General features: G+C 45.0%; 4 protein-coding genes and 1 pseudogene across 10 annotated transcripts in view; 2 read left to right on the top strand and 3 right to left on the bottom strand.

Annotated features, from left to right (window-relative positions):
• LOC147252563 (rho GTPase-activating protein 20-like) overlaps positions 1 to 19,437 on the top strand; it is a 36,405-nt gene extending 16,968 nt beyond the window's left edge. Inside the window, exons 10-15 of the mRNA XM_086220907.1 lie at positions 3,449 to 3,639; positions 4,151 to 4,315; positions 5,132 to 5,241; positions 6,110 to 6,299; positions 13,787 to 13,901; positions 15,304 to 19,437. Coding sequence (XP_086077033.1) covers positions 3,449 to 3,639; positions 4,151 to 4,315; positions 5,132 to 5,241; positions 6,110 to 6,299; positions 13,787 to 13,901; positions 15,304 to 16,988 — 2,456 coding nt within the window. The 3' untranslated portion in view covers positions 16,989 to 19,437. The remainder of the gene's footprint in view (positions 1 to 3,448; positions 3,640 to 4,150; positions 4,316 to 5,131; positions 5,242 to 6,109; positions 6,300 to 13,786; positions 13,902 to 15,303) is intronic.
• Positions 19,438 to 29,905: 10,468 nt separating this feature from the next.
• On the bottom strand, positions 29,906 to 53,974 carry LOC147252562 (uncharacterized; annotated as a pseudogene).
• A 1,047-nt stretch (positions 53,975 to 55,021) lies between these two features.
• On the top strand, positions 55,022 to 103,017 carry LOC147252561 (radixin). 2 transcript variants are annotated; one of them, XM_086220905.1, is made up of 15 exons: positions 55,022 to 55,273; positions 63,764 to 63,864; positions 83,978 to 84,061; positions 86,441 to 86,536; positions 88,694 to 88,816; positions 88,996 to 89,147; positions 89,640 to 89,723; positions 89,914 to 90,060; positions 90,504 to 90,600; positions 90,693 to 90,856; positions 93,830 to 93,960; positions 94,044 to 94,204; positions 94,608 to 94,700; positions 96,618 to 96,827; positions 100,580 to 103,017. In XM_086220905.1, the coding sequence occupies exons 2-15, from the start codon at positions 63,853 to 63,855 to the stop codon at positions 100,742 to 100,744; spliced, it is 1,719 nt and encodes a 572-aa protein (XP_086077031.1). In that variant the 5' UTR covers positions 55,022 to 55,273; positions 63,764 to 63,852; the 3' UTR covers positions 100,745 to 103,017. The 2 variants fall into 2 exon arrangements, with proteins under 2 accessions (XP_086077031.1, XP_086077032.1); XM_086220906.1 differs by lacking the exon at positions 55,022 to 55,273 and adding an exon at positions 55,347 to 55,500.
• A 3,581-nt stretch (positions 103,018 to 106,598) lies between these two features.
• LOC147252560 (putative ribonuclease ZC3H12C) lies at positions 106,599 to 112,091 on the bottom strand. The gene is made up of 6 exons (XM_086219352.1): positions 111,789 to 112,091; positions 111,346 to 111,680; positions 109,106 to 109,245; positions 108,796 to 109,030; positions 108,421 to 108,527; positions 106,599 to 108,052 (listed from the first exon to the last, which is right to left on the bottom strand). The coding sequence occupies exons 1-6, from the start codon at positions 112,089 to 112,091 to the stop codon at positions 106,599 to 106,601; spliced, it is 2,574 nt and encodes an 857-aa protein (XP_086075478.1).
• Positions 112,092 to 127,340: 15,249 nt separating this feature from the next.
• The window catches only part of LOC147252559 (interleukin-1 receptor-like 1), a 26,286-nt gene continuing 9,447 nt past the window's right edge, over positions 127,341 to 144,179 (bottom strand). For 4 of the 6 annotated variants that reach the window (XM_086220901.1, XM_086220900.1, XM_086220899.1 and 1 more), the window contains 12 exons: positions 142,274 to 142,361; positions 141,131 to 141,377; positions 140,841 to 141,030; positions 140,363 to 140,452; positions 140,095 to 140,245; positions 135,792 to 135,857; positions 135,113 to 135,224; positions 134,253 to 134,398; positions 131,634 to 131,771; positions 130,973 to 131,137; positions 130,300 to 130,445; positions 127,341 to 129,758 (listed from right to left, as the gene is read on the bottom strand). In XM_086220901.1, the coding sequence (XP_086077027.1) occupies positions 129,510 to 129,758; positions 130,300 to 130,445; positions 130,973 to 131,137; positions 131,634 to 131,771; positions 134,253 to 134,398; positions 135,113 to 135,224; positions 135,792 to 135,857; positions 140,095 to 140,245; positions 140,363 to 140,452; positions 140,841 to 141,030; positions 141,131 to 141,377; positions 142,274 to 142,358 (1,785 nt within the window). In that variant the 5' untranslated portion in view covers positions 142,359 to 142,361 and the 3' untranslated portion in view covers positions 127,341 to 129,509. The remainder of the gene's footprint in view (positions 129,759 to 130,299; positions 130,446 to 130,972; positions 131,138 to 131,633; positions 131,772 to 134,252; positions 134,399 to 135,112; positions 135,225 to 135,791; positions 135,858 to 140,094; positions 140,246 to 140,362; positions 140,453 to 140,840; positions 141,031 to 141,130; positions 141,378 to 142,273; positions 142,362 to 144,179) is intronic. The other 2 variants (XM_086220904.1, XM_086220903.1) reach the window with 2 other exon arrangements.

The raw sequence follows: 144,179 nt of genomic DNA, 5'->3' as shown, positions 1-144,179 counted from the left end.
AAGATGGAAAGTGAAAAGAGATAACATGGCTATTGAGCAAGCCTGAAGGTCAGCACTGGAGAAGGAAAAAAGCAACAGACTGTAGCGGTAAGCAAGAGGATGAGGAGAAAGACAAACAAGATGAGTGAGGCGGGACGGAGAGAGCGGGATGGAAACAGGACAGAGGAGACGAGGCTGACAGGAAAACAAGAGAAACGTGTGTTTTCCAGTCAAGGAGGCTCCAGTTTGCCAACCACATGCTTTGCCTCAGATTCCTCGGCCTGAAGAAAAACAAAATCTTACATAATCCTTTCATACCAGCCTGCCCGCCATACAGGCCTAATTGCTCACACCCAACCCAACAGCTAACAAACGTGTGTGTGTGTGTGTGTGTCCTGTAGCCCCTGGAGCATTCAGCCTCCTGCCGTGTACCCTCAGCTCTCACAAGATATTACCTTTTGCTGTATTTATTTATTTAGTCTGCTGCACAAAGGAAATCTACAAAACATAAAGTACACCTCATAAATGAAGAAATGACAGCGTTAATAACAGTTTATGATTGATGTTCAGCCTCACAAGCCGACTTCTCACTAAAGGATTTATGTCTGGCGTCGGTGTTGACAGTAGCTGTGTTAGCACCACCGGATGAGCTAGCACCGCTAACATTAATGCTAGCTCTGTCAGACATGGTTCTGGCCCCGACAGACAGGACTCTGTCTTCCTCTGACAGTCTCTGCTGCTCCCAAGGGTGCGGCGGCACAGAATCGTCTCAACCATTTATCTATATTTGTGCAAGTTTGGAAAAATATCAGGTACCAAAGGGCCTTATCTTTTTCTAACCCAAGAGGAACTGGATATTGTGGGGGCTCATCCTTAGAAGACCCTCTTGCAGGCCTGCTCTAATCTGATTGGCTACCCTGCGTTTCCATGTTCAGGCCTGTGGACAGTCAATCAGAGGGAAAGAAGAGCAGGTCGTCACGGAATGCAGGTTGGAAGGAGACAAAACACTTGTTTATTTTTGATGGAGGATATTTCATGGGCGCTACAGATGTTTTGTAGCCCCTGATGCGCCTGCACTGCACTTCCCCACTTGGGGAATCCCGGCTACTCAGGTAGTTTGACCACCTTTGACGTTCAGTGAACGTCTGCTCATTGTGTTTTTCTACAGAGTCGAGCCAGCTGAGGGAAGTCAGGTTTACGAGGTTGTTTTTACTGTTACTAATCGTGGAAACTTGGTACTGCTCCCTCCAGATAAGAAAGCAGATGACATCTTCCTGGTGAGGTGACTTCATCTGATTGTGAATGATTGGAATGACTCAGGTTGTCTCCTGCTCCGGCAAAACTAGTCTTGTTTTATTACTCTTAAGTAAAACAATGTAGCACCTGTTTTGCAACGCACCAGCAGAGGAGTGTCAGGGGCCTCGGCCCACCCAGACGGCTGCTGGCCCGTCAACCCCTCGTCTAACGATGTTCTGTGTACAAAGTTGTGAAGGTGACGCCTGATTTACTCGTGTTTTATTTGATGACGGCGAGACGCGCTGAGAGGAGCAAAATCAGGCCAGTCTTTTTTTGGAACTTAGTAACAGATTGTATTTAGATACAACGCCCAAAGCAAATCGTTAAATAACAAGTGAGGTATGGTGGTCCTCCACTCGCCGAGTCTGTGGTTTTTCCCAGCTCGGATACGTCATCGTCTTCATGAAATAAATGTCAACGTCTCAAGATTGTAAAAACACCAGAGTGTTGAAAAACATAGGTTTTGTCTGTCCAACCAAAACCAAAAGATAATTAATATGCAGCCCATTAAACCTTATTAAAACTCATTAAATCCTGACAGATAAGAAGCCAAACAGACAATTTTGGCACTTATGCTGAGCGAAATAAGTAAAAATGTCATCGGAAAATCTTTTCCTCGCAAATTTTTAGAAGATAAACCTGTTTAGATTTTTTTTCTTTGTTATGTATCAAAAGATAATGTAGTAATTCAAGTTTGAATAGTTAATATTTAGAATAAAAACATTCATTCTCACGTGTATCCCCTGCACATGGCAGTTATTTATCTGTCATGAGATGTTGTTTCCTTGCTCTTGCCCTGGTGCTTGTTGCGTGAGGGGCATGGGCACTGGTTGTGTGATGTCACATGCATCAAACCCTTGTAATCTCTGATTTTAGTCTCAGAAATGTGAACAAAAGACAAGACTGTCAATTTAGTTCCTTTCACCTCTCAGAATTCGGAGTCTCAGTCACAAAATGAGAAGCGCTCACCCAAACAATGTGGAACTCTCTGCACGCTTGAGGAACCGGCAGTGGAGAATTTTGACGTTGATCTAATGAATGTGGTTAAACGAAGATCCACACACAGACAGAGATCCCTCGTTTCATGGACAGATGTCCATCCTGTCTAAGTACTCAGAGTGCAGTGGAAAACTGGAGTCAAATTCCTTGTGTGTGTGCACATTCTTGGCCAATGTTGCTGATTCTGAAAAAACAACATAGTCCAATGCTGCTCCACTCATTTTACAAGAGAAAGATGTCACAGCAAATGTTGAGCGCCGTCGTTCATGGCTCTCCCACACTGAGACCCCGCAGACCCAACAGCACAGGCACGCTTGGCAACAGGGGACAAGGAATGCACCCGAGACACACATGCGCACACACGCGCGCGCGCACACACACACAGAGTCATGCCTCAAAATAAACTGAGAGAACGTCTGGATGTTTCACAATAAACTGTTCTTCTTTCTCTTTCTCTTCTTCATTCTCTTTTTAACTGTGATTATGTTGGTGATATTCAAAGGGCAAACTTGACTTGGTTCATGTTAGTGCCAGGCCTGTTCTTTGCCGTTACACCACGTCTCTTACTTTGCTACACACTGCGAGTCAGTATTGCCAAGTACATTTGTAATCAATTTAAGATCGAATAAACTCTCAGTGTAAAGGGCTTTGCATTTAAGTCAAATAATCTGCCAATGTGAACACAGTTTACTGGTAAAAAAAAAAAAAATTGAAACGTTAAATTGCCTTAAAAAAACATTTACTTTACTGAGATGATTGCGTAATGTAAAATAATGATTTTTTTAAAATCTAGAAATAATACAAAATCCATTTTTTCCCCTCCTGCATTAATGGGTTGTTGTCTCCTAGAATCTGTGAGTGTTCAGTTGGAAAGTGAAACCACAAAGTTGTTCGTTATTTCGGTCGTAATGCGTAAAACAGCATCTAGAGAAGATGTTAGAAAGGGTTCATGGAATATGAAGCAAATTCTCTGAACAAGTGTCTACAATTCTGTCAAATGCTTCTGTTGAGAGGCTTTTGGCGGTTGAGGAGTGTCGCCCTACTAGATTATGTATGAGTGACAGCGCAGGTCTTTGCAGCCTGCCAGGAGCTGCGGACTGATTTCAAGATGCATTACACAAGCAACTGCGGTTTGAAAACGTTTGAAACCTCTTCCTCTTCCGTGTCCTCACAGAGCCTGGTCAGCAGAAGTCGTTTAAGAGAAAAAGGTCCCTGATCAACTGGCCTTTCTGGAGGGGCTCTAACAGCCAGCTGGACGGGCTGCCCCTGTCCCCCACCTCGCTCTCCCCCACTCAGGGACGGCTGTTCGGACGACCCCTGAGCTCGGTCTGCTCTCCAGACAGCAGCCTGCCCAAGCCTGTCATGGTGAGCTGAGAGGACTTCAAGGCGGCCTTCAGGAAGGGTCGGGACCTTGTCTGGAGGGGTCACATACAAAGTCAGAGACTAGCAGTATGGTTATGATCAAGGACCTGCAGGGGGATGGAAGAGCAGGGCTACAGTCCTGAATGGTTCACATAAATGGAAGAAACTGTGTGAAATACAAACAAAATGACATCTAAGATTCTTGACTCCATACGTCAACATTTCTGTGTCAGGCATATTGAGCAGCATCTTTTTGCTTGCATATTTTGGATGAGGGCATTTTTATGTGCTGGTTTTACTGACGATGTGCACCATTGGAAGCACTGAGAGGTGGAAGCTACAATCATTTGTATGTTAGAAGAAGAATTTTGAGTTCTATTCTGAATTTGACAGGGAGCCGATGCAGAGAAGCAGGTACAGGAGGAATCCTGAAGCTTTGCAATTGAAGTCAGTCTATAGATTGTAGATACAGACATTTTGAGTCCATAACTCTCCATCTGGCTGTTACCTCCAGGACATGTTGGTGTTCCTGTACCTGGAGGGGCCCTACACCAGGGGAGTCTTCAGACGGTCAGCGGGGGCCAAAGCCTGCCGGGAGCTGCGGGACAGACTGGATGCTGGGACAGAGGATCCAGAGATTGCACACCAGTCTGTGTTCGTTATCGCTGCTGTCCTGAAGGTAACACACACACTCCAGCATGCTCAGATATGCCTGTCAAAACCTGCCTGAGACCAGACCCGAGACAGCGTGGACGACTGATGTGTGTCCAAAGTCACAAAAGTCCAGACAGGATAATCTGTCTCTGCCAGTATCTCACACACACACACACACACACACACACACACACACACACACACACACACACACACACACACACACACACACACACACACACACACACACACACACACACACTCGGTTCCTTGTCCAGCATCCAGGCCAAAGAGGCACCGCAGCATCGAGCCTTGAGGAAGCAGCCGAGGGGATCCAAGTTCCCTCCAGCTTCAGCTCTCGTCTTCTTTGTGTCATCGAAAAAAATCTGAAAAAAAAAAGAAATCTTTTCATAAGAAATTCTTTCTGTCATTATGTCTTCAAGCCAGTGTGTTGCTTTCATGCTGGGCCACATGATTATGTTTAGAGGTCATGCAAATATGCATAAAAGATATGAACAAGCAGTGAGCAAGACGGTGTGGGGGTGTTTTCCTCTTCTTCAAGTCTCACTGTGACATCTAAGTCACGCCGCTGTGATGACCATCGTGAGTCAAACTCATTCTTCTGTCACTTATGAGATGAGGTGAAAACATTTCCAAGCACCCATCAAGTTCGTGTGCTCTCGTCATTCCACCTTCTTTGTGATATTTCATCAGCTCAGCATCCTTCAGAGTACTAATGAAGCACATTCTGGTGATGAAGCACTGAACTCTAAAATGGTGGCCGTGTCTCGCTCTTTAATATGATTAATGGAGATCTTTCTTTGGTCTGTTTTGAACGCAGGACTTCTTGCGAAGCATCCCGGGCAGCCTGCTGTGTGTGGATCTGTATGAGCAGTGGATGGGTGTGATGGAGGGGGAGGGAGGGGACGACATGACTCAAGATGTCCTCAGGTAGGAAACTTGGCCTGAAATTTGGAGTCAGGTTGTGTTTTAAAATCCTGCTGCGCAAACAGTAACTCCGCCCTTCACCAATGTTTGTTTGTTTTTTTTCTGCTCAACCCCAAAAACTGAACGGACTCTGATTGGCTGATGCTCTGCCTCCAGATCAAGTTTGTGAAAATCAGCTGTCTTTTTTTTTTGGTAACTGAACTGATAAACAAAAAAGGCTCCTGTTGGTGGTAAAAATAGGCCTCGTTCACACCGTTCATGAAATGCTCCTCAGCACCAGTTGCTTCTCACTGATGATGAGACTTTATTTTAGCACTCAAGTTAATCTGTCAGCCAGAAGCAGAGCTCGACGGTTGACTGCTGTAGAGCGCTGAGGCAGACGGGAGCCATCAAGGGCAAATACTTCCTGTCTCAGGACTCAACTGGGGGCTAAAAACAGTATAAAGTCTTGAAGAACACATTTGTGAACTTGAGGCTCATCAACACTGTTTGGGTATCAAAAGCAATGAAAGACCAAATAAATACAGATGTTCAATGGCAAGAAAAAAATGATGTGTATGAGAGCTCTGGGCTTATTTTCTCTGACGGGTTGTTGTGAATTTAACTTAAAGACACTTTATGTCCATGAAGATGGACGGACCATCAGTCCTGGCCCGGAGCCAACGAGCTGAATTCCTCCCTCTTAGCATAAGTAGCATGGAAGAAAGAAGAAAATATGAGTTGAGAAATTCCTCCTGAGCTTGAGCTCAGTAAAAAACAGAGATGCCAACACACGCTGTGAGAACCAGGAGAGTGTGTGTGTCTTAAAGTGGGTGTCAGGATGTCTGTGGTCATTGTGTCGTATGTCTCACCGTCCCTCTGTCCCCCTCAGGCTGCTCCACCTCCTGCCCAGCGAGAACCTGCTTCTGCTGCGGCACGTCATTGCCGTGCTGCACTGTATCCAAGGCAACGCCCAGGACAACCAGATGAACGCATTCAACCTGTCTGTCTGCATTGCTCCCAGCATGCTTTGGGCCCCAGCGCCAGGCACCCCCGAGATGGAGGGGGAGGGCACCAAGAAGGTGAATAGAAATTCTCACAGACACGGTTGTTATTTAGAAAAGATTATGCAGATGACCTTATTTGATCAGTTAACACACTGACTACACCTGAGGAGAAGCCACAGGTGTGTGCATGTGTGTTTGTGTGTGTGTGTGTGTGTCTGTGTATTTTGAGTTTGCGTGTGTGTGTACATGCGCATGCACGTGTGTTTATACTGGAGAGCTCTGCTGAGACAGTTTGCAAGCAGAGGAATTTCACATTTCAATGTAATAATAGAAGCAGTGTTCTGACGTGTGTGTGTGTGTGTGTGTGTGCACGCATTTTGCAGCAATGTATGAAGTACATGTGATCAGATAAGAAACTGGAGCTTTTAGATGCATGCAAAAACACACACTCTCTCTCTCTCACAGACACAGACACAGACACACACACACACACACACACACACACACAACTGTTCACAAGCAAACATGACCGTGATCTCTGCCTGAAAGCTATTTGTCGGCAAAATGAAGGTTTCCCTGTGGATGTGAATAATGGCGCCTGAGCAGGAGTTGACCCACTTACACACACACACAAACAAACACACACATGTTCTACACTCAGTCACATTCCCCTCTCATCACTGACAATCACTCATGAGATGTTGCACCTGACTGAGCTCAGAGCAAAACGTGACAGGAAGTTCATAAATTCATATTTGAGCTTTGCAGTGTGTGTGTGTGTGTGTGTGTGTGCGTGTGTGTGTGTGTGTGTGTGTGTGTGTGTGTGTGTGTGTGTGTGTGTGTGTGTGGAGGGGTGGAGCTCTAAAAGACTGGTGTCTCTGGACAATCATCCCAGCTCTTTTTGATAATATTGTGTGAGCCTCAGCACTGTAACAGACACAGAAGAGGACCCTTCTTAACCATCTACAGACTGAGGGCATGGCCTCAGAGGTCGAGTGGCTGTCTAGCAACCCCAGGATCGCTGGTTCACTTCGTAAGCTCTCTGGTCCCCGTAGGGAAGTGTGTCGTGGACTCTCAGCTGGTCCCGCAGTTTACAAATAGGAAAAAGACAGCAGCATCGTACATTCACACCAGGAGACGCACTTCACACATAATAACAGATTACACCCACACTCCTACCACCTCGGCGACACAACGCACAATCGCGGAGTAAATACACATTGTCATCTGCACCCATTGCAGTACACAGCGAACAGCAAGTATCAATTACCCATACCATTACAGTACCCAATGTTGCCAAACAGTACACACGAAACTACATACGTGCATTCAGGATCTTAACAGATATTGGGATAAAAGTCAAGTCAAGTCACGTTTATTTGTACGGCGCCAAACCCCAACCAAAGTTCTCTCATGACACTTTCCAAGTAGAGCAGGTCCAGCACCTCCCTCCTTCAATGAACCTCCACCCAACAATTCTCCATCAGCAGCACATCCTGCAACAGCAGCCACCAGAACCTTCCTTTACCAGCAGGAAGGTGGAGCAGATCCAGGATCAGTGGGGACGGAGAGAGAGCAGGAGAGCAGGACAGAGACAAAGACAGAGAATGGAGGAAGACAGAGAGACAGAAGGAAAGAGAGGGACAGAGATACAGAGGGAGAGAAAGGAGGAGAGACTGATGGACAGAGACAAAGACAGAGAATGGAGGAAGACAGAGAGACAGAAGGAGAGAGAGGGACAGAGATAAAGAGAGAGAAAAAGGAGGAGAGACTGATGGACAGAGACAAAGACAGAGAATGGAGGAAGACAGAGAGACAGAAGGAAAGAGAGGGACAGAGATAAAGAGGGAGAGAAAGGAGGAGAGACTGATGGACAGAGACAAAGAGAGAGAATGGAGGAAGACAGAGAGACAGAAGGAAAGAGAGGGACAGAGATAAAGAGAGAGAGAAAGGAGGAGAGACTGATGGACAGACGGGGACGTGAGCAGGTGGAGCTACGGGTGACAGCTGGAGCCTCTTCAGGTCTGGAGCCTCCTCCAGCAGTACCAGGATCTGGGATGTGAAGAGAAGAAGAGGAGTTAGTAACACGTATGAGGACGGGAGGAGGAGAGAGAAGCCCAGTGCATCATGGGAGATCCCCGGCAGTCTGAGCCTATAGCCGCAGATCTAAGGGCCAGCCTAAGCAGTCCTGACTATAGAACAGAATGTCTGTACAGATTCAGCTGCTCTGAGGAACTCTAAACATAAACCGTTGTCCTGAGCTCATGAAGACCATTTTATGCAGCCAGCCATGTACATTTAGCTCAAAGCTAACGGTGACTGATGGTGCATCGTCTGGTATCCACGTCTCCTTCACCCAGTTCCACGCTAAGTTAGCCACTAACACTTGGATGTGAGCTAAAATCAACCATTAGCGCCATTAGCTTCAAGCTCAGTATACATGGCTAATTCTTTCTGCATTCTGGAGTCAAAGAGAAGTGAGCAGTAGAATAACTTCCTAACTATTGGAGAGGACTTGAAAGACAAAAAAAATACATTTTTGGGGGGGTGAAGTTTGACCAAAGGGCCTTGATGTGGCTTGTAGCATCACTATGGTTTACATTTTGACATTTTAGATTTGTTGCAGGCATTTTTATCCAAAGTTAGGAAAAACATCTTTGCTAGTCAAGCAGGAGCCCTCGCCAGGCCCAGGGAGGAAGCTCCCCACCACCGTCGGAGCCCATCAGGAACACACATCAATCTTTTAGATTTGTGGTCAATTTGGAAAATTCCTGTTTCTGAGTTATACAAACTCTTTGTTGGTGGCTAGCCCGTTTAGCTTTTCAAGCCTGAGTGTATCCTTGAGGTGTGTGAGCTTCGACAAGAAACTATGAAGAGAATTTAGGGATAAATAACTTTGACTTCATTCTCTCTTCAGCCACTTACACATGAAGAACTTGTCAGCAGAAATAACCTCAACAACCACAAATACTGCAATATTTCTTTCAGAAATACTCCCTGATAAGATTTCCCCTGCGCTTTGTGTGTGAGGTCAGAGGAGCGCTGGCAGCCTTTATCTGGAGGGAGAAAAAATGTAAAAAAAAGTTAATAACGAAGAGATTTCAACATTTCCCTGCTTGTGGTCAAAGCCAGGGGCCAACCTAAACTGGAGTGGGCCCCTGGCAGGGTCATGGCTGGTTTCCAGCCTCGACTGAAAACACGTGAATCCTCCATTTTGGCCAAGTTTGCCGTCGCTGTGTCCCTGCCTCCTTCATGCAGCATGTAATTTAAATGTTTTTGCTGCTATTTTGGAGACTCAGTGGTAAATATAGTATGAGACTGTGTGTGTGTGTGTGTGTGTGTGTGTGTGTGTGTGTGTGTGTGTGTGTGTGTGTGTGTGTGTGTGTTGTTTTTCTGCTAAACTCAGTTCTGGGAATGTGGATCAAAATGAATCCTTTTTTTGTTAAGTTTTTTTATGACCATCTGAAGGGGAACGCAACCTTTTCTCTTCAGTCTGGGATGCGAGGGTGGAGCTCAGGGGCGGCTTCTGGGGTGAAGGTTTTCTCAAAAGGTTTTCTCTGGGTCTTAAAACCACAAATCTCATAGGTTTTTACAGTAAAATAACGTGTCATTTCCCCTCAGCCTCTTTGGCTGAAGCAACAAGTCAGCGGCAGAACGCAGAACACGAGGCTGACTTTCACCTCTGGCCGTCGCGATGTCTTCGAGCTGGGGTTGCACCTCATATCCCACTGGAAGGCTCAGCAGGCCTGCCGTTGAAACAAATATACAGTTTAATTTATAGGTATGGAGTGATAAAGTGAAAGGAAGGAATGGAATAAATCCTGTGGAGCGGGAGAGAAAGCATGACATGAAGAGGACGGATCATGAGTGGAGTGAGCTAGGAGGAAAAAAAACAAAAGATAGGAAAGGGAAAGAGATGAAAAATGGTGGATGAGGAGGAAGAGAAGAGGAGGTTGGAAGAGTGAGGGCGACAGAAAAAAGGGAGGAGTGAATGGAGGAGCGCCTCTGCAGGATTATTATTTTTCCCTGGGCAACTATCATGAATTTCCCAAATGATGACCAGATTTTTAGGGATTCTATCATCTCAAATAGCTCGGAATATTACGCACGTGGCTTGATGAGCTCATCGGTGAGGCTGCGGGGGTGAAAACCCCAGTCCGGTTCTCCTGAGGGGAGTTGATCAGCACACCTCGGGCAAGCCGGCTGTGAGATGATGATATCCGCTCCTGCAGAGGCCGCAGGTTTGCAGGATGTCAACCGTGCTTTTAGAAAAATGGGATGGGGAATGGGATGAGATTTCTTGGAGAATGACCACAGTGCCCAACATTCCTGTGGCTCATCAGGGTATCGTTTCCCTTCAGTGAAACGTCAATTATTCAGAAAGGTCAGCAGGTTATGAAATGTTATTTTTTGAACGCCAGGTTGGAAATACTGTACCATTTTTTAGGACTTGTGGAGTATTTCCTGAACTCCGTTGGATAATTGTGTTCTCACTCTTCCTCTCTTGTCCAGTTCTCTTTGCGCTGAATGGAATATTCATTGTTATATTCAGATTATTTATGTCGGGATTTTCTGAAATGCCAATGGAAGAGTTGAATGGGGAATTAACTTCTGTTCAGGTCAACTCAAAAGACGACAAACACAGCTGTGACACATCTGTAAACACGCCCCCACATACGCGTGCAGTCAGATAGCATACAGAACCGCCATGACTCCTGCGGTGCAAAGTGAGAAGTTCAAGCTCCACTTGCACATCTCTCAAACATCCCAAATATTTATGTTTGCTGCTATTTTTTTCTGAATGGTTGAGATGGAGTTTCTGACAAACCTCCTGCTGGGTAAAAGAAGATGATTTAGCCTCTTATGGATGGATTTGTCGAAGTGCCTGAGGCTCGTAGCAGTGCTCACCGCGCTGTCGCAGCCTCTGTGAGTGACAGCGAGGAATGCTGGCTGAGTGATTGGAGGAGGGCAGGAGGGCTGATCGGATGAGAGAGTGAAGGAGAGATGAAAAAGGGAGTAAATGAAAGAAGAGAAAGAAAGGTGTAAATCAACACAAAGCTGACACTCGGCAAATATTTTACAGATGCTTATCATAACTAGAGCATCTTAAGTAGGAAAGCTAGTGTGAAACTGGACTCTTAACTATTGAGAGCAGAATATAAGAATTTGCAAAGATCAAGCTGTTTAGTTAAGCAACTGAATCTTCAACACTCTGGAAACATGGGAAGTTGTTTTTTAATGCAAAATGATTAGAAACTTTCTGTAGGAATGAATGGAGATTTATGTGAACGAACAGGAATAAAGGGGTCATTCGCACCAACCATGTCGACCCCGCGCCGGAGAGGAAGAAAGCATTTAGACCTAAAAGGACTGAGAGGAAATATCTGAGAAGAATGGAGAGGCTTGACAAGGTGCCTTTTTTGAGAATACGCCCTTAAAGAATTCCAAGAATAAAGAAAGAATCCAATAAAGTTCAACTCCCAAATGGGCGAAGTCAAAAACGTACAAATGTTTGCGTATTTGCTCATGAGAACACAACATGTGTACTCTTCCTTATGTCTGCGAGTGACATGGTGATGACAGTTCATATACAGTCCATACTATCATTATAAATAATCGACTTCCCTGTTTCTTTCTTTTGGAATTTTGCAAGGCTACCAATGAACACACACTTGAATGCTTTTGTTCCGGCTCCTCAGTGTAGACTTCAGGGTGTCAGCACGCCGGAGGAATGACAGACAGTTGTGTCCCGTTGTGCAAGCTTGCACGCGCCGTCGGTCAAGGGTGACCCAGAGCTCTCACACCGGAGGGGCTTTGTGAAGAGAAGTTTACATGCCTTTGTTTCCTGGTAATGTCACTTAAAGATTAACTCACTGGGTTATGTAACTGTTGGTCTTTATTTCCATTGTCTGAAAGGAGAAAAACGAACAAATAGACCTCCCTCAGGGATTTTAGTCAACCTGCAGAATGTTTCCCATTCTAATCCATTATTTTTTATTCCCAGGCACTGAAAGTCTTTTTTTTCGAGAGCGAGGTTTCAAATATAAGGCCCACACCTGTGTCCACCCAGCCGGGGTCTTTTCTGTTGTTCAAAATGGAGGTTCTGTGTTTCCACATGGACACCAGCAGCGTGGAAAAGCGTTGGTGTCTGCCTCATTTCCTGGTTGCCGAGAGCTGAAAAAAATGTTCAGCTTTGGGTTAAATGCAGCACTTCTTGCTTGTAACCCAGGAGGGGTGGGACAAACACCACAGCAAAAACCTGCCCCTCCACAGCGCTCTCCAGTGCTCCCAGCTGGCCGGTCTCAGGACCTGGTTTGGCCAGGCAGACCCGTAACTCTGGACTCCTGAGTTATACGGAGGCTGTACTCTGACAGACAGCATCTGGCCCAACAAACGACAGCAGGACCTGAAGTTCTGTTTGCCCTCACTGTGTTTCTGTAGTGTCCCGGAGGTGGAGTGACTGCAGGAAAAACAACTCACGACAGGCAGATTTTAGTTGTGGAAGATGCAACTTCAAAGATCCCGAGTAGATTTGGCCGACTCTTTGTATCGCAGGACGTCATCGGGAAACTTGTATCTGTTTAGATAAGTTCCAGGCCTGTTTAGCTGAACATTGGAAGGTTCCAGCCGAGTAATATTGTTTGTTTGAGGAGAAATCTGAGGTGAGCTGATGGTTTCTATTCACACTAAATTAAAGTAGTCACACTATTGACTCACACAGAAAACAGTCCTGTTAGAAGAGGTGGTCCTTTAACAAGCATTCGAGCGAGGAACAACCAAAGCCAACACGCGATGTCATGCGCTATCATTAAGACGTTATGCAGGACTGGAAGACGGAGGCCGATTCAGTCCTGGTTGGTCTGGAATGCAAATACTTGTGTAGGAGTCGGAAGGTCAACATCAGTGCAAACAAATGAACACAAACTTTTCTCAGACTGAAAATATGATGCGTGTGTGTGCACGCACAAACACACGCGCGCGTGCACACACACACACACACACACACACACACACACAGAGCTGCTCAGACCTGATATCAAGAAGTTATTTAGGTTACAAAAACAGATAATGCTTAGCATGTGAGCTGCAGCATGTTAGGAGTGTCTGGTTATGAATTGCTGCTGTTAGTGGGTTTCACTCTGTGAATGCAGTATGTGACATGTGGGTCTGTTCCACTGATACCTTGTACACTCTGATACCTTGTCACACAACCTGGGTGTGTGTGTGTAATACCTATAGATACCCCCCCTCAGAGGAGTGTGTATGAGGTGCTGAAGGCAGCTTGGACTTGGGATATAACATGTTCCTTCATTTTTTAATTTTTTAAAAAATTTTGTATATTTTTGAAGCAGTTACATCATGTGGCCATGATTTCATGAAATCAGGGTAGAGGGTACCAAACATGCTGTACGTTCAACTGTTTGGCCAACAGTTTTTTTCTCTCCGCACCAGTGCTACACCAGTCCAACTGTATATCAGTGGTGGTGGACTGGTCGGCTGCAGCACAGTAACAAAGAGTACATGTGCATGTGTTTTAACCAGCTGGTGTTTCTCCCCTGCAGGTGTGTGAGCTGGTGCGCTTCCTCATAGAGAACTGCAGCAGCGTGCTGGGAGAGGACGTCACCTCGTTGTTCCGCAGCTTCAGCCAGAAGAGCAGCAGCAGCGACCACGGATCAGGTGAGACCTGCACAACACGAGGGAGGAATCATAGTTTCATCCAAACAGGCTCCACTCATTTGTTTTTTCAGTTGTGAGGCAAGAAAGAAAATAAGCAATGAAATACACTCAGGAATACGTGTTTCATCTTAAAACCCGATGATATTCTGTTGAAAGGAGCAGGAGTTTGAAGGGTTGGTCCTTCATAATCCTATATGCCAGAATATGCCTGGTTCTAACCTCGACCCTAAAACCAAGTCTTGACCTTCAAACAGCCCTTTGAAGATGTGAGGACTAAAGTGGCTAAAATGTCCTCACGTTCCAAAAATGTCCCACTCTGTTGATTAAATACGTTTTCTAGTCCTCAATATGTAGCCAGTATAAGAAAACACAAACACACACACATGCGCGCGCGCGCGCACACACACACACACACCACAACCAGTGCCAGGAATCTCCATGAGTGACCAACTGTCATTGACAAAGACAAAGTCATGAGATTTATGTGTGTGTGCAGCTAAAAATTCTCCCGACTGCCTCACTGTGAGCATGTTGAAGGCTCGGAAGGACAAGCAAAACTGAGGGTTTGTGTGTGTCTACGTGTGCGTGCGTGTGCATGCATGTGTGCATGCGTGTGCAAGTGTAAGCATGGCTGAACAAGACCTCCTTCTCTTGTGTTCTGAAAATGTTAACTGACAATGCTTCAGTGTGTCAAATCTGAAAATATTGTGACAAGGCGGTTCCAGAAAAACGCCTGTGTGTGTGTGTGTGTGTGTGTGTGTGTGTGTGTGTGTGTGTGTGTGTGTGTGAGATTGAACAGTCTAGACCAGTCTAGACCCTTTCAAGCCTGTTGATTGGGGTCAGCAGTCTGACCTGCAGTCATTTCAGTGATTTCCAGGGTCACACATGCTGATTAAGGGGACATTGAATCTTCTCATTCATAAAGGCTGCCGATTTCTTTCCTCTCGCTATGAGTAACTGGCAGGCCGGGGGAACACAGCAGGACCAGGCTTTGTCCTCTGTTCTCCTCGTCTCCTGCTGAGAACCCTGACGTTATTCATTCAGCTCAGCATTCTTAGTTACTCTTGCTGTTTTTAGTTCTGTTGGTGAAGTTTCTCTCAAGACGCCAACAGGATGTGGGAGATGTAGTTATAGTGTTTTTGTTTAGGTTTTCTGCAGTAAAAGTCTTCAACGTGGACGCTAAGTCTGGCTGCTTACAGGCGGAAGGAGGCTAAATTGCAGGATGACGGAGAATGGCTGTAAAAGCTTTATAATTTGAGGGCGACTGTGCCATGAGAGGAAAGTGTGTGAATGTTTTTGACTGCATTATTGTCTTTTTCTTGATATTTTTGTGTCATTGTCTTGTTGTGAATGTTTCACATGGTTTAGCCTCGTAATAACAATCTTTTCCCTGTTTTTCTAGATGTTTCGTCTTTTCAGATGAACGATTCCTCCTACGACAGTCTGGAGAACGAGCTGAATGACGACCCTGAGTCTCCCTACCAGGAGCAGCTGCCTCTACGCGACAAGCCGGACAGCCGCAGCCGTGACTCCGTCATCACTCTCAGCGACTGTGACCCGGACCCCGATCCTGAGACGGAGACTGACCTCCTGCTGCAGCTCCCTCCACTGGCAAGACCCCGGAGGTTCAGCCCTGCAGTTCGGCAACCCCGCACCCGCCAGACCAACTGCCCGTCGCAGGGTCCCAGGAGGCTGAGAAGAAGCTCAGAACCTGCCTTGGGACTGGCTAGCACACCGCCATCAGGCACAGTGACTGTTCATGCTGAGAAGCACCGTATATCAATAAGAAAAGCAAGCTATGATGCTGCCATGGAGGGGGAGGGCGAGGAAGAGGAGGAGGACGAGGTGTTCCTGGATCAGGGGCTGAGTGGGCTTCAGCTGAAGGAGGAGAGGGATGGATGTGAGATGGGAGGAGCCAAGGTCCACAATGGTGGGCGAAGGAAAATGAAGCACGCGCCGCCGCCCCCGTTGCGACTGGATGCCAGTTGTTCCAGCCTGTCGTCCCCGGCAACTTCTCCCACAGGCTCCTCCCTCAGTTCTTTAGACTCCGCCTTCTCGCAGTACTCTACTGATTACACTTCTAACGGGGTGACTCCACTGGGTGAGCCAGCTCCGCTCTCCCCTCTCTTTCCTGGACTTCCCCAGCTGTCTCCAAGAGGTTCCCCTCCTCAGAGGGAAGCGCTGCAGTTGTCCAGCCAGCCTCCCCGCACCAGCCAAGCCCCCTCCCATGGTGTCCACCCCAACAGCTGGCTCAAAAAGGACCGCCGCCTGTCGCTACGGCAGTGTAATAACACGGAAGAGAACTTGAAAGTGGTAAATGGGAAAAACTGCTCGACGGGAAATGGCTCATCAGTTGGCACTCAGGAGGCCTCGGTGACAAACCGCAACTGCCAGCGGAGATCCAGCAGCCCTCCATCCTACCAGCAGGCTCTGCAGCAGCTGCAGCGCAATCACACCCCTTTCTACAGGGGCACGGAGAAACCTCTGACGGTCAGAGAGCTCAGGCTGCTCCATGACCAGACCTGCACCTACAGACCCCTTAAGAACCTTAAGTCCCATTCAGGAGCTGAGGTCACGCAGAGGCTGGAGTGCATGCAGCCCCCACAGGGTGTTTTCTATGGACAAAGCTCCACCACTCTGGTCCTCAAAAGGCAGAAGTCCCACTCTCTTACTCCAGTTGTAGAGGGACACAGAGAGAGCAGGACCCTTCCACGCCGAGCATCCGAACCTGCCAAGATTGAATCTGCCATTCTAACCCTGAAACCCTCCATCAGCGTCACCCTGGACAGACCTCGAGCTTGTAAAGGTCAGCCCCAAGATGGTGGCCTTAGAGTGTCAGACGTGGAACCCAACCAATCGCCCTCCTCTACCGATCCACGCTTCTGCCTGTCTCCTTCGGCCACTCAGGCTGTAAGGGACTACTTTTCCTCTCAGAGTCAGGAGGATGCATCGGCCTGCCTGCGCAGGAGTCAGGAGGTGGCTCTGGCTATTGTTCAGGGGAAGAGGGAGTGGCAGAGCCGGCAGTGCAGCAACCCACGAGTGGACGACTTTGACCAGCTGTTTTTTGCAGAAGAGTCATATGTGTAAACTTTGTACAGATAAACTGTGTTTGTGAGAGACTGTTTTTGTATGTTGGCTGGTATGCAACTGTCTTATTATTGATGTACTGATGCTCACCCTTCTTCATGTATTTCTTTCAGTAGTCAGCTAATACAGAGATGTTGCAGTTTGTAAGAATGGTACATGCGAGGATGTTAAAAGGTACTCGTACTCTTCCTGCTTCATCGTTCCACTTCCCTGAGGCCATGAAATATTAAATCTATACTTCGATTTCTGTTCCATCGAGAAATTGTTACATCTGGCAAACAGTAGAAGCATTGGCATACTTTTCTCTCCTCTTCAGTTGAAAGTGTTGAGCATTTTCAACACTGCCGAGCTCATCAGTGTCACCTGTTCCTCAATGACTCCATCGATTCGGCAAAAGTAAGAGAGACACTCCCACAAAAAGAGTGCGTGGATGCTACAGAATGATTCTTTAACCCAGCAACCTTGTGAGACAGAAAATTGAGGCTGTAAATGCTGCCAACACAAGAAATGCATCCGTTGGCTCTTAATACGTTGTTGGACAACTAATTCCAAAGTAATTAACGAACAATGTTTTAAAGGGCTTTCATTCGTTTGAGGGTTGCCTTGCTGTTCTGCTGCTGGATTCCTCAAAAAAAAGTTTATTCAGCAGTGAAGTCATGAAAGAGCAGAAACAGTTTGTTTAGTTGGAGTTCTTGGTCCTTTCGTAGCCATTAAAGCCGCTGTCAAAGCAGGTCATCCTCACGACTTGCGTGCCAAAATGGCTTCCACAAATATTTTTTTTCTCTGGCAGCGGTCTTGTTTTTCCTTTGGAATGTGTTGCTGCGTTTTCAGCACATGAAAAATTCTTCAGACATGAAAGAATCAGGACAAAGATGTATTTTTTTTAAATACTTTACAATAAGAGTACACTAATAATGATAAGTTAATGCTTAGTTATGTAAAACAGTGATAATTAAGCATTACCTAAGCATAACTAAGCATTAATTATTGTTCTTTGTGACTTTTTTTTGTAAAGTGGTGAACATGAATCCCATCACAACCCAGTGTTTCTATCCATCTTTGCTGTAACCTGTAAAATTAACATGAACACCGTCAGCAAATGATTACTTGACATGTTTGTCAACTGTGAACTAATGGTTAACTAAGCATTAACCAACCCTTAATTAAGTCACCTTTTTGTAAAGCGTCATATTTTGATACTCTTTGGAAGTTTCCTAAATGTCCAAAGACGGTTTTTAAAATACTGTTAACATTCTTTTTACCATTTATAAAACCAGCATAAAAGTGTGGCGGGACAGGACACTGAAAACACATTTTTGTCAGTTTTTTTTCTAATATTTTGGCCTACATTTCAAATTATTTTTGTGTACCATGGCACTCATTTCTTTCAAAGTCATTTTGAGGAAGAGCAGACCACCAGGGGTTAAAAAGATCGTAGAGGACAAAAATCTTGGCCCAAAAAAATGTTTGTCATTGCCGCTTTCAGTAGAATTAATGACAACACGATGTGGTGGTTGCTGCTTGCCAGAAGAGAAACGTTTTTGCACACAACCCCACTGTGTGTACCAGTACCTTGGGAAAACAAAACTATTTTTAAAGTATTTGTACTTTTTCAACCAGCTGCCTTCTTATGGTCGACAATTTTTCCCCAGGGAGTGTATGAATCGGTGAAAGGCCGGTAGGGCAGATATTTATTGTTTGCAGCTTACAGTGTGACTGCTGTTTGTATCTGTGGGACCCGGGAGGGATGGAGCGAGGTCCAAAACATCCATGTGTGATTGTGTGCGTGAAGTTGTGCAAGTTGGTGAGTAGGAAGTGATCGGTGACCGAGTGGGAATGTGAGAAGACGTGCGCCACTGAGGGAGAGAAACCTCCTTTCTTCTTGCTAGCACTTCAATGCTCTCACTAAGAATTCCTCACCACACAGAATGAGAAGAATGTGTGTGTGCATGCGTGTGTGTGTGTGGGATTTGTTGACTCTAATGCTGATTTGTGTGGTGATACTTTATCATATATTTCCTTATTTCATGTGTGTATCAGTGTTTGGAAAAGTCCATAAATGCATAGTAACAGAACAAACCTTTTCCACCAGAATACACACTGGAAGAAGGCAATCGTCTCTTTAAGCGTTAATATTTTGAATTGTCTCAACAAGTACTTTACCCTGTCTTATTAATGTTATAATTGTTATTCCATTACAGTGAGGCGTGTTCATGTAAAGTCCATATTTATGATACAGAAATATATATATATATAAATATATGATCCTGTTACTTTGGTATGCTGTCTTGTGTAAGAAAATCAAAAGTGTATTTTTGTACATGCCAATTCTGCTGCTGCTGTCTTTGAGGAAAGTATATTTGCTACAAAATGCACCATTTGTACACTGGGTACATCTGGTGTCCTCTCCTCACAAGAATAAAGTATCAATGATTTTAATAAATGTTGCTCTTGCGAAACTGTTTTGCAGACCAAGTGTGGTTTTGTTCTTGAGTCTGATAGGCTGCGTTAATCAAGAGACACTGATGGAACGCTCAAGTTTTCCAGCAGACCTGTTGAGGCGCTACATGAGGCGGCTGGAGAAGTGACAGGTAATCATTCATAAAAGTGAGAGACACAGCAACAACACAACAGGCACTGATCAAACAAATCTACTCCTCATGTCTAAGGGCTGTCAGCTGGAGTTCAGGTCACATAACTATCAAATTTGTGCATGTGCATCTCTCGATTACGTTTTAGATTGAAGAACAATTATTGCAAAATAAAACATAATTTATTCCAAAATATTATAGCACCATGGCTCAAGAGGTATAGCGGCCAAGGAATCAAGATTAAAGAAAATCCTAATTTCCATCCATCCATCCCTCCATCTTCCCCCTCTTCTCCTGTTCAGGGTGGTGGGGGTGGAGCCTATCCCAGCAGCCTTCACCCTGGACAGGTCACCAGTCCATGGCAGGGCCAACACATAGAGACAGACAACCATTGGCTCTCCCAGCCACGCCTACGGTCAATTTAGAGTCTGGATTAACCTGGTCCCTCTTGATGTCTTTGGACTGTGGAGGAAGCTGGAGTACCAGAGAGAACCCAGCAGGAACAGGGAGAACATGGAGACTCACCCAGAAAGACCCCACACTCAAACCTGCAAAATCCTAATTTCTTTTACACAAAATAACATTTTCTCACAAGCCCTAAAGTCTGGAATGAAATAGTTTTGGGTCATGAAAGGTGCTTGGTAAAATCAGAAAGGACATTTGCCAAATCCGGATTCTCTGATAAGTGTTACTGAACCGCAAACAACTCTAATATATAATTCGTTCCACTGTTTTACACCCACATTTGTACACACGCTTCTTACTATGAGCAGTTGCAGCTTTTCTGGCTGCACCACACGAGTGAGGCTTAACGATTATTAGCACTGTTCGTTAAATAGTGTTGGTGGAGGAATTCTTCACCCTCAGCGGTCTGACGGATCCACAAAGGTTTGCTTCACACATTTGAGTCGAGGAATGGAAACCTGATAGGGATGTTTACTGCAAGGAAACTATGAGAGTGAAACACACTGACACAAGAATCAGCTGTGGCTTTGCAACTGTTTCTCTAAAACTGAATTTATGATATTTTCCAAAGGCCATTGACACACATTTCAAACAGAAACAGACGGCAGCAGCATCAGAATTTACATTGGTATTTATTTAAGTGAAATACCAGCTATGGGACTGCTGCTTATTTTCCACCTGTGTATCCCATTAAACCACTCATACGGTTCTGTAAGGTGGTCCCACTGACCTGATGGTCCACAGGGAGGCAGTTTTGGTGATGTAATCCAAACACAACTTTGTTACATAATGAGAGTTTCCCATGGGAAGCGTAGTTGTTCATCATTTTTCCTCTTCACTTTTAGGGGTGACCACGAGTAGTCAAAGATTTAATGATTCATTCAAAGGAGCCTAATTTGGCCGCCAGTCTCGCCATCCAAGCTCCGAAGTGCCTTTAAATCCTCTCAGGAGTCAGTGTCATGCAGGTAACTGGTAAGAGCGGGGGGTTGGGATGGGGGCTGCTGGAAGTGTGTCGCTGTGCTGATGTCGGCCTGACCACAGAGCGTAGCACTGTCTGGACCACCACTGCTCCTTATTCTTCCCCTGGTTAAACATCAAGCAAGTGTACCACAATGCTTCTGCCTCATCTGTAAAAAACTTGCACTGGTGTCAGATGTAAAGTTGAACTGTTGAGGGACGACGTGCAGGCCGACCGAGGCCTAGCTTAGCTTTAGCTTCTGTGAGTTAGCTGGAGTCTACAGGATGGAGCGCCTGCGAGTGGCGTGGTGGAGGGGGCGGGAGCACAGGGGCAGGCAGAGTCCAAGACACTTCTTCAGAACGTCGCATGAAAGGCTGCTGTGATGGGAGCTGCCCAAGCTGGCGGCCTCCATCATCAGGGTGATGAGACTCAGGTCGTATCTGCGTCCTGCCACTAAAAGAACGAGGCTCTCATTTGTGAGCAGGTCCAGCAGTTTCAGCTCCGATCAGGTTCTTTTTTTAATACAATTTGTTTTTGCTTTGTTTTGTCTCAGCTCTTTTGTTTGTTTGAAAAATAAATGAATAGCCAGTGTGAATGGAAAAAAAATTATGTAAATTCTTAGCCTGGGACACCTTTTCATATGTTAATTAGTCTAATTAAAAGGCTGGTGAGAAGTCTGCCTCTTGCTCACGAATCCTCCTTGCTAGTCACTCACAAACACTTGCAATCCACCGCCACGCCACGTACCGACAAAGAGCTGCGATGACGGAAATGAGGGTGACTTCTATGAGAGAGGACAGAGCATCCTGGCGCCTCCAGAGGGAGGACATGATGTGAAGATGGGAAGAGACGACATGCTGAAGAGATGGGCGAGCAGGGTTGAAGACACACGGGTGCTCTATACACCTGGTCATTGGAGAGTCGTCTTCCCACAGGAGGATCCACAAGCTGGCCAGGGCATCACTGGATGGTGTCAATCAGACCACTTCAGTAGAGCTGGGAAGTTCTGGAGGTTATTACTGAAAAGCTGACAAAGATGAGGAGGTGGTCGGCCTGCTGAAGCATGTTTGACACGTGTATTCATGGACTAAGCATCCACGACATGTGACAAAATATGAGAATAAATATGAAGAATGCTGCATTTATGTTTTTAAGATGCCACCAAGGCCTCCTAGAAATTTGATTAGAGATCCATGGAATGCAGGCTGCACGGTGGTGCAGTGGTCAGCACCGTGGCCTCACAGCAAGAAGGTTCTGGGTTCGAGTCCCAGCTCGGGCACAGGGTCTTTCTGGGTGAGTCTCCATGTTCTCCCTGTTCCTGCTGGGTTCTCTCAGGTACTCCAGCTTCCTCCCACCGTCCAAAGACATCAATTTGGGGACGAGGCTGATTGATTCTCTAAATTGACCGTAGGTATGAATGTGAGTGTGAATGGTTGTTCGTCTCTGAATGTTGGCCCTGTGATGGACTGGCGACCTGTCCAGGGTGAACCCCGCCTCTCGCCCGTAGGCTCCAGCCCCCCCGCGACCCTTGATAGAAAGGAATAAACGGAAGACGATCCATGGAATGCACAGAATGAAAAGGCTCAACAGGGGATCTGAAAGTAAGCGGAGACTAAATAGAAACAAAAGTTTGAAAAAGGTTTATTATCATAAAACAGCAACAAAGAAAAACAACATTTGGACTGAACGCCCTGAAGTAATGATTAAAACACCCCTCAATGAGTCCATCAGTATGTCTCCAACAGGAGGCCAACATGAACGCACGCAGCTGCACGACCTCGGCCCGTCCTCTAGTCCACGTAGACAGTGCCTGGCTCCTCTCCTCTTGTAGTCACTGTGGCCCTCTTCCCAGTAATCCACTCACTGTGGAGGAAAACAGCCATCCATATCCTGCAAACACACCATCCATCATCCCTTGCCTGGCCCCACAGTTGGCTCTCCCAGTATTTCCTGGGCGGTTGCAACGTGCTCTACCGATGCCGGCTACAGTATTTATGCCAAACAGACTGCTGCGCTTCTGGCTCTGGTGGCAGCTCATCCTCAGATCTGTGGGTTCAACGAAGGACACTTTACTGCTTTGGCTCTCTCCCCGTGGTCCCCTGCTGTTCCTCCTTTCCCGGAGGCCCCTCTGACTCCGTCCTGTGCCTGTCTGCTGCCTTCAGTCTCCACCTGCCCACTACACCTGTTACTAGTTTGTTAGTTCCAGCCAGAAAATACAGCCAAGGAAAAAAATGCATCCAATAATGAATATAAAGCACACAACAAAATAATTAAAATGTGCATGACACATGACTCGTGGAGCTCACCCACTTTACAGGAATGTGGCTGGTCGCAGGGCACGAGCCTCATCAAACTGAAGACAACTTTTGCTCCACTCTTCGATGGTCATACGTTGACATTCTTATACTATCTAAGAAACATGGTGCTTCATTTGCCATTCAAGCCCAAGAGTCAAAGAGTACAAACGGCGAGCCTCTGATCAATGACAGCTCTTGTGCATCTCTCGGTGAATGTTTTCTTCAGTTCCATCACGATGACAAGAGCCGTCTGAAGATGGAGCCTCCCAGTCCAGCTTCATATGTCTTTTCTTAAAATGTAAAATAATTGTTTTCAATCCACAGCTTGAGCTTACTGCTTTGAGTTTCTGCTGCTAACAACTGCTAGCATGGTAACTGGCTGGAAACAGTTTTCTGAGGTAGCAGCCCACTACATTTAGTCATACTTGGATGTTCCAGTGTGGATACGGAACCTATCGGCACACAGACAGACAGCACATTTAGCAACACGAGTGTTTGAAGCACGTGCATGCAATAAAACTGGTTTTCTGACAGATTTGATTTAATTGTACCCACTTCAGCCGCTAGCAGGAAGGACGCTGGTGTAAATCTGGCTGCTGGCTGAGGCCTGTGAATGAAACGCTGTATTTCTACTCTGTTGAACAAGATGAAGTGAACCCAGCCAGCAAGAGCGCCGTGCTCAACACTGAGCAACCTGCAGCACCCACTGTCAAGAAATCTGCCTCTCAGATGGGTTTCAGGTGCAATATTTCTTGGAAGCAGGTGCAGGTCACACTCTAAAACGCCCTCAGCTGCCTTCCTGGCAGCAGAAACCACTTTCACAGGGAAGACAGGCTGTTTTCAGGGCAGCGTGCTTCCCCGCACGATTCCTCAGGCAGCCTGTAGCTCTCTGTGCAAGGAGGTCACGTCTGATACAATCTGTGTCAGTTTTAGTTTAAATTCCTCCACACACTTTACTGTTGACCAACTCTGAAAAGTGTGTTCACTCCCTCCATATGGAGCCCTGCTGAGCCCACATATTGTTTTTCGGACACACGAGCAACCGCCTGGGTGAAATAGAAGCAAAAGCAGGCTTGTCAATTATGTTGTGAGGTGCCAAGTATTATAAAATCCCCTGACAGGGGAATGTTGGACATGCCTCTGGATGACAGTCCTGTCCTGTGCGATGGAAGAAGCTGCTGCGACTGAAACAAGCAGGTTGTTTACGCCGTTCATTCCACGCTGACACTCAGCTGACGGCGGTGGGTGGTTGTCTTTGTTTGGTGCTGTTAAATCTAAGGAATTGTAGAAACTCTTGATCTTTAATCACGGGTAACAGAACAAAACAGGAGTGATTTTAACCCGAATAATGATAAAACCCATTTTAACCGACCATTACAATCCTGAATTTTCCCAGCAAACTGAGATATTCAAATTTGAACGTGTTTAATATTGTTTGACAAAAACAACAGCAGTGTTTCAGGGTCGTTTCACAAGCACGCGACTGTTTAGTGACTGGCCGGTGAGAGTGGCTAATACTTTACCACAGATGAACCGCAGTGGGATGGTTGGAGTCTACATTGAAATAATTCCCAAATTGTTCCCAAATGGTGGAAGGAACTACTGAACTCTGTGCGTTCTGCTGAGTCCCTTTCTACTTTTAAGAGACAATTGAAGACTCAGTTGTTCAGAGAGCACCGAGGCACTGAACCTGACTCTTCTCCTCTTTGTTCTGTGGGGTAGAATCAGTCAGAGGGTCCAAGACCCAGCACTTAGTGATTATGTAGCACTAACTGGGTTGTGTGATGTTGTATGTTTGTCAAAAAGAAAAAGAAAAAAGGAGGGGGGGGGCGACACTTCTTCTGCCACTAGATGGCAGTACCTGTGACCAAATCACAACTGAAGCACTTTTGCGCTTCCTATGGACTTTTCCTTAATTAAGTCTGAATTCTTGCTTGTGTTGAACGTCGCTTTGGACAAAAGCGTCTGCCAAATGAAATTGTAGAATTGTAGAATTGTAATTTAAGGAGTAGTTATGCTGTGACCTGCCACGAGGCGCCTCGTAAACCCATCTCATTTCAAGCAGAACTTAACCGCTGTGCTCACACCTCATGATTGTCTCTTTTGATCATTTTAGCAGATGATGTATTTCCAGAAGTGGTCGTGGATCAAGTGTGTTTTTGTCACTGATGATAACGAGGCCATATCTCTGGGTCACTGTTGAGAGCCGTTCTAACGATACTGATGATGACAGACATTTGAGGGACTGATAACATCACCAGTGTGGATGTCTGTACGTCTCTACTGGGTTCCTGTCCTTCAGGGTTGGCCTGTGTGTCGACTGGTAGTCAAAACCAGCATGGGATGGGATCGTGTGTCTGAAAAGGACCCTGAAGGCTGTCCCTCTCGTGTACGAAGGCTGGGGTCTCCATCGCGCTTCTTTGAGTCGCTGCTCCTGTCCCCTCTGTACACACCTGTGTAAAACACAGACTAGACACAATTCACAGACACGCACAAACATTTTAGCAGATTTATTTACTTTCTGCCTCTCAGACAAAAGACCTCCACTAATTATGTTTGCAGGCACATGTGCAGGCACACGTAAAGACAGACCCACCCACATTCAACCTCAGGACCGCTTCCTGCTGAGTCGCCACATGCTGGTGTGTGTTTATGGATTTTTATTCCTTTCATGTGTGAACGAGTGAATTTGTGTGTGTGTGTGTGTGTGTGTGTGAGTGTGCGTGTGTGTTGGTGGGGGTTACACGAGTCTGACCTTTGCTGTCGTCAAAAGTAGCTGATTGTTTTCAAACTTTCGTCCACCTCTTTGATACAACCACTGTGCTCACGGTCGTGTTCCCCAGGGGCAGATTTATTCTTACCTGGGGGCTCTCAGGTGTTTGTGGTGGGTTATCAGGATCAGTTAGCAACAGACCCTTCACGCTTTTCTAACTTGTTTTCATAGAAAAACTTCGTTTTAACATTAACTAGTTTTAACTTTCATTAACTAGTTTTGTATCGTAGTTTTACTATTTATATACTTACAAAAACCAAAAATAAAGCAGTCCAGTTTGCATTTAACCTGCCTTGTGTTTATGTTGTTATTGTTTCTATTTCAAATAAAATTGCATTGATCATGAGTTATACTGCTGTACAGCATAGTTATTTCAAAGAACTGCATTAGTGAGTTAGGGTCCATTGTGAGATGGTGACAGGCAGACATTAAAACTCAGCAATATTTCTGTATGTAATTCAAGAATTCTGCAGCCAGATACTGACAAATATATACAAGATATGATGGGATTAATAATGCATAAGATGAGCTCATCTACAGGCATGATCCCTCATGCTCATCCAACACTTTATGGTCCAACTTACTGAGAGCAAAATAAAGGAGCCACTGGGACAGTGGGACTGCTGCCATGACCTATGAGTTCACCTGAGGACATCAGGAACCACTGATCTCGCTGGCCAGCATCAAGGCTTCAAAGCAACCCCCCCCCCCCCCCCCCCCCCCCACACACACACACCTCCAGCCCACGTCCCTGCTGAGTCCATCCATGTGAGGCGTGTTGGTGGCGGGTCAGACTTGTTCAGGTTGAAGTGAATCATTTGCCTTTGTTTCTATTCCTGTATCCCTGCACGCCGTGGCCGTTTGTGATCATTGATACATCAAAGTGAGAGACTTTTTCTCTCAGACGCCCCACTGTTAACACACAAGTGTGTCAGACATGCTGTATGTCGCAGTTTAACCTAAAACCTAAAAGGGGAATCTCCTGTTCATACTCACACACCATTAGGTTTCTGCTGTCAGAGTGTGTGTGTGAGCACTTTGTTGCTTACAGGTACAGGTGTTTGTGTGTCCATGGATGCTTGTCTGTCAGGGACGTCTGCTTGGGGCGACAAGGACAAAGCGGTAATTAGGAATCACAGCAGTGCCCCAGGTAACAGTTGAGTAAATCTTCCTTTTTCGGAAATTCCAACAACAAAGGGTCAGTCCGTGTGTTGTCGGGCTGAAAAACCATCGTCCCCCTTATCACCTCTTTGTACCCAGTAAACCCTTTGATGTGTGTGACGCACACAAACACACACCGTTATGTAATGCAGCACCTGAACCAGATGACCCACAGCAGGCTCTTTTAAACCCAAGACAACATGTCCGTGAGGACTCTCACTCTCACTGCCAGACCTAAAGAATGGAGGCTGACATTTTTTCCGGGACTCTTGTGGGTCTCGAGTTCCGCAGGATTCCCTCGAAACTGGAGGCAATTTCAATATTTATCATGTGACTGGGACAAGACGGGAGAGAAGTCAACGGGAGAGGCGAGGCCGTGAATCACACACACAAGAAAAAAGAGTGCTTTAAACCATAAGGCACATTCCATTTATGAATACATGCTAACAGCCCATAACCATCACAGCTAAATGCAGAGTTGAATAAATGTGCTTGTTGTGACGGACGACAAATCTCTGTAGGAGTAGGAGGACTCTACGTAGGGGTCGACCAAATAGGAGTAGCTCTCTATACAGGAGTAGACTATGGAAAGGAATACTCTGTATAGAATTAGACTAAAGATAGGAGCAGACCATGTAAAGTAGACTATATACAAGTAGGCTGTATAGAAGTAGACTACATAGGAGAAGACATTATACACTAGACTATAATAGGTAGAGTACTCTATTTTGTATAGGAGTAGACTACATAGGAGAAGACTATATGGTCATAGCCATCTTTGGTTTGAACTTCTGCAAATCACTTACCCACAGAGGGGTAGCCGTCACCACCCAAACCCGGGATGGGATGTGACGAAATGGGAGCCATTCTCAGGGATTGTGACTGGAATGCTTTCCCTTGAATCAACTGTCCTTGAACACGCTGGGAACGTGATGTCAACAGTTGTAGGCGACAGATAATAATTAGCATCAGTGGCAAAGTTGAAAGTACTCAGAGAGCACATAGAGTACCCATACACCCACACATACAGTATAATACGTATAATATTTGAATTTTACGGGAAGAAACGGACTCGTGTGTCACATTTCTCTACATTCTGAAGGCAACAGTGTAATTTGGATGTAAGTCAAATTTTTTTGTTATTTTTTATTTGGTTTCCATCCATCCATTTTCTTCCGCTTGTTCCTATTAAGGGTCGGGGGGGGGGTGGAGCCTATCCCAGCAGTCTTCCCCCTGGACAGGTCACCAGTCCATGACAGGGCCAACACATAGAGACAGACAACCATTGGCTCTCACAGCCACGCCTACGGTCAATTTAGAGTCTGGATTAACCTGGTCCCTCTTGATGTCTTTGGATTGTGGAGGAAGCTGGAGTACCAGAGAGAACCCAGCAGGAACAGGGAGAACATGCAGACTTACACAGAAAGACCCCGTGCCCGAGTTTTTATTTGACTTATTAAACTTTATTTTTCACACCACCGCACTTCAACAGTGATGAGTGCAGGTATAACTCAGGGACTGTGTGTGTGTGTTGGGTGTGCGCTTGAGCGGCAGTGAGCTGCTATGTGTCCTTTCCAGTCAGTTTTTCCCGCTATTAATGATTAATGAATAATCATGTCGACTGGGAATATTGGTATTGATTGATGAATAATAATTATATTTCTCTCATTGAATTTTCTGATGTTATACTATTGATGATAACGTAGAATACTCTAAGCAATTGAGCATTACACTGCATACTCATCCATGCATACAACTGCAACCCCCACCACACACACACACGCGTGCGCACACACACACACACACATCTTTGTACTTATATCTTTGTGAGGACTTTCATTGACGTTATACATTCCCTAGGCCCTCACCCTAAACCTAACCACCTCAACTGACTGCCTGACCCTGACCCTGACCTTGACCCTAAACCTAACCTGACCCTAACCTTGACCCTTAACCTAACCTGACCTCTGACCTTGACCCTAAACCTAACCAGAACCTGATTCTAACCTGGACCCTAAAACCAAGTCTTGACCTTCAAATGGCCCTTTGAAGATGTGAGGACCGGCTAAAATGTCCTCACTTCCCAAAAATGTCTCACTCTGTTGGTTAAATACGTATTCTAGTCCTCAATATGTCGCAAGTACTAGAACACACACACACACACACACACACACAAAAGCATAAATAAAGACAGTTCACTCACAAACAGAAAGCTTTGTGCTGCCAGCAGTGAATCATTAATCACTGATGATTAAACCAATCAAGCTGTTTGATTGACAGGACAGATGATCAGAGGGGCAGAGTTTTTACTGCCATGTTTTGAACCAGGATTGAAGACCAGATGGCCAGTAAAGGAGTAGATGAGAACCGCAGCATCCACGTCATAGAAGGAGACCAGACTCCAGTCGTGATCCATGCATCCATCCTTCTGAGGTGCAGATTTCAGAGAGAGACGGAGCAGAGAGTCATCACCAGCATCACACTCATATCCACTTCTCACAATTACCATCCAGTAACCGCTCTGAGGGGTGCATGTGGGGATTCCCTTCCTGATGCTGGACTCTCTGGTCACTCCTGGTCTTTTCCTGAACCTCAAAGTAAAACTGGCCTGGAGAGAAACTCTGATTTCCTTAGACACAAAGACAAGAGACTCTCTGTGGGTTGATTCTTCCTCACATCACCAACACTGACTTGTTTCCTGTTACCAGACAGGATGAAGCGAGGTTGAGCTCTATCACATCCACCTCACGCTGCTGGACTCTCTTCAGCTCAACGTAAAACAGCTCCTTCAAGTCTTCACTGAGCGTCTCCTCCAGCTGAGCCACAGCTGAGCCGCAGTCCCCTCATATGACGGTGGACGGATGTGGACCTCTGTGCAGTCTTTGGTGTCCGGAGCAGTTTTCAGGGATGGGAAGGTCTGGAGGAGGTGGAGGTGGTCTTCAGAGTGTGAGAGGTGCTCCACCTCAGAGCTTCTCTCCTTCAGCTCAGAGACTTCCTGTTGCAGCTCTCTGATCAAGTCTTCAGCCTGGTTCTTTGCTGTTCTCCGCTTCTCTTCGATGATCCCCACGAGCTCATTCAGGCCTCTCTCCACGGACCGTTTCAGAGCTGCGAAGACCTGAACACCTTCCTCTTTCTCTCTCTGAGGTCAACTGAATGTTGGAACTCTTGAATCTTCAGTTGTCTCTCCTGGATCATCTGCTGCATGTCAGCCTCAGTCGTCCTCAGCTCCACCTTCCTCTCTTCATATTCTTCCTCCAGAGGAACAACTTCATGGGTTTTGTGGTCTGAGTAGGTGCAGTGCAGGCAGACACACACCTGGTTGCTCTTACAGAAGAGCTCCAGAGGTTTATGGTGCTTCATACCCATCCTGCCCTCCAGGTTCTCCACCGGCTCGATCGGCTGATGTTTTTTCAGACCTGAAGCTGACAGAAGAGGCTCCAGGTGAGTCTGACAGTAGGAGAGCAGACACACCAGGCAGGCCTTCTGGGCCTTCAGTTTGGTTCCAGTGCAGACGTCACCTGCTGCTGCTGCTGCTGCTGCTGCTGCTGCTGCTGGTTTGCTGTTTAGCACAGTGCTGACCAGTGCTCCACTATGTCACCTCCTTGAAACTCATTTATTGTAAATCTAACCAGCTGCACTCACCAGTAACTTTTCCTCTCAGAAGTTAAGAACAAAAAGCTGGACTTTCTCTGCACTGACACAGAAACGATGGTCTGACGGTTCTCTGTGCTGTATCCATGCTTGGGCTGTAGGTTTTTAATATTTCTCCCCCAAACGTGACTAAGCTATAATGAAATAAATCAGTACAAAAAAACTTTTGAGAAATGAAAGAGATTTAGAAGAGACATCTTACACAACAACAACAACAACCCAATAATAAAAGTAAGAATAGCAGTAAAATAACAGGATCCCAAACCACCCATTCTTGACATTTGCATTAACTGTTTCAAGTTTATTTCCATGCAAAGTAAATGTTAAGGACTGCGTATTTAAAGTGAATGTTACATTAAGAAGGGGTCATGAAGAGGAAGTGAGGATATTAGAGGTGAAGGTAAGATGGCCAGCCCTCTTACACCCTGACTAACCGCAACGCTACAGTACAATACTTCGATATTGTATTACATTTCCACTGTATCTTACGCAGTAGAGTATACGCATTTATCTTTTTGGCAGAAGCTTTGGAAAGACCTCTTCTGTGAATGTGGAACATTCCATCTCAGGAATGTTTTTTGATGTTCGCACTCAAGTCCTCTCCTACCAGGGTTCAGTCGATGACTTCCCCTGCTTCTGCTTCTAATTTTCCAAAGAGTGACAATGAGGGAATGTAATCTTTGACCTCTCCCACACACAAGCAGGAAAGATGTGATGAGGTCACAGACGGCCTCGACCCAGTAGTTTTTCAAAGACATGACGAGGGATTGAAGGAGTAAATGAAGCTTGAAAGAAACCACAGTCAAATCAGTGAAAACTTCTGAAGTGGTGACTGAAGTTGCTGTAGTTTGAGCAGAGGTGACAGAAGCAGCCTGCTGAACATCTGTGCTCAAGTGAGAGTACTGTGACCAGGGTCTGACATGAAAATATCACGTTATCTGTGTAGAATCATCTTGAATCAATGGTGGAAATAAACATAAAGAGATAAAGTACAATCTGCTAATAACTTAGACATCAATTAGCATGTAGCATTTCCTGTAAGTGGGCAGCAGCGGCATGAGCATCCCTCGCTGCCAGCCAGCTACTGATATGATGACGCTCTTTGAGTCACACCGTCAAGGCACGATGTTGTGCACTTATTCTTGTGAACCCTTTCAAACCAGCCTCGTACTTCTGTTAGCGCTGCAGCACTGCCATTTTTGCTTCAGTTTCCTCATCCTGAGTTAATTATGTTGTCACACTCAAGGACATTAATCAGTTTATTGGAGATCCAACTTCAAACAAGAACCAGAGCCTGAATCACTTTGATCAAACATTCAGATTCAGGTGCTAGAGCTGGGCTGGCCGGCACCGCCCTGTACCAGCGATGCCGATGGTTCCGTCCGCACCCTCAGCTCAACAACCACAGCTTTCTCTGAGCGGCAAATTCGACTTTGTTTTTCTTGTCTGTGTGAGCTCAGAAGTTAAACAATGGGAAAAGCCGTTACAAATTTTGAAATGAACTCATGACTCAGCACCAGAACGGACACAGAGGAGCTGATGGTGTCATCTTTAGCACCACTTGGTGAGTGCATCCAGTTCCTGTAGAAAACAGTTCTTGTCCCCAAACAGTCTTGTGATTTGCATCCGTTCACTCTAATAACCCAAACAATTGTGACTCTTACAGCTCGGGGGACTGCTAGTCCAAGTGGCATCAACGACATGGTAATCAATGACTTGGTAATCAATGACTTGGTAATCAATGAGATGGTAATCAATGAGATGGTAATCAATGACTTGGTAATCAATGACATGGTAATCAATGAGATGGTAATCAATGACCTGGTAATCAATGAGATGGTAATCAATGACTTGGTAATCAATGACCTGGTAATCAATGAGATGTTAATCAATGACATGGTAATCAATGAGATGGTAATCAATGAGATGGTAATCAATGACATGTTAATCAATGAGATGGTAATCAATGAGATGGTAATCAATGACATGTTAATCAATGAGATGGTAATCAATGAGATGGTAATCAATGACATGTTAATCAATGACATGGTAATCAATGAGATGGAAATCAATGAGATGGTAATCAATGAGATGGTAATCAATGACTTGGTAATCAATGACATGGTAATCAATGACATGGTAATCAATGAGATGGAAATCAATGAGATGGTAATCAATGACATGGTAGTCAATGACATGGTAATCAATGACATGGTAATCAATGAGATGGTAATCAATGAGATGGTAATCAGTGACATGGTAATCAATGAGATGGTAATCAGTGAGAAGGAAATCAATGACCTGGTAATCAATGAGATGGTAATCAATGACATGGTAGTCAATGACTTGGTAATCAATGACATGGTAATCAATGAGATGGAAATCAATGAGATGGTAATCAATGACATGGTAATCAATGAGATGGTAATCAATGAGATGGTAATCAGTGAGAAGGAAATCAATGAGATGGTAATCAATGACATGGTAATCAATGACATGGTAATCAATGACATGGTAATCAATGAGATGGAAATCAATGAGATGGTAATCAATGACATGGTAATCAATGAGATGGTAATCAATGAGATGGTAATCAGTGAGAAGGAAATCAATGAGATGGTAATCAATGACATGGTAATCAATGACATGGTAATCAATGACATGGTAATCAATGACCTGGTAATCAATGAGATTGTAGTCAATGACTTGGTAATCAATGACATGGTAATCAATGACATGGTAATCAATGACATGGTAATCAATGACATGGTAATCAATGACATAACTCTGTAGACTCGAGATTCTCTGGAAGTGAAGAAGCTCGTTGGAGGAGAGGCGAGAGCTCTCCGTCTACAACCAAGTGAGCTGCTCTCCTGAAGCGCTGCAGACCATTACCCCATTATATTGCAATACTATCTAAATTTACTACGCTTGGTTAACCAGGCACAGGAAAGTCATTTTCACATGAATTGTCTGCAAGGATTTCATTACCTGACCAACTTTGCTGTCATAGAGTAAAGGATGATTTACACAAACCACATTCACCAAATCCCTCGTCAGATATTGAGAGATGCGACCGAGTGAGCTGCTTCTGTTCAGAACAGCGCTCATTTTCATGAATGTAGGGGAGAGTTCAGCATACTTGTAGCCTACAAAAGCTCCCCTTTGGATGACATCATGGTTGCATAACACCGGCCAGAGTTGGAGTTTGGAGTGTTGATGTGCACTTTATATTGTGTCAGATACCAAAAATAAAAGACCAAGACGGTCCATCCATGCCACAAAAACGAGCAAACCCAGAAGGAGACAAGCCAAAGTTCCCTGCGCACAAATGACACAAGAGATGATCTTCACAAGATTTGCGGTGGCCTCCAAGCTGTTCCACGCTCACGAGATCCTATTTGAGGATTCGTAACTGTTCATTACTTCTAACAAGAAAGTAGTGGTTTTTGTGGCATTTGTCTGTCTGTCTGTCTGTCTGTCTGTCTTTCAGCACTACAACGCAAACCTATAAGGCTGATTTTTCAACGAACTTGTGTAGAAAAGTCAAAGGAAGACAATTTGGGGTGATTTAGTCGTCGGGCCCCTGTTGGCATCAGGAAACTGTGTGTTCTTTTTTTTTTTTAATAGTTTTTTTAGTTGGATGTACTCCTTCTAGGCTCTCAAATTGTCCAGAAATGCCTTAAAAACCGGGTGCTGGGTTACAGTGAAGACTGTGAAGCCGCAGAAAACAAAACTGTGACTAAACTTCACATTTGAGGAGCACCCCTGCAGACTTCCACCAGCTGGCTCCAAGTCACAGTCAGGCTGTGGGCGAAAAACAGACACCGTTGGAACAACATGGTCTTGGTTTTCTCTGCATTAAAATATCAGCTAGCAGGGCTGCTTGCGTTATCCAAATATAAGCAGTTTAGTGACCTGTGTCAGTTTTCTCCACTGTCACCCACATATTGGTTGCCATTATTTATTTATTTTTTCCAGCAATTGTTAGAATATCATCCGTTAGCGTCCACAGCTTCTAACCCAGTAAGACGAATAATTCCCAGTTTTCATCAGCTCAATAAACCGTCAGAGGGATTTGATTTATAAATACCCTCAAATCTGATTAACATAATCACTGTAAGTGGCTTAAAGAGGCTTTGGACTATTTGTGTTCATATCTGACTGATCAAAAAGAAAATGAAGACGAATATTCAGATGTGAGGTCAACCCTGGTGGGGGTAGGTCTCCCACCATGACCCACTTACAGCTCGATGTGAGCTGTTGTCAGGGTGCACGAGGTTCACCAGATGATAACTACGTGCAGGGCTGCAGATCAGATTATCTGCATGCGTGCATGCATTTCTGGTGTTTATGTGCAGGTCCCCTCTACCAGGTCCAGCATCTTCTTTGTGATGCATTTTGCCTGACATACAACATTCTCTTGTATGAAAAAGCAACATTTCTTGGAGGACTGCAGCTCTGGATCAGGCTCGTGCCCCGATGTGAGATATCCTATGACACAGACAAAGAACCTTCACTGATTCCAAGTCTTTTTATTTCAGGGTTGTGAATTTCAACAGCGTTTGTGAACGCAGCGTCCTGTCACAGCAGGCCAGTTCAAACTCACACACACATTTATGGACGCCGTTCTGCCTCTTCTCTCCAGGCCTGTCTGTTCTTCTGGGTCAGCAATCATGAGAATCAGTTGAAAGCCTTTTTTGAACACAGAATGCGCCAAACTGCTCCAGGAAGAGGAGGAATTTGCCGTCTTGCCTGTGTGAAATAGAGGCGTAACATTCCTCTTTTCAACTTGCGTGGGCGTAAACGCGTGACGTGCAGCACGAAGTTGCGCGTGAACAGTGGTGTACAACACATGCGTCAGAAGAATCTTCAACCCTGTGACCTGTTCCTTCATCCGGCGACAGCCACGTCGACCAAGCTCCTCCGCGGCCCTTCCATACAACAAGCCATCCTTCAGTGAGGTGCTGATCGGTCCTCTCAGCGGTGACTCCCATCCGTGGGTCACACAGCTGTTTGCGTCATCGTCGACACCTCCGCCCACCTCACACAGTGACGGCTTGGATTTACATAACAATGGAGTCAGCAATAAGTGACCCCTCGGAGGAAGAATATCGCCAGGCCAAAACTGACCCCCAATTAGCCGCATTCCGTCTAAAACCTCGGACCGAGCCGCAAAAAAGACGGGCAAATTAGTGCATTGATGTCCGGTGTAAAAGCGACTGAAGTCTGATGGTTTTTCTGACCAAATTCAACCATTAAAAAGGTTTTTCGTATTTCTCAATGCTGTAAAAATGCGCCACCTAAAGGCTGATTGGTTTCACACTTTGTTGTCAGCCTGCAACACTTTCAGTTTGACCCAAGCGTCGCTCCTTTAGGAGTTTTCCAGTCTTCCCATCAGAATGATTGTATCATGACGAGATTTTAATATTTGTGAAACATTTCATCCGGATCAGACGTCCAGCCCTGAAAGAGTGGGAGCTTTTTCCATGATACACAACACTGTTATTTTTACTGCAACTTATGGGGAGCAGTTAATTAACAATCTGTTAAATGACTAACGTATTAATCTACACGGCAGTTCACTCATATGTCCTTCACATTTTATACTTTTTGATATTTTACTGTATAAATATCCATAATTCATCACTAAGCATTCCAGTAGTTTTTAGCTGAATTGCTTGATATAAGATATTTTGAATCTATCATTTATATTTTTAATGAACAAAATTGTGAGTGGCTACTAAGGGATGGGTGACGCACGAAGCAGTAGGTTTAGGACTCATAATTCATGAAGACATGTCCAGCCCACTCCATGAACTCTGTGGACTGTCGATTTTCAAAGACAATGGTGACGTCTTAACTCTCTGTGCGCCGTGACATGAGATTTGCAGTTCAACTCATAAAAAAACCCTCTCCTTCACTGAGAGTTGGAAAGTTCATGTTGACAGCTTGAGACGGGACAGCTCTGCAGAGACGGTCCAGTTGTGCTTGCTCAGAAACTTCGCGTCACCCTTGTTACATTGTTGACTTGCACAGTCCAGCTAGCATCACAGGCCGGATGCACTTGTGATTCATCGACGCCAATAAATTATAAATTAGAGTCGATTTCCGAGTCACTGACTTGCAAAAGATGTTACCGAGGTGTTATGTGGGAGAGCAAGCTGCTTTGTCCATTCTTCTTTCATGTCTCTGGATACAAATTTGCCAGGTTCTTCCTCGGCCCATCCACACAGTTGTATGGAAATCAGCATCGTAGTTTTTGCACCAGACAAACACACCCACAACATTTAAACTAGAGCCTGAAACATGATAAAATAACAGTAAAACTAAATCTTTGACAGATTAATCAGAGGCAGCAGACAAAGAAAAACATAGCACAGAATCGGTGTTTGCCTGGCCGAGCGCTTGTGTGCCTCAGTGACGCTGAGATCTGAGCCAGGGACCGAAGCAGTGGATCCCAGATGAAGTTAATTTCTTGCTTTAGCAGCTGAACAAATGTAGTTTTTGGCTGATTGTTGGCTCGCCTTTCCAATGTTGATTGTTTTAATATCGTTTTAAACTTATACATGCAACATAAGCCTGCATGTGTACACACACACACGTACACACACACACGTACACACACACACACACACACACACGTACACACACACACTTGGCAGCAAGCCCAGATTTGTCTACCTGAACATGAAATGCAAACTCATTATAGGCACTTCAAAGGTCTGCTGGGTCTACACGTGTGCCAAGTCAAACGCAGCACGTAAACGCCAAACCTCCTGTCAACAAACCTGAGCGATGGAGCAATGGTGGGGTTGCTTGGAGAGCAACGGAAAGTCACAAACTCAAAATGCCCTGCTGACTGAATTCAGTCTGCTTGTTTCTAACAAGCTCTAATGTGTCCCTCTCACAGTGATGCTAACATCATGCGGTTCAATCCAGCGGCTAACTGATAGCAAGTGCAAGCTAGGAGAACTGTGTTGTAGCAACTTCCAAATGCTGGGAAATTACGTAAGCAATGCTAGCTCATAGATGTGCCTCATTCACCAGCCGAATCTTTTGAGTGACTGACAGACTGAATTTGTCATTCGGCCAGAGCATAAAGGTTCATTCACTTCACTCAGATGGCTCGCTTTCAGGAAGGGTTCACCCTCTGTTTGAGCTTAATAGCTCATTGTTTCTCATTTATGGGAATGTCATGAGTATGTACGTCTGTAGTCGGTATCAGAGAGGCGCCACTTATGCTCCATGTGCTATTATTACTCTTTGATCTAAAGTTACTTGATAAATTGCATCATCCCAACACACAACCCCATCACTGACAAACCAAATCCAAGTCGTGAAATCTCTGCAAACAAAGATCCAATGTGACAAACAGCGTTGGAGTCATGACTGCAGGGGAATCCGCATTCATTGATCCTCACAGTTAGACAATAATTGATTTGGTGTGAATAATGCTCGTATGATAACTTTGTTATTTTATTGCGTAACTTCCGTACGTCTCAAGATATTGTGAATTCATTTGCCATCACGTGTGTGGAGAAATTCTTGAGCATTATTTGAGAGCAACTGATTAATTCGTAGTTCTGACTCACAAATCTTGTTCTCCATATGTCAGACACCATTTTTGGCAGGTGAAACAAGTGCGATGTGACTTTTTTCCCAATATCAGTTTCCTAATATACAGTGGTTTGATGTGGTGCCTCTAAACGTTTACTTTACTTCTCATTCTCCCCATTTAAAATGTTTACTCTCTCGCTCTGCATCCAGATGTCTCATCCAGATGTGCAACAACCGCCACCAGGATACCAGTGTGTCACGGAGAAAAACCTGCAAAATCAATGATCCTCGAAAAAAACCGATCCTACTCATTCTGAGTAGCATACAAACTTGACATGCCAGTAACATTAAAATCTACACTTGGAACCATCTTCCTCCTGCTCCTCCTCCTAAAATCTGCTTCAATTACCAGCTATAACCTAAACCAATAGAGTCGGGGTTAAGTTAGGGTCGAGTGAGGGTTGGGGGTCATTGTGATTTTCAATGCTGTATTTTATTTTTTGCTTTTTTGCTGAAATTCTTAACATGAGTGCTTGCTACTTAAGAATTTCTGTAAAGCCACATCAGTCTCTGTCGCCTGCGTGATTAGAGGGACTCCATCACTCAGGTTCTAATGAGGCGGACGTTTAGCTCAGCAGGTGGAGCAGCTGTCTGGTATGCAGAATCCAAGTTTCATGACTTTTAATTCCCTGTGTATGAAAGAATTACTTGAATGTAACCCGCAGAGCCGCATCTTCGTGTCATTGTGAGAAAACGTAAACCTTCCTTTACAAGTATCTGCACCCTGAGAGCATCTTTAAACAGCTCGAAACAAAAACTGTTCATGTGTGCAGTCACGTTACCAACTTACTTACCTGGAGTCTGAGCTCATGTTCCTGGTACCTTGTTTGTTCAAGTCAAGTCAGGTTTATTTGTGCGGCACCAAACCCCAACCAAAGTTCTGTCCTGACTCTGTCCAAGTAGAGCAGGTCCAGCACCTCCCTCCTTCAATGAACCTCCACCCAAAAATTCTCCATCAGCAGCACATCCTGCAACAGCAGCCACCAGAACCTTCCTTTACCAGCAGGAAGGTGGAGCAGATCCAGGATCAGTGGGGACGGAGAGAGAGCAGGAGAGCAGGACAGAGACAAAGACAGAGAATGGAGGAGGACAGAGAGACAGAAGGAAAGAGAGGGACAGAGATAAAGAGAGAGAGAAAGGAGGAGAGACTGATGGACAGAGACAAAGACAGAGAATGGAGGAAGACAGATATACAGAAGGAAAGAGAGGGACAGAGATGAAGAGAGAGAGAAAGGAGGAGAGACTGATGGACAGAGACAAAGAGAGAGAATGGAGGAAGAAAGAGAGACAGAAGGAGAGAGAGGGACAGAGATAAAGAGAGAGAGAAAGGAGGAGAGACTGATGGACAGAGACAAAGACAGAGAATGGAGGAAGACAGAGAGACAGAAGGAAAGAGAGGGACAGAGATAAAGAGAGAGAAAGGAGGAGAGACTGATGGACAGAGACAAAGACAGAGAATGGAGGAAGACAGAGAGACAGAAGGAAAGAGAGGGACAGAGATAAAGAGGGAGAGAAAGGAGGAGAGACTGATGGACAGACGGGGACGTGAGCAGGTGGAGCTACGGGTGGCAGCTGGAGCCTCTTCAGGTCTGGAGCCTCCTCCACACACCTTTACATGATTGTACTGCAAGAAGGAGTATTTTGCTGCACAATATCAACAGAATATTCCATCAATCCATCCAAGCTGGAGTCTATCCCAGCTGTCAGAGGGTGAGAAGCAGGGTCACCCTGGACCGGTCATCAGTCCATGGCAGGGCCACATATAGAGCCAGAAATGTATTCACACTCAAACCTACAATTTAGAGTCTCTAACTAACCTCACAAGCAAAGTTTTGGTGTTAATTCCCGCCTTGTCTGTGTGTCAGGAATGGGGAGAACATGCAAACGCACCCCACAGAATTGGATCCTCTTCACCCTACAAAAATACTGGAACCTCACAGGCACAAATGACATCAAGATGCAATGAGACATCCTCCTTCGGCAGCCTCTGTAACATCTGATGACATCACCTGTGTTTTAACTGCTACAACCAACGTCAACAGAATTTCAATTCAAAACCATCCATCCATCCATTTCCTACCTCTTCTCCTGTTCAGGGTCGCGGGGGGTGGAGCCTATCCCAGCAGCCTTCCCCCTGGACAGGTCACCAGTCCATGGCAGGGCCAACACATAGAGACAGACAACCATTGGCTCTCCCAGCCACGCCTACGGTCAATTTAGAGTCTAGATTAACCTGGTCCCCTCTTGATGTCTTTGGACTGTGGGAGGAAGCTGGAGTACCAGAGAGAACCCAGCAGGAACAGGGAGAACATGGAGACTCACCCAGAAAGAGCCTGTGCTCCAGCCGGGGCTCCACCCACAACCTTCTTGCTGGGGGCCACAGTGATGACCACTGCACCACCGCTGCTTGCAATTCCAAAACAATGTCACCAAAACAGGTTTTCTTGAAAAACGATGTTGGATCATAGATAGTGCAGTAGTTGTCATACCTCTGAGCAGAGAGTGTGTGCACACCTACACACACTTGCACTGCAGCTGAGCTCAAACCATGTGTCAACAAGGGAGACAAGGCTGTCTCAATCAATCTGTTTGAAGACTGCAAGGGAAACACGACGTTATCAACATCTCAACACCAAAATTGGTCAGAGCTGCTGAGCTGTGAGTCGACAGCCTCGCTAGCATCAGCTACGTGGAAGGAACTGCAATATTCAACTTCTAGACTGCTCTTCAATGTCTAAAAGTTGAGCTTGCCAGTTTTTGTCAAAGAGCCTTTTGACCCGAACAAAATAGGAGGTCACGTCCAACTGTACCAAAGAGGACAAAGAAATATTTCCTTTTCACTCCAGACCGACTTTTTGACGTTGGCCAATCAGTTTGTGCCTTTCACGAACGAGAGCCACCACTGGGAGCTGGCACCTGCAGTCATAGACCACATACCCGTTTGCTCACATCATGGACAATAGTTGGTCCTGTCCCACGCAAACATTCCAATATGATCAACAGCGGGGTCACGGTGGGGTCATCCTGTCTGCAGATATGTCCTCTGTGGCTTCCACCCATATAATAAAACCACTGAGATCTACCTACTTCAACAGTGTTTTATGTGTTATTGATGCTAAGATGCTTGTCTGGACCAGTGCTGACCAAAGTGTGGCCCATGGGCCAACTCTGGCACGCCATAAGATTTGATTTCACCTGCTCGTCTTAAAATAATTTTTTTAAAAAGTAGCATCAGACCTGATAAATCAAAATTAACCATAAGATATAAAAAGGTTTTCTTTCCTTTTACAGAATGTTTATGTGGATGATACATCAAGACGTACAGAGAAGGGTTAGGGTTCTCTCCTGCTTTTTTCGCTCTCACTCTCTATTTTTCTCTTCCTCATCTGCTTCTCATCACTTTGACTATCCGTGTCATTCCCATTTCTCATCCCGTCTTCATTCCCTCGGCTCCCTGCCTCCCCTGGCCTCCCTGTTCCTGGCCGCTGCTCCGATGTTGTGATTCCACCATATAAAGCCATGGAATCACTGAGGGTCCAGGCTGCAGGCAGCACGTGCCACTTGTCACCATGAGTGATCGGTGAAGTCAAAACAAGACGGTAAACCTATATTGCCTAATATGGAAGAAAAACATAACTGCTTCCTGTTTATTTAGTCAGTTCTTCTTGTAATGTGTTGTAACACAACAAATTTGATATTTCCCAATTTGAAAAATATAGAATTGCTGGATGTCATTGCATCAGCTTGGCTCAGCAATCAAGATCTGTCAGATGTGATCAGTCTCCCCACTGTTTGAACTGGAAGTGAAACCGGAAATGGAAAAAATGGAACGTGACTGTGAGGCTGCAAATGGCTGAAGTAAAGTGAAAGGTGTTCCAAGCAGAATGAATATTTTGAAAAGCAGAGGAGGCTGAAGGAAGCTCAGTGAAACGCCGCGGAGCTGTGGGTGAGCTCTCTGCACTCGGAATTCGACGGCACGTTTCTCTCCATTTACATGGAGAGTTTTGCTTATGAATCTTGGAAACTGCGGGACTGAGAGGAAGCTGTTTTTGGTGTTGTCGTCTTTTTGTTATTGTTGAAATTGTCAGGGTTAGCTCCTTGAGAGGAAATGATGTCAAGCACAAAATTCAAGAGCAAGAAGAAAGAAGTAGAAGCCTTACATGGTGCAAACCAGACCAAAACCTGGGAACAAAGCTCACTTTTCCACCAGACAATCAGATGCAAACCAAACGCTTTCACAGGAACTGCCTTCTAGCAAGGAAACCACCTCACCTGCTGGCGGCGAGATCTTGTTGTTTTTTAAGGGAGACCTTGAAGCAGATTCTGCTTCAAATATGTAACTTGCAATGAATCGCTCTTGAAATCACTTGCAACCTGAAACCACTGAGCGAGAAACTGAACACTGGACCTCCACATTTTACTGGCCCTCTTCAATTTTTTCAGCTGATTTTCTTTGTGACTTTGTTGCACTGAGGAATAATGATGTGAATGACATTATTTTCACAAGAGGACTGGAGGTTGTTTATCCAGTGCTTTCCCAGCCAGCAGCTCAGTCCTCCGCAGCAATAATGTTTCAACTGGCATCCGATGACGGCAGTTTTTCGTGATTCTTCTCTGCTCTGCTGAAAACAGAACGCCGCCTTACAGACGAAGAAGTCAAATTTAGCGTTGACGTCCTGAGCTTGTACAGCTGGAGCCAGACACCCAAACACTGCACTCACACCTGACATCTGTACGCAGCCCTGGAGTGTCTGATAAGAGTTTAACGTACATCTCATTTAGTTGAAGGAATTTAAGAAAAGCAGGTCCCCCCCCCCCTTTTTTTTGTGTGACATCATTGTTTATAAGAACTCACAGCTGAAATACAAAAGTCAGATCTGGAGTTTTGAGGTCGTCTGCGTATTTAAGGATTCACTTGAACAGGGTGTACTGTCACTGGCCTCGTACAGAAGTCACTTAATTAGTTTTCCAGGGGACAGTAGACGACGTTAGCGAAGGGCCACAGGGTTTGCTGTGCTCAGTGAGCGTATACATGACGTTCACTGCAGATTCTTGAAGGGTGGAGTATATTGATAAGGTACGATAAGAAAAGATCCAGAGCTCAGATTAATTCAGAGTCCGTTAAGAGGAAACCTTTCTCTTTCGTGACAGATTCATGCTAATTCTGATTCCATGATCACAAATAAATCAACATGAAGGCCTTTATCTGAATCTTTCTCATAGAGATTCACTGACTCAATACTTGAGATGAAAAGTAGGAAAGTGGGAGTAGTGGGAGTAGTGGGAGTAGTGGGAGTGTCCCTGTAAGGCCTCTGGGTTTGAGCTTCCACCGCTGTATCTGTCGTGTTCCGTGATTGTTACATGCAATCCAACTTTACAGCTCCTTGGTGATGACTCAGTGTTGGGACTGAATGGGGGCCAACCTAATATGTTCTTGAGTGGGTTCACCGTTCCCAAAGAACTCCAAAGATGGCTTCCTCCTCACAATCTCAGCACTCGGACGCTGGTTGGGCTTGTTTGATCTTTAAATGTTCAAACTAAAAAATGTAGACGCACCAGAATGGACTCACTGATAGAGTGCCACCTTGATGCACTGAATTCATTCAATGTATGTCATGTTCACAAGTAAAACGTGTCTTATAAGTAAGTCTTCAAAGTTCCGACGAATATCCAGGCCAATATTCCACGTTAGGACATTAAAACAACAGCGAATTTACAGGAAAATTACTTTTGACGCGTTTATTCATTATCAAAAATCCTGCCAAATATTGATTCTTACTGTTTTTAAAAGAAATGAACATACATTAGTATGAGTACTGATCGCCAATGGTTGAACAAACGAATTCAACAGTGCCACCTACTGAGACTGCTGAGCATTGCGGCATCAGACAGGATCAAAGTACCTCAGTGGAAGGTGAGTAAAGCTGGAGACAAACTACATAAAAGAAATGTGCTGGTATTGTGGGATGTTGACAGGTTAAATCATCGCCTCTCGGTGGGAGGGTCTCGAGGTAAAGTGGTGTGATTCCAGCAAACATGAAAATAAATTAAAGCATGAGGAAAGGTGAACCCTTTCAGATTTTTGTATTAATCTTGTGTTCCAGAGTCTAAAAACCCTTGATAATTTGTCTGAAAGGTCACAACATACAGTGGATCACTTTCTTGGTCAAAGTAATCTGCAGAGTGACATGTACTTCTTCAAAAGTTGGCAAATAAAGAGAGGAGTGTCAGCAGACATGACACACAAAGTCTGTCAAAGTTTCCATGAGTGCTCTGAGGTCTGTAAATCATTCACTGTATTTTTCACAGCACTGTCATTTTGCTGCACAGTATAAATGGCAAAGACTTCAATCGTGGTCACGGAGAACTGACTCCCACTGCAATGTCAAACCACCTCCATGTGCAAACACTCCTGCTATTGTCAGCTGCTCTGTACTGAGACCTCAATCTTAGGGAGGAGAGAATGGCACCTGACTCAGCTGTCAAACAAGACGATCCTCTGGGCTCATTAGATGGAGAATGCCACGTGCAGACATCAACGTTAAACTGCCTGGCGCCATTTGTTAAACATTTGAGAGCACAGAGAGACGCTCAGGTTGGTTCCTGCGACATCCATCGGTGATTTGCTGCCCCCGTGTGGCCACAGAGGAAACTACCATCTGTTGTGTAAAAAAAAAAAAAAGTTTTAAATGATTCACCTCCCATGTTTAAATGTTGATATGAATATTTAAATGTGCAATCATGTTTCAAGTGTGTATATTATCTCAGACATGCAAGTATTGTACAAAAGATCTATAAATTCCAAAAAGAGCCTATCCCAGCAGCCTTCAGGTGAGAGGCAGCCTTCCCCCTGGACAGGTCACCAGTCCATGGCAGGGCCAACACATAGAGACAGACAACCATCGGCTCTCCCAGCCACGCCTACGGTCAATTTAGAGTCTGGATTAACCTGGTCCCTCTTGATGTCTTTGGACTGTGGAGGAAGCTGGAGTACCAGAGAGAACCCAGCAGGCACAGGGAGAACTTGGAGACTCGCACAGAAAGACCCCGTGATGGAGCCGGGGCTCGACCCACAACCTTCTTGCTGTGAGGGGACAGTGCTGACCACTGCTCCACCGTGCTGCGCACAGAGTACAGATGTGGGATATTGAAGTAGTAGATATACAGTGTTTCCTATGTGTCACTGTTCTGCTTCGTAGAACCCGTAGTACAAATTCTATGGCAGTAAATTCAAGTAAATAATGGACTTTGCTGATCCTGAGGTAAATCTAAATTACGTGACGTCACCAGATAATGCTAATCATGTGCATATAGGGCACAAACCAGATGGAATTTTTTTTCTCCATATTTTTGCTTTTTTTTTTTTTATTCTGCAAAGTACTTGTTGTAAAACCTGCGTTGCTTGGAGAAGATTCCTGATTATCTTTGAACTTAAATGGCCTCCAGCCTCTCTGAGGAGGCGCGTCAGCTGAGTGGAGCCTGACTGTGACACCTCTCCTGACACCGTCCTTCTCCAAAGTCCCCCTCACTGCTGGAATGTTGTGGGTGTTAAATAGTTGGGTTTTGTTGACTTTTATCGCTCTGGGACATGTGTGGATTGCGTAAACACCTTAAAAAGTTCTAAGCTCATAAGGGTGCACAACATAGTTTCACTTGCAGATTTCACTCGTATCAACTTTTCTACTTTGTGCATCACGTGTTGGAGAGGATTCCCATGGTGACTCAACAGGTCCAGAATCTTAAAATAATCTAAAAAGGAATCAGAAAAACAAGACCATTGTTGAAAATGCAGGGTTTTCTCAGCAAACAGCCCTGATGGGTCAATACCTGTCAGCTACTTTAAGAGTGGCACCTTCCACTCAGGAGTTTGTGTCTCTGACAGCAGAGCTTCCTTTGTTGAGATTTGGATACAGCTAATTAGCATTTGTCTCGCGCCTCAAGTCAAGAGTTGCTGAGAGAGCGGCTGACATCCCGCAGAGCCAGAACCATCCTCCACAGTCACCCGTGAGGACAGAATCTGTTCTTGTCTGTCATGCAGCTTCCACAGTGGACTGCAACATAAAACATGGTTCCTTCCATTCTGCCCCCTGCTGGTCCAGTTCGTCTGGCACACAACAACACTGGTTGACAGGAAAAATGATTTATACTTGTGGAAATATTTCCTGTCGGTACTTGATTGGAAGCACAATATGTCCACATCATAGAGTGCACGTGCTGCTCTTGTTGCCCGGACACAAACAAACTAAAGGTTATTTTCATAACCCCAGTTCTCTGAGTGTGTGCCTTACTGTGGGACACGCAACTCAAGCGGGTTCCCCAGAAGCCATGTTACACTACGCCAGCCACATGTATGACGTATGTAATGTGTTGAAGGCAGTACTTCCTCCTGCCTTATATAAGCACGGCGCATTGTCATCGCTTCAGTCTAGCTAACCAACCTCTACTCATCCAACTCAGCAAGGAGGGTGGCTCGGTGAGAAACCTCACTCATACGACTCAGAGAAGTCAAGTCATGTCAGTTTTATTTGTACGGCACCAAATCCCTACCAAAGTTCTGTCCTGACTCTTTCCAAGTAGAGCAGGTCCAGCATCTCCCTCCTTCAATGAACCTCCACCCAACAATTCTCCATCAGCAAGCACATCCTGCAACAGCAGCCACCAGAACCTTCCTTTACCAGCAGGAAGGTGGAGCAGATCCAGGATCAGTGGGGACGGAGAGAGAGCAGGAGAGCAGGACAGAGACAAAGAGAGAGAATGGAGGAAGACAGAGAGACAGAAGAAAAGAGAGGGACAGAGATAAAGAGAGAGAGAAAGGAGAAGAGACTGATGGACAGAGACAAAGACAGAGAATGGAGGAAGACAGAGAAACAGAAGGAGAGAGAGGGACAGAGATAAAGAGGGAGAGAAAGGGAAGAGACTGATGGACAGACGGGGACGTGAGCAGGTGGAGCTACGGGTGGCAGCTGGAGCCTCTTCGGGTCTGTAGCCTCCTCCAGCAGCACCTGGGATCTGGGATGAGGGGAGAAGAAGAGGAGTTAGTAACACGTCTGAGGACAGGAGGAGGAGAGAGAAGCCCAGTGAGAAGCCCTTGAGCTCCAGGCCCTTGCCATTTCTCTGAGGGGCTGTTGGATTGAGGGCTTGACGCTTCAGAATGTGGCAGGGTGGCGGGTGCGCTGCTGCCTCGGTGAGCGTCCTCCTCAATGCTTGAGGAGCAGGGGGACGTCTTTCTGGGTAGACACAGCTGGAGTGCCTCACCTTCCTGTTTCTTTTCTCCTCGTGAGACAGGCCTGAGAGGTTGAGCCAGCGAGCTCTCTCCTGGGAGAAAATGAGCGCCATAGCTTGTCCAGCCGTTTGCACTGCACATCTGTGAAGGCAGAGGTCCGTGACTACACAAACCTCGTCTCACACTTCTGCGGTCCGGGTGGACAAAATCCAACTTAGTGAAAACCTAGGGGTTAAAACAGGCTCATGCCAACAAACACAGTTAATGAGATGGACCAGGCTGGGCTCAGAGAGACCATGCACAGGATCGGGCTGAATTTTAGGGCCGGATCTAAGCTCTAACCTGCATGATGTCTGTTTTGTGTTCAAAGGAACCAAAGGACAACTGAGCAGCACAGACAGCAAACATAGTTTTTTCATCTTTCTTAGTCAGAAATTAAAAGCAGAGGAGAAAAATCTCCATCAAACAGATTTGCAGCAGTGACGAGGATGTTCAGGAACAATTAACCACTCTCAAGAACCCCTTCAGGAAAAGAGGCTTTGGGTCGCACTGGATCACCAGGGCTGTGACAAGATCGTTGTACCCAACACTCGCCTGTAGGAGGAGACATTTATTCAGAAACGCTGGTATGAAACGTGGAGCAGGAGCTGCGTCACATCGCTCACCACCTCATAAATTGTGAAATTAGCTAAAAGGAGCCTGGTGGTTGTGACTGTCTCAGGCCGAGTCTGCAATGAAACACAATAACCCATCACAATTCATTTTAAAATACATATCCAGTATTGTGATCGTATCCACTGAGGAGTGAGGTGTATCTTTCCAGCGCTACAGCTTCTGTAGTCTTGTGAGCGTTGGCAAACTTACGGTTCTCAAAGTGGGGTCCAGGGCGCCCCGGGGGACCTGGTATCCTGGTCCTCAGCAGGAATTAGGTTTATGTAACTTTAACTTAAGTACTTGTGGAGGACCTCTGAATGCAGCAACACTGTTCTGACCATAAAGTGTAGGTCCATATAGATGGAGGTTAATTCACATCTTTATTGAGCAATCAAACAAAACAGGGTTGAGAGCAAAACTTTCATGACTTAATTCCTCTTTCTCTTCTTCTTCAAGTCAAATTAATTTATAATTATCTTAAAATTCTTTTGCAAATCACAGCTTTTTTTGTGAGTCAAAACCCTTTGCTCGCAGATGGAAATCTGCCTGTTCTGCCTCTTTCTGCCTGGGATGTGGGATGTGGTGCCCCCCACACACACACAGAAACATCAGGGACCACACTGGTTTGAAGACAAAAAGTATAATTTTTATACAAACCAAGGAACATGTCAAATGGGGGCACGTGGAGCAGTGGTCAGCACTGTGGCCCCCCAGCAAGAAGGTTGAGGGTGGAGCCCCGGCTGCAGCACGGGGTCTTTCTGGGTGAGTCTCCATGTTCTCCCTGTTCCTGCTGGGTTCTCTCTGGTACTCCAGCTTCCTCCACAGTCCAAAGACATCAAGAGGGACCAGGTTAATCCAGACTCTAAATTGACCGTAGGCGTGGCTGGGAGAGCCAATGGTTGTCTGTCTCTATGTGTTGGCCCTGCCATGGACTGGTGACCTGTCCAGGGGGAAGGCTGCTGGGATAGGCTCCACCCCCACCACCCTCAACAGGAGAAGAGGGGGAACATGGAGGGATGGATGGATGGATGGATGGATGGATGGATGGATGATGGATGGATGGAGGGATGGATGAAACATATCAAGGAATGAATACATTTTTAAATATTAACAACTACCTGCCCTTTTGGAAACATTATTATTAAGATAATATCAACATTATTAACAAAGTCACTCAGTCCTCCAAGTGACAGCGAATATTTTTGCTTCAACAACATGTACTGAAAAGGTGCTACGTTGAACAGAATCAGTTAATACTTCAAGTATTTGGTTCCCTGTAATACTGTGGGCCTCAAAGAATCAAAAAATGCAAAAAAGAAAACACAGAAGACTAGCACATAAAACTGCAATCTTCCATGTTTCTGGTACATATCTTAAAATCTGACACGTCATCTATGATGTCGTCAAACGCTATCTGACTAGAAACCTCACTATCCATGCTGATCAGTGCAGGCCCTCGAGACGCTCCTGGCCCGTCGTAGACCTCAGGTAGGTTTTTATTAGCTTCTCTGCAGCAGCAACTGTCACTGAAACTGTCACATAGCAGCGCTGTCAATTAACTTACACAGAGACCACAAGTGAACTCATCTGAACTGAGCTGCTTCAGAGGGGGGTGTCGGTGGGAGATCAGATGTTTCTTCTGCAGATGTTCCCTGAGTGCATCTGGGCAGTTAGAGGGTGGATACTGGCCTACTGCAAGCAAAAACATGGAGCTGCAGAGTGGAACAAGTAACCACTGCATCCTGCTGCACCAGCTGTGTGTAAGTTCAAACTTAGTTCAGCGAAGTTATAATCAAGCTCAAAATTAGTTATACTTAAGTTGTGATTTATGCATTTCTGAAATAAAAGCTTGCACCACTGAGATAAGATAACAACATCACTCTGAGTAACAAGTGAACCGTTCCACACATGCTGCTGAGCGAGGTGTCAATCATAAAATCTCACAGAACTCCATCCTTCCGGGGGGGGGGGGGGGGGGGCTGGAACCTATCACAGAACTCACTAATAATAAAACATTTCTGCCTCCAGGGCTCGAAATTAACTTTTTTCCTCAGTGTGCCTCAACTGTCCCAAATTCTTCTTTGTATTGTCACAGGTGTGACCAACAGTGTCACAAATGTTATTTCTTGTCGTTGCCCCCTGAATTATGCAGAATACCTATAATTTGATCCTCTGGGTCACTTAATCACCACACCATGGACTCTGGTCCACCATGTAAGTTTAAAATACTTATTCCTTAATAAAACATCTGAATATTAGTCTGTTATGATGCGTCAAAAAAAGGTTTCATTTTTATTTTTCAATTCAATATTTGGATCCCTCTATCTGGCAAACACAGAGGTACGAATGATAATCCAAAAACAGAAGTTCCATAATACAGTTTAATAAAATAATGATAAAAATGACAGTACAAACTACACCTCTTATTCCAATCAACTGGATTTCACATAGTTTTTGCAAACATTAACAGAACATGAGGACACATTTCACTTGCAACGCGAACGACGCAAATAACTCGCGGCGCGTTTTCGCGTCAACACGCAAGTTCTCAGTGCGCATGCTACAGGTATAGGTACATGTACGGGTACAGGTACAGGTACAGGTATAGGTACGGGTACAGGTACAGGTACAGGTATAGGTACAGGTACAGGTACAGGTACGGGTACAGGTACAGGTACAGGTATAGGTACGGGTACAGGTACAGGTACAGGTATGGGTACGGGTACGGGTACAGGTAGGGGTACAGGTACAGGTACAGGTATAGGTACGGGTACAGGTACAGGTACGGGTACAGGTACAGGTACAGGTACAGGTACGGGTACGGGTACGGGTACAGGTACGGGTACTCTTCCCTTTCTCTCTCTCTTTATCTCTGTCCCTCTCTTTCCTTCTGTCTCTCTGTCTTCCTCCATTCTCTGTCTTTGTCGCTGTCCTGCTCTCCTGCTCTCTCTCCGTCCCCACTGATCCTGGATCTGCTCCACCTTCCTGCTGGTAAAGGAAGGTTCTGGTGGCTGCTGTTGCAGGATGTGCTTGCTGATGGAGAATTGTTGGGTGGAGGTTCATTGAAGGAGGGAGGTGCTGGACCTGCTCTACTTGGACAGAGTCAGGAGGGAACTTTGGTAGGGATTTGGTTCTATAGAAATAAAATTGACTTGAACTGCAAGGTTGAACTGGACCTGCGGCACCTCTGCCTTAGTTCCTAGCTTAGCTCCTAGCTTAGCTCCTAGCTTAGTTTCTAGTTTAACTGTCCTTCCCCCGAGTCATTAAAGCACCATAAAAACATACATGTTATTGTCAATTTAAAATGTTGTGGTAACCTTTTGTTTAACCATGTAAAAAAAACCCATTATTGATTAATTTGGGAAACTTGGGATCTTGGTACTGTTTTGCATTTCTGCAACACAGTGTGTGGGTCTGTGTCTGCATGTGTGTGTGTGTGTGTGTGTGTGTGTGTGTGTGTGTGTGTGTGTGTGTTTCCTTTTGGCCTGCTGGTTCACTGTAGGTCCTGGTGTCACCTCTTTCTCTGGGTAGCCCTGCCCACACACCTGTCCATCCACATGAGCTCAAAGAAAACGTGACTCATCAGACCAGGCCACCTTTGCTCATCGGTCCAGGTCTGACACTCATGCGCCCTGTACAGTTGAGCACTATAGTGCGGTGATGTTTTCAAGAAAATACAACCAGCGCTGAAGACGCGTGTTGTTCATGAGAAGAACCTGCCAAGGAGACCCAGGGATTACGAATCATTTATGTAAGTCTGTCACATACTGTATGAGCTGGTGTGATGAGACAGCTGACATTTTCAGGCGTCTATCGAGAATCACTTCCTAAAATATGAACATAACTGGAGGAACCCCGTCAGTCAGAGTGGATTATACACCACTGATGTCTTGGTGTGGGTTCTCACTATGACTTCATGTTAAGGCGAGCTACATACCAGTGACTCACAGCTCCACGATGACACATCTCTCCCCCGCTGAGCCACATGGGCTCTGTTCCACAACACAACTATTTTCATGTAGAGATGATGATGAATGGAGTCATGGGAGATGAAGTGCGGGGGATGGTTGGTGTAAAATGAGTCTTTCTGAAGGTCTCTCAATGTGGTGTGAACACATGTGATACTATAATAAAAGGGATGGATGTAACTTTCATGATGGCTGTGTCTTCAAGTTCTTTTTCCAGTTTGTTTTGGTTTTGGCACCTGAGTGATAAGGAAGCCTGGCATTACATTTGAACAACTGTATAAAACAAAAAAAGCCCCAAAACCAGTGAGGGACAGAGCAGTGGGGAGCACACCTTTTTACAAAAGAATCCCTAGCAGGCGGGACATTTTCGAGTTCCAACAAGCCAAAAGGTCAAGGAGACGTCTGAAAATCCTCCACATCTGCACCCCCCTCTCACAGTGGGACACTACAGACTCTTGACACTGATGAGTGACTGAGCTCTTCTGCTCTTCCATTGCATGAAGCCAGGAGGAGGCTGTTTTATGAACTTTAATACCCAGAGAGGGAACGAGTCCTCCACCTTGGAACTGGAATAAGTTTGCGTTGCTGAATGTCTGGTTCCCTCGTCTCCAAGTCGAAGGGATTTCTGAACTTGGGTTTTAGTCTGACATTGACTTAAGCTATTTTAACATATAAAATAAAACATGTCAGTCAACACTGAGCTTGTGGCTGCGGTCTAGTTCGCTCACAGCTTCACACTTCTAACGAATGCATTTATTCTTTAAAAATCCTAAAGTGACGTTCTTTTGTGAGGTTTATCCTTACCAAGAAAACATGGAAGGCTCATACACTTCTGTTTGAGCTGATTTTACGCAGTGATCAAAAATCAGTATGGATCCTGTTGACTTTTGGATGAGGGAACCCAGGGGGATGCTAACTTCCTGGTTGGGGAAAAAAAGAGCTAAATAATGTTTGTGTGTTAGAGTGTGTGTGTGTGTGTGTGTGTGTGTGTGTGTGTGTGTGTGTGTGTGTGTGTGTGTGTGTGTGTGTGCTCGCATGCATGCATTAACCAACATAGGTGTGTAAAGAGACATGATTATTTGTTGAATGCTTATTTGAGGCATGTGATTTCTGCATTGTACACCTGGCTGGGTTTCTCATGACCATACAGTGTGACGTGTCATTGCAGCAATAGTCCTAACATGAGAGTGCGGTCGTGAGTGACTGTTCATGCGTTGCTCTATGTTAACTGAGTGTGGCTGATGTTTGTACAAGGCAGCAGGTTGGACTGGGATATACTTGAGTCAGTGCTCATGGAGGTACAGTAGCAGAGGACCCCAGACTTCTGATTGGCCACACTAGGCAGCTCAGCCCGGGGAACTCTGAGGTGTTCCCAGGCCAGCATGAAGCTGTAACCCCTCCTCCTGCGTCTCAGCTTGCTCTGTGGCCTCCTCCCTGCAGCACATTCTGGTTGATGTCCCAACAAGATACCCGAGCCTCCTCTGCTGGCTCCAGCATGCTCCTACATGCAAAGGAGTACAAAGGAGGTCTACTCTCAATCTCTCACAGATGGTGGGACTTCCTTTTTCATCCCTAAAGATGCCAGCAACTTCCTGAGGAAACCCACATCGGCTCCTTACATCCATGTTGCAACACCACCTCAATATATACTCGCAGCTGGAATGTAAATAGAACAGCAGCGTATACCGCAAACACATGAGGGTGGCACATTCAAACGTTTATGAAAGCGACGTCCTTGCTGTGAGTCGCGTGAGTCACGGCATCTTTTAAATGTGACCCGGCACATCAGGCAGCAGCCGTAGACCAGGAGGTGAGACGCTTGAGATCTCCGTCTGTTACTGCCATCTCTCCGGGAAGCGGCAACGGAAGCTCTTCAGACTTGTCACAAATGTTCACTGGACTCACGGTGGATCTGAAAACGTTTCATCGACCACACACACACACACACACACACACACACACACACACACACACACACACACACACACACACACACACACACACACACACTACAGAAGAATAAATTGGGATGTGACATTTTACAGCTTGTCAGCACCAGGTTTTTTTTTTCCCCTCCATGAGTTCACTTGATTAAAAAAATAGTCAGCATAACGTAGTATGACGACGTGTCATGGGGTGCTGGTCGTGAGACACACTCTTTTGGGAACATAGATCACCACACACCATTACTCACTTTCATGAGTGTGTGATTGAGCTGGAGAGTGAAACAACCTGTTATTGTTTCCTTTGCACCTCCACTACCCAGCAGAGGGAGTGAAGGCTGACAAGGGGATGCTTTTAGTCTTTTCAAGCTCAAACACACCATGTTTGGATGGAAGTTACTCTGGTTTACGTTGGGGTTTTTTTTTTGGGGGGGGGGGGTAATTGTTTACTTTGTGTATTCTAATTCTCCTCAAACCATTAACTAAAATATATGAACAGAATAAAAATGTCAGACTTCATGCATTTAAACTTTGTATGAAGAATAAAATCTCGATCTCGCATAAAACCAGGGAGACATCTGGGGCAACGTCTCCAAGCTTTATAAGGTATGAAAAAGTTTGCGACCCCTGTTCGTGCCCCGCGGCAGACGGATCTGCAGAATGGAGGAGGAGGAGGAGGAGGAGGAGGAGGGGGGAGGCGAATCTGCGGGACTGGGCTCACCACCACCACCACGCCTCAGTACGGTAAGTTCGTCAGCCATATTGACTGTCTGTACCACTTCTCCGGTGGTGGGAGGCTGGCTGTGGAGTCTCTCTGGATCTCTGTGCACCCGCGGTAGCTACGCAGCGTGTCCGGGAACCAGCGCAGAGGACGGGAAGGTGAAACCCGCTATTTTTACTCGCTGTGGATATAAAAAGTACTGCTGCCAGCCGGAGGGGGTGACAGTTGGAGGCATCCTTAAGCGCAGCCAGCCGTCAGAGGTGAGTTGGAGCACCTACATCCCCGCCTGCCGTCCTTTAAGCCGTTCAAACGAGGGGGGGATTTATTTTCCTCTCCGGGCTGGAGAGCCAACGAGCCGCAGCGCGTCCAACTTCTTCCACGTCGCAGACCCATCAGACAGGCAGGGTAGAGACGGCGTGCTCCGCTCATATTTAGCCCCATCGCCGTGTCACACAGGCTTGCTTCATATTTCTGGAGGGGAGAACGGGTGAGTAAACCGGTGACACTTGGCGCTGTGTGTCGGTTCTGTTATGCAACGGGACAGCGAGCAGCCGGAGTAATTAGATGCGTGCCCCCGTTCCCAGAAGCGCGTTCAAAGTGTTTTTACAGAAGCACTTCGGGACGCTTCAGTGTATGAACGCGTTCGTGTTCGGTGGGTTTAGTGGTGCCGGGGTCTTCGTGTTTGAGGGCTCACCGCGGAAACGCCGTTTCTCGCGCCGTGAGCCGCTTCAACCGCGAGTGCGGCTGGCGCCTCCTGACTTTTGCAACGGCTGCTAGAACTTCAGCAAGTTGTTGGACTGGAAGTGTTTGGACCTCTCGACAGCCTGCTGGCTCCTCTCGGTCGACGGAGTTTTAGCCCTTACGGTCTTTTAAAATCCGCTGTTTTCTGCGCATGTCTCCAATGTCCGATGTTATTCGCGCGCATATGAAACTGTCGGTTTGTCACAGCGATAGTTCCTGTTTGGTCTGATTCTACCACCTTCCCACACTTGTGAGAGTTTATCTGGCGAGGGACGACGCACTGAATTGCACCGCTCCTGTTTGTTGGCTTAGCACCTGAACAGCTGTCCTGAGTGCGCCAACATTTGCGCCTACCGATGTTGCCACTTGCGGTCCATCTGGCACAAACAGATGCTCCGGAGGCTTACGAGTCGCTGATTGGCTACTTCACAGAGGGGGAAGTGACCTAATTGGCTGTTTGTCTTGTCGCTCAAATCCTCCTGTTGCTCTCGTCTCCGCCCCCCTCTTGGACCAAATTACAGCTCATTTGAGAGAGAGGCTCCCTGCATCATGACATGAGATACCTCTGCTGGCTGGTTTAAGGTTTCTCAGCTGCACTGTTTTGTTTTTTTTTCTCCTTTGGAACCTGTTGAATAATCCCATAGTGCAGGATTAGCAAAGGACAGCGTTGTCTCACTGTGGCCAGACCCTCAGTCGTGTGAGTGACTCAAAATAGACCTGGCGTTGTACCTCGTTAGTGCACGGTTTCCCAAGGAAGACCAAAAGAAAATATTTCATGCTGTTGGAGCATTTAAAGATGAACAATTTTGCAGTGCCAGGATTCGGCAGGAAAGCCTCAAGTTCTCAGGAGGAAGTCTTATTTGTAGCCTGACCACGACAAACAAGACCACACATGAAATAGTTAATGCAACGCAGACGCGTTTGAACCAGTTTACTGAAACAAATAATCGGTGGAGGCAATCTCTGAATTTGCCTTGCAGGTCTGTTAGGCCATTTGGCCGAATCTGATGATTTCCTCACACACCAGCTGCCACTGGGAGGCTGTTTCTGACTGCTGCGCTGAGAGTGTTGGTGGGGATGCCTGGTCAGCTTAGGAGGCTCGGCTCCTCCCAGGAATCTGCATGTGCCTTCATGTTTCTGTCAGTTGTGTCAATTTATGTTTGCATCTTTTAATGTTGCTTTTGTTTTTTTATAGACATGTTTTTTTGTTCGCATCTGCGTACCCAGCAGGTGTGAAACAAAAGTGAATGCACTGGAAGTGTCTGTTACAGTCATCCACTGTATTTTCAGAGTGCGTGCATGCATAACAAATAAGTACAGTAGGTCAAAGTTCAGCTGGGAGTTGCCTCTGTACTGCAGTGGGCTTGAAATGCACGGTTTGAACAAATGATTTAAAGAGGTCGTTTCAAAATAAAAGCATTATATACTTGGATACGACACACAAAAACACAGCGCGAAAAAAATGTACCAAATTTAACCAGACCAGGACAACCTCTTCCTCATGGTCTCATCCCATTCATGTATTTTTTTTTAAAGCTCATAAATGTTACTGCTTTTTTGTTTTTTTTATGCCTTTTATTTCTCCAGGATTGGTTCTCTATTTGGCAGAGACGCCCCGTTCACATACACACCTCGATCCAGCTCAGCACAACCGAAGTCTGAGCTGCTGGCCACTGAGCAGTAGTTAAACACCTGCCTAAAGCAATCACGCCAAGGAGGAAATTGAGTTTGAGTCATCCGGAAGGAATCAGGATCATGACTGGATGCAGGAATTTGGAATAACGGCGTTCCAAGGAAGCACTGTGCAGGCGTTTTTGAGCATATGGTCTCCTGGAAGTGTTGATTTTCCTCTGCATTGCATAAATTCTTTGAATCAAATTTAGATTTTTATTATTTCACAACTTTTATTGATGTGCACAGCAAGAAAGGCAGACATTTTATTATATGTAGTTGTCCTTGGACAATGTTTCTTCTGGAAGAGAACAGACACACACAAACAAAAAAGAAGTCCCTGGGTGGTGATGATGGGATGAAGAACGTACCACTAGCAAACGCCAGGAGAAACGATTTTTCCTGACAAGAAAAGCCTCACTGCCATGTGAAGACCAGTTCTGATCAAGCTGATGCTATAGGAGCGTCTGCGCTTACCTCTTCATCGGCTGCCGCGTGTTGCTGATGTTGGCAAGCTGGCTTCTTGCATCATCTCATGAATCTTGTAGGAATCCAGGGATTCCTCCTCGGTGAGACCTCAGGTACCTCAGAGCAACCTACCAACATGTTTGGGATATCCTGGCAAGTAGGCCAGGCTGAAGGGGGAAAAAAGTTCAGTTGTTAGAATTAAAATTCTGTGGACGCAGCTGACCCTCATGCCTGGATAAGAAAAGATAAGATAGGATAAACCTTCATCCGTCCCTCAGTGGGGAAATTGGCACAGCGGGAGCTACTGGAACAGGCAGCCACTCACGCGGCGCCATCTTGGATCTGGATGGATCCTCCATTCATTCAAGTTGTGTGATTCTAGATAAAATGAGAGCCACAGTTTTTTCTGCTTCGAAATAGATATCACTGTCCCTCACACTTGTGCTCACATGTTTGCGGTGCACTCATTTACTTGATGCTGAAGGAAACTTGAAGGAAATATGATGGCACAGACGGAGGACTGGCGCAGCAGCTCTGACAGGCAACGCTCTCGTTTTGACACGGAGGCGATCAACTTCAGTCTCTTGTCTTGATGCCTTCGTGGCCGAGCGCAAGTGCTTTTCTGCATTTGTTTTTCCTCGGCCTTTGTAGAGTTGTTATAGTTTGTGGGGATGTTTTAGCTCCGTTGTCTGAATCCAAGAACCCTCCACACAACAGAGTGTGAACCTGTTTTCGGTGCAGGCTTGGTGGCGTTGTTAAGATGACTCGTCTCATTATCACCCCTGCATTTGTCTAAACACACGTTTTGGCTCACCCCGCCATTTGTGGTGATTCTCACTCACGTCAGGTCTCAGATCCTGTGTGCACATGGCAGTGCGGCACAGTGAACCTGCGAGGCTGGAGCCTGCTCGACTCTACACGCTGGAGACGTGACAGGCCCGCGGGTTAAGCTCATTATTGTGCTCATCGGAGTGTTGTTGGATGTTCTGCTTCTGTGTCTCCTCCGCAACTTACTGACATAAGCGCAGCCACATTCTCCTCCAACTTTCTATGAATCATCTTTCAGTGACGAGGGTCATCGATCTATTAGATATTGAAATATCCACTGGCTTTCGATTGATGATGGCAACCCTGTGGCTGTACTAGATGATTTCAGTCTAAACCACAAGTTCCCACTTCATTTTATTTCACTCTCAAGCTTTTAAATTTGGTTCAGTTGATCAGCTGATGAGAAAGTTTCAATCTCCAGGTCAGAGAAGTTCCTCTGCTGGATTAAACTTCTCTATGGTTTAGAATCCAGGGATGAGGCTTCCAGAGTCCGAATATATGGGGGCGAGGCATTGAAATGACGATGGTTTTCGGCCACCCCATTTATCAATTGGAGATTTTAATGATTCATCAGTTCATAAAAAAAGAGTGATGATGCCATTTTGACTGCTTTTAAACCGTTTTTCTTTATCTGTTAGCACAGCAGAAACCTAAGAGTGCTGGCTAGAGTGTAGCGCTAATGAGCTGAGCTGTGTTTAGCTGGTTCTTTGTAAGTCATACAACTGAAATGGCACTTATGGACTCCAGAACAGCTTACGACCACACAAACAGCTTCAGTGACACAAAACAGCAATGAAAAGTAGCGTCAAGACAAGTCATGAAAAGTCACATAATCCTGAAATGTTGTTATTGATATTTTACAGAACATTTGAAAATATTCTGTTGGGGTTTTTTTTGTGTGTTTTGACACTAACCTCCTTAAATCAGTTGTTCTTTTTAAAATTCCATTTACGGCACAAAAGCGTAAGTATTTGGATTCAAAGTTTCTCAACTGAAGGGTTCATCCTTTGATCAATCATTTAAAAACTCCCCAAAGCCAAAATACGTGAGCCACTGGCAGCTTTGTACTGAGGATAATACAGCAGTTCATCCATAAATCCCTTTGTGAGGGTGGAAATGGTTAAAAAAGAAGCTAAGAGTTCATTTATCTTAACGGCCATTTGAAGGCTGCAGTGTTGAACTGTACTGGATTTGACTGAAATGATGCAAATACTCCTGAGTGCAGCCCTACTCAGTGTAACAGACGGAGCTCAAAAGAAACGATTTCAAACATTTCAATCAACCTGCTGTGCAATGACTCGTACCCATCACTTTAAATGTTGCCAGTTGTGCAACATGTTCTCCTCCCACCAAGTCTCTTCCCTGTCCCGGGCTATTAACACGCGTCCTGACTGAGGGATCTGATCCTCGGCAGACAGCTCAGACTACCTGGGTTCACACCTGCCATCCCGGTTCTTCTCAGGTGGCCACTTGTGATTCAGTCTCACCCCTCTGGTGTGTATGAGAGTTCACGGGACATTTTTTTCTGTTTGCAAAGACCGCAAGCGCACTTGTTTTTACAAAGGCAGCACGGCAGTGTTGCCTTCCTTTGGTGGTCCAGTGATTCCTCTAGAATGGAGTTACAGCACCAACGTAAAAGACACTGAAGAATTATTCATACATCTTGAAGAAAAAATAACCTTTTTAAAATAAAATTAGCAGCATATTGGCTCAGTAGAGTAAACACTGTACCTCTGCAGGTCTTCTTCATATTATGTAAAGGGAGGAAATGAAATATGGAGGAGGAGGAGGAGGACTATGTGGGGCTTGGGCAAAGAATCCACAATGAAAAATGTGTGAGCTGAGAACACTTTGGCGTAGCCTGTGAAACTCAACCATCAATGTGGAACAAACACACCAAAGACAGGACAAGATATATAAGAGAGAGAAATGAACACAGAGCGAAGCCTCTTCCTGCATGAATGGTGACCTGGAAGTTGAATCCACTTGGGAGCAACACTTTGGTTTCACTGAATGAAGGGACTCTCTTTCTTTTCTGAATCCACTGACAAAAACACTCTCAGCATACAGCCAGATTTACAAGGTTGGAGGCTACAAACAGAACAGACCTGGTTCTTGTGTGTGTGTGTGTGTGTGTGTGTGTGTGTGTGTGTGTGTGTGTGTGTGTGTGTGTGTGTGTTGACCTGTGGGGTCATGTGTTCCTATAAAGCCTGGGGCCGTTAAATTCATTAGATTTTGCAGATGCAGTTACTTTCATGTTGCTGAATAGAGAACAAAGCTGATTATATCACTCTGGTGGTTTTTCAGTTTCAACAGCTTCAGTATGAAACCATAAAAATCAGTCAGAACAACAGATATTTACTCATTACTGAGTTTTAAGGGGTGCTGTATGGATGAGTAAAGCCTGCGTATTCTCTTCATAAAGCAAGAATCGCCATCGCCAACTCTCTGCGTGGTTCTTTTCTGAGGAAAGCAGTGAGACAGAAAGTCTGTTAGTTGAAGACACTGAATATTAAAATAACTATCTCCTGGCTGCAGGTATATGGGTCAAGACGTGCTTTGAATTTGTGTCACTCTTCATTCTCTTGCTGTCTCCCAGTGTAGATAAGGTGAAATAGAAGGATTATGCACATAAGATGAAATTCAGAGTTGGAGGGAAGTTAGACCCAGCTGATGAATTCACCCCTGGCTGCAGTTCTTTTGAGTCCACCTGCTTTAGACGAAGGGTGTTCACCGAGAGACTTGCACTGATAAAAGCCTCGACCCTGGCTTGCACCGAAGCATGAATTAAAATTGTGCACGTTCAAGCTATCGCTGCGAAGAACTGACGACCCGTCCAGGGTGAACCCCGCCTCTCAAGCCCAGTGTCAGCTGGGATCGGCTGGGATTGGAGGGACCTCACCATACAATATGCAAAATAAAAAATAGAGCTACAATTTCCTGTGTGCATGTACGTCAGATGTCAAATGTCTGCTTCAAAGTTTCAAGGTGTTTTAAGTTTCCTCACTGGCCGCTTCCTTGACCCAATCACTCACTACTCCAGGAAACAGCGCCGTAGCTCCTGAAGAACAAGCGTGACCGTCATATTGTATAAATAATCTGCCTCAAACGTCAATGATTGTTTGAACAAAAATCAATCAAGAGCTGGAGCATCAATATTTTATCAGGAAAAAAGTGTGATTATGTGTTGCCACACTGGCATTTGTTCCCACCTCTTCTGTCTTTGTCTTGTTAATTTTTATAAAAATGAACATAATCCCAAAATGTCTTACACAACATATGAGATATTCCCAGGAAAGCTAGAAAAGTGGGTTTGTGTACAGAAGTCTTTGTCAAAGCAAATACTCCAGTTGACATCGTTGGCGTGTGCATGTCAGCACATGGACGTTCCCACCATGCTTGTTTCACACAGGATGACCTCGATACCATTGAGGGTATAAATTAGGCTTCGTACAAACTTGAAAAGAAAATGTCCTCAAACAACTTGTGACACTCGCACATTAATGAATTAACACATCAATTCATACAAGATTTATCCTGCATTACAGTGTGACACGAACAAATGCAGTGGCTGATCAATCTGGATTCGAGCAGACTGCCACCCTAACCCTGGTTCAGTATCATCGCTAACAGGATGTTCTTATGGCCCTGCAAGTTCAGACTGCTGTTTACATCATCTGTCATGTCCAGTATTCATCTTCAAGGAATTTGAAGCAAATTACTAACCCCAATCCTGGGAGAAGCCACAGGGATGGATGTCGAAAATACCAACTCCCCTTTTTTAGATCTGACCGTCTCTTTACTGATGAAGCACTCGCCACAAACTGCACTGAGAATTTTTCAGAAAGTTGGTTTCTAAAGGTTCTTGACCACACCGCATCATTTTGGAAGTAGAAATAAACTGAAGAAACTTCTCCTGAATGAGGTTTTGATCAACGAGCCGTCCATCACACAGTGCAGGGCAGCTCCATCTTCTATCTGATTTGTCCACCAAGTGTTCCAGTGAGTCTTTAGGTCTAGGTTTCCGCCCTCGGACTGAGCCTGGTTTCGTTCTCTGTGCCACTGACACTGGAGGAAGGTCTATTTCTGGCCTCACACATCACAAAGATCTGGCACAAATGGGACACCCACCAACTGCCCTCTCTATTTGATATTCTCGTCATTAAGCAGTCCTGTTCAGAATCAACCCACACTGTCCAGATAAGACGGTAACAATATGTCCCAGCAACACACCTCATCAAGAGTAAAAAGATAATTGGTTTCTAGAATGTTTATTTCATTAATTGCTTCAAATGCAGACCTCCATGAACGCCTGTGACAACAAACCCTGAGCCAAATGTGATCTTGATGAATAAGAAGAGCCTGATTTCTCAGGCCTGGTTTTGTAGTCTTGTTATGGAGGTTCGCTGAAGTGCTGTGCTGAAGGGATTCGATGTCTCAGCTCCCAACTTCTGCTCTCGCTGCCTCACTGGGTTATACTCCCATGGGTGCTCCTGACCCAGTCACTGGTAGAAGGAACTGGGTTTAGCGTGCAGCTACTCACTTCTCCGTAGAGGATGGGTGAAATGCAGAGCAGGAATTTCATTGTAATTGGGATAAATACAATAAACACACTCTTCTTTTCTCCTTCAGCGCCCCTTCACTTCCAGCTGATAGTGAAATTCCTGTTTGTCATGTCCATCAATCAAGGTCAGACTGTTTCAAATTGTCCTATTCTGTATCGTTCTGCCTGAGAGGCACAAGACATGGAAATGGCAGAGGGGTCTTCTGTCCTTTTAGTTTTGCTTTATCTATGTCTCGTCCTTTTATGCTGCTTTGTTTTCCACTATTTTGCCACTTTTCTGTCATTCTTAACTCCAGCCTTTGAGTCTCGCCATTGTCATCATGTCTTTTCACAGCGATAAAGAAAGACATGGAGAGAGAGAGACATGGAAACGCATAGCTGGAGAGATACAGAAAAGCAGACAGCCTAAAGGGTACATGCATCTAATGATAGTGTTACTTGTTTGTTGATGTCTGTTTCTCTTGTTGCTGTGTCCCAGGCGCTGGTGCCCCAGAGAGAGGCAGGAAGACGGAGGACGACTTCTTTCTGTTTTCTCATCAGCAGGGGACGGGCGGAGAGAGGAGAAAGATGCCCAAACCGGTTAGTAGCTAATCAGCCATTTGCTGTCTCAACAGATCCCGAATAGCTGTTGTAGTTTTCAGTGTCGGACTGCAGGACTTCAGGACTGAGGTCATCAGTTCATTGTTATTGCATTGAATTCTTTTGCACCAGAGGCTCCTCTAATGATGAAGCTTCAGGGGAGTTTGTCAACCTCAACATGTGCATTTCGCATATTCATTGAAAAAGAGACTTTTGACCTTCCTCAAAGTGCCAGAGTTAGTGCTAGTACATTGCTCTTGGAAGCTGCCCGCTGATGATGAAATTAATAGCGTGCGTGTGCAAATGTTGTGTTTTGATAAAGTTGTTTGTCAGCCACCAGATACCTCAGTTACTGCAGTAGGGATGGCCGTTTGGCAGTTTAACCTGTGTGGTCTACCCACGAATGGGACCTAAGATTTCTTCATGAAGCTCAACAGCTCATTTCAGATTGAAACCGTAACCATGCACTGTTTTGGTTTTGGCTACATTGAATCTTTTGAGGTTACGCTTTTGTGGCGAAGAAAGAAGTTAAATGAAAATGCAGGATGGATTTCGGTTACTGATTCAAAGTAACAGCGGAAAAATATTAAAAATAGATTTGATGTGTGTACCTGGATTGCTGCACGAAGGCCTTAGCAGACGTACCTGCTCAGTGAGCCGAGCTTCTGTCATCAGCTCTCCTGGACAGAGGTGATGTGTGGCTGCAGAGTTTTGGAAAACAGGCAATCACTTTGTGGGACTGTCCTGTCTTTTGAAAAGAGCAAATACAAAGAGGGCTTTCTCTGCTCTATTTTTGGACTGCAGGACACTGGGAGCTTTCATCTCACCATGTGCATGCAGGCTGAACAGGATTATTGTTGGATGGTTGTGCAGCATTTATTACATCATCTTTATTATAATTTTAATCAGACGCTTTGAACTGAAAGTGGTCTGAAGACCTACTTTGGAGCCATAACATTGCATTTACTATTTAGGAAAAAAGATTTGGAAATATTATAGAGATAGATTTATTTGACAGTGTACGTGAGTGCAGTGTTTGGCTTGCGACTGTAGCAAGATACGCTACAAGTGACTCGACAATAAGTGAAGCTTCACTACACTCAGGCTCTCCCCAGAGAAATGAAACAAGCTAAGCAAACCCATTTCTGATCTTGCTTCATATTTTTGTTAACGCTGAACCAACTACATTCTAAGTCAGTGCTCTATCGTGATCATCATAACGCTGTCAAACAGATGGGTTGTGTCCTTCTGCATCCTCACTTTTGTTTCCAGGTTCACTCAGCAGGCTCAATTCACACGCGTACTTTTTTTTGGGAGACACATTTGCAGAACAAACCTTAAGCTTGCTTGCAGCACTGCAGCAAATGAATAAAGACCTGGGGCCTGTGCTATAAACCAGGATTAGAGGGTTAGTGAGGTAACTTCAGGGTCAACTTGGGATTTTCTGTACTACGAAGCTGGTTGACTTCCCAGTGGAGTGTGTCACCTTGGTAGCGTATGCTGCAAAGCAGGTTAACAGGTGAGATATGAGGTCAGATCATATACAAACACCGCCCACTGACCAATTGGGGTCATGCACAGTGTCGTTGCCACTCATTCTATTGATGACATCAGCACGAGGATTGAGGATAGAGTAGCTGTCTAGTAGCAGAAGGGTCACTGGTTCGATCCCCGCTTCCCCCAGGGATCATGTTGAGCAAGATACTGCAGCCCTGATTGCTCAAACCCTGATAAATAAATAGGGGTCAGTGGTGTGTGGTGAATGGCGTCAGGTGTAGAAACCTGTGCCAAATAAGATATGCAAATCAACGAATCACTGTGGCGGAGAGATGAAGACCTACGCCAACCAATGCTTTAAGGTCAATCGTTGGTGACTGTAGTCAGAGCTGCAGGTGCCTTCATTTTTTGGGCCAGCTTGCCTTCCTCCTTTAGCTGCAGCTACTGTGCAGTGTGGGTCTGTGTTCCATGTTTGTGAAGGGTTATAGTTTGCGCCTCTTGAGTGAAATGCGTGAATGCGATTGCTCTTCTTATTCTGCTGCTGCCACTTTTGTGTAAACGTACACACAAGATGTTGGCTCGATCAAGAAAGTTGTGAACCACCGTCATGGTACCACTTACACCTGATGACGGTTGTGTGACTTTGCCAAAGTTTGCAAATGGAGAAGAGCTTGGTCATGCCCTCCCTGGTTTGTGGTTCAGGCCCTTGCTCTAAACCTTTGTTTGGTAAGAAACAACAACAAAAATTGTGGTGTTTGAGTGCAAGGGAGATCTCTCCCTCTCTCTCTCTCTCTCTCTCCATGGAAACAAGTCTCTGCACTGAATGTTAAAGTTTGCTCTTCACTGGAAGTTGAGGAGTGCAGGCAGGATCCTGATCTCCCTCACTAGAGGTGTTGGCTCATGCGACACAAGAGAAATGACCCCACCAGCTCACATCTCTGTACAGCTACTGGAACATGATTTCACAGCATACACGGATCTGCTGGCAACCAATACGGTCCGTGCGTGAGAGGGACTTGTTGTAACATGACGTGACAGAACAGGAGCTAACATGACTTTTAATTCAGACTGTAGCAGGAACTGTCTTTGCATTCAGTCTGTTCCTCAGTTGATTTTCGTTCAGCGATGTGAAAAGTGATTCACTCTGACTACTAATGCAGACAGTTGGGTGAGATTCTCCAGACTCCCAGATTCTCTGCTTGTTGTCTGAGTGGCTTCAATATCCAATCATCTTCAGTACGTTTGACATGGGGTCACACAGATTTCTCGGCCTTTGTGTCCTTTCACATGTACAGTGACTTTTTATGTTATTCATTTGCGGCCAATCAGTATTGATCAAGAACAGTGTCGGCTGATCAAGTGGAGGACCCTGATTTTAACAAACTTGTATTGGGCCAGACTGATTCCTATTTTTTGTAAATCACCAGGTTCTATCAGTTCTATCAATAGCTATACAAATGGTACTGTCCACATTTTCTGTAGTAGTTTATAGGGGTGTAAGAAAATATCGATACACTCAAATATCACAATATTTTATTTGACGATACCGTATCGATATTTAACAGCACTGTATTGATTTATTTATTAACATTTAACATGCAAATATTCACGGCGTTTGTTCATTTTTGTGTTGTAATTAAACCACTGGCCGCTAATTGGCAGCAGTAAATGCTAAATGGACTCAATTTTATAGAGCGCTTCTCTACCTTAGCGGCACTCAAAGCTCTTTACAGTGTCGTCTCATTCACCCGTTCACACACACACTCACACACTGATGGTGGAGGCTACCATGCAAGGCGCCAACCTACTCATCAGGAGCAATTATGGGTTCAGTATCTTGCTCAAGGACACTTGGACATGGTCACCAGGGTTGAGGATCGAACCAGAGACCCTTTGGTTGCTAGACGGCCACTCTACCCCTGAGCCATGCCGCCCAGTCATTACGTCCTCCGCGCCAAAGGAGCAATGACATTCTGCGTGATCCCGCGAGAGCGCCAGCAAACTGCATGCTAACCGCTAAATTAGCACAGTTCACCGGCGATGGCTGAGGACGAGAGGCTCCAGCCAGCTCCAGCAGCTTTTAAAGCTGGTGCTTGGGCATATTTTGGTTTCAAAACAAAGGAAGGCAGTTGCGACTTTGACAAGAGCCATGCGGTCGGTAAACTCTGCAACGCCAGAGTCAAGTACTCGGGCAATACCACAAATTTACGATCACATGTTGCGAGACACCATGACAACGTAGCATTACAGGTTAACGTGAAACGAGTGGATTCTGCTCAACGAACTATTCAACTTTTCAGGACTACCAGCGACCTCGACTCACGCAACCAAGATAACACAGTCAGTACTTTCTTTTATTTGTAAAGACATGCGCCCTCTGAGTGTTGTGGAGAATGAGGGATTCCTTAATATGACGACAACACTGGAGCCTCGTTATATCCCCGAGATTAGCCCAAAGAGCCAATAAAATAAATCCCCCAAAAAGTATTATGTTAGATTATACAGGGACTGCATATATTTGCAAGTGTGTGAGACTTTTACTGAAAGGCAGATATTAATTTCTTAAGCCTGCACATAAAGAGCAGATGTTCCGGTGACTTTGCATTTTCTTTTTCAGCTTCAGAAATTTGAACCTGCTTTTTACAGTTAAGGGATAACCTTTTAACAGACAAGAAATCTATTAATTTATTTTTTTCATTTGTTTATCCAAAAAATCCGGCAAATCCTTGTATTTCTTCTCTTGTGAAATACAAATATAGATCCCTCTGTTCGAATTCAGTAAGCTGATGTTAAGCGTGTAACAGCATTGTGTGTGCTATGACAGTTTTCCCACCATCAAATTATTTTAAAGAAACTCAATATGTCGTTGTTCCTACAGCATCGCAATATATCGCAATATATCATATCGTTACCCCTGTATCGTGATACGTATCGTATCGCCAGATTCTTGCCAATACTCACCCCTAGTGGTTTATTAGTAGTAGGAATAATAGTATCACAAAATAACAAATCAGAACCACAACCATCATCACGGTCAAATTATTGGAGGAGACTTGGAAATGGTAGCATCCACAGATGCTAGGATTCAGTGGGTAGAAAACAAAGGAAATGTGAAAAACATATGTAAGCAACCCCATTCAACTAAAAATAGGCTAAAAGAGGTCAGTGAAAACGACAGAAGTAAGCTTGTAGTTTATAATCCCACTGCCTGCGCAGGCTGGCTGCCAATAGAGGGAATCTACAGCTGCCAGTGATTGTGCCGTGGTCCATCAATCTTAGTAATGGGGAATTAGGCCAGGTCTAATTCCTGGAAAGGGGTGAGGGATGGATTGAAGATGAAGAGAGAATGTGATGAAACGGAAAGGGGAGGTGAATGATTAAAACCAAAAAAGAGATGGATTTCAAACAAGTTGGGTCGAGGGATTGTCGAACGAGTCTCATACGCTCGTGCCTTGAACGTTGGTTCTTCAGTCAAACTGCTTGCTAACCTTGTGGCTACTTCCCTATCGGTTGAGCTAAATTTTAATTTACTCACATTTATAAGTAAGGATGTGTGATATTTATTGGCTGATATTGGCTTTTAAAAAAAAGCATCTGGCTTCAAATTATCGCCAATATGACTAACCAATAAAAATATTCATCGACTCCAAAAAGAGAAACATGGCGCCCCAGTCAGTGGTTTCTCCTGTGGACGTAACGTGACAGTACCTGACTGACAGCAACAAACCAAAAATCCAGTATCACTTGGTCTCTGCTTAAGAAGTTAACATCAAATCATCTGATGGCTGGTTGTTTCAAATTATACGAGTCTTCAAATATCAGCATTGATCAAAGAGGAAATAAAAAAAAAAAGATCAGTATCACTGGGTCTCCTCAAACAAGGAGCATTCAACAAAGATAAATCTGTCCTCTTTCTTGACGTGATAAAGATGCTTGCTTTATATACACAGCAGCTGAAGGAATATCACATTTAGGGTTTTCCCTTCGTAAACTGATTTGTCTGCATTAACCCTTCAAAGAGTCCTCTGAATGTAATCTCTGAAGGGAGTGAGACGGAAAAGAGAGATTATTAAAACTTCTGCAGGGGAGAAAAACCAAGGGGAGACGATTTAAGGGAGCAATGAGTGGCAGGTACTTTGTTCATATCCAGTCTAGGAAAACGACACCCAAGCTGCCCTCAAGGGAAACTCCCACTCTGGTTACATTAGGCTGCATGCTTTGACCTGAGGCCTGGCACCAAACACACCGGCCCTTTCACTGCCTGCTCCGTGCATTACGTGTCAGTTTTTACCGTGAAAACACTTCAGTGTCACACAGGCTGGGAAGCTAAAGCTGAGTGGCCCCTGCAGGGTTGATAAACACTGGACAAGTAGGATACCTCGGCTCCTTCAGCCTTCAGCGTTGAAGATCTGAAGGAGTAGAAGAAGAGATAAAAACACACACAATTTAGCAAGCAAACCACCCACTACAGCCAGAAAGATCTCATACAGACTTTGTCGAGCTACAAAGAAACACTAAATGTGAAGCACCAGCGATCCCAGGCAGGCCATTAAAAAGTGAATTTGGTCAGGAGCGTACCTTCCTTTAAGGCCGAGTTGTAGTGGTGTACTTGTACACACTCCCTTGACTACATGGGTGTCCCTTGGTATGCCGTTCTTTCATGTTGTTCAAAGCAGGGTGGTACCAGGGGGCTAGCGGGTGAATGTCGCCGGACAATTAGGAGGTAATTTAATCACATTAAAAGAGAAAATGCCACTAAACACCCTCCTCTGTAATCTCACGTTTCACCAGGCTGAACAAGTATTTCAAAACCCTGTATTGCGATGTCAGACAAAAAAAAAAAGGGGGGGGGGAACTCGATATTTTCTCAACCCTTATTTTTATCTTTGATGGGAAACAAAAGAGCTTTCTCCAACGTGCAAAATCCCCAGAGAAATGTGCTTTGGTGGGTTTTGTCGAACCTGTTGTCTACATCCAGTGCTTTTCCCTTTGAATACTGCAGTTCAATTGAAGTACATCGTCTGTATTTGAATTATTTCTTTGAGAGAATACTTATTTTGATGTACTGAAAGCAACATGTTAGCTCTGGAACATTTTACCTTCCTTTTTGAGTTGATGTCTTTCCTCTTCTTCTCCCGTTTTCGTTCAGTGCCTGTGGATGCCAGTCCTGCAGTTACTGACCCAGACTGACACTACGGTCACAAATTTACTGCAGTTTTTGTGTGGCAGGAGTCTGCAGTTGTGTTCTTGGGATTTAGAGCGTCATCCAAAGACATAAAACAGCACAATTCTAGACGTAATTAGTGGTGTCGTCTATCATCCTTTATCTCGTATCACACAGCCCTGCTGCCTGCCACCATCACCACAAGTTGATTCCTGCGACTGGGAAACTGTTGTCAGCACTGATCCCTTCAACTTAGAAGAAATCTGTCCTGCATCAGCCAAACGGTGACCGTCCCAAAACATGTCATCAGTAATAAAAGTGAAAAGAAAGCTTATTTTCATGATTAGTTGCTGAACTGCGTAGTCAATAAAGTGTTGGGAAAAATCTGAAAAATGCTTGTCACAACTTTCCAGCCCTCAAAGTGACGCAATCAAATTTCTTCCCCTGTCCGTCCAAGTCTGGAAGCAGCAAAAGTTTAACATTGTTGCTTGAAAAAAGACTGAATTCACTCATTGTCAAAACGGTTGGCAGTACGATTATGACTGATTAATTCTTCAAAACGTCATCAGTGTCTCAGTGAACAAAAAAGTTCGATATCAGTGAGGAGGAAATTGAAACCGAGTCAGGTGGCGTCCCTCTGAAAGTGCCAGAAATCCTGCTCTCTGCAGGGTCAGATGTCAAGGGGAGCAATCAATCAGGCTGGAAGGCCATGCACGCGTAAACATGGGCTCTAGACACATTTGCATTTCCTCATTTGTTCTGATCTCTTTGCATTCAACAACCAAGCTGGGAAAAAGCCTTAGACGTGTATTTGAGTAGTGCATGACACGTGAAATAGGACAGAGCTCTGGAGACCGCGGCGTACGATCCGTCCTGTGGCACCTTTGAAGTTTTTTTATTAAGAAGCTGATATGAGACCTGATTTCTTTTTGTTTAATTCATCTGGAGATGTTTTGACAACAGCAGCAGATTTGATGAGGGTATTGAAGTGTTCGGGCCTGCTGGTGCCAAGTGTTTGATTCCTGTAGACCAGAGCGACAAGACAAAGACAGGAAACACGGGAGAATGAAAGAAGGTGCAAGCGCACAGACAAAAGAGGACCAAAATCTTTCACCACACCCTGGAGGGTTAAATGTTGCTGGAGGATTCTTAAAAGACCTATTGATTTCCAATATGTTTGGGTCAGTGGTGTGTGTGTGTGTGTGTGTGTGTGTGTGTGTGTGTGTGTGTGTGTGTGTGTGTGTGTGTGTGTGTGTGTGTGTGTGTGTGTGTGTGTACGCGCATACATCCTTTAGGCTTGTTAATCGAGGGTGTGAGATGCAGTGAGACATTCTACATTATTGATTTATCGCTGCGTGTTGCACATGTTGCTCATCCTGATGATGGTGTGCCGGTGGGGGGAGGTCCCGGGGGGGTTGCAAGGTGCAAGCCTGCGCTGAAGGCTTTAAATATTTCAGAGGGCCATTTTCATTTACATAATGGGAATTATCCAAGTCGCTAAATCTAATTAGAGGGAGAGTGTGAAGTTCACCGCTCCCCCACCTCTTCTGCCGTGAACGTGTGTTAAACCACCATGGTGAACAATTTCTAAGGCTCTAGTTGGTCAGTATTATTTATAACAATTGATTTACGCAACTGCACAATATGACCAAAGGTACCTCATGTGGACACATGGGTAGTTTTAGAAAGCAGGAGAAGGGAATGGTTGAGCCAAGTGACCTGGAGCGCCTCCCGACAGCTTTGTGATGAAGTGGAACCAGATTCACCTGCACGTTTAGGAACCTGTTAGCAAACAGCTGCTTATCTAAACATCCAGCAAGTGGAGACTTTGGGGGGGGACTTGATTCTTCCACGCATCGCACTCCTCTCTCAAGCACAATTTCTTGATTCAAAAAGTGAAAGGATTTAAAAGACAATTCTTGACAGAACTGGCAGCACGTGTGTGAATGCAGCTCTGTGCTTTCACTCTCCTGCTTCTCCGCAGCTTTCATGGTCACTGAGCTAAGTGCAGCCGCCATCCATTAAGCAAAGCAGAAGGTTAAAGCGAATATGGCGTTATCAAGCGTCGTAGCGTTTTGAGCTGGCCCGGACTGCTGGATTCAGCATGTTCACCGAAGTGTCCATGCGGCCTGCACGCATACTTCAAGAGCAGCAGGTCAGTAGATATCAGAGAGAAATGATCAGTTATGATAGTCGTGGCGTGTAACCCTCCTCCTAGTCACACCATGTTTCAATAGCGGCAAGTAGTCCCAGAAAAAAGGAAAAAACATCATCTAAAATTTAAAAAAAAGTTAGCATCAAGGTTCATCTGTCAACATTTTACCGTGGAATTACAGCCTTCTGAATTCCAATCCAGATTCCAATCAAATCTCGGGTTGGCTGCTGCCTAAAGATTCCCACTCCTACTGGTGAATGTCTAAGATTCACATTCTTTTAAAACTTTTTCTTCCTCTCGCGTAACTTCTGAGGGAAACATCGGCTGCTTCGCGGCTAAACGCTCCCCGCTTGTCACTACCTGTGTCCTCAGTTAGGCGCTGGTCTGAATACGGCTGAAACTGTTATTTTAAACGGTTTCCCCCACACTGCACCAGGTGACTGGGTCTTTTCTTACCTCACCAACTCTATATCCATAAATAACTAACTAAAATGTTCTCCTGGAAAGAGGAACAAATACAGTTCTTCTGATAATGAGTTGCTGCGTGTCCAGCTGTGTGTGACATTGCTCTCATTTATCAAACAGAAGCAGCTGACTGCAGCAGCCACGAAGGAGCGGAGAGGCTGCAGGCCACTTCTTTGCGCCGAGCTCTGCCCACCAGCTTTAGCCACTTTCCCTTCTTAGCTTCCTCAAACTTGCCTGAAGGAGTTTTAAGTTGTGGCAGAACACGTCTTAAAGCAAGCACGAAGCGACTGAATCCCAGCTGGTTTCCATCTATCAATTCAGGAACAAATCACAGCTTAAAGAAGTCACGATACTTTCTTTTTTCCTCCGTAACCATTGTCCTTTATACATTTTAATGTTGTGTATCGTTTTAGTCGTGTGGAATCAGTCAGAGACTGTTACAGCCTTACACAATACATGAATTAATTGATTCCTAAATATTTGTGATGGCTTGAGCAAGAATACCATTTCAATCTCACTGAGGCGATGAAGTCAGAGCTGTGTGTGAGACTTGAAGTCCTGTCTATCAGCAGCCGTCTGAGCGCTACGTAATTCTGATCTTTTTATGCTTCCAGCCTCAGTTCCAGGACCACCAAGGTGGCTTGACGCCGCGCTGATGTACGGGTCCTCTAACATATGACCTTAATACATGACATTTGAATACACCAGCGGGGGGGGGCACTAATCCTGTTAGAATGAAGAGAAAGCATGACTGATAAATAGCAGGCCCCCAGCTGCTCGCTGACGCTGCTGAGACTTTGACATTTGGTTGAACGTAAGTTTTGACGTCAGGTGACTAGAATTCCGTGTCAGGCTAACGTCTGATGGCGACTTTGACCTGGAATGCTGGAGAGCACAGTCACTGCCCTGCTGTACATTTACACTCAAGCTGTGTACTTCACCAACTCACACACCAAGTAGCATCGTTTGTTGTGGATATTTTGTTAATTTTTAAGTATGGTTGAGTTTGACATCACACAACGTTTAGAAGCAAGAGACAACAATTGTAAGAAAACAAATAATTAAAAAAGTGTATATGTGTATACACACACACACACACACACACACACACACACACACACACACACACACACACAAAACATGTGGCCCAACTTGTGAAAGTCATCTAGAATGATTTCGTGTGTGAATCAACTTGAACTAATGTTGAAGTGTCAAAAATCAAAATAAATTCTGACACTGATACACAGTTGCTGTAGTTCTAAAGAATTGTGACTGATGAAATCGGCACCCAAGTATTGTGCATGAGGGTTACTGGAAAAGAACCAAGTCATCAGAGAGGGGATAGAGGTTTGGAAGAAGAAAGGAGGAGAGGTGGAGAGTGAAAGAGTGGAGGAGGACACTGGAGTGTCTCAGAGGAAACGTTAAGGAGATGAGTGGAAAGTGGGGGTGGTGATGTGAAAGCGAGTAAAGCTGAGGTGACTGTGGCGGGGTGGCCCTGGTTGACTGGAACAGTCGGCAAACCAGCGTAGCTACTCACAGTTTTCAGTTATGGATGTCTGGCTGTTTCACGCCAGCCAGTGTCAACAGGTGGGCTGTACTGTGTGGGAGGCCTCAGCCTGCACATGCAGGCTTGCTATTTAGCTGTCACTACTTGTTATGAATCACAGGGATGTACTACAGGCTGCTGGTAAACACAACCAACTGAACTGACAGACACCGAGCCCCGTGAGCAAGGATTTGAATAGAAGTGCTGCTCAAAAATCACGGGGTACACAGCTTTCCCAGGGAAACACGGTAATTACACCAGCTGTACCCCTAATACTGTATACTTGTATCTTAATTAGAATATTCAGTAACAGGATCTCTCTGATTATAGAGGCTGCACAGTCTCTTTAAAGTTTCTGGTCGTTGTCCCCCCGTGTAGCTGGGTAATTTGTTGCAGAGACCATAAAGTCATCAAATGATGTTCAGCTTCTTCAGTCAGGATGAGGTGGGACACTGACGGGATTCCAGATTGTTGGGTAGCAGTCCATCAAAGTCACTTTTTGAGCGCATGAGGAGACAAGTTGTAAATGCAGACACACTGAGGTTGGATTCTGATCTGATCTACCAGACAACCTTTGAAGGAGGTCTGGGAAGCAGTCTTACCTCTTTAAACAAAAGCATGAATAGGAATGAATCTTGGGTGGCCCGGTGGTCAGCACTGTCCCCTCCCAGCAAGAAGGTCCTGGGTTCCAGCCCCGGCTGCAGCACGGGGTCTTTCTGGGTGAGTCTCCATGTTCTCCCTGTTCCTGCTGGGTTCTCTCTGGTACTCCAGCTTCCTCCACAGTCCAAAGACATCAAGAGGGACCAGGTTAATCCAGACTCTAAATTGACCGTAGGCGTGGCTGGGAGAACCAGTGGTTGTCATTTTTTTCTTTTAATGTTCTTGCACTGCACTGGAAACGAGGTGAGGGTGTAGCCTGCTGCTGGATGTTCTTCTGCAGACATCCATGACAAGAAGACTGCATGTTTGGCTGTGTGGGAAAGATCACAATTGGATCTCAGTGAGGTCACCAGAGACTTGAATATTATATTGTTATCGGGTGTAAATGTATGGTGTCAATTACCATTCGATTGCAATGCCATCAAAATTGTTTTTGACATAGTTAAGAGCCACATGGACTGCAGCATAAACAGCTTTAGCAAGAATCACTGCAGAAAATGTAATATCAAGTACATCAATGTATTTGAAAATAACTTGAACTGAATATTTCTAAGAAGAAAAATAGACTAAATTGGAGAGTGCATCATCCCTGACACACAAAAAGAGCACCAGGTTAACTGTTATATTAGTTTCTATGATCTAGTAAATGAACTAGAGCTGTTCCGACCTATACTAGTATTGATATGCTGCAGATTGTGGTGAACAATTCTGGCATCGCAAACATCGATTACTTGAGTCCATGCCAATCCGATAACACATTTTTATCAGAAGGAAAAAACACTCCCCATTAGCTCTGCTAGCTCTGCTTAGCTTTCAAAACCAGCGGGGGAAGTCTTTACCGCTCTAAAAACCAACGCAGGAGGTCGCCTTTGCAAGTACTGTTTTAACTGTGTTTGCTGCCTTAAAATCAGGAGCAGCACATCGCTGTTGAAGAGCACCAAGAACCAAGTCAGCCGTGTGGGAGTGCTTTTCATAAGAAAGTCCCAGCAGTAAAAAAGCGACGTGTTCAGTGTGTGAGGTTTAGTTTGGAGGGATGGCACCAACCTGTTGAGGTTCAACACCAGCAAACTTGTCAAGCGTTTGAAGACACACGGAACGCCGACGAACACGGCGAGTTCAAGCAGCAAACACGATGCAATGAATTCCACAGACTGCCTTTTGTTAAGCATCCTCCTTTTTTTTCCCTCAATTCTTTTCGCGTCTTCATCTTTGACAATAAAAGTATAGAAATCTTCAATTTGTCCGTGTGGCTTCCCTGAGAGTTCGCTCGAGGGGATGTCATTTATTCCAAGATTTGTGTTGTATTTTCATGCATGACTGCCTTCAAAACGAGACAGTCACTCCATGGCGTTAATTCTCTGTATGTGTTTTTTTTTTTACAAGGGATGGTGATATTATCACATCAATGCAGGGTTGGTAGTTTACAGCTATTGCAAATGTTAAAGTATATAAATGGTTTTAATGTGCCAGTATCAGATTGTTGCTCAGTATCTGCAGATACTTGAAGATCAAGTACAATACAGATTCACGTACTTGATCTTCAAGTATGTGAATCTGTATTGGGGAGGAAAGTTTGGTGTCGGAACGTAAACGCCAACATCGATTAAGCACAGAACACGACGCAGATTAAAGGTGCACTCGGCCGCTCGCACAGAAGCTGATTAGAGCTGCACCTTTCAGTTTGTATTAAAACAGTTGTAAGTCTGTACTGTATACTGCAGCTACTTTGTTGTTCAGTACGTGTATTAGTAGTTGTGTGAGTATTACTGATATCACTATCGCAACCAATGGTGCTGCCTCTTTGTTCTGCTCTTACATGAATAAATCTGGTCGAGATGCTTCTCTGTGGCACAAAACGAGACAAATGCCACTCGGCCTTGAGCAGCAGCAGCAGCAGCAGCAGCAGCAGCAGCAGCAGCAGGCTCCATGAAGGATGATGAGGGCTGGCGAAGAAGAAAAAGTGAGGGAAGGAAGATTTGTTTCATCACACCCCCACCCCCCCGCAAAAAAAAGCTCGAAATGTCGAGGAAAAAAGACAAAATGTCGAGAATTAAGTCGAATTGAATCAGAAGAGGGAGAGTATATTCGTAATTTTGTACTCTGAGAGGAAAATTCAAATGCTGAGAAGAAAGTCAACAAGAGGCCACCTCCTCCAAGATGGTGTTATTTATTTTTTTCCTTCTGAACAGATGCGGTTTTTAGCACCATCTCTTCTGTCCTCATCCTGACAGCTACACTGTGTTTATGGGTTACAAGAGAAAGAAGTTCTTTGTTACCAAGGCTGGAAAAAACCTCTGCTGAATTGGTCCGACTCTTTTTTCCCGACATTTACACCTGTTTCTCGAAGCGCATGACCAAAACAAAAAAAGGAAATTCTTCACCTTTCATTTTTCCTCATCCCTTCCTCAAATCCTCCAATCAAAGCGGTCAGCTGAAGGACCTGTTCTGAAAGATTCTCTGTGTCAATCTTCCCCCAGCAGAGGCCCACACACTTCAGTGTTCCAGCTCATGTTCTAGTTTCTGCAAGCAAAGACAAAAACCATCACCATCAACCACGTTTTCTTTGAAGTGTTGCTCATTTCATGGTCTGCCTCCTTCAGAAAGTATTCAGCGCAATGAACTTGAGGATGAACTGAAAAGGTTTTGGTGGTCAAAGGTCAAGATAAGAGAAGACTTCCCACGTACGTCCCGTGCTTGTGGGCCGGGAGTCGAAGGCCGGGCCGGGTGATGGTTTTGTTGTTCTTTTCCCGTGGCTCTCTGGCAAACACTCAGTCTAGTTGTGGGAGGATCAGGACTTGATTCAAGCATAATGACCTCAGGTGTCTACCCGCTCTTCTGCCCAGAGCATCTCTACTGCAGAGGCCGTACACCTGGCACAGTCCTGACCAGGACTGACAGTAACACGTTTCAGATCCACAAGGTCAGCTCAAGTTTTCATCGTAATAAGAAAAACAGCGATTTATTCTGGCCATATTAAACGTTATATCGTCGTTCCCTTGTTTAAAATCAGCACCACATCCAGTACGTTATGAGTTTGTTATGAGTTTGGACAATCTTGACAGTAAACTGCAACCGGGGTGCTGGTGCAGGCGGTAGCTCTGTTGACCCAACCCTAAAAGGGCGTTGCTGTGGAAACCTTATCAGCCAGAACACAGACATGGCATGAAGTGATGTGTACATACAAGAATGACCATACTGTGTAAAGCCAACAGATGGATGCATTCCCATGTACACTCAGAGGCACACGTGGTTGCCTTACCACACAGCAGTCCTTCCACAAGCCCTTGGTAGATTGAATTCCTCTGTCTCTCAGGATTGCTGCAGAAATCATTGCAAGTCTCTACTGCTCCTCTTTTCCATCACCACCATGTCTGGTTGCTGCTAACCTGCTGCTTGCCTCAAGAAGAAGGTTGATGAGGCATTGAGAGCTCACAGAGCATGAGTCGTTTGCACCAGCTTTCACTTCAATTAGATGGGAGGGGATAACTATCCAAAGATGATACCCATGATAAATATTGTTACATATTTGCAGCTCTGCACAGGAACTTCAGTAAGTCACTATGATTACTTCAGTAAGTCTGGGATGACACAAACTGGGTTTCCATCACAGTTTTTATGTGTATTTTTTAGTACCACATTGGAAAAGAGGGACAGAAACGCTAAAATTCAAAAGAAAATCTTCTAATGCACAAAAACAAAAGGTTCCACTTTCACTTGAGGTCGTTTTTGACATCGTGCGAACCGGGAGATGGAACGACGTTTGATGAATAAGTTCTGAGGTAGCGAGTATTGAACTTGTGATGGCTGCTCCCCCTGATGGCGTCTTTCTAGTTTCTTCATAACGCGCCTCAACATGACCAGAATATTCCTTGGTCTCCCCATGAGGAAATTTAGCGTAATAATATGTATGATGCCAGAGTGACTACTTGTTTTGTTTCCAGGTTGTAACCTCTACTTCTTCCACTTGTTATTACAGCCCTGTTAAGGTGCGTTGCCTTTAGCGCCATCTACTGATAATACTGATGATGTTTATCTGCTCCAACTGCCAGATGGAAACATACCTAATTTGCATTCCTTTTTTTTTGGTGAACTTTCAAAAGATCCTCCTCACATTGAGGTGGAAGCCAGTACACAGGCTCCAGTCTGTCCATGTACCGCAGAAAACATGAACAATGACTGGAATCTCAGTGCTTTGGTTTCATGCTGAGGCTGATCTTGTCAGGCGATATTCCAGATTCTGTATCAGCTGTAGTCTATTGTTAAAATGTGTTTGCACCACGTGTCTGTACAAAGGAGAAGGCCGTGTTGGGGGTTTTCACTTTTGTCTGCAGAGCAGTGTGTGTGTGTGTGTGTGTGTGTGTGTGTGTGTGTGTGTGCGTGTGTGATGCACACATGCATGGTTGGGGGGTTCTATTGTGTATACCTTTTCAGGTCGGAGAGTCTTGTGTTGTCTGACTGATGCTCTGTTTTTACCTCAGGCATTTCTCTCTCGCTCCTGCTCTCTCTCTTGCCTGCTTTCACACACACACACACACACACACACACACACACACACACACACACACACACACACACATTCTGATATGGCAGCAGTTGCATCCCTGTGGTAGGTTGCCAGTTGCTACTGTACCGCTGCTACCTGCTGAGATCTTGGGTTGGTCTCTCGGTCTCAGTCAGGGTTACTGTAGGACAGCTGGTCTCAGTGCAGCTGCTCACTGCAGCAAGCAGTGCCACAGCAGCTCTTTGTCATGTATTCTGCTTCCAACAACAGGAAGTGACAGGGATCCAAACTCAGACAAATGTGTGATTGTCAATTTATAAGAGTGTGTGTGCACCCTGCAAATGCATTGAATACACAACTTCTGTTTTCTTGTGGAACCCAAAGGTTCACGTATTCAAATTGAGTAGAGTATTGAAGGGTTTTATATATATATATATATATATATATATTTTTTTTTTTTTTTAAATTTTTTTTTTTTTAACTGTTCCGTTTTGCATCCCTAATCTGAACAGGCCCCAGATAACATAAAGATGCAAGTTTGGTTTTCAGGGGCGTGGCCTATCCCAGCTGACATTGGGTGAGAGGCAGGGTTCAACCTGGGCGGGTCGCCAGTCCGTCGCAGGGCCAACAGGAGCAATTAGGGGTTCAGTATCTTGCTCAAGTATACTGGTACATGGTCACGGGGGGAAGTGGGGATCGAACCAGCGACCCTTCAGTTGCTAGACGGTCCCTCTACCTCTGAGCCACGCCACCCAATCTGGTCAGTTTTCTAAATAAAACATGATCTGCTGACCCCCGTTTGTAAAAACAGACAGAAAAGTGCACAGTTTGTGCACAAATATTCTCCATCTGCACGTGGAAATCACACAGAGAGACAATGACCTCGTCAGCAGATAACAAAAGTTAACAAAACGCAACACGGCTGAAACGACCAACTAGACTGCTGCGCGTTTTAAGTCTTGCACAGTTTTATCATCGAAATAGTTTGCATAAAGAAGCTTCATTCATTCATCGTCTTCCACTTATTCCTGTTAAGGGTCGCGGGGGGTGGAGCCTATCCCAGCATCTACGGGTGAGAGGCGGGGTTCCCCCTGGACAGGTCGCCAGTCCATCACAGGGCCAACATTCAGAGACGAACAACCATTGGCTCTCACAGTCACACCTACGGTCAATTTAGAGTCTGGATTAACCTGGTCCCTCTTGATGTCTTTGGACTGTGGAGGAAGCTGGAGTACCAGAGAGAACCCAGCAGGAACAGGGAGAACATGGACACGCCTGAGCCGAGACTCGAACCTGGAACCTGCATAAAAAAGCTTATTTCATTTATTTTTGTTTGCACTTTATACTGTGATATTATAAAATAAATTACTAAATGTGTAGTTAACGCGTGGGCACACGTGCAGGCCCACACTCCTACCTCGGGCCTCAACTAGGATCCCCCGTTAGAAACGTCTGGTTTCTATTGGCTCCTCTACCGAGTTGAAGCTTGAACACGCACCTCCTCAACACGCTATCGCCGTTTTGTCATGTCAAAAAGGTCATTACTGAGATCACGACTATTGAAACTTGATTCCTGGTCGAGACTGGACACACCCTCTTGATTTAATTTCTCAGTTTTAATCGCGTGTTCTTAACTTTTGTTGTAGTTTTGTATCAAAGTGGCAGAGGAGTTGACGTGATGGCCTCCCTGAATTTGTTTCCAGATGCAAATGTTTGCCTTTGAAAGCCGACTGCACAACTCCCAGAGTCCCTCTCTATGCCAGCGTCCTTCTTGTGACAGTTCTCTTTTAATTTTGCTGCTGCGCTGCACCCCACTGCTGCCTCCCCACTGCTGCCTCCCCAGTGGCGATGAAACATTTATTTTATTATCACCATGAATAATTCAAAGTTTTGCGCCTATATGGAGTTGAGTTTAGTTGCACCAGTTTAAAAAGCATAAATGTTACAGAAAATTTGATGCAGAGAGGAAACCAAAAGAATAACTTATTCATCACCTCAGTTTGATATCATGGCCTGGATGAATTCTGCGCTCCGATTGGCAAGTGATAGGTGATAGACTGACACTGCATAGCTACAGTAAAGTGGTTTAATGTTATGACTGTTTAGGAACAACCATAGCAACAATCGAAGCTTTTTATGTTTATTAAAGTTGGCATCTAATTGCAACACCGAGTGGCTTCAATCTGTTTGTTTACCAATTAGTGAATATGACAACTGTGAGGATGCGTCAGAGGACAGAGCAGGCGGGGCTCTGTTGATTGACATCAGCTGCTGCAGACCCCTCAACGTCATGAATGCACTGAGCAGAAAAGATCTCATTTACAACACTTCCAGTCTACGCAGCACAGGATGAGAGGGACTGTTGCTGTTCAGCTTGTGCACATATGGGCTGGAAACGCCTCGATGTGGATTTGGGACAGAGATCTCAGTGGATCGCTGATGAAACAACTCTTCTTATGCAACATTTTGTTCTCCATTGAATCTTTGAATCGTGCTAGCATAGTGCTAGCTGCCTGGCTCACAGCTGAATTACCTCCTGTTGCCGTGTGGTATCTGTGATGTGTTCTATTTACTGAGGCAGTGAACAGCCTTCCCATGGCCTAAGAACTCTGTGGAAAGTGATCAGTCCAACATTTGAGGCCTCACTCACACATGCAGCCGTTCCTGGAGGTGCCCAGCGCTTTGCCAGAAAGAGGTCATGTATGAACGGGAACCAGAGTGGATTTCCTGGGAAATCCGCACTGGTAATTTCTCACCTCAAGACCTAATAATAATCCAGGGAACATGCTGGGAAGGCTGTGTCGGGAAAACTGGAAGATTACTGGGAGGGCCGTCCATTCCATTGCCCGCCATGTCATTGCCATTGCCCCGCCTATTAATCATGCATCTAGTCAGGTCAAGTCAAGTCCATTTTATTTGTGTAGCGCCAAATCACAACAGAAGTTATCTCATGACACTTTACAGGTAGAGCAGGTCTAGAACCACAGTCCTTCAATGAATTTACACGAATTTACAATTTACGTCACATCTACATAGCGCTTTTCTCCATTCTCCTATCTTTGCGTCATTCACACACATATGTTCATTCACAAACACACACTCACACACATATATATACGTATGTATATATATATATATATAAAGATAAACTTAATAACTGTTAACATGTGGTTAAATAGAAGCAGCTGGAACTGAACTGTGACATCGTTTTCTAATGAAATGATGATCCCTCATTAAAGTGGAGTGGAAACTGTCTCCTCTCTGTGGCTTCCTGGCAGGACGATGAGCAGAGTAAACAGCCTGCACCTTATATGGACACTGGCTGTAATACAGACTGTGTGTGTGTGTGTGTGTGTGTGTGTGTGTGTGTGTGTGTGTGTGTGTGTGTGTGTGTGTGTGTGTGTGTGTGTGTGTGTGCGTGCGTGCGTGCGCTCTATGTGCGAAGAGTATTTATAGACCCTGATAGGTGGACACACACACAGCTGGCACAGGCTGTCCCAATAACTGTAGTAGAGGGTCACCGTAGGTCACTGGCTTTGTCGCTCGCCAACTTTCTTCTTTTTTGGTAAATTAGTCAAATGTTTTGACTTTGACGCTCTCATGAGCACTTTCACATCTTCCTTCAACCCTCACATCACCTCTGCGTGTTTGTCTTTTATTTGCACCTTAGCATATTTTGTATTGCCATTTATTTCACAATTTCTTTTGCACCTTTCCTACCACATTCCCCTCATTTAGTTTCTGGACAGGGTTCTGTGATGTAAAAGCTCACAATATTTTATCCAGTCAGTCCCTGCCATTTGGACTCAGGAAGAGTGCCTGACGCTGTCAGCTGTGACAAGTTCACAAGGTTCATAGCCAGTGGATCCTCCTACGTGTCTGCTCTGCCTGTTTGTAATAATCAGCTGAATACAGGTTTGTTGAGCTCTTCAAAATAAATCGACACTGCAATGAAGTCCCAGTACAACTTTTGTCCACTCATACATACATACACATACAGGCCGCTCTCTGTTCCAGAAGTGATGACAATCTGCAGTTTGTGTAATTGAGTGTCTTCAAGTTCTTAACTTTATAACGGAGTGACGATGATTATGTAACGATGACTGCGGTTTCTTTGTTTCATAGATCAATGTTCGCGTCACCACCATGGACGCTGAGCTGGAGTTTGCCATCCAGCCCAACACAACAGGCAAACAGCTCTTTGACCAGGTAAGAGACACACACAGACACACACAGAGTACACGCGATGAGACGACAGCTGCTGGGGTGGAAAAACATGCACGGGATGGTGAAGGACTTCTCATTTGATCTTTTGAAGTGAACTCTGGGACCTATGAAGAGAATCACATCTTTTATTGTGCGTGACATCACTCCGTGCGTGCGCGTGTGCCAGTAGGTGCTTGGCTTGGTTTGGGTCGGTTCTAGTTCTGCACAGATAAGACAAGGATCTCTTTGTCTGCTGTGTGTGTGTGCACTGTCTGGGAAGTGAAAGGGCAGCTTTCAGCCCCGTTTCATGTCCGGCTGTAAAGGTTTCAGGGGTTTCAGTGCTGCAGGGGAACGCAAACAGCAAATATCAAAGAGAGTTTTTGGTTGTTGTTGTACAGCCTGCAGTCAAAGGCCTGTCATATACGTCTGTTATATCTGGTCACGTCATAGTTTAGACTGAGAAGGGCACCAGGGAGCGCCCCCTGGTGGCTGGCATCCATCTTTATATACACTTTATGGTCAAGGGAGCTTTAATCAGCGTTTAATGGACCAAACTAAATGTCAGTTTTCATTACGTTGAACAAAAAATGAAATGGCGTTCAACTCTGTTGCTTTGCGTGGAGGCAAAACCTCGCTTAATTATGATCAGGTATCAGTGAGGAAATGTCTGTTTGTAATTTGGGTCCTTTGTTAATTTGTTTTGTCACCTTTACACACTGGGTGATAACCCGGGGCAGTGTGAGGGCAGGCCAGCGAGGGAGTGGGCAGGAGGGACCATGGTGGCTCAGAATAATCCAAGTGTGAGTGTCTGCAGAGCAACGTTGACACGGCCCCTACTGAAAGGATGTGCAGTAATAATTCTATCAAACACCAGTGCTCTGTCTATGCTGCATTCACTGTCCTGAGAGAGACACTCTTATTCTCCTCTGACCCCCCCCCATACACTCAAACTCACTACAGTTCATTTCTCCTTTCTTCCTGAGGCACTCACACGGATGCTGAGTCAGCATATGTTTGCTTACTTTAGCTGTGAGTCTGCATACACGCACTTGCTGTCCCACTGCGTTTGCGCGCGCGCGCGTGTGTGTGTGTGCACGCACGCACACATGCACTGACCGATAAGTAGGATTATAGATGATTGTTTGTGTTAACAGTGGTGCAGTGTACATGTGGTCTGTGAAAGCCTTTGACGGTAGGATTTCCATCGCTTTACTGATTTAAACGTAACAAGGGATACGGTACTGATGCTGAATGTGATGCTTACACCTCGGGATCGGCTTCATCACGTGCACCTGAGTGTTATGGGATCTCGTTGACGTAATTTGTTTGCCGTGTGTTAAGGTTCCATCCAGGAATTCGTGTCCCAGCAGTGAGGGGTTTACTCTGCGGTCGTTCATTCTGCAAAAAAAGAATCAACAACAAAAATATGCTTTCAGTGAATTCTGGAAACTGTTTCATTCATAATTAGTAGGCGATCGGATGAATGAAGAGAGGGTTCATTGATAGAGAGGCTCCCGAGCTACACTCATCCATGAGCTCACTCAGTCAAAGAGAAGTGGTGAAAGGGTTAGCGAAGTTTCTGAGTAAAATAGAGTCAAACAAGGCCGGCGGGGGATGGGAACACTGGGACGCACCAGGAAGCACTCGCATGAGCTGTCGCTGTCGCCCTCAACATGTTTGTGCTCATCACTTTTACCAAACAAGAGAAAGAAAAAAAGAATCAAATCTGATGAAAAGTTATTTGAAACAATTTCATGATTGAATTTACAGGAAAAATAAAGACTCCAGATTTGTACGGTGACAGTGATATGAAGTTACAAAAATCATCTCTTCCACTTATTAGAACTACTCATCTACTTCAAAGCTGCCTTTGGAGTTTTCTGCATCTGCTTAGCTTTCTCTGCATACTGCATTCTCAACCCCTTGTGAGGCTGCTGTGTGTGAGTGTGTGTGTGTGTGTGTGTGTGTGTGTGTGTTGTAAACCAATGCTGTGAAGCCTTAAGAGCTGCAGATGATGACTCCCTCATTTTGCTATAAGACGTGAACCAGCACATGCGGATGATGAATGCTCAGCCTTGCACACACTTGCTTCTGTTGTCCACTATAACACAATTCAATATTTGGCCTCTGGTGTCGTAATCCAACGTATCATCACCCAAGTGGAGCTGAGAAATGGCCCCCACCACATGCTGCTCCCCCAGAAACAGACACCAGTGGAGATCCTTTGTTGCTGTAAGAAGCAAACATCTCACGCAGTGTCTTTTTCTTCTTTATGTGGGTCACAATATATGCACAAAATACAACTGGAGGCAGCTGGAAAACCGTCAGTGTGTGTTTTTAAAGTAGTCAGTAGGGAAAACAGAAGTATGTGTGTGCTTTCAGGTGGTGAAGACGGTGGGACTGAGGGAGGTGTGGTTCTTTGGCCTGCAGTACACGGACAGTAAAGGCTACATCACATGGCTGAAACTCAACAAGAAGGTGAGAGACTCGGAACTCAACCACAGACACTTTGAGTCCGTCGCTGTGACTTAAACTACATCCACACTGACAAGGTTTGGTTTCAGAATGCATCCGCAGAAACCACACTTTTAGTGTCCAGTCATGCTCTTCACAGCTGCGTCACGTGACTCCTTCCTTGAAAATGAAATGTTCTATCAGCAGTGACGGTCAGCGGTTAATTCATGTTGCTATGGCCTTGTAGTCTCTGCTTGCTGCAGGAATGCAGTTAAGGTCTGCATTTGTTAATGTAACCACTGCCTGCATGTGCAGGGAAACAAGCTATGAGTGAAGCAGACAATCCTGCGCCCACCGCTGTAATCAGCTCTACACTAAGCACCGATTTAGGGTGAGACCAGGAAGAACCCCCGACTGGTGGGAAAACGGCATTCCTGTTTCCCACAGGAATGATGAGAAAACTCTCACCAGCCTCAGCGAACCACTATTTCAGCATGTCACAGGAACAACAACGAAGATGAGGGCACCTGTGGGTGTTCTGAAAGAGGTTGCATGCAGGTTGTGTTACCTGAGTGGTGAGGGAAGACTCTAAAACTCATGCATTTGGACGACCACGACCAGTTGTTTGAGTCATTATTAGGCAAGTCTCTGGAGCCATCACATCTTTCTGGGTGAAAACACTTTACTGAGGAAATGGTACATCAGTGCTGGTGAGCAGAAAACTGAGACACGTTGACCAAAATCACTATCCCAGCAGCCTTCCCCCTGGACAGGTCACCAGTCCATGGCAGGGCCAACACATAGAGACAGACAACCATTGGCTCTCCCAGCCACGCCTACGGTCAATTTAGAGTCTGGATTAACCTGGTCCCCTCTTGATGTCTTTGGACTGTGGAGGAAGCTGGAGTACCAGAGAGAACCCAGCAGGAACAGGGAGAACATGCAGACTCCACCCAGAAAGACCCCGTGCCGCTCCAGCCGGGGCTCCACCCACAACCTTCTTGCTGGGGGGCCACAGTGAGGACCACTGCTCCACCGTGCCGCCTCGATTGTATGATTTCTTTCGTAAATCACTGTCAAAAGTCTCATAATATATTTGAGATTATATTGTTAACTACTGTTGCGTGAATTTGACGAAAGAGAAGAAGAAGGAAAACTGTGCTCTTACTATCATAACAACATCCATCCATCGTCATCTTCCACTTATTCCTGCACATTAAGGGTCGCGGGGGGTGGAGCCTATCCCAGCATCTACAGGCGAGAGGCGGGGTTCACCCTGGACAGGTCGCCAGTCCATCACAGGGCCAACATAGAGACGAACAACCATTCACACTCACATTCATACCTACGGTCAATTTAGAGAATCAATCAGCCTCGTCCCCAAATTGATGTCTTTGGACTGTGGAGGAAGCTGGAGTACCAGAGAGAACCCAGCAGGAACAGGGAGAACATGGAGACTCACACAGAAAGATCCCACGCCCGAGCCGGGACTTGAACCCAGAACCTTCTTGCTGGGAGGCCACAGTGCTGACCACTGCTCCACCGTGCAGCCCATCATAACAACATCAGATGTGGAAACTACGTGTTTGATAGCACACGTGTGCGACGAATTATAGACTGCAGACCGCTTCATGATTTGTATCTGCTAAATTTCCTGTCCATAAATGTGTCCCTCAAAGCATTGATGCTGATGTTTGGAATAATAATTTCACCGTATTTTATTACAACTGGTCGACCACAGGTAAGTGCTGGTCAGAGCTTGAATGGTGTAACACAAGCATGTACCTGTGCCCCCATGGAGACGGTAGTCATGCAAAAAAAGAGCTCACCTGAAGGGCGTGAAGGTGCGAACATGAGCAACTCTCACCCTCTCTCTTCACAGGTCTGTTGAGCATGCACCACCTTGAGCTGCACACACTCGTCCTCCTCCAGTCATGACTTCATGCTACAAAACCTGTTCATGTATTATTTCCTAAGTTTTCTGTTTGCTAAATGCTTAAATACAAAATTCCCCTCTACAACTTTGGTGAATATTTATGTATACATTTTGACCAAAAGATTTTTACTCTTATTTAATGATGAATCACGTTTCCCATTTAAATTGCTGGCGGGGTGTTTTTGATAGCCCAGTTTTAGGGCAGAGGTTAGAGGTCAAATGCTATGTTTGGGTGATTATTCCAGGTGACACAGCAGGACGTGAAGAAGGAGAATCCTCTGCAGTTCAAGTTCAGAGCAAAGTTCTTTCCAGAGGACGTTTCTGAGGAACTCATCCAGGAAATCACGCAGAAACTCTTCTTTTTACAGGTACTCAACACGGAACATGTTTGTGTTTGTACTGAGCTGACAGTAACACAAGCTTCTGTCGTGGAATCTTCAGTTTTTATGTAATGATGATTGGTTTTAGGTGTGATGGCAAAACACTACCCATGTCAAACTGTGCGTGTGTGTGTGTGTGTGTGTGTGTGTGTGTGTCCTTCCTGCAGGTGAAGGAAGCTATTCTGAATGATGAGAACTACTGTCCTCCCGAGACAGCAGTACTATTGGCCTCCTACGCTGTCCAGGCCAAGTATGGTGACTACAACAAAAATGTTCATAAGCCTGGCTACCTGGCATCAGACCGGCTGCTGCCACAGAGGTACACACACACACACACACACACACACACACTACAGAAGAATAAATTGGGATGTGACATTTTACAGCTTGTCAGCACCAGGTTTTTTTTTTCCCTCCATGAGTTCACTTGATTAAAAAAATAGTCAGCATAACGTAGTATGACGATGTGTCATAGGGTGCTGGTCGTGAGACACACTCTTTTGGGAACATAGATAGATCACCACACACCATTACTCACTTTCATGAGTGTGTGATTGAGCTGGAGAGTGAAACAACCTGTTACACACACACACACAGGCATGCAAACCCTGGTTTCTCTTTATGTAAACTAGCTTAAAATGTCTAATCTGAATTATGTAGCCTGGATGATTTTGTCAATACACGAGCAATTTATGGTCTCAAACGCTACGGCTGTTTGCTGCTCCTACAAATGCACCATTCAGTCATACGGTTATATGTGTTTATTCATGTTTAACATGTCAGTCTTTTCCTTTTTGTGTTTGTCTTGTAGAGTTCTGGAGCAACACAAGCTGACAAAGGAACAGTGGGAGGACAGAATACAGACCTGGCACGAGGAGCACAGAAGCATGCTCCGGTGAGCGTGTGCACGTGTTCGCTACGGCTGACCTATGATATCTTCAACATTGGTCCTTTCAATTAAATGCTGAAGGATTAAAAAAAAACATACACACGGCACTAAATGACTTTAATAGCCCTCAATGTAGTCTTACAGACAAGAAGCACGCCAAACTGTGTGTTAATCTGGTGTGTGTGTGTGTGTGTAGGGAGGATGCAATGATGGAGTATTTGAAGATCGCTCAGGACCTGGAGATGTACGGCGTCAACTACTTTGAAATTAAAAACAAGAAAGGCACAGAACTGTGGCTGGGGGTGGACGCACTCGGGCTAAACATCTACGAACACGAAGACAAGTAACTAACACACACACACACACTCGAACACACGCTCATACATAGAAACATGCTTGTGGGGTTTTGTAGGTCACAAGCGTCCTTCGTGTTAGTTAACCACTGTCCATCTTTAACTTGAATCAGTAACTCTGCTGACACAGACGGTTCCCATTGCAAGTAGATGAGAAGTTGCCTTTCTCTTTTGTTTTCTGGGGCGTTTGTGTTTGTTAAATATAAATAAAATATTAAAACAGAACTAACCAGTAATGCAGCTACAAGTACAGCAGCTTCTGTTGGACAAGGGTGCCCTCTACTGGTGTGTGAACAGAACAGCAGATGAACACATTTCTAATCAAGTACAAGCTGAAAGCATTTTTCTTGCCTGCCCCCAAAATGCGAAAACAACATTTTTGAAACTACTTATGTGAGCACATCAAAGCTTAGGTGCCTCCCCGCCTCCTCAGGTTATCACCAAAGATCGGTTTCCCCTGGAGTGAGATCCGAAACATCTCCTTCAACGACAAGAAGTTTGTCATCAAGCCCATAGACAAGAAAGCTCCAGTGAGTAACGGGATGCTTTTCCAGAGATGCTTTGCTTTGTCTTTTTTAAACGAGTTTGTGGTTCTTATGGTGTTCTTCTGGGTGTCCCACAGGACTTTGTGTTCTACGCCCCACGGTTGCGTATCAATAAGCGCATCCTGGCGTTATGCATGGGGAACCATGAACTCTACATGAGGAGGAGGAAGCCAGACACCATCGAGGTGCAGCAGATGAAGGCCCAAGCCAGAGAGGAGAAGCACCACAAACAGATGGAGAGGTACACTCCAACAAACACTGCCTTTGGTCTGAGTTGTGCTCAGACCCTTCCTAAGTCACTCCTAAACTAGGACTCGCTGGTAGAAATGTTTAGGCGGAGTTAGGAGTGAGCCAGAGGTCCAGCAGGTTGATAGCAATGGTAGTTATGACCATGATAATAACTAAGGCTTATGCAGCGTCGCTCAAGTAACCCAAGGACAACAAACGGATAACACAAACACTGAAATGGACGAGTGGAACAGGTTTTGTTTTTTTGATTTAACTTTATTGGAACAGGAAAGTCATCAAGAACAAATTCTTCTTGAGAAGGACGACAGCTTCCTGAACATGTCGAGGACTTACAGCAGAAACGTGGCTGTTTGAGGGTTCTGACATTGAGGAAAGTAAAGTTGATTATCATAACAATGTGTAAGCTGCAATGCTGACGCTGCTGTTCTGCAGCGGAGGCTTCTCTGAGGGTCCCACTCAGGCCTCTGCTCACGTGGCGTTGAATTGTTTTGGTTTTACGCCTGTAACACCTCACAGCTCAGAGCCCACTCTCACCGCTGATGATGCTGCTGCTGGTTTGGTAGAAGACTTTCAATGTTTGGCCTGAAACCTGGTCTTACTTGTTGGGCCAGTTTGTGTTATGTCTTATTTAAAGGGATAATTTAATTTAAAAAGACAAAGAAAGAAATAACAAACAATGCAATGAAGAAAAGCCCATGTGTGACTGTTGCAGTCATACATGGGAGTTAAAACAAATATTGATCAAAAAATATATAATATATATGTATATATAGCATATATATAATATACCAAAACATTGTTAAGAGGTGGGAGTAAGTAAGTATCTGTTTATTTGTCTGACATGGGGTGCACACTTGGGTCGTAAAAACTTGGAATATCTCTCTCTTTCTCTCTCTACATATGTGTGTATGCATGTGTGTGTATATATAAGCATTCATATATATATATATATATATATATATATATATATATATATATATATATATATATATATATATATATATATATATATATATAAATACATAGAGAAGGGAAGAACATTTTCCATCCATCCATTTTCTACCTCTTATCCTGTTAAGGGTGGTGGGGGTGGACCCTTCCCCCTGGACAGGTCACCAGTCCATGGCAGGGCCAACACATAGAGACAGACAACCATTGGCTCTCCCAGCCACGCCTACGGTCAATTTAGAGTCTGGATTAACCTGGTCCCTCTTGATGTCTTTGGACTGTGGAGGAAGCTGGAGTACCAGAGAGAACCCAGCAGGAACAGGGAGAACATGGAGACTCACCCAGAAAGACCCCGTGCCGCCCAGAAGAACAATAGTGTGTTCAGTCTACAGAGTTGACATCACTCCTGTTGTTCTGCTCCTGCATAGCTTAGTGTTTTGAATTAGCAATCATTCTGTGATATTCTATTAGAACGAGGTCAGTAGCACTTTGTGGATTATAGGGGGCAGTGTTGAGCTGTTACCATGCTCATGTCTCTACAGGCAGGGATGCAGGACTTCATCTTTTCATGCAGGACATGTTGTCACATCAGAAGCACGTCACCTCTATTCATATATTAAAACACAACATCTTGTTCCATTGTTGGTAACAACAGATTAAATTTGTACTGGGCCCCTGAATGCACCTATGGCTATAAAGTATTTTAAGAAGTTATATTGCAATGGATTGTGATGAGTGAAATATTCCTCTGTTCAGTAGTGTGTCTCCTGGACATGAACCTTGAGCAAAGTAACATGAAAAACTAACAAATGACTTTTAAAAGCAATATAACAAGTCAAGTCAGGTTTATTTGTACGGCGCCAAATCCCTACCATGGGATGGCGGCATGGCTCAGGGGTAGAGTGGCCGTCTAGCAACCAAAGGGTCGCTGGTTCGATCCTCGACCTTGGTGACCATGTCAAAGTGTCCTTGAGCAAGATACTGGACCCATAATTGCTCCTGATGAATAGGTTGGCGCCTTGCATGGCAGCCTCCACCATCAGTGTGTGAGTGAACGGGTGAATGAGACGACACTGTAAAGAGCTTTGAGTGCCGCGAAGGTAGAAAAGCGCTATATAAAATTGAGTCCATGAGTCCATTACCAAAGTTCCCTCCTGACTCTGTCCAAGTAGAGCAGGTCCAGCACCTCCCTCCTTCAATGAACCTCCACCCAACAATTCTCCATCAGCAGCACATCCTGCAACAGCAGCCACCAGAACCTTCCTTTACCAGGCAGGAAGGTGGAGCAGATCCAGGATCAGTGGGGACGGAGAGAGAGCAGGAGAGCAGGACAGAGACAAAGACAGAGAATGGAGGAAGACACGGAGAAAGAAGGAAAGAGAGGGACAGAGATAAAGAGAGAGAGAGAAAGAAGGAGAGACTGATGGACAGAGACAAAGACAGAGAATGGAGGAAGACAGAGAGACAGAAGGAAAGAGAGGGACAGAGATAAAGAGAGAGAGAAAGGAGGAGAGACTGATGGACAGAGACAAAGAGAGAGAATGGAGGAAGACAGAGAGACAGAAGGAGAGAGAGGGACAGAGATAAAGAGAGAGAGAAAGGAGGAGAGACTGATGGACAGACGGGGACGTGAGCAGGTGGAGCTACGGGTGGCAGCTGGAGCCTCTTCAGGTCTGGAGCCTCCTCCAGCAGCACCGGGATCTGGGAAGTGAGGAGAAGAAGAGGAGTTAGTAACACGTATGAGGACAGGAGGAGGAGAGAGAAGCCCAGTGCATCATGGGAGATGGGACACATTGAAGATAACTGTCAGTCATTTGCATCTATATAGAATTAAGCTCTCCGACACAAACAGAACAGTAACTTTTATTTTCTACAGTGGGGGCTGAGTGCTTGTTCATCCTGTTCAGATGTTGACATGCCAGACTCATAGAGGAAATCTGACAATGCTGACAGAGCTTTCTTCAGGCTGAGTACACGCTCATGTTGTGAATCGATGATTTCTGTATCTTTCTGACAGAGCACAGCTGGAGAACGAGAAGAAGAAACGAGAGCTGGCAGAGAAGGAGAAGGAGCGGATAGAGCGAGAGAAGGACGAGCTGATTGAGAGACTGAGGCAGATTGAAGAGCAGACACAGAGAGCTCAGAAAGGTGCCGCTCCACCGATGCACTGTGAGTGCAGACACAAGAGGGCGTGTGTTCTGACGCTCACATATGTTGGCCTGTGCGTACAGAGCTGGAGGAGCAGACTCGTAAGGCCCTGGAGCTGGAGCAGGAGAGGAAGCGGGCCAAGGAGGAGGCGGAGCGGCTTGAGAGGGAGAGGCAGGCTGCAGAGGAAGCCAAGGCAGCGCTGGCTCAACAGGCCGCCGACCAGATGAAGACCCAGGAGCAGCTGGTACCACACTCACTCACTGATGCGCTTACTGACACTTCAGTGCTTGTTCAGGTCTTCTGTCCAGGCTTTTCCTGCTTTCCCATAAATGTATTTTTAATTTCATTTTCATCAAACATTGTATTAAATACTTGCTCTATTGCATTCATTCTCTTTTACAGATACAATTGGCTTTTATGTTATTGCCCAAAATGAAACAGGGTCTTTGCATCTCTTTTTAGGCTCGTGAAACTGGACTTGGTAGTTTTTTTACTTATTTCTCCTAACAGGCAAACCGACACGAGTGGAATCATATTTTTAATACTCTGGTCTGGTTGTGCTAATTTGGATCACAACATGTCGACGTGAATGTTTCTTGTATGCCGGTGTCTTGTTGGACTGGTGGTGAGTTGTGTTCTGTTTACAGGCGGCTGAATTAGCAGAGTTTACAGCCAAAATCGCTCTGCTTGAGGAGGCCAAGAGGAAAAAGGAGGAGGATGCAACAGAATGGCAGCACAAAGTAATGTTCCTGCATGTGCACCTGTCTGTGTGGGACACGGGTGTCTATGTTGTAATTTGGGATATTTTGGGTTTCTCCGTCAGCGTCGCGGTGGTGCAGTGGTCAGTTCAAGGCTTGAACCTGGGACCTTCTTGCTGTGAGGCAACAGTGCTGAGCACTGCACCACCGTGCGGCCCCCAAGCTCAAACCTTCAGGAACAAATCATCATTTTTCATTTTATGAATATCATTTTGTAATTTGGAAACCAGAAGTAAAGTCATGTTGAATCCCGATCAGCAGCTGCTGCTCGACTCTCAGGCGCTGACAAACTCACGTCCGTAGTCTGGTTCTTCTCTAACTCCCATCTTCCTCTGTCCCAGTGGAAACCTCAGCTCTGGTTTGCAGGTTAGATCTTGAATTAGCTGCTCAGCACTTATTCATCAGCAGTTGGGTGAAGCTGCAAATGTGACTTGTGACACATCAGAAGCACGGAAATGTCCTGCTCGCTCCAGGCTGCCTGCCCAGGACTGCAGGTTGCTTCCTTTTATTTGACCTTTATTTAACCAGGCATTAAGAACCATGAGGAAAGAGCCTTTTGAGGAGAGCACTGCAGGCAGGGGCCGGTGGTTAACAGATGTCAGCGAGCAACAAGACGCTGGGAGCAGACACACACATCGAGGCAGACATGCAGAAAACACACATTAGACAAAAGGCACGCAGCAAATGCTACGCTACAGCAACACTACAGAAACTGAAGTGCTGAGCTGTGCAGTTCAGCACCAGCAGAGAACAGCAGCATTTCTGATGCTCTGTTTTGAAACCATGCTTGCATGGCTTTGGCTTTTAAGTCTGGAGATCACATGACCTGAAGGCTGCACACAATCATAGGAAAAGAGTTCATAACCAGTTTAGTTCTCAAATCAGATGAAGTCATTATTGTAGGTGGCTTCAATATTCATGTGGATGTTGATAACGACAGTCTGGGTGCTGCATTTCTCTCTCTTCTAGACTCAATTGGTTTCCATCAGTCTGTTCATGAACCGACTCACCGTCAAATGGGCTTAGAACCAGGGGTGAAAGTGAGCCGGAACGCAGTTCCAGTAAAAAAAGGAGGAGAAGGGAGCTGTCAAAATCCCATATTAAATAAAGGAAACAACGTCTGAAGTCGGTTTCACACTGAACGTGGCAGACGCGCCGCGCTGCGCGGGGTGGGGCGCAAGCACGCGCAGCACTACAGAGGTGCTGGGCTTGGTTTGCGCTCATGTGACGTCACAGCGCGCCCACATACACAATGAATGGACTTCCCCCGCGCAGCCTGCGCCTTGCGCGTTCAGTGTGAAACCGCCTTGACACGGAGTCGTGCCCATGAGCGCATCTCCGCATGCGAGGCGTTTCTGGTTGGCTGACAGACGACACGTGGGTCACGTTACCAGCATTGTTAGCTTTGATTGGTTAAAACCACACGTTCTGCTTTCACGGAACGAAAAAAAGAGAAAGAAAACAAAACAGAGGGCAAAATCAAAGAACTCGGCTGCTGGCGACCTGCTTTGGCAAAGGGCGTGCGTACAGTTCCAGCAAGACTTTTAAGCCACTTTCACCCCTGCTTAGAACCTGTAAGAAAGCCCTTCATAAAACTAGAGCAGCCGACTACTCTGCATTGACAGAGGAACACAAGAACAACCCCAGGTTCCTCTTCAGTGCCGTAGCCAAACTGGAAGAGAGCCACAGCTCTACTGAACCAAGTACTCCCTCCCTTGGTAGGGATGATTTCATGGACTTCTTTAATGACAAATTCTACTAATTAGAGAGAAAATTCATCTCCTCCTGCCTTCTGCTGACAACATGGCACCTAGAACCCCAGAAAATCATAACCTCTATGCAGTCTCACCTCTAAACCACGTGTGTGTGTTTGTAAATATTAATTTTTGCTCTTGCCAGGCCATAGCTGCACAAGAGGACTTGGAGAAGACCAAGGAGGAGCTGAAGAACGCCATGATGTCTCCTCCAGCGCCAGAACACGACGAGCAGGATGAGACAAACGCCGAGGCGAGCGCCGAGCTGCTCAGCGACGGAGTCACAAGCCACCGCAGCGAAGAGGAACGCATCACTGAGGCACAGAAGAACGAACGTGTCAAGAAACAGCTACAGGTACAAGCATGCGAACACAACTCTAAAAGCAAGTTGGTTGTTATTTTTAATAATGCAGTTATGAAAACGTCCCTTTTCACTTTTTTTGTGAGATTCAAACCAGTTTGGGCCCATAAATGGAAGTGATCAGAATCAGGCTGAGCCGAGTCCCCGCCTGGTGAAAATGTGCTCCTTGTTTGGTTTTTGGACCCACAAGAGGTTGTAATGGTTACACACATGCAGGGACTGGTCTGATGACACCACAAGAAACCAGAGACAGACTTCTTGGTGACAGCAGCCACGCAGCTGGGGACGGCGGTGCGTGGCTGACTGGCTGGCACGCCGTCAAACTGCCCGGCTGTCGGTGGAGGGGGCAGCTCAGCTGTGGGTGCAGTAGTGGGTTCTGGCAGCGTTAAATCTGCCTCCAGGATGAACGGTGCTGGGGTCGTTTTCCTGGGCTGCTCAGATGAAGTGAACCGGGATGTTGTAGCGAAGTTGTCATTCAGGGCCCACTGACTCCCGTGTTTCATCTTGTTAGCCCCGCTCATTTCCACTGGGCCCCTGTTTCTGAGGAATGAGATGTTGGAGAAGGAGCTGGCCCGACACAGACCGCTGGTGTCTCCCATTAAAATGATCCCTCTCTTCGCACCTCAAACACCTCTCGTCCTTCAGGTGTTCATGATCCTCAAGGAAAATGAGGAACTGAGCTTGGCTTTCGGTTTCTGTGTTGATGATTTTGACTGTGATGTTCATGTGACTTATGACACTTTTTTAGGATGTGGAGCCTAGGGACATTTGGTCCACTCCTGTCCAGAGGGAGCGACTGACCCTCAGGCTGCGTCCCGTCATTCTGCTGCGCACAGAGTTGCACACACAGCGATACACAGGACATTAGACAGAACACACAACATGACACACAGGGGGCAGAGAACAGAGACATGACACACAGGGGGCAGAGAACAGAGCAGACAGAGACCACAGCGTTGCACAAGATGAGGAGGATGAGGAGCGGAGTGATGGGGATGCGCTCCGTGTTCAGGCTGAGTTGGAGGAGCAGACGTGACGCAACCTGAGTGGCTGCTGCTGCGTCAGAAGAAGAGAGTGATGGACAGTGAGTTAATGAAGCTGCCCGTGAAAGCGAAACAAACAGAAAGAGTTCAAGATAATGCTGCAAAAACTGAGAGGGCATCAAAGACAGGCCCACAGGGTTCTCAGTCAGGGGAGAACCCACAGATCCCAACCACTGGCAGGTTGAAGTGCACAGTGGGGATTCTTTCCTGAACTTTTCTGAAAGAAACTCAGGGGCTGAGGGCTGTGACGGTTGAAGATCATGACTCTGCATGACTCAGTCCGGTTCTTCATGAACACAGGAAGCCTGAGAGCGAGATTTTCATGTTAAAGACACTGTTGCTGAAGGTTGGAGCCCAAGTAGTCAGTGAGAAATAAGAGTGCTGTGTTTTTCTTTCATTGCTTCGTTGTTGTTAGGATTTATGTGAAATATATGTGACATAAAGTGGGGTCCTTTAAACATCAGTGGCGCTGAGAGGAGAGCTTCTCCCTTCTTGCACTGTCAGTGAAATCGTTCCAGGTCGGCTGTTGAAACTGTGCTGAATTTGAAAAAGCACAAATGCTTTTTGTAAATGTGCATGCGCTCCAGCTGTGGCTTCAGAGGGAGCGCTGTTCTTAGATGGGTCAAAGATGGCCAGAGCTATGAGAGCTGGAGAGAGAAGTGGTGGAGATGCAGGGTTTTTGTGTTTTTTTTTTTTTTTGCAGACTCCACGGAAGAACGAGAATACACTGAAGTTTTCAAAAACAAGAGATCCGTTGTGTCTGACCTGCTGGGTATTTCTGCTCAGGGGGCTTTGGTTAGATCACCTTTTCAGAATGTTGTTAAAATGGCCAGAGAGGCTGATAGGCTCTCTGTGGTCTGACAGCTGCTGCAGGAGTCAGCTGAAATTCAGCGAGGGCCGTTGGTTTTTATCAGCAGCTCTTCAGGACAGAGTTTCAGGATGAACCAGAGGTGGCGCTGTCCCTCTATGAGGACCTTCCTGAGGTCTCTGAGGAAGATAACGTGGAGCTGGAGGACCCGCTCCCTGCTCCGGAGTTGCAGAGCAGGAGGCCCCTGGGATCAACGGTCTCCCTGCAGATTTTTATCAGGCTTCTTGGTCCATCATAGGCGAAATTTGTTGGTTGCCTTCAACGGCAGGAGAGCTGTCCTCACCCTCCTCCCGAAGAAAGGAGACCTGCAGGATGTTAAGAGCTGGCGTCGTGCGTCTTACTCTGCACGGACGATAAACTGCTGTCCAAAGTGTTGGCAACAAGACTGAGAAAAGTGATGGGCAGGTCTCTCACGTGGCCCAAACATGCTGTGTGCCCAGCAGGTTGACATCTGATAGCATCACTCTGATCCTCTCTGGCTCATTGGGCTGTGAGCTCAGTCGGACCTCTCTAGGTCAAGAAAAGGCTTTGGACCGAGGTGAATGCCAGGACCCGTGGTAGACACTGCAGGCTTTCGGTTTCAGCTCTGGTTTCATAGCCCAGATCCAGGTCCTGTACAGTGACACTGAGTGTACTCAAGATCAGCGGGGGTGCAAGCGCTCTTTTCAAAGTTCAGTCGCTGCTTTCATTAGTTGTTGTTGGACAACCTTCCATGCTTTTATCAAGGACTGCCCCAAGTGTGGGGAACGTTCCGTAAGGAGAGACTGAAGCAATGTGACTCGTGATCTGGCTTCTTAGCGAGCCGTGGTTCATGGGACTCGAGTCCAGTGTGAAGCAGGAATTGGGCCATGTTGTTGGGGTGACCGGCCCTCACCTGGACGATGCCTCAGGTCTGGCCTCACGCCTGGGGATCAGGTCGGTCAGGGTGGTCAGCCTCCTGTTGAGAGGCTGGACGCAGCAGCTAACTGACTGAACTGTTACTGACTGCTGCTTATGGTGACAGACTGGTTCAGCCTAATGGTAGCGATCCTTCTCTTAATGCCAAACTTGTTCCTGTTTTTAAATGCGGGGTTTTCTGTTAAAGTCACTGATTACAAACTGAGCACCATGGTTGGTAAGACAATGGTTTTTTTGGGAGTGAAATGTTTGAACCAGAACAAACTGAAGAGAGGTTTGACACCTCATGGAGAGCCTGTCTGGCCCTGACGGAGGCTCAGAGGCCCCCGATAACAAAGAGGGTTGACGGTCTACAGTGGAGGGCTCGACACGGCGCTGCTGCTCTCAATGCCTTTGTTTAAGTGATCAGTCCCAACGTCGACAGCCGTCCATCCGTCCACAGAGAGACAATTTTCCATTGCTTCTCTGAGTGTGGTCGTCTCCTCTCTCTGTCTCAATGTTTGCTCTGTTCGATAAAGTTTTCTCACCCCAAATGTTCACACCAGGCTACAGGCTCAACAGGACGAGGAAAAACAAACGTCAGCTTTCAGATTTTTGTTTGGTTCAAGCGCAAAATAGCAATTTATCTCAGCCAGAACAACAAACTTGAAAACTCGTTTGATGTTGACGCGACGATTGTTTTTAGAGGTACGTTAGAGGTGCGGCTGAACACTGATTTTGCCGTCTGTGTTTTGACAAATAACGAAGATGCGTTTGACGAGATTTGGTGCTTTCAGCAACGGTTGCGTCAGTTTTCAATTGAAGATGTTTCCTTTATTTCATAAACATTTCATTTCATTGTTGAGGTTTTATTTGTATTGTACTTTTTTTGGGTAACATTATTGAGAAATTAATAGTGGTTTAAAATCTCTCTCTCTCTCTCTCTCTCGCTCGTCCAGGCTCTGAGCTCAGAGTTGGCCGAGGCGAGGGACGACAGCAAGAAAACCCAGAACGACATGCTGCACGCCGAGAACGTCAGAGCAGGCAGAGACAAGTACAAAACCCTGCGCCAGATCCGCCAGGGCAACACCAAGCAGCGCATCGATGAGTTTGAGTCCATGTGAGCCGGGACGAGCGACTGAGAGGGCTAGTCGGTCTCGTTGCCATGTCAACGCCTCACTCTCCTCCTAAAGCCCACCACCCCAGAAACTCCTGCTTTTGTACTATGAGGGAGAAAGACTGGCCACTGGGCTTTGTAGCTTCAGCCTCGCCAAAGCTCTGCCTAGCAGCGGTTGGCCAATCACACTGCTACGTGCTTTTAGAGCTCCGCCCCCCCACCCCAACAAAGCACATGTTTTTTTTATCAGGGAGAAAACTAGTAAGTAACATATCCTGTCCAACACTGACTTCTCCCTTCTAAAATAAGAACAATGTTTAAGCTGCATGAAGGATGAACAACAAGAGCACAGGTGGCTGATTTGTGCTCAGAAATCAAATCAGACGGCCATTCGACGCTTGTTGATGATGCGGTTCGCTTTCCGTGAAGCTTTGACATCTCACTTTCCTTCTTCTGTCATCATCTGAACCATTTAATTCCTTTTGTTTAAAAAAAAAACAACATGTTTCTTCCCGTGGAGTAGAACCTTTAGTGGTTTTGCGTTCATTTCTGCGCTTAGATGTTCATCTGAATGTTGCATCAGCTGACTGTCAAATGTTTGGAAAGCTTCACCCAGACTTGTGAGCAGACCGACTAAATTTGCTGGTTTTCTGTTCTTAATGTCCTGACATCCTCCATTCATCGAGACATTTGTTTAAATATATATTTTGCCTCACAATAAAGAGTGAATTTATATTTCCAACTATGCAGCTACAATCTGACCTGAAGGACCGGTCGAGTCGTCAGAAAACTCAATACTCAGTGTGCTGACTCGAGTTTATACGAAGCTCCACGTCGACACGAGAAGACTTGAATACCTGATGGTCTCTCAGACGCACAAGCAGACCCGAAATATAAAGAACTAGAGGGGGAAACTCAGCCGAACCCAGAGCAAGGAATCAGAACCCAAATTCCATGTAGTAGAAATCACCAAAGCGCAGTGGGCTCTTCCTCTGCTCCGCTGCGCCCCCCCCGCCCCCCCCCCCCTAGTTTTTGCCGACAAACATCTCAGAAAACATTTTGAGGAAATGACAAAGAAAAGTCATTTGCTGCTTATCATTATTATTATTACTGGCAACACTATTAACTGATTTATTTATGGTTCTCAAAATATTGAAGTAACGTCTGTCAAGCTACGCCGGCGCGACCGTCGTATGCTTGTGCAGTTTGTTTGTTACAAATTAATAAAACGAACATGTCTGGCAAATTTACTGAAACTTTCCTTTAAAGTTCCATGCCGGAGGGCAGCGGTCACTAACCGGACAATCGCCAGCTGTTTAGAAGTAGAGCTTTCACAGGAGAACTTTTGGTGGAATCAGCATCTTCCCTCTCACCCGTGCGTGCTGACATCAGCTTTGACTGAAATGATGCCTCTGCCTTGATGTCGGTCGGCTCTGTGACATCAGGAAGCGGTTGAGGATGGAACTGATGCCAGGCCACCCGAGAGCTGCGTCTGATGGCTGCTGCTTCCCATTTTGCAGTGATTAAATTGCAAAAAACAAATAAAGATGATGCAGAAAGAACACATCATGAGGCCACTTCATAATCTTTATGCTCTGTCAAGTCTTCCTGAGACAACAAGCATGCGACTTTTAAAATGTGTGTTTTCTTCATGGAGGCCAAGGGCAGTTGTCCCCTGTTGGAGGGGCCCAGCAACCTAAATGCAAATTATGCTGTAACAGGGATTTGAGTGTGTAGATCTGCTCTCTCTCTCTCTCTCTCCCTCCCTCTCCCTCTCTCTCTCTCTCTCTCTCTCTCCCCCTCCCTCCCTCCTTCTGATCTGGAGCTGTAAGGGAACTCAGACAGACCAAACATATCAACAACGAGGGATCTCACTTTTACGTTGCACACTAGCTGTCAACCATTTGGCTTCTGAAGGTACGACGGGTTGTTCTGGTGTGCCTCTGTTTTAGACTCACGCCACAATCCTGCTTAAACTGTTTGAACATCAGCCGAGGACGGAGCTATGAATGAAAGGACATCAGTCGTGTTGATGTGGTTGTTGGAGCTCCGTCTGGGCCAGTTTGCAGGCTTAAAGCAATACTTTTGTGTCGGTGCTGTACGCTGTTGACAGCTCCGTCCGCGGCGGTGAAACGCTGAGCCCTCACTAAAGCTTCACTCTCGGGCCCCTGAGTGTTGGGACTGACTGGAAAGCATAACAGTCCTTTCACTTGGCTTTGGTCCTGTGTAGCAGAAGTGAAGCTGTATTAAATCACATTACAGTTTCAGTAACAGTGGGAATAAACTGATACAGAAGTAACATTGTTGATATTCAATTTATTTATTTTTTAATTTTTTTAGCAAATGGGCAAGAAGTTCCAGAGGAGCATTTCATCCGTTTAGAACCCGTACACACGTATGTTCAGAAGTGTTTAGTCCGAAGCGGCTTGTAAGGAATCATAGGAAGGTGAAAGAGATGGGATTTACCAGAAACACTGAGACAAAGAGGTGAGAGATTTGTGGTTTGGTTCCACAACCTGGTCTCTGGGATACCAGGTCCAAACCAAAGCGCAGCCCCCTCCTGGAAGAACTCCCTACTGGACAGTATGCGTGCGAGCCTACAGGAATGTTCATCCACGCTCTCATGGCTTCAGTCACTCTTCACCTTGTACTTATTACTGTGACACTTGAATGGAACAGTCATCACGCATCCACCGCCGTGACTTTTACCCTGCTGGCTCATTCGAAGCCCCTCGTGCTCCCCTATGGGCCCCTGCGGCGCTGCAGCCCAGTCTGTGCTCCGAGTGCTAGGCCTGCTCTGGGAAGTTACTTTGAGTGATTCTACCAAAAACGGCCGCTGTTGGGCTTCTGCCACCTCGTCACCCTGGAAGCTTGAACTTCCTGTGTCTCTATCCTGAACAGTCCACATCTGGTGGAGAAAGAAGAGCTGGTTGGTGGGAGCAGATTAATGCTGCATGTTAATGGATGACGTCTGTGTTGACACGCTTTCTTAGATACTCAGATACTTAACAGATAGTGTTAAGCAGATACTTAACATTCAGTTGGCGGAAGAAATAAACGTAATAAAAGTAACAACCAGGCTAAGAGTGGAGGAGCCGTGCTGGTGTATCAACGACTGTGCTGCACTCTTCATCCTCGTGCTCTTGAGCTTCTTCTCTCGCTTCATGATTGCAGGGCCTGCTGGTCTCCTGGTGAACACTTGAAACTAACAGTTGAGACCGTAAAGTCACGCTAGCTGCAGTTTGCTGATGGCGTGATGTCCTTGACGTGTAGAAACGTTTGGGGAAAATCACAGGAAAGTTTATTCTGCCTCCTAGACAGAGAAGACCATGTGGAAGCATTAACTGAGACCAACCAGGTAGGAAAAGTGAAATCATCAGACACGTCTTAAATGGCCATCAGGGGGCGACTCCACTGGTAGTTAAAAAAGGCTGATTTATTGCCACAGTAAACATTTTCCTCAGTAGGAGCCATTCACTTAAAAATGCCTGTTAACAGTGAAAAATAGGGAACAAAAGACACAGAAATTCACATTAATAAAGCAAACTGGCTTCATGTGCGGTCTGAAAGCACCTGGTCCAGGAACATTTGACAAATCTCAGCACAACATACATGACCCACATGCACATCCCCCTCTGCAGCAACACTGACACTGGCTACAATCTCTTCTTGACGATAAATATGACCCAAAATTAGAAAAATAGCATTTCAACAAGTTCATGACAATAGAAAAATAAGTTTTGCCCTCATACATTTCATAGTTGTTGTTTTTTTAACACCCACAGAGGGATTTGCTCTGACTGTGGAATGACGAACAAACATCAGCACATGGTGCCAGAGCGCCTCAGCCTCTGACCACACCAGTCTCAGAGGAACCACTCCAGTTACAGCCCTTAAAAAGAAAGCTCTTCAAGTAAGTGAGGTACAAGACAACAAAAATGGAATGTTTCTACTCAAGAACTCCTGGGAGAGGTGTCAGCGCCCGCCCTCGCTGTCCAGCTGGACGCTGCTGTGACACACATGACGTTTGGATCACAACACAGCCTGCGACTGAAACAGCCTTTACACACTGCAACATCCAGTGTCACTAACTGAAGCAGTGTGTGTGTGTGTGTGTGTGTGTGTGAGAGAGAGAGAGCAACACAGTGCCATGCCTTCAATATAAACTTTGTAACAGTTTAAAAGAATGCATACAGACCCCCCCCCCACATAAATATATCAAAGGTGACAAAGTTTATCACAAATACTCAAAATATTCAACTCGAAATATTTTCTTTGTTTAAACATTCTCATATAAAACAATGATATTGTTATTAGGATACAATTTGTATCAACAAAACAGGCGTCATGTGGCTACGGGAAACGAAGGCGAACGTTTGAGGTTGACCAGCGCTTCTCAGGCATCGAATGATTCCACTGGAGGCTAAACTCAGTGGATGGGACCTGCAGGTCCTGAGCCAGGACCTGAATGTTCCTCTTCATGTGGAGGCTGAGCAAACGACGACTAGTATATCCATGTTATATTCATATGAAATTGAACAATTTCATTTCTCAATAAAACAATATCTAGACCAGATGTCTCCTCCGCGGTAAATGGGATATTTCCAGAGAAGTTTATTACGCTGATTTCTTTTTCTTACGGTTGGTCAGGCAAAACAAATGAAAATTGGAAGTTTTATTATCATGCTGATGTTTGGTCGGCTGAAGGTCAACGCGCGGGTACAAAAACTGAGTTTGGATTCAACCAATGAAATCATGAGAGCCTCTTAGAAGATTTTGTAGCTCTAAAACGCCGCCGTCACGACTTGATGGACACGCTTCAATGAAAGTGTCTTCTGAAAGATATTTCTATTGAGAACATGTTTTCTAACGCGGTGTCTTCCTGACTTGCACTGCAAAAGTGTGGATATCTTTGTATCTCAAATAAAGGGTACAAACGAAGGTGTTCCCTGTTGGCTGAACCCTCTCAAGTGGTGACACCACTGACAAAGGAGACCCTGTGCCTCATGCACCAAAGACATTTACACGTATCAAAAGTCAATAAATTAACACATAACTTTAAATAAAAATGACACTATCAATCTTCCTCCCATGCACAGATTTATGATGATCTCAGCCACCACCTGGATTCGATACTGAAGACCAAAAAGAGAACAGTATCAACACAGGATACAGGAAGCTGATGGACACCAGTAGCAGCTGAAACTCTTAGTCAACACTGGGGTTTTTGACTGGAGTTTTTACTGTCTTCCTCTGCGGGCGCCATTTGAGTTTCACTTCTCTGTTGGGGGAAATCCATAAAAAAATCTCTGGTCAACCACCTGCGAGTACAAAAGCAACCCCCTCAGGACAGTGGGAATTTATCTTTGTCATGGCAGTGAAATTTGCGGATTTCAATATCCCAGATGGCATGAATGTATGTCTCTATACCCTGATATGATTGCCAAAAATGAAAAAAGAAGAAAAGGAGGAAAAAAAACTCAAGAAAAAACATGACAACAACAAAAAGTGCCAAAACAGAATCATATTAAAATTATGTAAATAACTTAAAATGTAACAAATAAATACACTGAAAATACACAATGCGGTTTCCCCTGAAACACATTAAAAGCTTCACTCAGGCATCTTGACTCAGTCAGGCCTGTTCAAACCCCAAGCCTGATCTTAAGTGCTGCAATAGCATATTTATAGAAAACTACGGCGACTGGGATTTTCTTTTACAGAAATACAATTAAAATGAACGAGACAACTCCCCTGCAGTAAAAATACGCATTTCAGTAGCACATGTTAGCTTGTGCTTTTGGTTTGTGTGTGTAGACCTGCAGCTACAGTATGAGCTCCGTTACGACGCAGCCGACTGCTCAAGAACTGTCCTGCGATTTCTCCATCAAGATAGCAGCTGCCAGCTCCTGAGCATCCATCAGGTGAGGGTTCCTGGTCATCACCATCCTCACTAAATCTGGAGGGAAGATGCCACACAACTTGATGAACACTCGCTCCCTCAGCACCTGGTACTGGGGCATTAAAGATGGGTGGCTTTTCTGGGTGCTGAAGGAGGGAAAGGATGGCTGTGGAGACAGCGGAAGAGTTGATCCTGATAGATGTCGGGGGGATGAGTGAGCTGGCCTGTCCCAAAGAGATTGCCAGGCCTTGTCATGAACTTCAGGAGGAATCTGGGTGGCAAATGGATCGTAACAGGGCTTGGAGGTCTGTTGGTAGTGCAGGCCCCAGTTCATCTGATGCTGTTGTCTTAGCCCTGGGTAGTTCCTACTGGAAGGAAGCGGTGATCCTTCATACACTCTGGAATCCTGCAGCCCTCCTTCCTGCCAGTGGGAACCTGTCAGATTGTGACCCAAGAGGGAGCTCTGAGAGAAGGGATGAGAAGGGGTTGTTTGTGGAAAATTTGGCAAAGAGTGCTGAAGATGGGGTTGGATGTAGCTTGATGGAGGTTTGAAAGGTCTGTGAGGTGCATGAGAGGTCAAAGAGGATGGAAGGTCTTCCGCATCTAAACCATACTGTCTCCGATGTGGTTGAGGAAGAGAATACCTGGAAGAAACATGCTGGCCCAGTCCAGGAGGACTGCGGCCTACAGGTTGGACATACTGGCTAGAGCAGTGATTAGGGAGTTGAAGATGGTGGGGATGGTGATGGTGGCACTTGGGGCCATCATCTAACATGGGGTCTGGGGAGAAAGATTCCGAGCTAATGCTGCTTTCACTGCTGCAGTCTGACGGGAGAGACCGAGCTCGCAGATTAGCAGGGAAGAAGCATTCGGTGCTCTCAGGAACAAGCAGATTGAGGCCAGAGTAGGCCTTCACTAACGAACTGTAGCTCACCACCGGTGACTCACATCTGGGGTGACTGTCAGACTGGCTTTGTCTGGAGGTGCCAGTAGCCCAAACGCTGCCCCCAACACTTATCCCTGGGTGCTCCCATTGCTCCAGGCTTCCTGATGAAGGAGGCCCACCCGGAGCAGGGTGCCCACTGCTGTTACAGCCACTGCTGCTGGGGCTTCCCCTACATGGTTCCCCTTTGACTCGAAGCCTGTCCTCCACCAGGAGGGCAGTGAAGGACCTTTGAGGGCTGGGATTTGGTTGTTTCTTTGGAGTGCCCTGACTGGGCTTGTCCTCAGCTATTCCTTCTGGTTGGCCAGAACTTTGGCTCTTCGACATCAGGGCATCCTCCCACTGACCTTTGGAAGCAACTAATGACATTTTGGCACTGGCACGGAGCTCATCAGCCACAGAACGCTGAGGCTGGCTGCCCCTCTCAGGGTGGTAAAACTTGCACTTGTGTCCATACGTGCACTTCTTCCCTGAGGGCAGTAAAAAGGAATACAGATCTTATTAATGGGCTGGGGAAAAAGATAGATTAACATCTGGAATTATGTATCATTTTAGATTATTCCTATATATTATTCTAGATTTGGTTGTTTTAAAAGAAAATTTAGAATTGTTGTAACTTAACCGCACTACAGCAATCAGTGTCACTACTGCCAGAATAAGATGGATGTATTATATATTTGAGGCTCAGTAGAAGACAAAGCTCTTGATCTATCCGGTCTTCCATTCTACTCTCAGCTTCGGTCATGAAATATGGGTCACAGGTACAAGCAGTCAAAATAATATCGTTCAGTCAAAGACCTGAAGTGCTCCACTGAGCGAGAAGAAACTAAAAATGTACCATAAGGACATGGCTGCTTCCTGTGTTCAGGAATAACAGGCCTCTTCCTGAGGAAGTTCTCCAGACTCGGTCCATGGCGTCCAAGCGGGTCATCTGGTGGCATGAACCTAAATAGAAAAAAAACTGTTAAAAGGGTTCTAAGAAGAATTCACACCACCTGAGTCTTTGGTAGAAGTCCTGCTTCATTGAGGATTCAGTAACTTGGACAACCAATGGATCCCCTGTCAGGAATGTTAAGATTCCCGTGTGTTCTCTGGACCACAGGAGGTCCTTCAGGCCACTCATCCCAATGAACTAAACTCACTTGTCTTTCATAACAACGCTAAAGCAACCCGCTTTATTCATTTGCTTCAGTATCAGTTCTCCTTTGCTTACTTGTCGTTTACAAAGGAGTACATCAGCAGGCGCTCATCGATGAATTTCTTCCATTCTGGCTTCTCATTGGCAAGATCACGGTAGTTGTCATTGGAGACGATGATGCCATCAGACTCATAGGCCAGTTTGACGATGAAACGGTCATCATAGCAAACGACACGGCGTCCCTGCACACGGCGAGATGGAGTGAAAACCAGAATCTTCTCCTTCTCCAATCTTCGTAGGATTTCCTGGTCTGGAGGAAACACGGGAGAATAAAGTTAAGCCCTGACGCCATCACTGGTCAGGGTCGCTTTAGAAATGCTGTTACCTGTGATGAGAGCATCAGGTCGAGACTGCTCTTTTCTCCATGCAGGGACAAAAACTGTGATGTCACGGTGACCTCGACCCAAGAACCAATCAACAGCCAGCTGGATGCCTTGACAGGAGAACACCTCTTTATTTCCATGACTGCAAGAGCAAAAAAAAAAGAAAAAAGAAGAAAAGATTAAGTCAGAGACATAAACATAAAGATACTCACATGACAAGAGTAGAAACCTTGTATCAGTACAATCTGTTGACAGACAGACATCAGATACTTGTACCCTTTAGACAGACTTTTAAAGTTTTTAATAGTTATAAATATTACTTTTTCCAGTTGTGTTTATACTATGTTTTAAGTGCACTAAATAGAACTTTAGTGTTTCATTTTAAATACTTATCTCTTAATCTGCCACATGATTGGCTTGTAATAAAGACCTTTGTGTCAGTTGGCATCCAGTTTTATGAAACAAGTTATTCAGGATGAGTGTCATCACCTGAATGGCCTGATTATTTCCTGGCACGAACGCATTCTGTTAATCATTTCTGAGACAATGCTGATTATCCCTCAAGTCTCACTTTTCAAATAAATTCTTTACACAGAGGAAAAGTATGATGGATGATTTTATTACACATCAGTATTTTTGTAAAAATGTACTTCCTTTTTTAAATCCGCAGTCAAAATAAACTGAAACTAAACCACACTTTCTCTCATATTTCAGTAGTTTTCATGCATGACTAAGGCTTTATCAAAAGAGTCCGTCGGCTTTAGCAAACTCCAAAAGTTAAAAAAGACAGGTGGCTTTGGCTGTTTGTGTCCTCACTACATTTAAAAGAAGCAGAATGGGATGCCAGTGAGTGCAGCCTTTCTACCTTCTATAAGTTTAAGTTTAAAACTTTGAAACACACTAAGCCAATACAATTTCAACACCAAAACCGGCATGCATATTAGTTTTTTAAAGATTAATAAACTTATAAAAAGCTATTTCACGTTGCCTTGGCTGCTAGCAGAGCCATTTTTCTTTGTTTTCCCTGGTGTGTCACATTACGGTAGCATCTCTTTAGCCACATTTTGAGGGTTATGTGTGTCACTTTATCCAGTAAACGAGTATTTTAAAATTCTACCTCATGGCCCCGAAAGCAGCCCACACAGCAGACCTGCACAGTGGCTAGCAGCTAGTTAGCATGTTTCATTAGCTTTAAAATGTGCAGCCTCCAGACTGGTGGCGTGTGTGTTTACAGCTGCCATAGTCAACCCACAGCTCATTTGTAGGCGGCTGAGTCTTTTTAAAGTCCCACTTAAAGCTACCGTCAGGAAGACAGTTACTGAAGATGTTGAACCACTACCTTTAATGACATCTGTGGCTGCAGTGATAAGAACAACTAACATTTATTGCACTACACTTCATGCTTTCAATTCCTTAATAAAGTAGTACTATTATCCTTAATTATCCAACAACCTCTTGCAAAAAGATTTTTTTTTGTCAAAGTGGCAGACGGAGGGGGGGGGGGTACTACTGGTTCACTGTGTTGGTGGGTGGGCGGCACTCAGAAGAGAGAATATTTGATTTGACAATGATTGCACTGATACAGTATACTCATATTGTCTTTTGTTTTCATACAAATGAATTCATGCGCTCATACAGTGACTGACTGAAGCTGGCGGCTGATGGATTCATCACTAAAGACAATTTAATATCCCAGCATAGTGAGGTTCATGACTGGCGTGGTTCTTTTGTGTACTTGTGAAATAAGTAATTGTACTCTGGTGTGGATCAAAACAAGTGACCCAACGTCACCTTAACTTTTTGAACTTTCCCAAGCAAACCCTACTGCAGTGACAACACAGTGCGACCCAGGGGCAGGAGGAGAACCAAACTGCTCGGGATTGTGGGCTGTCTGTGCTTGACATTTGTTCAGGAAAAACAAAGCGAGAGGTGACATCATAGGGAGAAGACAGACTTGGACTTCCGCTGGGATCTGATGTTTGCTAGACATCCTGGTTGAAGGGTTGACATTCTCCAGCGCCAAATTTTTGACTAATTAGGTCAGATAGAATTTAGCCAGAAGTACCAGTTTCACCTGGCTTCAGAGCGTGAACAGAACTGGTCTGAATTTGATAAAATCGTTAAATGCAGGCTAATGTGTTCCAGTTCTAATAATACAAATCCGATTCCTAGTCACAGTGGACAGGTGAAGCATCAGAGCAGCCATCACGGGAATCAATGTCTGCAGACGTCTCCTCCTCACCTCATGGCTACGTTGCTCCCGTCCACCACAACAGGCCGAAGGTTCTCTTTGTCGTCCAGCAGCTGTGATGGGCAGAGCAGCCTATAGGAGCCCAGAGAGGGTGTGGCGAAGGAGGAGGGGCACATCAAAGAAGACGACGAACAGGAGGATGGAGACTGGGAGCTTCCTCCACCTCCTCCTCCTCTCTGCTGCTCTATCTCGGCCTTCGTTCCTAGTTTGACCAGCTCTCCCAAGATGTCATTTATTAGCGCATCAGGGCCCAACTTCCTCAGCACCAGCAGCACCAGCTCTTCAGAGTAGCCCAGCTTCAGAGCAAACTCCACCTTGGAGTGGCAGCCAGTGTGAGGGGGTGTATCTGGTTGTGGGGGGTCTCCAGAGGATTGGTTTGGCGCCAGGTCCAGCCTGACTGGTCGACAGTGGGAGTCCTGATGCAGAGGCGGGGCTTGATGTGGGTTGTGAGACTCTGAGCCATTCTGGAGTCGTTCATCTTCACTGTCAGAGAAGTTGCTGCAACTACTACCGCTGCTGTAGCTCGAATGTGTGCTAAAACTAGTGGTGCTGCTTCCTATACTGTTAGTGCTGCTGTTAAGGGGACCAGCTCTGACCTGCTCCGCCACGTTCCCAGTGCCCTTAACGGTGCTCAGTCCTGCCTGCCGCTCAGCACTCTCCACATGGAGATAGTCCAGATCCAGCCCCAAGCTGAGGATGTGGCCTGTCCCATCCTCCAGATGGTCCCTCAGGCCCATGAAGCCTTCTCATACATCCAGCTCCACACCCTCCGTGACCTCCAGAGCACCTGACAGACCCCACTGTCACAGCTGACAGCAGCTCAGCGGCTGGTGGTAGGACGGAAGCTTGTGAGAGAAACAAAAGCAAGTGGTTATCATTTTGCTGCTGAATGAAAAGTGTGTCTCTTTGAGTCTTAAATATGCTGGAATGAGCGAGACCTGTTAAAGAGCATACAGCTGCCCTGCTCACTAACAGCTGTGGGCCAGAAGCAACACAAAATCTAGGAGTGCCTTGAGGGAATTTCTTCACGTTTAGCACAAATGTCCATTTACACTCAGGGATGAACTGAAAAGATCTTGGTGTTTCATGATTGAGGTCACTGTGAGCTGACACACATGCTATATCTGTTTCATTCTTGTTAACCTCATACCTCAGGGATGCCGTGACAGAGTTTCTTCAAACCATCCACTGGGACTGAAGGATGAACTGAGAAGGTTTTGGCACTTTTGCTGTACAATTTAAACAGTATGCATTTCTTTGACCTGATTTAGAACAACAGTTACATTCACTCTCTATCTGGATATCTTACCTGAATAAGGAAAAACACGTCAGTGATTGGACCTTGACCAGGCATATGGTCACGTTCCAAAAATGAAAATCTGCAGTTCCTCTGGAAGAAACGTGAAGATGCCAAACACGAGCCACGACTGCGGCAGGCTGCCCGCAAACCTTTGGGCCATCCCTCCTCATTGATCCAGTCTAAATCCTCCCAATAATTCATCCGAATTCTACCTCAGCATTTCAAGAAAGAAAACAGCGTGCGGATAACTTTCACCTTCTCGACGACAAGCAGAGTGTGCACCACCTCACTTCACTTGTTGTGATAAGTGAGGCAGCCCCACCCACCAAATTTGCATGTTGAAATGTCACCGCTGAAGGAGGCATTATTAATGACAGGTGGTGAATGCAACACTCATTGGCACATGTGATTATGTCACGTTCCAAAATGCTTGTGTTGACACAAATGGCACCTCTCACCTGCCTCTCCACATCCACTCATTTGCATTTTAGCAGCTTTTAATTAGACTCAAGGCCAAATACCAAACACCTGAGCAAAGACCTGATGCCGATCGAATGCATGGAATTACTAAAAAGGACAGCCAAGAATCTCTCTTCAAAACTCTCTTCAAGCAAGAAGCTCTTTGGCAGAGGTGTGAGGTGTTCGCCTTTCAAGCACTCACAAATCCTTGGCTCAAAAAGCTTCTTTGTGACTCCAGAAGACAAGCAGATAGGCAGGCACAGATATCCAGCTTGAAGCTAATGGTGATTGATGATTAATAACAGCAAAGTTGGCCAAAAACATCTGTTTCCAAACTCTCCAGCTCATCGTCTGATATGATTCACATCTTCTTTATCCAGCCATAAACTCAGTAATCCTCAAAGACTTGGCTTTCAGCTAAAACAAACCAACTCCAGCCCTTCAAGTTGGGCACGGCTTCATGCTTTCAGACGCTCACTCATGGTAGTACCAAACTGGAAGGGTAAGAGTTGTTGTTTTTTTACTCAAATCTACGAGTAACGTGATGCTAAAATGAAGATTATTCCAGACGATGGGCTTGGCTGTCAGTCTCTAATAAATCCAAGCCAAATAGAAAAGACTGGCTCTTTCTGCACTCTGGAGTTACAAAAAAAAAAAAGCAATGCAGAAAGGAAGGAAACATTCTTGTGAGCGAATGGCAAACCTTTACCGTGGTTAATGAAATGTACACCTAGAAGGAACAGACCTCTGCCAAGGAACCCCTAAAGTTGTACAAGCTGAACAACAGTTCCATTTACTGAATGACACTGAAAGGGATTCGAACAGAGACATCTCAATCTGCTTATATTTTAACCATGACACAAAAAGAAGTTTTAACATTGTGAATGCAGCACAGGTGCTGGAGCTGTGGGCCTTGTTTCTACAGTGGCTTTCTCTTCACCAACTCATATCATCAACAGAAACAAGTCTTAAAATAAGAGAAGTTTTCTGAAGGTGTGCGAAATTAAAATTTCAGAGTTAAATGTGGCTTGTTTCCAGCTGTAGGTGTATATTTTAGCAGTGAATGGGCGATAAAGAGTTCAAGTAACTCTACCAGTTCCAGCCTTGCTGCTCTTTCAATCCAAGCAGCACCGCCTACAGATGCAGTGGGAGATTTGACCTCCACATGTGACACAGGGCACAAGTGGAACATGTCCCCCGCACTTCCTGTGTCTGTGCCCTCTATCCCCCGCACTCGTTACAGCTGGAACAACCGTTCACTTCAGTTCAGTTCAAACACGTCCAAGCTGATGAGGCAGGGGATGACAACCAGTCATACAGCCGAACCTTTGCACTCCTTCCGAACAAACCGTGTAAATTGAGTAATGTTGTTGTCTGCTGTTCGTGTTTGCTAAATGATGACAAGTACTGCACATGTTTTTTTTCCATTGTGTGTGCCATTAATTTTCAAACAGGAGTGATTGAAGTCATTTGTCACTTAATTATTTGGCTACGTAACCCTGGAGATGCTTTAGGGTCATTCTGTGTCGACTCAACCAGAGCTCAGCAGCTAAAACTTTAGATTTGAATCATAAATCATGACTCCTGAACAATCTCTCCCCCTCACTTCTGAAACGATGCCTACATCCCTGGGGAAGCGACTCCATTGGCAGCAGGGAACAGACAAAGTGTGTGTCCGTGTCTGTTGACACATATTATTATTAGTACAAAATGTGTTTTCAAAAAGCCCACAGTGAGGGGCCCCCCGGGGCCTGCCGGGACAACAGAGTGAGCGGAACACATCGGCCCACACCACCATCAGTTTTACGACTCCTTCAGAAAAGATTGCAAAAAGCAATGGGCAGAGAACAGAGAGCTTTATTTCTAAAGTATACGGAGAGATTTGACCAGACAAGAGTTCAGATTTACTCATGGCTCTGTTTCTCTCCCTGCACTCCCCAGTTATTCATTACTAGCGCGTCTAACAGCTTAGGGCTATTTGCTTTGCCTGCTCACAGCTTAGGCCTCATTTGGAGACCTTTTGTTTTGTCATCCGAATGTCCGACAGACAAGGCATAGGTGTGCAGAGCTGCATCTCTCCGGTTAAAAACAAAGAATAAATTTGGTATGTACAAAGGAAAAGTTTGCACTTGTGCATTTGCATGAGGAGCAGGGAGTGAGATCAGATCTGACTGAAAAAAATTCTCAAACCGGGCGGGGAACTCATGCAGCCATGTCAATGGTCTGAATTGCACTGACAACCATTTCAAAGTTCCACCAAAAGCTTTTAAATCGTCGATAGATGCGTTCAAGTAAACACAGATCTGTTGTGATGAGAGATTGCTTAGTGACCCCTGTAATGGGAACACATCATATATCAAGATTGAACTCAGCAAAGCACCGAGATGACTTGCCTGAGCAGAGTTGACTCAACAAATCCTTTTTTGACCACAAGGCTGTGAGGATGCTTTGGAAGACCCCTTCACGGGTATTTCCACACACAAGCATGATGTTTGTGGCGTGTAATGGTGTCACAAACAGGCCGGCATACGGCAGCGGCAGCTCTGGTGACAATGCACCAGAAATTACAGTTTCTGATGCGACTCCTATAACAGCTCCATCAGAGTTCATCTCTCCATTGATCACTGTTTTGTTCTTCCCCTTTGTTGCTAATCTGGATGAACAAAAGCCCTGCTGCTTCACTGGAGTGAATTCATGCAATCACAGCAAAACTGAACCACATCTGAGAATAAAGAACCTCTTAATCAAAGGAACCTTTTGTCAGTTTGAGTTTCTCCAAAGTGATGTTGTTAATCTGTGTCTTTGAGCTTGTGAACGCCGTAAACAAAAATGCAAATTAAGCCCGTTTTCATTGGCTGCTTTGATCAAATACATCAGGCTGTATTTAATTTATGGCTGTAACAAAGAGTAGATGAGCCCACCGAGGCCGCCTACCAGTGTCTAGCAGCAAAACATGGAGAGACATTGTGGGGAAGGACTTTGAGTAGTGTAAGTTGTTAGGAGCCAGCCAGTATGGGCCATGGTGCATGCTGTCCAGAGACGAAGACGCAGGCGGCAGCAGCTGGTCAGATCGGCTCCATCAGAACTAATTCATCAGGAGGGTCTCCATCTCTCAAACAGCGGAAAAAAAAACATCATTGATATTTGTCATTTCCATCAACCATTTCCAATGCAATACTTGAGGGCTTGCGCACACAAGTGACTGTGTTGGCAGCGTCAGTGTGTGTGTGCAGAGTGGAAGCACCTCAGACTCGGTTGAACTGCTGTTTGAATGGAATGCCAGTGTGACTGGGCTTGATTCTCTCATCACAGATGCACCGAATGAAGTGTGGACTCTCAAGTGTTTGCCGACCACTACGAGACACCAATCTTACCAAACCAAATGACGTTGCGTCAGCACAACTGAGTTTAAGTGTAATTCATTGTTCAGGAGTTTTCATAACCGTAAGACGAGGATGTAATGTTAGAATAATAATGATGTATAACAGCACCTGAGCATGAGGTGGTGTTACACCACTGATGTTCATGGTGTTCATTTGGACACTTAAATGTTAATCTTTGCAAGGGTGCTCAGTTCAGACATGGTGTGCCTTGTGTAACGTTTCTATTTGATCCAGGAGGCTCTTGGATCTGGGGCCGAAGTACCGGAAAGCAGGGGCCCCTTAATGCCCAAGTTACCCCCCCTACTGTTTGTCACCCTGAATGCCACAAGAGAGCTGGAATAATTTAGTCCACCAACAACAAAAGAGCCCCAAATGGAAAGAGTGAGAGTGTTTTTGTGTGTGTGTGTGTGTGTGTGTGTGTGTGTGTGTGTGTGTGTGTGTGTGTGTGTGTGTGTGTGATGGGGGGGGTGGGTGGAGGGGAGAAGTGTGTCTGGCTTGCCGTTCCTCAACAATGCAGCTGCCACCCAATCTGTCCTTCTGTGACGGGAGTATTGTTCTCTCAGCCTGGGCGGCATGCACAGACGGAGGCTGGGGCCTTTTAAACCCATTCACCCCCATCATCTCTCTCTCTCTCTCTCTCTCTCTCTCTCACACACACACACGCACACACACACACACACACAAACAAATGCTCAGTAATGCAGCAGCCTAAGTCACATGATGCCAGACGGAATCACTGAGGAGTCAGCAGAAATGTAACAGTGACGCAGCAAGTGAAAGCTGCTGGGTCAGAAGCAGTCAAGTCAAGTCTGTGTGATCGATGCAGTCCAAGTTTCAGCTTGACACACATTTATTTCATATAAACGCTTCTTTGGAAAAAAATATATAAATTTTAAAAAAATTTGCAAGATCAGTAATGTTACCATGGTTTAAAATATCACAATACAAAGCCAAATCCATCCACGTGTCTGGATGTTTCGGAAAATATCAACTTGACTGTAGTTGACATATGAATAGATTTATTAATAGATGATATATTAGAGGAGCATGGGTTTACTGTCAATCAGTCACGACTGACTTAAAACATTTTCTTTGTCAAATAAATGGAGGTTATGAGAGATCAAAAATCAAAGAGGGGCTATTTTGTTGTTGTGTGTGTCTGATACACCTGAAGCAGAGCAATGCAGCCTCAGTTTTGAGTGATGAGAATTGCTCCTTAACTGGGAACCACGTCACAGTAAACAGCGTTTTACTGGCTTTCCAGGACTCCAAATCTAATTCTGTCACAGTAAATGTCTAAATAAAGAATAACTCATCTGATAAATAATTTTGGTGTGTGAGTTTTGGGAGGAAGAGGGGGCTGAGTGTCTCCACAGTGAGCAGATGCTGCAGCCGCCACCTCAGTGACCCAAGCTGCCGGCCTCTGCTGCACCATGTGGATCTCTGATGATCCTAGGTTATCTCCCCTGGGGGTGTAAGGAGGGATGAGCTCCCCTGAGGCCAGACCCTGACCAGTCCCTATGGGCTGCTGAACGGCTGCCATTTGTTGGCTGAGCCTGACAGTGAGCCAGTCTGCCACCCCGGCGACCGGCTGGGAGGGGGGCAAAGGTTGTATGGGAAGGGGTGGGGGTTGGGGGCAACAGATGCCTACTGAAGCCACAAGGGATTTTCCTACCAGCATCCCTGTCTCCCATCCTCCCGTTCTGCTCTCCTGCAACTGGTGGTATCCAGAATCATCCTCCGCAAAACATATCGCCTCTGTCTGGCTCTCAGATACGTTCATCTCCTTCTTCCTCTCCGTTCCTAACTAAACCCCTGTGCCCACCTCAGGATCAGACGTAACACATATGTTGCCATTAGATCTCTGAAATTTTAGGTCACATATTCCTGTTCCTATTCCTTGTAGGAAAATTCCAAGAGTTCTCATTCAGAACCAAGTTAAGCCTTTGTGTGTGTCTTATTTCCTCTCACTGAAAAACCTCAAGCTATTTATTTACAAAAAAAAAACCCTCAAAACTGAGCAATAAATTCCTTCCAACTTCAAAAAAAATATTGTGTCTTTAAGTTAAGCAGCAGTCCATTTATGCAACTTTATTGTGTGAAACAGTTATCAGCATAAGACAAAAGAACAGTCATTACTAATTTTGTTATATCTTAAATTGTATGTTAAAAATGGTTTCCAATCAGATCAAAACACATATCATGATAAGCTTCCATTAGTACTCAGTTTCTCAGATGGACACAGAAGCAGAGGTTCCATGCTTTATGGAGCTGTAAGGGACAGGTTTAGGACAAGATAAGAATGTGCTTCTTCCACTCAAACAAGAATTTTTATTTTATTTTTTAAGTTTATTCTTGTTGTTTTTATAATTTTTGAACGAAAGCTTTATGCATTCTTTGTTTTAGTTGTGTCATGGGATCAAGAAAGTTTTGTGATGAGAAATATAATACAATCAAGACCGAAACATCGCAGCTGACAGGAAAAGACGTTAACAGTGGTTTGAATTTTCCTTAAGGTGCAAAATTAATAATGACAAAAAATAACTGAAAAGCACTTACCAGACAACCTCAGGGGAAAGAAGAGAGCAGCAACTGAGAGCCAAGGCGATAACTCCTACTGATTCTCTCCCAAACACAACAAGTAGGAAAACTTCAGGGGGAAGTACCAAAGCAGTGCTTACTGAATAAAACCCTCAGGATAAGTGATGAAATTCCCTTTTAAAGCAAAAACGAAATTCTCAGTATCCACTTAAGAACTGGAGGGGGTAAAGCTTCTAGTCCGAGGAATGCCTGAGCAAAACGGAAGTCCGGTAGTTGAATTCATAAAGGAGCAATCTAAAGCTTTTCCCTTTTGGTAGAGAGGCAGAGTACAGTGTCCTGAAGCTGCAGTTTCAGCAGTGTGACTGTCAACAGATGGAGTGGAAGACATCAACTATATCCTCATCACACTCCTCATTGACCAGTGACACACACGTCTCACTTTCCTGTCTTCAGCAAAACCTCTTCTCTACACAAACCAATCAGACACCTCTCCACCCACTAAAAAGGGACAGTCAGATAAGCTAGGATAAGTCCACCCCCTCTACACTCCCACTTTGAACCCCTCTCTCTCTCTCTCTCTCTCTCTCTCTCTCTCTCTCTCACTCTCTCTCTCACACACAAACTCCATCCACCCACCCAACACACCCACCCACCCACCAACCCACCCACACACACACACAGACACACACAGACACAGCCCAACCATAGGCTTGAGCCATGAAGGCACAAGTTGACAATGGCAGAGTGGGAAACAAAAGACAACCCTTGGCAAGCAGCTGCGCACACACACACACACGCGCGCACACACACACACACTCACACACACACACACACACACACACACACACACACACACACACACACACACACACACTAATACAGATACATGAGGGAAAAGAGCAAATGACAAAAAAAAGGACCCAAAATTCAGCCCTGTGGAACACCTGGCTCACTGAGGCGGCTGCTGCCTCCACCACTTCTTTGTTCCATGGTTGGGGGATTGGTCTGATGCAGACAATGAGATGAATCATTTTAAAAAATAGTGTGTGCTCTCAAAATGGGTGTTAGTGGTGTGTGTAAGAGGGAAATTTGGCAGGTGGGGAAGGAAGTTCTGAATGGAAAAAGCCTTAAAACTAACAAGAGGTGGAAAAGGGAAAGAGTAAAGAAGAAAAGCAGAGTTAGTCTCTATTGTTTAGCCATGGTTGTGACAAAATGGCGGCATCTTTTCAAAGGCTTCAGATTGTGAGGAGGGGTGTTACTTTAAAGCTTAGGATGGGTCAGAAACAAAGACTGGCTGCCTGTCTGGAGGGACTTAAACAGCTCCAGTTACCAGTTCATTTCACCTCCAGAAAGGAGCAGATTTTTTTGTCACAAAAACTGCTAGTGGAATAAAAACTTTATTTACCCTTCAGTAGAAAAGGATACAGACAAAAAAAACTTCAATACAGTCCAAACAACCTGTCATGATCAAATGAGTCCTTCACTAGTTGTGCATACTGCCCATACAGATTTAGTTCCAAATCCCACATAAATAAGACGTTGCATTCCAACCTGTTCTGCTTATTTCCAGCCCTGTGTCTTCATTCTGGGACTCAGCTAGAGTAGCTTAGCAGGATTCTTGCAGTAAAACTAACAAAAACAGAAGAATTTTGCCAGTGTCAACAAACAGCAACCAGAACATGAATTTGCTTGTTATCTTAATCCAAATTGGAGAATTCTGTGACTCTGTCTTTTTTTTTGCTAAACTGTTTTCATTAGCTATTTGATTGAGACTTAGGATAGCTTAGTTTAAAATTACTTAATGTTACACTTGGGCCAGTCTTTAATTTAGAGAGAAAATAATTCAATTTCCTCAGATGCCCAATGAATCTTGACCTTTGTCCCATTTGAAGTCAATAAAGGCCTCCGGGTCCCGCTGCTGTGACTCATTCTGTCCTCTCATACAGCTTGAGTTTGTAAACAAGGACACATTTTAACAGGGATGAATGGTCAACTGACCCTTTAGGGTTAGGACTGGTTCAGGTAGCTCTGAACCATTGATAGCTATGCTGCGACAGGCTTAGACTGCTGGGGGACACATCAGGTTACATGGAGCCCTTCCCTCCTCTCCTCTCCTCTCCCCCTCTCTCCTCCTCTCCTCCCTGCACATTTTTGGAACTGTCACTACCATTACTTGTTGCACTTTGTAGTTTGGCCTTGGTGTCTCTCAGTCTCTCTGTGTTTCCACAGATCCACCAGAGCTTCAACCGCCGCCTGCATCGCCCCCCCCCCCCCCCCCCTCTTATTCCCTGCTGTTACACCAGCCTGCGGTCCCCTTCCATGAACCAGTCTACCATCCAGTCCCCCATCAAGCTGGCTTGCTCTCCCTGCCTCCCCTACCAGAAGCTTCCTTCTTCAGCTGTTATTAACATTTCCATGTTTCCCACATTCTGCATTGTAAACTGTTTTCTTCTCTGTAGCAACATCTACTGCACGTCTGTCCTCCTGGGTGAGGGATCCTCCTCCCCTCCTCACCCTGAGGTTTGTCAGATTTTTCCCTGTTCAAGGGTTTCTATGGAGTTTTTCCTCAGTCGATGTGAGGGTCTAAGGGCAGAGGATGTTGTTATGATGCCATGTGAAGCCCTTTGAGACAAACTGGTGGGGAAAACGGGCTATACAAATAAAATTGCCTTGCCTTGCCTTTACTGCGTACCTTCCTAGATCAGGTTAGCAAGGGTAACCAGGCAAAAGACTGATTTATTGCCAATTAGTTAATGCAAACAAAAATGGTTAAATATGAAATGAGGGGGACAATATCCTGGATCATTTAGTTTGCTAGGAATTAGCTTAAGCATTCAATGTTACATAATTAAAGCTAGGTCGACCAACGATACTGTGATCACAACATTCGTTGGTGGATTCTGTGCTATCTGTCTACTAAAGTCTGATATTTCAAGGACCTCATATTCTCATATCCGTGCATGTGAAATTTGGAATGCACAAAATTCATTCTGCTATGTTGTAGATTGTATGATAGACAATCGGTTTCACAAATAACCCATAAAAATGGAGTTGTGCCATTTAATTGGACATTTAGAAAAGATTCATATGTTAGATGCTTCTAGAGACTGCAGGGTGTGGTTCCAATTCTTGGAAGATGGGATGTGGGAGCAACAGAATCCGAATCGATCCCTGTTGCTGATTGGCTGGATCCATGTCATACAGCCAATCGGTGTGGACTATTTTCTTTATTTCCTTTTTATGAGCTCTTGGTGGTTTTCTGTGCACACACAGAGCAGACAGCCAACATGTGGTTAAAAATATGAACAAGTTTTGGTTGATCAACTGCCTTTGAAACATCGAAACTATGTTATTGTTCTGCTGCTTAGGGACCAGTAATATTCAGACAAAAAATACTGTTCCACGAAACAAAACACATGAACATAGAGTACAATATTCAGGGATACACACTATGGACCCAACCAGTGACCTTATCTGTGAAAAAAATTAGTCCTCATTTTGGCTTTCTGACCAACGTGATTGAAATACCATCAGTGATACACACTTGATTACAGTTCAGACAAAACACATAATCTTGCAAGGTAGTTTTCTGAGGTGCGCCTGCTCGGGACCTGTGATAGGATCCCATCCAACGCTGGTAAAAGTTCAGGTGCAGAGTAAAACCCCTTTAAAAAGCTGATGTGATTGTTACTATCCTCTTTTTTCATGCCAGACAAGCAGATAAGGAGCCTTTTCTCCTCTCCATGCATCAGGGATGTCCAGACCTCCATAGGCAGCTGCCTGCTCGTTAGCTTAGCAGTAGAGAAACCTGACTATGGGGCATTTCACTTCTACATTTCACTTTTTAATCTACTGAACATTCACTGACTTTTTTTCTTTAATTATGAGATGTTAATATTTGATCAGATCCAGGAATTGATTTGACGAACTTAGATAGAGAGGGGCATCTATCTCGTCTCTCTGGCACCAACAATGTGGGACAATAAGGGCATTTCCCAAAAAGCTGGCCTAATTAGGTTATTGTAGCAGCTTACAGCAGTATAGAAAACAGATAAGAGCAATACATTTCTGAACGATGTTAAACTAACACCTTAAGCTAAAACTGAGGTGCAGTGAAATGGGAGCAGAGCAGCCCAGATGACCTCCATCCGTGTATATCACAGCCGTGTAGCCAAGGACAACATGCCCTAACATCTACTGGTATCACTGCAGAGTGGAGGAAGTGGATGTGCCTTAAAATGTTAAAAGCTAAGAAAAGATAAGATAAGATAAGTTAAGATAAGATAAGATAAATTAAGATAAGATAAGATAAGATAAGATAAATTAAGATAAGATAAGATAAGTTAAGATAAGGTAAGATAAGATAAGTTAAGATAAGATAAGACAAATTAAGATAAGTTAAGATAAGATAAGTTAAGATAAGATAAGATAAATTAAGATAAGATAAGATAAGTTAAGATAAGGTAAGACAAATTAAGATAAGTTAAGATAAGATAAGTTAAGATAAGATAAGATAAATTAAGATAAGATAAGATAAACCTTTATTCGTCCCTCAGTGAGGAAATTGGCTTTCAAAATCAACACAAACTGATGCATTAGCATTTAGTTGATGCAAACTAAAAATGGTTAACTATGAAATGAAGGGGACAATATCCTGGATCCCCCCCCCCCCACACACACACACACACACACACACACACAATTTAGGCTCGGCTTCTCCTGAACAGTATCAACGTGGTATCTGTATTGTACTTAACTTATCGGACAAACAGTTAATTATAGATATTTGCCATCAGTCTGATTTTGTTCTCTCTAGTCGCTGTCATCCACCTGCCCCCGTAACCCCCCCCCCCCCCCAACTTGCAATGATTCCTTAATTGGGGCTCAGCTGACAGGTTCCCCCCTCAGGGAGCAGGAGCACTGTGGACCATCTGCTTCCAGTCGCAGGAAGAACAGGTGTCCTGCTCTCTGCCGCCTGCTAACGTCTTGTCAAGCCTCTGAAATGCAGTGCAGCGCAGTACCGCACAGTACCGCACAGTACAAGGCAGTACTGCACAATACCACACAGTGTAGCTGCGCTTTAAACAAGACAAGAGACAGATAATAAAGATTTGTCTGACGAAGTAAGAGTAAACACGGATGCATCCTAGTTTTTATTCCCCAGCAACCAACAAAATGCAAATTTTCTTTCATTTAATTTGTGTGGAACTGGCTGTCAACGAGCTGTGTTGATGTAAGGTTGCTTGAAGCCAGACAGACATTCTTCCTCCCTAAACATCAGTAACCTTCAGAACACAAAAAACAGGAGACGTCTTCATCCTCACCTGCCCTCTGCTCATGCAGACGTTTTGCCATTTATTGGAGATTAAACAAGTGAACTGGGATTATGGCAGGACGGTTTATGTTGTAAATTTGGTTTCGGTTATTAATATTTATTCATGGAATATGCTTATACTGACATACAGCAAACTATTAATAGGTATTCTGGCACATTTGATTTCTACTTTAATTCTTTTCCCCAGTGGCTGAACTGCCAAGCAAGTTGCCCAAATAAAAGCCTGACATTCGTGAAACCAAAGACATGTATAATTTCATTATTTCTGAGACAAAAACACATTTCATATAAATCTTATCTTGTCGTCACCATTGACAACTTCTTCTATTAAAATGGAATGCACTCAGGCAACATATTAAACCAACAATTCATCAGTCTCCCACTGACAGAGAAAGTCCCAAACCAACTATGTGATGCTGCTGGACGCAGCCAGGAAGCCCGAGTCCAGCTGGGACCATCCACACACACTTCACTAGCAAAATGCCATACTAGCACCCCCACACCTGTGAAGAGGAGAGTCAAACAAACCAGACCCAGCCACATGGCATATGTGTGTGTGTGTGTGTGTGTGTGTGTGTGTGTGTGTGTGTGTGTGTGTGTGTGTGTGTGTGTGTGGAGGGGGTAGGGATAGGGTCATCAAGGACTTTGAAGGCACAAAAGGTTGGCCTTAGGCCTAGTGGCCTCTGGGTCACTTAAGGAAGTAGCATTAAAACATGCGTACACACAGGCGCACACACACACGCACACACAAACACACACACACACCACCTGCTGTTCTTGCGGCTCGTGTTGGAGACATGGCAGAGATTGACTACATAACAATAAAACCTCTGTAGAAAATTGTTCGATTGAAAGCAGAGGTTCGCCACCCCAGGATGCGGGGATGCTCGCCATGACAACGTTTGTTTCCACTCGGGTCTCACAAGTAGGTGTGATCATCTTAAGCCAGATTCAATCAGAATACAAACACACAGCTCACCTCAACAAGAATGACAAAGAATAAGTAGAAGAAGAGAGGCATGAAGCAAGTGATGCATGGCTGTCGGTGTTTTGGTGCGCTCAGTATTTAAGTGAAGCTGTTAATTATTACATCTAACAAGTCCAGACCAACCTCTATCAAGCTCAACCCAGGAGTTGTTCAAAAATCCCCTTTTCTTTTCCCTGAAAAAGTCTTTGAAAGATGGTCCCAGGGGTGGAACATGCACTACGGTGTGGAGCGCCCTGAAGCTTGGCCCTGTGCTGGGAAACACAGGTGTCCTCAGACCAGTGGAAAGAGTAGGTTCTTGTCAGTAGGTCAAACGACTCTCTACATGTATGTTAGAGAGAGGGAGCGCTCTGCTGCTGACTCATCGCTTGAGTTATCATGATAAGTCGTTCCCAGTGGTGTCTTCATTCCAGTGTGACTTTGAACAACTCGAACATCATTGGCACTGTCACAGAGGAGAGGTGTTCTTGCAGCATTTATTCTGTTGGGTTTTTTTGGATCAGTGACTCTCAGAATTCCATGCTGATGTGACTTGAGGGCAAAAGGTTATTTCATTCCCAGATATCATTACAAAAACAACTGTTGTGATACAGCTTCAAATCTGTTTCATCTGACTGGACGAAGACCTAACATTCTCTGCGTTGCTGCTTGCGAAGGGTCAACAAAGATAAAATGGGAAAATGGGAAAAAAAAACAACCTGGATTTTTCTCTCCAAACACTGAAATTGTCCTGAAATCCTGTCGGTGTCTGAAATGCTGGAGCACCGTGGGATGTTTAGTTTTGTTCCAGGATGAGAACCTTTATTCAGCAATATTCAGAAGAACCAGGAAGTTTGTTTTCATCATTGAGGTGCTGTATCCTTTACTTCATGTATATACACACACACACACACACACACACACACACACACACACACACCAGACACACATTGCACACATTGGGTCCAGGCTTTTGGGGCCGATCTATCATGACTTAATTAGGGAGCTATAAAATGTGTGTGTGTGTGTGTGTGTGTGTGTGTGTGTGTGTATTATGTATGGTCGTGTGTCTGGCTGCATGCAGGTGTGTGTGTGTGTGACAGCGGGGCGAGTGCCAGGTCAGAGGGGTCAGAGAGGAACAAAAGCATAGAGCAGCTCCCAGCTGCCGGGCTAAACGTCATCCTGCCCCTCCACCCCCCTTTCCTTTCAATGGGAGTGTGCCTCTCTCCTGCACACACTCACACTACACACAAACGCACTCACAATACTACATGCCCTGTCCTGACAGTCATGTCTAGAACTTGCTGCACTAGGGAAAGGGGGTAAAAGGTCATTTGGGGACATATGCAGAGCAAGTTTGGATGAAAATACAGACGAACATCTGAATACTTTGTTTCCTAGAAAAGAGGTTGACATTCTCGCAGGGTATTCTACTGCAGGTTGGTGTATCCACTGGAGGTCTGTGACAGGCAGCCATGGGAGGTCTCTTCCTCGATGCATCACACTGGTCTTCGCAATGAAGATCACAATCTAACCAAGAAGTGTGAGTGCAACAAAACTACAAAACAATCCTGATTGTGTCCTTAGCTGCAAAAGTACACACAGACACTTGATTCTTGATAGAATTTTATTTTAAAAAACTATACTAGTGCACATCTATATCTATCTATCGATTGATCGCTAGATTTTTTGTCACTGAAACACGTAGTCTTCTAAGTCAAATCTGTAAATAATAAAATAGTAAGATAATATTTCATCAATGGAATTTGGAAACTCGAAGTAAAAACTCAGAGAAGGTTTGGCCCTTGAAGGGGAGGCAGTTTTATTTGTAGAGCCCGTTTTCACAACCAGTTTGTCTCAAAGGGCTTCACATGGCATCATAACAACATCCTCTGTCCTTAGACCCTCACATCGACTGAGGAGAAACTCCATAGAAAACCCTTTTAACAGGGAAAAATCTGAGAAACCTCAGGGTGAGCAACAGAGGAGGATCCCTCACCAGGAGGGACAGACGTGCAGGAGATGTTGTTACAGACAAGAAAACAGTTTATAATGCAGAATGTGAGAAACATGGAAGGGAAAAGGTTTGGGCAACCCACACGTAAGATGTCAAGGAACTCGAGTTTATTAAAGGGGTTTGTCTCCCTCTAGAGAATAAAAACTGTAACAACCCAAGACTCTGCTATGATAACAGGAACGTCAGAATATCCTCCAGCAGTAACTGTGTGATGTGGGTTGGGGCTCTGCAGAGAGTGGTCATGTCTGCGCAGCTCATCCCTGCCAGCCATCCAGGACCTCTACAGCCAGCGCTGCAGCAGGAAGACACAGCGATTCATTCTGACCCCGGCCGGCCCAGCCAGCTCAGCCGGCCCAGCCATAGTTTGTTCACACTCCTGCCATCAAGTGGACAGTTCAGGAGCATCTGAGCCCGGACCAGTAGGTTCAGAGCCAGCTTCTACAACCAGAGGCCATCAGGCTACTAAATAGCTGCAAGGCCTTATACACACACACACTCGCCACTTTAAGAAAACACTGCGTTCTCTATTATTTACTGTTAACTTATCCAATCTTTTCACATTTTGTACTCTTGCACTGTAAGCATTTATAGCAATAGTTATCCTTTATAATTTATGCTCTTAATTGTCAGACTATTTCACTTCTATTTTATCTGTGGAATTTCTACTTTCCATTGTTGCTTCTCTTCATTAACACAGAATTTAATTTCGGTAACAAGGTTTGCATTGTTAGGTTTATGACAATAAGAACCTTGAAACTGGAATCTCGAGAGAAAGTCTTCCGCCTGTTTACGTCTCCCCGTGGTTCATTTCTGTCGTTGAAAGGAAGGACGCACTTCGACAACTGTTTCATGAATTCCAAACTTTCATTGCCATATTCATGTTTAAAACAACTCATTCACTCAAATGATATATTATTTGAAATACAGCGTCTTACATTCTATAACAAGAAAACAAACAAACAAACGTGAAAAATACTTAAAATTAAGAAGGAACAAAACAGACTCCTTAAGGATATGGCATAGTTGAATTAGCAACTGGCTGAAGTGCTTCAAAATTGATGTAAAGTGCTCCATTAATAGAATTTTTTATGTACTGCAGAAATGGAAACCAGTTTTTTTTTTCATTAAAAAAAAAAAAAAAAAGAGTCCATCTTATTAATGTAAAGAGAGCCTCTTGGTAACAATGATACATCTTAATGTTTTACCGCATGAATTTACCAGATGGGAACACAACAGGTGTGTGTGTGTGTGCGTGCGTGTGAGTGTGCGTGTGTGTGTCTAAATCACCTGTCCTGTAACTACAAGACAACCCTAACTGAGGGGAGTTGAGGGTCTCACAGCTACAAACATATGAACGAGATTCAAGCTCAAGTACAGGAGAAACCCTGGAATGCAACCTCAGCTGCTCCAGTCATGAAGCTGCTCACCATCAGGACACGGGGAGAAGACATGGGCGGGGACAGCAACGTGAAGGCTGGTTTGCCATTGGTTGCTGTGGGGACCCATCAGGAATCACACCAGATGGGACCGGCTTATGACACATGCTGTTTGGCTAAACCACATCGTTTTGTTTCTCTTTTGCCCCACTAGATATTTTGCCCCAGGCTTATCCTTTGTTACTTACTAAAAGGGTAATAGGTGACCAGCCTCTTGTCTCTCTTCCCTCACCTTAGTCTGGTAGTTGAGAGCTCAGGTTGGCTCAGGTCGGGCAGCACCACACCGTTTTGTTTTGTTTTTTAACCACATTTTTGATTTGTCTTGAAGACATCATCTTGCCATTTTTGTTTCTTTTTCCTCCATACATAGTCAAGTGAGGCTGTTGTAACAATGTCTTCAGTGTGTTCAGAATGAAGGAGTCTTTTTAAATTTCTCCTAGGATCCTTCCTATCTTTCATTTTTTTGGGGGTAAAAATAAAGCATGTCTGACAGCAAGCAGCATACCTGAGGCCAGAGGACGTAACTGCCTTCACACTGACCGCTATTTACAAGTTGTGACCTCGACTGTGCATCTCTTGTAACTGGCCTGTTGTCACCCCGGCTTGCAGGCTTATGCCTTTGTGTATTGGAGCACTGAATTGTTTGACGAATGGAAACGCTGATGTCATCTGCATCACACGGACGCCCCGTCTGTAAAAGCTTGGCAGTCCATTAAGATTTTAAATGACAGCAGACTGTGAAAACTTTGACGCCGGCCTGGCAGGCATCAGGTAACGCACTCTCTTCCAAAAGCGAGAGTTCCACGAAGCGGCGCCCTTTGAATTCTCTGGCCAACTGATGGGGGTGCTCTTCACAATCAGGTGCTGCAAGCCAGGGGGAAGGTGAGTGTATCCTTGTGGACCCACTTTCCCAAGCTGGATCAGAATCACACTCATTTCTCTCTGGATCAGCGCGTGGTGGAGCCCCACCTGCAAATCAGGAGAGAAATATTCACTTAAATCTTTCGCTAAATTTACCAATTCACATTGGTCCGTAAGAGGTCAGAGGGCACGGTCAAAGCAGTGTTCAGAAGGGGCGGCTTGATTATCGTTACGTTTAAACACACTCCGCGAATGTTTCTAGTCTTAGGATAAGAACCGTCAGTTTTCCGGTGCAACACTGACTTTTTAGAAAGTCGGCCTAAACAATCATTTATAGATAATTTCATCAAAAATAAATTCTGCAGAAAACAGACGCGCTGCCTGCACATAGAACTGAGTTCACGATGGGAAGAGGGTAGGTAACTCAGCAACAAGCGCTGACAGTCACTTAGAATACTTTTAGAAATGCTGCAAATCACTAAAAAAATGAATTTAGTTAACGATAAATAATTTGATTAATCAGATTAATCACAACATTAAAATACTAGTAAGTCACTGTATTTCTGGGGGGGTTAAAACAAATGGATGTGGGATCTTGGAATAAAGAATAAAAACCGGTTAGGTTGGGGGTCAGTTTTCATTCTTTTACCTGCCAGTCGATCCCTCCTACAACAGTGTCCTGGGGTCGGGGTGAGTGTTGGTCTGTGGCCTCCAACCCTGCTCCTGAGCCTGGGGTGAGGAGGACCATCAGCCTCCTGCTCTGCTGCATGTGGTCTTCCACCAGCTCGATGTGGTCTGTGGGGTCAGACGGGGAATCGTGGTGGAACTGATAATTCTACCAGGATAAATCTTCATCTGCAAAGTTAGACATCCTATCGTAATGCTGTTAATAATGCTGTATTTCATGGCTGGCACACGCAGAGAAGGTTAGCTTTCCTTCTGAAATGGTAGCTCGATCAAATAAGCTACAAATATCACCTTTAGCAGAAATTAGCATAAAATTGCTTCCTGAGGCCACAAAGAAAAAAGAAAACCACTGGGACGGAACGGTCATGCTGTCTTCTTATTTCTTGGCTGTTTTCATTTTTGAAAAAAACAAAACGAGAAGAAAAGACTTTTGCAGGAGAGTGGCTGTGGAGAGGAAAATTACAGAGAGAAATGGTGGGAGTGGGATGATTGTACTGGTGCTTACAACACAACTTCGGTGATGCTCAAATGTTTTTCCCGGAGTCTGGTGGCTAGAAATGAAGAAGCTACTAATGCACAACTTGTGACACAGAAGAGGCTAACTGTATTTGTAAAAACACCATCATAGTTCTGACCTTCCCCGGGTATGTCGTCCCTCCCGTGGATAAAAAGCCGATAGCCACACTTTTCCTCGAGTACTGAGGGCAAAATCCGAGAAACAAACAGACAGAGCGTGTCCTCGGCGACCTTATCTCCACTCTGCCTCTGGTAGATCACGTAGGCATCATACAGCTTTGCATCTGGACAAAACAATGAGACAACAAAATACTTGGATCCAGAGTTTGGACATCGTTTCACTGATTACCGTTGTCATTCCGTTCAGTTTGTAAATGTTTTAGGTTTCTACTGAGATCCCCATGACCACGTTTGGCCACACAGTGCCAAACCAAACTAGAATGTAGATCACGTGACTCGTGCAGGATGATGTCATACATGATGCCTTTATCTTGTTTACTCCAACTCAATCGCTTTCTATCATGCAACATACTTTGATTCTGTAATCAAACACAAATTCCCATTTAAAGGAAAAGGTTAAAATCTGGTGGGATAAATTCACTCTCTCGTGTGAGCCCTCAATTTAGGATAGAGCCCGAAGACCATCCCCTGAAGATCACTAATCAACAATCAACCTAAATGAAACACAGATGGTGGTGATTAGCAAGTTCAGTTAGAAAAATAAGGGGAAATCTTCCTCGATTGTTTTCAACTCCTTTGACATGTGAGGCCTTTAGTTACCATTGTTGTGACTCCGCTGAGGAAGGTAGGGTCTGAAGAGGAGAGCAAGGTCAACGGCAAAGAACCTGACCATCAAGGCTGCAAGCCCACAGAAGAGAAAGGCGCACACTCCTCCAATGACCACAGGGATGATTGTCCCTGGGGAGAAATAAACACAAAATAGAAGCCCAATAATGGAACTGCGGTCCTCCTGGTACTCAGTTCTTTTCAATCTTTCATTCACGCACACTGAGAGCAGAAAATGAGGAATGCTGGCAGAAAACTGCCTTTCGTGTAAATTCCTAAGTTTCTGTATTTATTTGACCACTCAGTGCACTCTCAGTGCCATCCCACATCTTAAACTCCCTACGGAATCCTATGAAGGAATTAGATTTAGACATCATATTTCACATGCACGTATTCGTCATACTGATTATTTATATAGTGAACTATAAATGTCTGTTACCTGCGATTTCATAGAGACTACAAACCTATTCAGTAGTTCAGTGAGAGCACGTACAACTTGGTTTGCATGCAGTATTCTTGCTCTGATTTTCTGCGTCACCAACTGAATGCACATAGGTTCCCGTGAAAAACAAAACAAAAACGCGATGATGGGCACACAGTTTGTGTTCCTGTGAGTGCGTGGCTCCTTTTTTGTGGAGTTCCTCACATGCGGCTGCTCCGTAAATAAGGTGGTCCCTCAGCTGAGAATCTGTAGCGTTCATAGCGAAGGACGACAAGAAAAGAGTTCTCTGAGGTCCACCGGATTATTCAAGAATGGTGATGCCATTTTCAAAAGAGGTGGTTCATGAAAGGGCAGTGCTTTTTATAGCCGATTTAGGCCGAAACTCAGAACATAACCTGCTCCGGACCGGGTTAAATTGACCACATCAGTTACCATGGTGATCTAGCCAGGTTAAAAGAGAGCCACCTTCATGACATTGAAAACCCTGGCTTTAGTCTCAGCATACCGCGCTAACCCACTAATCTCGCTTGGTAGTACACCCCTCTGGTCTTAATACTGCAAACAGGAAACAGAAACTGTACAAGATGACAAAATAAAAGCACCAACAGGAACCATGACAGAAAGAGCTAAAACTCTAGGACCAGGGCTGTGGCTAAAGATGTCTAACCAACTGACAAGACAAAGACAGGAAGTGAAAAGTGTACAAAGACACAGGAGGACAGATTTTCAAAATAAAACTCAACACATCTCTTTTTTTCCTCATTTGACAGTTTGCTGCAGCATTTTGTCACCAATCACATGTCAAGATGTCCCTTTAAAGGACTAGAATTGGACAATATCAAGGGAGAGGATGAACTTTGATATTTCAATATTGGTTTTTTCTGAAAATTACAAGTTTGGCAGCTGCAGCGACCCATTTGGCTGCAGAGAGAGGGGCTACCATCTTGGGACTGAGGGAGAAGCGGAAGAGTTCAGGGTGGAGGAAGTTCACAAGGCAGAGGTCAAGGTGGAACCAACAGAGCACGAGGTGCTTAGGATGGACAATTCAACAGGAGCAGTAAAGAAAAGCGATACCCACCCCATTGACAGGAGAGAGGAAACCGTTTTGTGCCATCTGTGCTTCTATTTGTTGAAATATTGAAGGACATTTTAAAAATATCAACATAGTATGAAATGCTGGTTTTACCAGTGTGGTTAAATCGTGATTTACATTTTAGTGCGTTTTTCTTTTACAGAGGCTCCTTCAAGAGTGACCCTGGATGAATGGAGGAAGCTTTTTGACTGTTAGCCAGGGCCATCATGGCCTTCCACTTTCTGGAGTGGTTCAAGGACTGCCATGGTGTGTTTGTGGGGAGTGCAGGGAGATGCCCACAGACCTGGAGAGGTGGTGCTGTACCCAGTGAAGCCTGTACATTCAAAAGGAGCTACAGACAGAGGACATCAATATGTGTGGCACAGTAAGGGAGCCTGAGGTTGATAACCGGGAATACAGATATGTTGCCTATAGACCTTTTACCTACTGGCAGCATGGTGCAGTGGGGCAGGGAATCCAATTAGTATCACCCAGCTGCTGTGAGGCACATCAGGGTCAAGTGGCCAGAGCCACATGGTCAGTATACTGGCTTTACTCCAAGACACTAGCATCCCGCTCCCACAACTGCAGCATTTTTCCAACCCAAATGGACCGTAGGTGTGGCTGGGAGAGCCAATGGTTGTCTGTCTCTATGTGTTGGCCCTGCCATGGACTGGTGACCCGCCCTGGGTGAACCCCGCCTCTCACTCGAAGGCAGCTGGGATAGGCTCCAAGGAAACACTAAATGTTACAATAAATGTCTGTGTTTTTGAGCTATAAACGTGTCTGTAGCAGAATCGCATCAGTGTGTTGTATAATGACAATTAAGGTACTTTCCTTTCCTGTATTTCCTGATATATGTTTTGTAATACTTTTACTTAAGTATGGCACCACCTTCAATAGCAGTACACTCTCAGAACTGGATCCTTTACAAGATGCAGATTTTCTCCTTGCTGCAGCAGACAAGGGAAGACCCATTACATTTTGGAGCAGAATACTTTTGGTTTTTCACTGAAGTTGACTTGTTGTCACGAGTTGTCAGTGTTTGGAGGGTGTAGAGTTGTGCAAATGGAGAATAACATTTGATATTGTCACTAACCTCTTGGCGTAAGAGTCAAAGTGGTAGACACTGTGTCGAAATATCCTTTGCCTTCGCATTCGAACACAGTGTGGAAATCTTTGGCAGACAATCTTCCAATGCTCAGAATTGCAGTGGAGACTGTGTGTGTAGAATTCTCGACGACGCTTTACAAAGGACACAGAGTTTAGTGCATTTTAGAAAAGGAAGTCACAGCTTTCGTTTTTTATAACAATATCTGGAAGGGGCAAGCAAGGAACAATTACATGTACAAAATTAAAATTCCATTTGAAAAGCTGCCTAAAAGTTGCTAAACTCCACATGTGGCTGGGCTCGAGGATCTAGGGTTCTGCTCAGTGGCAACAGAAACTGATCTACAGAAGTGTAAGTTGGCTGGTCATTACTCTGCGTTACCCCAGTGAGCACATACACTATATATCCGTGCAACATGTAGCAATGCACAGTTATTCAAATGTGTACAGGTGATGAATAACAGAAAGGCCTGGCCTCGTGTCCCAATGATGATGAAACATGAGGGTGATAACTGGGCCAAAAAGAAAATGCCCTTAGTAACTCATCTGCCAGACGCGTACCCCAATATGTTGGATGATGGTGATGATGATGCACATCTGCTGGTGCTTATTGGTACTTTGATGAAAAAAGAATCAGCTCACTGCAGTGGTATGAATGATGATGTGTGTTCTCTTAAAATAAGCATTGCATTGAGCACTGATACAACTGCATCACATGGAGGGAATTACATCATTAGTGAGCTGGAACTGTGCTGAACTGAACTATTTCAGTGAGCCAAGCTTGTTGTCACATACATCTGGAGCCCATCAGACACGCTAGCAGGCCTTCTTTTGTTAGGTGCTGCTTACGTTTGGATGGTTTGCTTGTACGTGTCTGCTTGGTTGACATGCCAGTGAGCCAGACAGTCATTTTGCACATTGGACCCACACAAAATGGAGCAAACAAGCTTGATTCCTTTGCCTGAACAAGAAAAAGGCACATTTAACATAAGAGACTGTATAGAATTTTTAATGCTCGTAGTACTGAATTCAAATACTGACATTTTTTTGCAAATTCAGCAGTATTAGTCTGCACTGCTGTGTGTTGCTAGGTACAAATGCATAGTAATAACAACCTTTCAAAATGTACATGTACAAAGACAAGTGACTCAAACCTAAGGCCAGACTGAGGTCAGGTCTTTTAAACCAGGGCTTAATGGTTCCAAACATGATTGTAACTCTCTTTGTTTCTGTGCCACTGTGATGCACCACGAGTCACTTTGTGAGTAAATGGTGCTGTATAGAATGGTTCCATATCATAATGGTGCTATACAAATTTGACGAACTGAAAAGAGCAACACTGAATTCATTCATCCCAATACAATTTCATAAAATCATGGTTTGCACGAGAAAGGTGTTGTACAATAGCTAGACCTGCGCAAAAACAGTCCTTTGCAAATTTAGTGCACAGCATTAGCACGTAAACCTGGAAGCAGCAGGAACTGTCTTTACTGCACCATGCAGAAACCTCTGCTGTCACTTATTCTACCTTCATCAACGAGCATCTCCTTTTCCACCGGGGACAGGATTATTGGAGGATGGTGGTCAGCCATCTCTGTAGACGAAGCACAGACATGGATTTATTACACTGCTATGGTCTCATTCAGGTGTTCTACGCATCGACTGAATAACAGAAGTGCACGCAGCCTTCAGGTTTAAAAAGTGGTCCCAATGCTTGTGTGTCTTAAGTGTCTATAAGAAAATGAAATCACTTCTTTGTGCATTAAGTCAGAGAACATTCTGGAAATTTGTTATCAAATACTGTAAAAAGATATGGTTGGAGCCCTCACGACACCCCTGTTAGATCTTTAACTGCTTGAAAGTCTCAACATTGGATTTTTTGCGATCTCCATTTTGTTTTTTGGAGGTACAATGTATCAGACAAGAAGGTGGAGCTGACTAAGATTGACTGACAGGTACAGACTGAGACACCTTTATTAATCTGATCAGAAGAGCAGATGCTCTTTGCTTTCTCGTCGAGTCCCTCGATTTCACGCCTGGGATTTGGCAACATGTTTGTATGAAACTGTACAAACTGATTTATCTTTCTGTGAAAGGCTGGGAAACCAGCATGTAAAAGAGAAACACAGGAGACTGTCAGTAAAAGACTAATAACAATGGATGTTAGTGACTGAGGACATGGCTGCAATGCCTCTTGTCTTCTGCAGTGTTCTCTCCTCATTCCCCTGCAACACCCTCGTTAGGACGTGCCCCACCCCCACCGTCCCCACACAGGCATCAGACTCATCCTCTGCAAGCTGATAAGAGTTCAGCACACTTAGATCTCTCTGTCCCTGACTGCTGATTTGTTCTGGGTCCAGGCTCCAATGATGTCACTCCTGACTATTCCCAGCAAAAGTCGGGGCCCAGCATACTGGAAGCTTCCTCAGTTCACGTTATGACTGGCAATAGAAAAAGAGTGTTTAAATTGCCAAGAAACAGGGTAATGTCAAATTTAACATTCATTCCATGTCAACCACAGTCAGTACACGGTCCCATAGACACTGCTTCTAACATATCAAAGCTAGCAGGATTAAATGTCAGGTCATTAGCAGGCAAATCATTTCTAATCAGTGATTACATTATACAGCACAACCTGGACTTCATGTTCCTAAATGAAACGTGGTTAAGCCAAGATAACAGTGCAGCAGTTCTCACTGAATCAGCGCCCCCTAACTTCAGCTTCATAAGTGAAGCTAGAGTGGATAAGAAAGGAGGTGGAGTTGCAGTTTTGTTTAATGAAACCTTCCAATGCAGGATGATGTCATACGGAAGTTTCACCTCCTTTGAATATGTTGCAGTTCAGTTGAGAGCCTCCTGTCGTGCAATATCATGAACCATCTACAGGCCCCCAAAACATAATGCACTGTTTTTTGATGAGTTTTCCAAACTACTGTCTATTATCTGCATTGAGTTTGACTGTGTTAGTCTAGTGGGGGATTTTAACATTCATGTTGACAATGTGAAAGATGGATATGCAAAGGAACTCTTAAATACTCTGGATATCTTTGGACTCTCCCAGCATGCAACGGATCCAACACATAACAAGGGCCACATATTAGATCTAATTATCTCCAAGGGTCTGAACATTTCTGACGTTGTGGTGGGTGATGTTGCTCTTTCTGATCATTGTTGTGTTCAGTTTAAAATGACTATTCCTGCCAATCTTTGCAAAAGTGAAGCAGAGGTGATAAGAAAGCAGTTTATGAACAACAGCACTGGTACATTTTTCACTCAGGCTTTTACATCATCACCAACTCTGCCCTTAGCCACAGTCGTGACCTTGTTGATAGTTTTAGCTCCAGTGTTATGACTGTTATGGATCCCATTGCTCCAATTAAGACCAAAGTTATATCTGGCAGAAAAAGGTCACCATGGAGGAACGCCATTCTGGTGAAAGCTCAAAAAAGAAAGTGTAGGCAGGCTGAACGCAAATGGCGTAAAAACAAACTCCAGGTGTACTATGACATTTATAAAGAGAGTCTTCACATTTATAACCAAGAATTGAAAAAGGCAAGACATTGTTTTTTCTCTGAGATGGTCAAAAATAACACCAACGATGCCCGCACCTTATTCACTGTTGTCGACAGACTGACAAACCCTTCGGCATCTATTCCTGCTGAACTGGTGTCCAACAAGTCATGCAATGACTTTGCAGCCTTTTTTTACAGATAAGATTCAGAAGATAAGACAAACAGTATGTGGCTCCTCCAAAAGCAACTTCGTTATGTCACCAGTTCCTCCTCAGTTTCTCAGAAATCTACAAACATTTCAACCCGTAGAACATGCAACTCTGAGAGAAACGGTTCAGAATTTAAAATCCACGACGTGCTGCCTTGATATGATGCCTACAGGCTTGCTGAAAAGTGTTTTTCATTGTGTTTCATCAGATGTATTGAGGATAGTAAATGCTTCTCTTCAATCGGGTCAATTTCCCAGGGCACTGAAAACTGCAGTAACCAAACCTCTCTTAAAAAAGCCTAATCTGGATGCTTCAGTACTAAGTAACTACAGACCCATATCTAACCTTGTGTTTTTGTCAAAGATCATTGAGAGAGTTGTCTATCAACAAATTCATTCTTTTTTGACCCAAAACAATCTCTTCAATGCTTTCCAGTCAGGTTTTCGACCACACCACAGCACTGAAACTGCACTTATTTAGGTGTTAAATGACATACGCCGTAATACTGATGCATCTAAAATATCAGTATTGGTACTACTAGACCTTAGTGCCGCATTCGTCACAGTCAATCACAACCTGTTGTTGACACACTGGAGAGGTGGGTTGGACTTTCTGGTGCGGTGCTAAATTGGCTCAGATCCTACTTAGAAGATCGTGACTTCTTTGTCTCGCTTGGGAACTGTGAATCTGAGCGAACAAAGATGACATGTGGGGTCCCGCAAGGCTCTGTTCTTGGGCCACTTTTGTTCAACATCTATGTGCTCCCACTGGCCCAGATCATAGAGCACCATAACATCTCCTACCACTCATATGCTGATGACACACAACTTTAGATTACAGTGTCACCATGCGATGACAGTCCACTGCATCCACTGAGTGACTGTATCCTACAGGTCAATCAGTGGATGGGCCAGAATTTTCTCCAGCTCAATGCAGAAAAGACAGAAGTCATTTTGTTTGGTCCCAAAAACGCAAGGCTTGAGGTCAGGAGCCAACTCGACTCAATGACACTACAAACCACCGACCAAGCTAGAAACCTTGGTGTTGTTATGGACTCAGACCTGAATTTTAAGAGCCACATAAAAACTATCACTAAATCAGCCTATCATCATCTCAAAAACATTGCACGAATTAAAGGATTTCTCTCTCAACACGACATGGAAAAACTCGTCCATGCATTTATTCTTTGTAGGCTAGATTATTGTAACGGTGTCTTTACAGGTCTCAGTAAAAAATCAATCAAGCACCTGCAGCTCATCCAGAATGCTGCTGCCAGAGTCCTGACCAACAGTAAGAAAATGGACCACATGACACCTGTCCTTAAATCACTGCACTGGCTCCCTGTGTGTCAAAGGATTGAGTTCAAAATCCTGTTCCTGGTCTATAAGTCACTGAATCTTGGGCCTAAATACATGTCAGAGCTACTGACTGGGTATGAAGCATCCAGACCCCTCAGGTCATCAGGGACAGGTCTACTCAGTGTCCCCAGGGTCAAAACCAAGCAGGGTGAAGCTGCTTTCAGCTTCTGTGGTCCACACCTGTGGAAGAAACTCCCTGAACCTCTGAGGTGTGCACAAACTGGGCTGAAAACACTGCTGTTTACTGCAGCCTTCTTATAGTGTATTGATCTGGGTGATTTGGTATTGATGGATTGATTTAATATTGATTTGTCTGCTGTCGAATTGATTTTAAACTGTTTTATTGATTTTAAATGACTTTTGAATGTTTTAATTCACGTATTCGTTTTTAAACTGTTTTTAACTTTCAATTCTCTCTTTACTTCTGTAAAGCACTATTGCCCTGTGTATGAATGGTGCTATACAAATTAATTTGCCTTGCCTTGTCTGAATTTCATACTTAACCTTTTAATTGATGTTTTTCCTTTCTTTATTATTCCCTGAGTAAAAGATTTTTTTTCTTCTTATTTATGACATTTTTTAAATCTTTGGTGAGCCACGGTTTGTTATTTGGGTGGACAGTAATTGTTATTTGGGTGGACTGTTCTGCTCTGCCCCCCTCAGGAACTGACATTATTCATGTCGCCGCTACCCCTCACGGACTCTGCCTGCCTAAGTTCCTCAACTGCCGTATTTAAAAAGAAAATTCTTACCCTCAACAATGAGTTCCCTGGAGCCTGAGGAGTTGTACCACCGCTGATTGTGCTGCCATGTACACAGGCAAGTGTAGATGCCCTCGTCATGTTTGGTGGCATTATGCACCCACAGGATGACTCCATTTTGACCTTGAAGATGGCTGAAGTCCTGCAGGCCGCATGTTTAAGGAGGCAATATGCACAGAGGGAGACAAAGTGAAATTCACAGGACAGAAGGAGGGAAAGACTGAAGGGTAAAATTTGAAACGTGTTGAATTTGAATTACTACAGGCTTTACTATCCAGACATGAGACTTGACCAGGTGTATTCTGCAGGTCTGACACCTTTTGGTAACCCTCCTGGAGCCAAGGCTAAGCTACATAGGAAAGTGCAACACATTATCATAGAGATAATAAGGCACAGGCGAATGATGTATAATCTTCTGCCTCCTCTCCATTAGACATTAACCCTGCTGCATCAAGAGTTCGCTTGAAAAAAAATCAGACACGATAAATTTGTTCTGATTGGTATGGGGAGAATTCCATTCTCCTCTAAACACCTGATACTCTGGATCTCTTTGCCAGCCTGTCATGCTGAGTAAACCCAAGACTAGGTCAGGCTTGGTGCGACAACTAAATGCTGGATGAATATCATCTGGTTTATTTCTAGATTAAGACACATTCTTGCTTCCATCCTCACCCTGATTTACCTTCCCTGAATGCAACGTAGCTATTAACAGAGTATGTGGGTAGAAGGGCCTGTACCTTGTACCAAGTGAAACTTCCATTTAGCACTGAACATGTATTCGAGACAGGAAGTGGACATCGGACTTTTTTGCTCACGCCGGGGGGGTCAACTGTCATGTAGAGGAGTGATCTGTTCATTCGTTGGCTTGCTTTGAAGACCTCCACTCTTAAATGATAGTTGGAACACTTTCCTGATCGCTTGTTATGCCTAAAAGAGAAGCAGCAGGTCCACATCAGGGGTGGTAGTAATAAATGGATAATTTCACTAAAGAAAAGAGAAAAAACAATCAATTCAAAATGATTCTTACTGGGCAACATAGAAGCCAGAGTCTTCAGTGGTGACGTTTAAGATGAAGAGTGCAGCTCCACGGTAGTGTATCCTCTTGTTCTCATCAGAGGAGATGTACTTGGGCTGAGAACTGTTTTTGTGCCACGTGAACTCTGCGTCTGGGAAGTTGGAGTGAGGCAGGGTTTCAGGCATAAAGTGAAACGCTTCGCCTTCAAGCAGATAGAATGGCTGACAGCTGAAATCACGGCACTGTTGCTCTGTCGTAACTGAAAATGAAGGGAAAGATGAAAAAATGGTGATGAAGGTGAGATGTATATCAACCTTTGGATGTGTTAATGACAGATAAAAGGTGAAAAGGACACAGTTATTACAACTTAGCTGCAGTATTACAAATGGTGGGACCTTTCCATCTGGACCCGTGTGGTGGTGGTAAAGAGAAGTTTTAATCTGATTCCTACCGATACCTGGAAAGAACTTGCTATTTCAGGTGCAGTCTGGATAATTAATTGTTTCCGTGTTGATTTGCAGGCAGCGAGGCAATCGCAAAGGTGTAGTTAACACTCAGCGTTGCGGCTGTGTTGCTCACACTGGGAGGTATAACTATATGGGGGTGTTGGCTCAAAAAAGTAAAGGGAACGCATAATCATCCCAGTGTAACTCCAAGTCAGTCACACTTCCTGGATATCAGCCTATCAGGTTTGGACAGTAGAATGATTGTCAAATTCACCTGCTGTTGTGCAAATGGGAGCAACAACAGGTGGAAAGGAGAGGCAGTGAGTAAGACCAACCATAATAAGGGCTGGTTTTGCGGTTGGTGGCCACAAACCATTTCCCTCTCCTCATCCTTTCTGGCTGAAACTTGGCTAGTTTTCCAACTCCCAGTCACTTTGTGAGGTTGCACCCGCTGCCCACAGAAGAGGATTTCATTTCCCACTTTGATTTGGAGAAGGATTTTGAACCCGGTCAACACTGGGTTAATGATTTTGGTTTCCATTGACAGTTCTTAAGTTATTTTGCTTTGAACAAATGATGCAATGTCATCAATAAATATCTTCAAATGGAATATTTCGTTCATAGAGATCTGGGACGTGTCATTTAAGTGCAGCTGCATGAACTGTTTCTGTTGTTTTCCTCGTTTTCTTCCCTGACAAGTGAACTCTACCTGAATATTTAGGTGGAGGTGGAGGTGGAGGTGTCGTCACAGACATCATCACTGGCGTGAGGAGGAGAAGTCGCAGGGAATCCATTTGCTAGGGAGACAAGATACATGAAAATGTACTGTATCTCATTCTTATTAAATAATCAACAAGACTGCAGGGAAACTAATCCATGATACTTGCTAAACTGCCAGGGAGAGACTTTTCCTTCAGCACACAAGATTACACAAATCTGTGACAATTTAAGACTTCATCATAGAAGCCGCCTTGGTGCAGAGTTGTCATTGGGATGGAAGATTCAATCAGCTTTTTTATGAAGGGGTACTGAGAGTGATACACATTAAGTAAGTAACTAAGTACAGTAAGTAAGGCTTTATTTATGTAGCACCTTTCTCACAAGAATTGCAGTTCAAAGTGCTTTACATACAATCAGAAAAACAAGCTGCAGTAAGTAAGCGGGCGTGTCGGCTTAACAGTTAAGCTAAAGGCTAACCCGTTCAGGTTGCCACTACCCGCCGTCTTGCTCTCCAATGTTCGCTCCCTGGAGAACAAACTGGACCACCTTAAGCTGGATATGACAACCAGGCAGGAAACGAGGGACTGCTGCACCATTATTCTCACAGAGACCTGGCTGAAACCATCCCTACCAGTTAGCATGGAGGGGCTAACAACATTCAGGTCAGACAGCGGCAGCTCTCTCACCGGTAAATTGCGGGGCAGTGGTGTATGCATGTACATGGAAAATGGACTCAGTTTTATACAGTGCTTTTCTACCTTCGCGGCACTCAAAGCACTTTACAGTGTCGTCTCATTCACCCGTTCACACACACACTCACACACTGATGGTGGAGGCTGCCATGCAAGGCGCCAACCTACTCATCAGGAGCAATTATGGGTTCAGTATCTTGTTCAAGGACACTTTGACATGGTCACCGGGGTCGAGGATCGAAGCAGCGACCCTTTGGTTGTAGACGGCCACTCTACCCCTGAGCCATGCCGCCCACACATGTACATCAATAACACACAGAGGAGATCTCAAGTCACTGTTCTCCTGATGTGGATCGACTGATGAAATGCAGACCTTTTTATCTGCCTCGAGAATTCACTGCAAGCATCATCACAGCAGTGTATGTTCCCCCCAGTGCAAACACCAGAGATGCCCTGAGTGTGCTCTACTGTTCCATCAGTGACCTACAATCTGCACATCCAGGAGGGGGTTGTGTGGTGGCCGGGGATTTTAATCAGCCAAATATGAAAACCGTATTTCCTCACTTCTACCAGTATATGGAATAGGTGAGAATACACTGGACCTAATTTACAGCAACGCCAAAGGGGGAATTAAAGGCCGCCCCCACCTCAGCTCCTCAGACCATCTCTCTGTGATGCTTATTCCTGCATACAAGCCTCGACTGATCAGGAATAAGCCCACTGTGAAACAGGTGAGTATTTGGCCTGCAGGAGCCATGGATGCACTGCAAGACTGTTTTGAATGCACTGACTGGGACATGTGTCAGTCAGCTGCCATGGGCATTCAAATATGCAGAGTCCATCCCTGGATATGTCCAGAAATGTACGGAGGATGTTAGCATGGTCAAAAGCATCACCACACAGGAAAATGAGAAACCCTGGATGACTATTGAGGTACGGCGAGGTTGAAAGCAATGAACACTTTCAAGTCCGGCGACCTGGTGGCTTCAAAACACCAGAAATGAATCCATTCCTAGCCCTGACGAGCAGACACTCTGCCTGGACCGAGCTGATGTTCGGGAGACCCAGAGGAAGGTGAACGCCCGAAAAGCAGCTGGCTCTGACAATATACCAGGAAGAGTGCTCAAGGAATGTGCTGACCAGCTGGCTGGGGTTCTCACAGACATTTTCTATTCATCACTGCACCAGACTGTGGTACCATCC

This window comes from Aulostomus chinensis, chromosome 12 (genome assembly GCF_037954235.1).
Source record: "Aulostomus chinensis isolate RoL2024-O1b breed Wild chromosome 12, RoL_Achi_v1.0, whole genome shotgun sequence".
Classification (NCBI taxonomy): Eukaryota; Metazoa; Chordata; class Actinopteri; order Syngnathiformes; family Aulostomidae; genus Aulostomus; species Aulostomus chinensis.
This window is presented reverse-complemented; position numbering and strand designations above follow the sequence as displayed.

Coding starts and splice junctions, on each gene's coding strand:
- LOC147252560 (XM_086219352.1), bottom strand. CDS start 112,091: ATGGGCCTGAGGGACCATCTGGAGGATGGGACAGGCCACATCCTCAGC. Junction 109,246..111,345: donor GGGAGCAACGTAGCCATGAG/GTGAGGAGGAGA, acceptor TTGCTCTTGCAG/TCATGGAAATAAAGAGGTGT. Junction 108,528..108,795: donor TACTCCTTTGTAAACGACAA/GTAAGCAAAGGA, acceptor TTTTCTATTTAG/GTTCATGCCACCAGATGACC.
- LOC147252561 (XM_086220905.1), top strand. Junction 86,537..88,693: donor GGCTGAAACTCAACAAGAAG/GTGAGAGACTCG, acceptor TGATTATTCCAG/GTGACACAGCAGGACGTGAA. Junction 94,701..96,617: donor CAACAGAATGGCAGCACAAA/GTAATGTTCCTG, acceptor TGCTCTTGCCAG/GCCATAGCTGCACAAGAGGA.